Here is a 143447-nt window from a genome sequence, read left to right as displayed (position 1 = left end):
TAGTAATTTTTTTTTTCCTTCCATTATTTTGTTTTCTTTCTTCCTGCTTTTTTTTTCTTTTTGTAGCATTCTCAAACGGAATACTCTTTTTTTAAAATTAGAGATTTTATTGCACCACCCTTCTAAAAGTTGCATTGATTACAAAATGCTTTGCCAATGCAATGTTTGGTATCATATGCAGGGTTAGGTTTTTATCTATGTGTAGAAATATATTACTCTTTCATAATTTGAGCCCAGTGTATTTTGGTATTTCCATCTCATGTCTCTCATGTCTGCTTAGGGACTCTAAAGCCACTTGTCTCATAAGTAAATCTTAAATGACTTCTTGCCAAATAAAACATAACAGTTCCTTCCGTTTTCTTAAAAAACAGAGGCGCCTTCTTGCAGTAATAGTGAAAGGAAAAGTACACCTTCTTCCGCCATCTGCGGTTTTAATCTGAATTTATTTTAATTCGCCTTTTACTTGGGAACAAAATAATATATCAAATTGATCAATTATTGAAATATTTATCATCTGATTTAGTAACTGATTAATTGTTAACTGGAGTATGCTTACTGTAATAAAGAGCATTTACTGAAAAATCACAGAGCACTAATTAAACCAAAAATGTGGGAAAATATTTCTACATTTTGCATTTAAGATAAAAGGAAAACCTTTGTAAATATTGTCTGTAAATATGTTCTACCCAGAATTACAGTTTGGGTTTAATCTCGTTCAAACTTAAAAATAAATAAAATAATAATAATAGTAATAGTAATCTGTTAGTAGATCAACAGATTAGCTTTATTTCTTGTTAGGCCGACCAGAAAGGGTTCAGCTTTTCATATACTGATTTTAGCAGTAGCAGATGCATATGGATACTTTGTTACAAATGATCAAGAGTTCACTAAAGGAGTGCTACGTTATTGCATTTCAGCCATTAAAATGTTTTTTTTTTTTTACCTCTTATTAAGGAACACAATAATTAGTTTTTTGCATCCTTTGAAGTATTTCTAAAATTGTATAAAAAGGGTTTATGTGATCAAATTTAAAAATCCACTTTTATGCCACTTTTTTGTCTGATTAATCTTCAAAATAACTCATTACTAAAATAATGGTTGGTTTGCTTCCCTACTTTAGTTGTTTAAAAATGCTCACCAGAAATATTCATTTTAAAAATCTTAAGATGTTCATTAATTTTTCTGCATCATTGTTTTTAAACCTCAGTTAAATTGTAGCTGAAGGTGAATCCACATCCTCAAATGGGTTTTACTGAGTTAACTCTCCTCTCTCTATCCCAGGGTGAGGAAGGCAGCCATGACAAGTCTGCAGGAAATCACCTTGATGGTGTCCAGCAGTGCTCCAGAGATCCTCTCACCAAACCTGTGAGTAGTAACCTCAGAATGCTTAACTCCTGTTTTTGTGCACCTTGCCCTTCCTGTCTTCATTGCGGCGACTTTTTCTGCACTAAGTGAATGTGACAGTGAGACTTAATTTCTCCTTGAATCGTCTTTAATATCTTCTCCGGCTTGTCTGCAGGGTGAAGTCTATGATGTGCTGCCTGGCTCAACAGGCTGCAGAGCAGAATGACCACTACAGAGCTCATGCTGGAAACATCTTCCTGCACCTCCTTCACAACACTGAGCCTGTAGTACCTCACATACCCCACAAGGAGGAGCTGTTGAGCATCTTTCCTGCGTGAGCTGCTCAAATATATTACTGCAGCATTATAACTTGTAACAAGTTAACGAATGTGGTGTTTTTTATGCGGCTTTGGTTACTTTGGGGAAAAATACATCGGGCCTGATTTAGAGACACTTTCTGGCGATCTTTAATTTTGTTTGGTTTCTCTTCCAGGGAGACCATAACCAGCCTAAACTGGAATGCCCCATCCCAGGCTTTCAAGTACATCACACAGCTGCTTGGATTGCCTGAGTATCAGTACCACACCCTGCTGGGGCTCTCTGTGTCAGTGGGAGGGATCACCGAGTCCACAGTAAGTTGAAGAAGCAGAAAATTGTCAAATCGCAGCCGGAAGATAAAAAACCTGGCCATAAATGATGCGGACGAAAAGATTTAGTTTCATTGCGATACTCTGGAGGCTTTCGCAATCGTGGCCACAGAGCTCTACGTTACCCCTAGCAGCACTGAGGGACATTTTGCCTTTATTTTGACACAAGGTTTTGTCTGTTCAAGCATCTATCAAACCCATAATGTGAATTTAGTAGGAGCCAGAGTATTTTTTATGTCAAGGGCATAAACAAAGCAGATGACTAAAGCAAGCAAAATATGTAAACATACAAAAATAAATTGATGTTTCAGTTTTGTTTTTGCTCAAAATGTGGAAACAAAATGGTTGAGATATTTATTAGTTTATGCTGTGTGACAAATAAATAACGTTTGTGTTTGATTGCAGGAATTTAGATTGGATAGTTCCACATCACAAAATGCGACCACATGCTTTTGTCATTTAGCAGCAATCTGTTTATTATTCAGGTTGTCCGACCAACAGGGGGCGCCGTTTGTCCACCGTTGTCTTCTGTGTAACACCTGCTTTTAGTGTGCTCTTAGAATCTTGTTGTCGCTCCTCAGCCAACCTTTGCATAAATACCGGACTTGAAATATTGATTGAGTCGACGTTGGTTCTTTATGCTGACAAAGAAACTTTTCTCATGGCTTTTATTCTGCGGTTTATCCTAAAAGCATGCCTGTGAAACTCCTCTGCAGCCTTTTTTACGCAACATCTCTCTGGAGGTCCAGCCTGGGCTCATAACTGGGGTTGATCAAGTCCTCATTCCTCTCCCACTGCGATTTAACCTGTTAAAACCACACATTCAGAAGCAGCCCAGGCTGCAAAAGTTTGAGCTTATTTTTAACTTTGAATATTTATGGATGGAATAAAGAAAGTATATTTAAAGCCTGCAATAACAACCTCGAGGCCCATGAAGGTAAACCAATCTGCCATTGGTGCTTTAAAGCAAGCTCCCTCAGAGACCATCCAGCTCCACTCTTGTTTTTATCTCCTCCTCTTAAGAGTTTTTCTACTTCTGCGGAAACATCCTCAGAGACGAGAGGCACCGATGTATTTGTACAGCATTTAGAAAACGGAGCCAAGATTGCTGCAATGTATGGGCCAAGATTACGATTCTCACACTGCAGGGCCGTACGCTCACAGGCCAGAGAGAAAACGAGCCTCACTCTTGCTTTTCAGAAATCAACCTGGCATAGTTCAATCACTGCAAATTGGGATAAAAAATAGTTTTACCATTGTTAACTTTGATAATTCTATCATACACAAAATCTCTTTGAAGCCTACATAACATTATTTATAGAGTTATGTAACAAGTGCAAAAGGCTACACTCTTCACTACATACATATAGTGATCATTTATTTAGATCATAACGTCAAATTAATTACAGGTCTGATTTAACTTTTTTTCCTATCCACACCATTTTGACTTTGACATTAATCCCCACCATCCCCACTGCAGTGAATTACTCTTCTGTCCTGCTGCTCAGGCTCCTGCAATCTTTTGCATTTGTTCAGGCACATCACTCCTCCCAATCGCTGTTTGCCTTCCTGAAAGGGATTCAGAAGGACATCGATGCTCTGACGCAGTTTACGCAAACATTGCTGGGGATCTTTAGGAATAATCTTCAGAATGACAGGTACATTAAACTAAACCAGATTCATCCCTGTAGTATAACTTTGAAGCACTTATTTTCATCATTAATATCTATAACATTTCAAATTTGTTCTCCCTTTTTCTTGAAGAGTATCTGTTCCCCTGCTTATGATGCTCAGTCAGATGCTTGCCAACAACGTTTTTGAAATCTTGACCACACAAGAAAAGTAAGTGGCTTTTTATGATAGAACTGTGTCTTCATACCTCAGGGATGACCAGAGTTTTCTGTCTCTTTGCTTCATAAGTCACCAGGTCTGTGTGGATCTTTTGGGTCTTTGCAAAGAGCTCAGGAAGTCCAGGAATGTGGCCAAGATACGTGCCTGCATTTACGTGTAGGTTCTCGTATGCACATAGGCTTACAGCTGCACCACCAAAGCAGAAGAAAGGCTTATTGTTGGTTGTTTTCCAGATACTGTGGACTGATCCAGTTTGAGGGAGATGTGAGGAAGAAAGTTTTGTCCCAGCTGCTGATGCTGCTCTGCCATACGTTCCCGATAGTAAGTTCTGCACACTTACACCTAACAGTGGACCTCCTACACTGTAATGAAGGTTTATCATTCCTAATTCATATACTATAAATATCAGCCCACCTAAAATGAATGGCGAGTTTATTTTTACTAAACAAATCAAATTTGATGTAGTTGATTGTGGCCCACATATGGAAACTTGTAATTAGAAAGTTGGATACGTTTACATTTAACTTGTATATTCTTCTAATAGTGTATACTGTCCCTTTTTAGATAAATTAAAAATAGAAATATATTGAGACTGAGAACTATTTCTTTAGGAGTCAAATATTATAGAGAAATTGGTTGAAATTAAATAAAATATGTTTTAGACATTTATAGTCTCTGCTTTGATGTAATTACTCTAAACCACTATTCACATTATTATTCATGTGTATATTTTTTATTGTTTGTGATGTTGTTTTTATTATAACTCCAGATAAGAAAGACTACATCCGGCGAGATGTATGAGATGCTACTTACCTACAATGACGTCGCGGATCCAGATGTGCTCGACGATGTCTTAAACTTACTAAGTGACACTCAGTGGTTCGTGTTATTTTGTAATCAAGTCATCAAATTAGTTGTGAAACCATCTGTTTTTTGTTTTTTTTCAGAGAATTTACTTTAAATTGAATTTATTTAAAATATCAACGATTTTATTATCCGTTTAAGGGAGAGCGACCTCGCCACAGTGCGGGAATGCAGGAATCAGCTTTGTGATTGGCTAGGAGTGCCCAGGCCCCGGCCAATAACCAAGGTAACGATTTAACATCATTACCTTTATCTGCTTCTGAATATTTGGAGAGGAGTTAGGTTTTGTGTCTGTTTGAAGATAACCCTGACAACTCTCTTTTCATTTGCAGGACCCTGACCAGGTTTCATGATTACTGGTGTTGAATTCGGCAGGAGCTCTAAGAGAAAAAGGACTGAGCAGTTAGTGTTTTCTTCTGAATCTGTGTCAGGAAGTTTGTCCGTCTGCCAGAGAAATGCACAGCAAAAATTGCAGCCTGTTCTAATAATTTAACATGAATGCAAAAAAAAAATGAAAGAAAAATGATCTGTCACAGTTGTTTTGTTAATATCGCTACAGGTGTATCGCCTGCAGCAACCTTTTTCTCTGTTTCTGCAGCTGTAAAACAATAAATGACCTTAAACTTACCTGTAGCAAGTGTTTTTTTTTTTTTTTTGTTATTTTCTGTCAATAATACTATTGTTCGATGCTCTATTTAGGACTCGGTCGAGCTGTTTACATGTAAGCTGTACCTGGAACAACACAGGGATGTGAAATTTAAACTGTACTTTGCAAACACTCCGGGGAAATGGTTACCATTTAAATGTTTTGGCACACAGCGTGGAATGTCACTGAGGCCCCTGCTTCCCCTTAGGGAAGGCAGACCTACTTTTTCTGCGCTGGCAAAGGTACCAGCGGTTGAAGGAGCCTGAGGCCCGATAGCGGAGTCTTCATGCTCGCCTGCAGAACAGAGGCTGTTGTGTCACCATCGGTACGGTCTTGTCTAATTAGTGGCTGATAGTGGCCACATTGTGCCACAGTCTTCAACAAAGATGCAATTGTTGCATTATTTTAGAGTTAGGTGGTTTCGCTGGCTCGTCATACACAGCAGAAGCTTCTTAAGCTAGTAATCAGTATATTGCATTACACTTTACGGCATGGTTCACATAACTCTGTTTAATCCTTTCCCATGGATGCTGGGGTTTGTTTCAGTTATGTTTATACCATATGTTAGCATGCTGCACATGAGTGAAGGCTTTACCACATAATTATTGGAAATTACTTGTAAACTTTGGCTTTATGAAAGCATAAATGGTGATTTTTTTTTTTAATACTTAGATTGTTGATGTGATGCTTGAGGTCAGTTTACAAAACTTGACTTTATTATGTAGCTGTTTATATTTGCATGAATTTAAGTAAAGTGATATAGTACTTTATATGTCTTATAAAATTTACCCAGGTTTAATCACTTTAACCTTACTACAGTGAATTGCAATAGTAGGTCTGGACTTTGAGACCTACTATTACTGGGGGGTTTGGGGGTGGAGGGAAGCCGTCTGAATGGGGAAAAAAACCCTGAACGCTGTATGTGCTGGGTTTTTATCTTAGAATGGCCAACTCTCTATTATTCCTATGTCAATTTGATACAGTAGGGGCTTCCACACTTCCCATATCTGTGCCCTATGTCACTTTTATCAACTTTTTAATCCGTTGTTAACATGTCGTAACCTGTTTTTCCGAGCCGCCTTTAAACGCAACATGAGCGCTACGACGCTCGCGCTGGGTTTACACCTGTGCGGCAGTGAAGGAGACCTGCTGCTGTGCAGAGCTAACCAGGTGTGTTAGAATCATGGCAGCAAAACGCAAAGAACTTTTCACAGTTTTTCCCCCAAACTAACCGACTGAGTTGAGTAAAGCTGTTGGATGCAGGTAATGCTAGCTAAAAGATAACTAGCTAATATCAATGCACCACCTTAAGCTGTTCAGCTACGATTAATGTTGCCCCCCCGTTCGCCGTTCGTCTGGAGCCGGGGCTGAGTATAACAGGGAGTCTCTAAGAATCCACCCCCCACACACACGTCGTTCAACCAGACAGCTATTTGTAAACCATAGGGGGGTGAGGGGGCAGAAATAGTTTGGAAACCACTGGGGGGGCCCAGGAGAAAAAGTTTGGGAACCACTGTTCTAGTGGAGTCTGCTTTGGTCCAGTCTTGCTATTGTAGGTCTGGCTTTGTCCATCCATCCATCCATCCATGGTTATTATCTTGCTGGAAGTTTACATCTACCCAGGTCTGCAGTATTTTGCTGCCTCTAAATGGTTTTCCATCATCTATGACCTGCTTGATGTCATGACTGCTGAAAACAGGATCTTCTTAAAGAGACAGAGGTCCAATTTCAAGGTGTTAAATTTCTTTTAACAACTGGATGTAAGACAGTCAGTTGATTGTGCTATAAAATGACATTGTGTGTCTGAAAAATATACAACGCTGCCCCTTTAAATGATATGCAGGTGGTGGAAATTGGTTTGAGGGGATTTTATTTAGAGGCATCAGGGTCAAGGGGGTTGAAAACATATCCGCACCACACCTTTTCCTTTCAGTGCCTAATTGTGTGCCACTTCATGTTGGCCCATCACATAAAGCACCAACAAAACAATAATGTGGAGTATAATCTGTAACATATCTAAAGATTCAAGGTTAAGAAAGCGTTTGCATGTCACTATATTTCCATTCCATTGTTCCATCACTTTGTTGCCTTGTAGCTGCTGATAAGTGACCAAGCTTCATCACCCTGCCCATGAACAAGGCCACATTCCCCCTTCACCCGCCTCCTCGGGCGTTGTTCAACTCCGTCTGTGTCAGCCCAATATTGCCACAGCCCCATAATTCGACTTTAATTAATTCCCAGCCACATGTAAAATTCCTGCAGTTGCCGATGAAAGAAATGGTGTGTTTCTCTTAAAGGCAGATTGACGGGAAAGCGAGCGGCTTTGCTACAGTGCTCGGGGTTCAGAGGAATGCTAATAATTCCGAAAGGCTTACAGTTCGCTGGCAGTATCCATGGCGATTCCCTCTCACACAATGGTGGCCTTTTTTAGAGGAGTGGAGCGGGGAGGGCAGGGGAGGGGGGCCGCTCCCTCATTGACTGGGTTTGGGTGAGATGTTAGGAGAGACCTCCTTCAACTTTGGGGTTAAGTGTTTGATTATTGCAGGTTTTTTCCGGGTTAATAATGGAGCTGACTTAAAGCCAAGGCTGTTATCTAAAACACTGCTGTGATGTTTGCATTTATTTGCATAAGTGTTGTTTTAGGTGAGCACATCCAGTTTGCTTAAAGGCGTGGTCGTATTATAAGATGAGACCATGTTACGTCTCTGGGATCATCGCCGCTTTTCTTTACCAAACAGCAGATTACTGAACTCGTGGAGCAAATGATTTTGATTATAGTTCATCTTCATTTTGTGCGTCATGTTCCTTGTCCTGGCGGTGGGGGAGGGGTAGGGGGTTAGGGCACTGTGAGAACTTGCATGTTGTTTTACCATAAACAGTGGCGCAACTACACATTATTCAGGTGGATGCGAAAATCCACCTGAATAATGTGTAGATCCCCCCCCCCCCATCCCCCGAGGCGACGATACGTGAAGGGTATAAATCCCTACATTTACCTCGTAAGGCGCGCTGAAGTGTATGGGAAAACATCATCGGCGCGCCGCCCCCTCCAGACGGGGTTTTGGCGCCCCCTCTGGTGCTGCGCCCCTATGCGTTGCATACCCTGCATACCCACTTTTTGCGCCACCGACCATAAATAAAATCAGACTCTGTTTGAAGGTAATTTTATTGTTTTTGCCTTAAAAAGCTAAATGTTTGTGATTTCCCCTATGATCGCCTGAAAGTACTGATTACCAAAATCCCTTTTTTTTTTTCCACAATCAATGAGTCCACAAATAGAGGCACATGCTACCCTCGTTGCCCTCTGGACAACCTTGTGTTTTCTTTCAATTTGCCAATGATATATGAGAAAATTAACCCAATCCCTTTCACAAAGCATGAAAAAAACAAGCATCACACTCATTGCAAAGCAAATAAAATTGAATACGGTTCTATGTTTGGAGCTTTTTTGCTGTATTATTTCAGTGCATCCTTTGTAAAATTCACCTTTAAAAGTTTATTGTCCCCAGGTGTTAACCCCTGCTGAGACTTCCTGTTTGGCCTCGGCACCTGGTGTAAGAGCTACAGCCCTCCTCCTGCTTGCTTGCCAGCTTCATTAGTGGAGCTTGAGATCTTAATTGCCCTAAATTTATAGAGTGGATGTACTGTGGAGCAGCTGTTACATCCAGACTGGCTTTTGAATCCAAGGCTCCTTCAGGCATGCCAGCTGAACCGTGAGCATTTTCTGAGAAGTTTTTCGGTTGATTCAGCATAACTTCTAAGAAAGAAAAAAATGTTAACATTTAAGTACTTTGTTTCAGTTTATCTGTTTAGGCCCTTAAAACCAGTCAATGGACATACATCCTTTTCAGTGGATCTTGATTATTAAACAATGCAGTGGAGTTCAGTTTTTGAAAAAAAAAATTTTGTTGTTTTTTTTTATGGAAGAAAACCGAACAGATTGCATCGAGTCACTGACTGCTGGAGGAGCATGTCGTGACAATGGACAATCACACACCGTTTCTCATACCTGCATGAAACGGAAACTCCTCATTCAGAAGAAGAAACTCTCCCCCCCCCTCCCCAAAAGTTCCAGAATTTGTGTGAACGGTCATCTGTCATGACCAACCTGGGAGGTTTGAGAAGATGGCACACACACAAAAAAGGACAAAGAACAGAAGCACCAAACTTGGAGTGCATTCTATTTTGAAGAAAAGTAAAAACGTGGCAGCAGCATATGCTTTCATGGCTTCATCTAGGAGAAGAACAGAGCCACACAGATAATCTCTGAGCCAGTTCAGTCTATAGGATAAAAGACAGTATGGTGTGGCGCCATAAGGGATCAGATACTGCTAGTTGCAGTAAAAGCTCAGCCAAAGCTATGTCTAGGAGAGAAGCAGGGTTAAACACTAAAAGACAGAGCCAAATGTATAATCTATAGACGGAGAACATAAAGTGTTTGGCAGTAGTAGCTCAGCCGATGCTCCCTTTTGTATCCTATAAAATCCTGTATAACAATCATTTTCCAGTAAAGTGCCCAAATGAACTGAATTAAAAAAAACAACAAAAAAAACATTCTTATATGCCAAGGATCTCCAGCCTCATGAAAACCTAAAGAAAAGTTTAATTAGAAATGACTGAAGATGATAATTATATGACAGATAAAAATAGCGAATATACAATAATTACATGACTGATAGAAATAGTAGAGAAGCTGTAATTATAAATATGACAGCTGATGCGGTCTCTCTGCAGGAAACCACAGTCTTTATTTGTTTCCAGCGTTTTCCACCAGGCATGTGCTCACTGCTGGGGAAATTACCATGTTGTATGGGATTATAGTCATTTTGGACTGCAGGGCAGCTGGATAGGTTTGGGGAATGTGGGTTAATTGCTGAGCCCATGTGCTTTTACAGACCACAGGTTAATGAGGGGAGTGTTTTTTATATCAACCTAACTAGCACATGCTCCTAAATAATTGTCCGAATTGAATAAAGTAGGGTGATTCGTAACTCGGTACTAATTGTTTGGTAGAAGGGATTGTTCAGCCATGACGTTTCTATTTATTTTTGTAAGGATAAACTTTCTGTTATGCCGTCTCCTCAGTAGAATATTGGATCATCCTGTTAAACATTTTTCTTTCCATGTTTTCTGAAGACCGATTGCCCTGTTAGAGAGCCTTCAGTATCCAATTAGCCGCCTGTCCTTATCGCGGTTGTTCTGGGGGAGTGTGACAGCTTTTATCAGCGCCAGCACCTCCCAAATTCCACAGTGATTTACAGTATTTTTATGCACAGACTCCAGATTTGTGCTGTGTGTATTTTGATAAAATAGCGCCTTGGAAACTTATTTCTGCCTTTTGGACGTCAGTGCATTTCGTCATGATGCGACCACAGGCCGGAATGTATTTTATTGGGACTTTGTGGTAGACCAACAGAGTACAATGAATGATTGTGAATAATCAACTATCTTACAAATGAAAGTCTGTAAAGTTCATGTGTATTCAATCTCTTTTACTCCGATTTCCCACATATTATCTACAAGTGTCCAATGTAAACTCGGTGTAAATATACAGCTGTTCGTAAAGCCTTTATAAGTTTGACATTGAGCGAACATCATCAAAATTACCAATAAACTCAACACAAGCTTCACAATTAAATGGAAAAACGAGTATGGTACATTTAAACTGACAAGATGGGCAGGAATTCAAATGTAAAACATTCTCAGAATCAGAACACATTATTTATTGTCATGATACATTTTGTATAATACACCATATAGGCATAAAAATGCATCCCATTGGTCTGAGTGAAAAGTATCCACAAACGCATATGTAACTATAGCAACACTTAGATTGTCCCGAATAGATGTAGTATTTAGGAGGGATGAAAGAATGAGCATCTGAAAACCAACATTAACAAATTACTCAGAATGGATTTTGTGAATTGTATTTTTGTTAACATGTCTCTTCCAGAAACTGTTACACTGGTCCAGTCAAAGTCCTGACCTACATTAAATTTAGAGTCTGGGGCAAGACTGACATTTCTGTTCATGTTCTCCATCCAATCTGACTGAGATGGAACCGTTTTGAAAAGAATAAAAATGATATGTAAAGCTGGTAATTCAGGACACCGTAACTGGGTTTATTTCAGGATACGTGTTTCTTTCTGTGCTGTAGTAATTCTTTATTAATAAAGTAATACTTTCTGGGTCCTTTGCACTTTTAGTTTTCCTATAAGTAGCTCAAAGCTGCTCATTTAGTGTCATTTGGAATCATCAGGCCGATGGTCGATACGATTTGAAGTCGCCCTTTCACAGTAGCCCGGATACGGATGTGAAGAGATTAAATTTAGCCTAGGAAAATTTATTTCCCTTTGTTGTCACGCGTCATGGCAGCAGTATCATTCGACATCTGCTAGTGAGCACATTTAGCTTTGCTCCAGTGACAGGCTCAATGTTCCTCCTCTTCCTGTCATCATTCCGGCCTTGAGTGAACCCTGATGACTGTGTTTATGAACCTGCCTGCAGAGGCTGTCCTACTGCTGCTGTTCCTCTCTCTCTAGACGCTTAAGAGTGACCTCATGAAGACGGCCCACACGTCAGGGGTCCGGCTCGCCTCTCTTCTGGACGCCAGCCAGAATGAGCTCATCCATGACAGTGCCTCCAGCTGCTTGGTCGTAGGAGTGTCGTTCTTATTCGAACTCCTCGTCCAACCCGGGCGGGTGTAAGAGGGCAGGGTTGGAGGGACGGGGGGTTTAGTGTGACACCCTTCCCAGAAGCACCATCGCCGGCTGACCACTGGCAGCCTGCCGCCCCCTCGGCGCCTGCAAAGCAGCACGGCCTTGGGCCTCCACTGTTCCCTACGGAGAGGCTCAGTTTGTTCTGGACGCACGCCAGAGCTGAGCGATGGAGGGAGGTGGGGGGGCATGGCCAGGTCAGCTCTCGGGGGTGGTCTCGTAGTCAATGCATGTGAATGTATTTTGCGGTGCGTTTGGAGCCATAACGATTAGCTTGTGTTTTTTTATACTTTGATTCTGTTGTCTTTGCTTTGGCGCTGAGCTGTCAGGATGTAAGATCTCTTTGTCTCCTTGAAGCCCAGAGTGTACAGAGAGGTGGACGGTGCAGACATGATTGTGTTTCTTGCTCTTTTCAGTGTTTTCTATAACCACGGTTTTGATTCTGACCGGTTTCGTCAGCTATAGGAGACTAAAACAGCATAGAGAGCTATCAGATAGCCGCACCGCAGCCTGTTGTGCTGGACTCTGTCACCCACACATCTTCTTGGCTAACGAAGTCAATCTGGTCTCAATCTGTGGTAAAACTCACAAGCGTGGGGGCAGCTGAAGGTCAGAGCCTAAGAAGGAGTCGTATCTCTCGGCTCGGCCTCCTTCTCTCCGTCTGTGGCCTCCTCCTTTTAACGCTTCAGCCGCTGCTTCCTGAGCCAACCATTTGGAATCAATTATCCGTCACAGTCAGAAGTTTGTGATAATTAAAAGGAGATGTTCTCCACGTTCCGTTTCAAATTACCAGGTCTTGGATCATCTAGCAGGAGAAAGTACACAACAGGAAGAAGACGACCCCTTTTCTTTTTCCCTCCATTTGCCTCCAGAACTGTCTTAATTCTTAATTTGTTGATTCAACAAAGTGTCGGAAACATTCCTCAGAGATTTTGGCCTATATTAACCTGATGGCATCATCAGAGTTGCCAACTTTTTTGAGGGGAACTTGGAGAAAGACTTGGTCTGCGTAGTTCTGTATGTGTCAGAGGTTTGAATATCATGACAGCTATTATTTTCTTAAAAGTCCTCTTGAAGCAACAGTACAGGCCTCATTGTCCATGTTTTGTGGTTCACCCTAAAACACCGACTCCTATTGAGGTTAATATCTTTATTTGACATTCACTTTGCTGTCGTACATTTGCACATACAGAGCTAATGTGGCTTGTTCACTGACGTTACATCATGCAGAAAGGGTAAGTCTGATAATATGGTGTGAAAATAACTTTCTCAATGTGAACAAAATCTAGATTATTTTGGACATAAGATAGTGTAAAAAAAACCCAACAACGTAACACCCTCAGCACCAGATGGACCGAAGCGGAAACAGATGTTTTCATGCAGCATGTTATCAAATTAGCTTCGGGTATAAATGTTTAAATGTAAGGTATTTGATAACACTTTGTGCTATTCCTTAAATGAATAATCTAATCTAATATATGGGTAATTCCTACTTCTTTACCATTAGCTTCTGCCTTGCTGTGAAGGAGGAAACATTGTGTGACTTTGTTGTGAAATAGTTTTTACTATGCTCTGCATAAACAGCAATAAGATGCACACAAAGTCCAAAATGTTTTTTTGTTTTTTTTTACAGATTAACTTCAGGCTTTGAAGTCTGAAGTTGATCTTCAGACTTCAAAGCATAAGTGGAGCTTTAACTATTGTAAAATGATGTTTTAAACCCTATAAACCACCGCCAGCTCTTCCACCTCCTCCCTGCTCATTGCTGAATACCAGCCACTCTAAATGATCATTTTTAAGAAAACGGTTTGAGATGTCCTAAGATGCTGAGCGAGCATCAGAAAATTGGTACAATATGTATTGTAAAGGAATGGACATAGTCAGCGACAATACCTGGGCATTCAAACAATGCTCAATTTGAACGAAGGAGCAAAAGAACCACCCAAAAAACATTCCCCACACTATTATACTATCACCAGCTGAACCGATGATACAAGGCAGGATGGATCTATGTTTTCATTTTTCCTTCAAACTCTTCATTGGAATGACTTGGCTGAAATCAAGGCTTATTGAGATACTGTTGCATTTCAATCACCAGAAAATAACTTTTCAGGACTGAGGGACTGTGTACCTTGTGGGCTGGATTTGTAAAACAAAGTAACTCTAAACATGGGACTTTTCTGCAAGGTTTACCAGAAAGGTTAAAATTACTTACTGCATTGTTTTTTTTATGAGATATTTACAAAAGTGCCCTTCTTGTCAAGGGGATTTCTCTAAAACTATGTTGAAAAGGAGTGTTTGTGCTCGAGTTCTCTTTTTCTCCATGATGAAAATGTTACTTGGTGAAAATATTATCGTTGCGTGGGAGTAGAAGTTCCAGATATTCATCGGGATTTGAATAAAAACGATTAAAAACGTTACTTTGAGCAGACATTGTGCTACAGACTGAGTCAGATATTTGATGTCAACGACGTCGAAAAAGACATTGACAGTTTGTTTTTCGAATTGCAGCTGATCTTATCAGACGATAACACCAAGTCAGCAGGAACTGCACCACCAACAAGTTTCATGTGATTTGAGTCATCTCCCATTCATACATCCTCCGTATCTGAGTGCATATCTGCAGGACCCGGCCATGTGGCCTCCAGTGACTCTTTTCTGCCTGTGAAATGACACAAAGTTTGTACTGTTTTCCAACAGTTTTGAATTTCACTGATTATCAGAAATAACCACATCACACACTGTCAGTTTTTTTTCCAGTTTAAGCATGAGATAAAGGATTATTTTGTGCATGTGTGTGTGATGATTCAACCAAAAATGGTTTTTACCACGGCAGTTGACAAACTGTGACTGGTCTTGAACTTTTGACATCCAGCTTGTCACAGGACTCCCACACCGGCTGACTAGTGAAGTCTTTTTATTTAGTGCTTACAGCTTCTTTAAAGTTATAGTTGGCTGTCTTGTGATGCAAGATGCACTACCGATTTTGCTGTACAGTTTCAATGAGCTCTTTGTTTAATCTGCAGCTGCATTTGTATATTGTCACCTTCTTAAAATAATGGTCTTTTTTTTTTTTTTGCCAAAAGTGACTTTTTTGCCCACATCATCAAAACATTAGGAAGGTGACTGTGTTATGTTGTGTTGCATGTTACAGATGTGTAAGTAACACGATTCTATTAATTTGTTTTCATGGCTGTGGAAAGAACACATCTCAACAGAATAAATCTTGCAGAATTTAGTCAATATTTTCAGTTTTTTTTCCAGATTGTTACACTTCTTGTCTGTGATGTCAAAGTTTTAACATAGGTTATAGGTTTTCCAGTTATTGTTAAGAGAGTACTGTTTTGAATGCAAATTGTAGTTTGTCTTTTTGTTAACCACATCTGTCATTGAATAAATGGCATCCATTATCTGTCATTTATTTGATTATTCAGCAACTCATTCTTTTGCTACTTTAACTGTGCAGCTCCATGACTCTTATCCTTATACATAGACTGGTTTCTTTTGACTTTCCCATGGCTTAAAGACAATAAAGAAGTGTTTTGTTGTGGCCTTCAAATACATCCAGAGATACCTCAAAAGCCATCACCTCTCTATCTTGGCTTTCCCTTAGTGTTTAATAATGATTGTGCATGTCATTTTCTGATTTTGAAGACATAGATTTATATATCTCATATACACATTCTCTCATCATTGTGACATTTTGCAAAGAGAAATAATTTTGGTCATTCCAACTGACATAAAACAAGAGAAGTTTGATGTGATTTCACTTCAGACAGTGAGAGAAAAAGTTTTTTCTGTTTATTGGCTTCACAGCAATCATGCACTTCCTGTATTTACTGAACAGCTTTTTGAATGTTGCTCTGGTGTTTTGATGGTTTCTGTTTGGCTAATTAGCCCCAATTGAGGTTGGAAGGTCTCAAGGCCATCACCTTAATCTAGAGGGCCCTCCACAGTTACATCCATCACATCCAAGTCAGGAATTACTCCAAAATGCTATTATTACATCCAGCCTGAAGAATCATGTTGGTAAAATAAAAACAAATTATAGACCTAAATTTGTCGGCTCTTAAATAACTTTTAACATCATTGAACACATTTACTCAAAGTATTTACTGATTCACTAACTCACTTCATCAAGTTATTTCTGTTTTTAAGATGTTTCTCTTGAAATTCTCCTTTTTGTAGGTGTTTAAAGCGCACTCTGGACTTTCTATGTGTGTGTGTGGAAAAGGCGCGCATGCACTCACCCACACCCACACACACTCGAGCAGTCCTTTTTTTGAAAGGTTCCAGCTGTTTTTGCCTCATTTCCCTCCATCCTTCAGTGAGCACAGTGACCAGAGCTGTTACCTTGTGCCAGACGTGTGTAGTTTATTAACATGATAAACACTGCACCAGCTACAGAGCTGCCACTCGCTCACAGCTTGGAGTGGGGGAGTTAAACAGATGGTTCATATAAAACAGGCTCTTCCTGCTTGATGTAAAAAAAAAAAAAAAACCCCGAACCAATTAGATTGGTGTATTCTAAACACAAAGCCTCTTCTGTTGCAACTTGGTGTTTGGGATCAGGTTTGGAAGCACATTGCTGTGTTTTTATTTTGATTAAAATAACAGTTTGAAATCGATACAACAACCTGAAAAGCCGCAGGTTTAGCAGTGCAAAATTGTCATTTCGGGGAGGAGAGGGCCTCTGAGTCTGCGATGCCACATGGCCGGGCCTGCTGCCGTCGTCACAAGCTGAAATCTGCCTAATAACAACCTCCAATCAGAGGACTTCAAATATGCACCAGGCCCAGTCACTTTCTGCTCCGTTTCTCTATTTTAAGAGCCAGACCGAGGGGGTGGAATTACACCCCAATATGCTTAATCGTTTCCATCAGTGATGTGAGCTAAAGAGTAGCAGGAAAGCGTTCCCCCTGCTGCTTCAGGGCTTTTTCCATAAGGCACATTTGCGATCCACATCAGTGTCCTCAAAAACAGTTAGCACAAAAGCCTTTGAGACTGTCAGTGATGTGCGTCATTCCTGCTTTGACCCAGTGAAAGCAGTGCAGCGTGCACTGAATAACTGCAGCGCTGGAGAACAGAGGATCCAGGATGAAAGCGCGGGGTAGATGGAGGACAGTTGATGTGGTTGCAGTGGTCTACCAGTAGCTGTCATCCTAAAAGAGTGACTCAACTCGGGGGAAGTGGCTTTTGACTTCCAGTCTCGAGTAAAGGAAGTGTTTGTTGCTCCAGGATGGTTGGCAGATTGCTTGATTCCATCCTTCACTCTTTGTGCCTTATGGTGGCTGCTTATGTCTTCTTTATCCCATTTTCCCCCCAACCCAGCCCTTTCACTTGAGGTAAAGTTTTCCAGGGCTTCTAGCGGAGATAAAGAGATGTGAAAATGCAGGATGTGGGATTCCCCCATGAAATAATCATCTGTCTTCCTGCCCGACTTTTTATCTGTGCGGTGAGGGGAGGAAGGAAAAAACAAGACAGACAAGCTTGCATACTGTTTGGAGGATCACAGAGATTTTTTTTTTTGAGTAAGGCCAGCTGCGATGTGGTGACCCCAGTAAGACACGTAGACACAACTGTGTCCCTGAGGGCCGACCAGTGGAGTAATGTTCACCGGAAATCCTCATCTGTTTGCAGCGAGACACGGAAAGTGCTGTGAGGATGACCATATATGTCCTCCCCTCACCTTGCCGGGTCTCACCAGGAACGTGACATAAAGCAGCAGACAAGTTTGACGCGATCCATCACGTTCTCGGCCTCCTCTCCTAAACCCGTCTAGGAGAAGAGGAGCACGATCTTCCTCCCTTTCATTTCTCGTACTTCCTCCACCTGCGTTTTCTTTGAGGAAATTTCACGTCCAAACTCTCCAGCTGACGTCTTGATGAGCGCAGCGCTCTGTTAGCTAAAGAATGCGGGGGCAGCAGAAGTGTGAAATGTTTCATGCTGTTATGGGAAACAACACCAACTGGTTCTTATAAAGAATGAGTATGAATGTAGGTGAAGTGTTATTATTAGTGTTAAAGGTGAGGGGTAATTTTCATATCACTATCATCTGTATCAATGCAAAATTAATACTTCTTTTGTGGGTTTTAGTCTTGAATAGTTATACCTCGTGGGCACCTGGAGAAAAAAAAATCCAGTCTTTGAAACTTCACTGATATAATACTATATTTTTTTCATTTTGAAAAACTTAACAAGCATCATAAAAGCACTTGGACAAAAAATAAATAAATCTAAATAGTAATTACAAATGCATTTGAGTTTATTTACAAACCCTGTGTTTTGTATGGAGCGTGGAGTTAAATTTAAAAGTTAGTTGCATTTATGAGTATTTAGTTTTAAGGTGGATGAATGCACATAAAATGCCACCAGATTTCCTGAGTTTTACTCTCTTTTAGACTTCACTAACAAGGTTTCACTTTAATTTTATAAAAAAAAATTTATCTGTCTTTGTATTGAGAACAAAAACTGCAACCAAATTTTTTTTTGCCAATTTCTTTCCACCAAAAACAAGTCAGATACATTTGAATGGCAAAGTTGAAGTACTTAAAAGTGATGATTGGATTTTGTTTGAAAAAAAACATGAAAAATGCTTGAAACACCAAAGAACTTTCAATATCTACCTCTAAAATGAAGCGAATAACATTTGACCAACTGGTAATTAAGAGGAGAAATTAGCATTTTGAGGATAGAGTGAAAAAAACAACAACTTTAAAGTGCGCCACATAAGTCTTTGAACTTTACTCTTTCATCTACTCAGTCTTGAACTTCAGACTGCAGAGTTAAGCACCACTCAATACAGTGAGCCGCTCCACCAGAACAAAAGTGTTCAGACAGGCCGCAGCATCTCAGCTGTACGAGTGTTTAACAAGGACTTAGAAGTGAAACCCCGGTTTTCTCCCTTCCAAAAAGCCGCCTCCGCGTTATAACAGCTCTGTTGTTTACAATCTGCGATGGCCTTTGACCCCCATCCCTCCTTCACTGACCCACCAAATCCTGTATTTATTAAACAACCTCACCACCTGTTTGTGCAAGAGGAATGTGTGTGCTTTCAGGACTTAAACCACTGCTGCTGCCAGCCTCTCTCAGTATCGAAGGAGACATATGGTGGCATATAGAGACAGAGGAGAGAAAGAGAGAGAGAGACGACAAAAGATTAACCACTGGACTGCTGTGGTTTTAGGCCTCCATTACTGGACTGCTCAGCCTACTGGTTCGCTCATTAGACTCCCTCTTTTTCCTTCCAAAATCTTTCTGCCCCCTCGCTGTGCAGTCATGTGTCGGTGGGGTTTTGGAGGACTGAAATAGCCTGTGTCTTATTTTATTTGTCAGGCGTTCAGTGAGAATTCCCCCTCCAACCCACAGCTGGTTCAGGAATGTTCACCGACTCCCCTCTAAAATCTCTGCTCACATCCTCACCTTCTTATCCCCCCCTGCTGCCCCCATGTCACTTTTACCGCTCCTGCTCTCCTAAAATGCCCCTCTGTTCTCCTCCTCTTCGCTCATTTTATCTCCCTGCCTCATCCTTTGTATTGACCGCTTCAAGAATGGCCCTTGGGATATAAAGGAGAGGTGCCAAAGCTCACACACTGTTCACAACAACCAAAGAGTTGCTGTGGAGATTTCATCACGTACAGTGAAACTGGATTCGTTCATCTCATCTCCTCTTCTGACCCCCATCTCCTCCCTCTTGATGATTCTCTTGGCAGTGTGAATGTTATATTATATTTACCTCGTCGTTTGACTACATTTTTCTGGTTTTTACATTATAAGGCATTAACTTCCACTACTTTAAAGTAGTGATGACTCTATTTTGTCACAAGTGTTGGAACAGGGTCCCAGTCGAGACGTCTTGAAGTGGCTGTGAAGACAGAGATGTTGTCTGTTTGTTTGCATTGCAGTGACGATGGCACCTTATAGATTTTGACTGTGGTTGAGTCAAATATTCAAGTCTTCAGTGTGTCAGCATCGGTTGCTTCATGATCAGCCTTGAATACTCCTCAAACAAGCACATACCTCCTTTCAGCAGATAACAGCAGCCTTTCTGAAGCAGGTTGTTAGAGCGCAGAAAGCTCGACTCCTACGAACTACACCTAAAACCTGTGACTTCATCTGTTTCGAATGATTTACAGACCGGGGGACCTCCTTCGTGTAACACTCTTCACACGGGGAACAAAGGCGGCGTTGTTCAGGACACAGAGACCACGGCGGAAGCAGGTTTATATCGACGAGGTTAGGTCAACGCTGAGGTGGTTAAGGCGAATGTGCTTCTTTTCTGTGAGCAGAAAAGAGTCCGTTTGTGGTGAGCTTCAGACCTGCTTTTAATAGCAAGAGATTATAATCCTGCCCACTGTGGAGCGTGAAGGAAAATTGATTCCTTTCCACGGCCGTAAAAGGCTTGCCAACTTACACCCACTGTTTCCAGCTCTTTTTGCATCCCACTTTCCCCTAAAAGTTGAGTCACTGAAGGTACTCCACAGAAATATCAACACAAATTCTTTCACAGCAAATCACTTTGTACAAACATGAGTGAGCGAAAGCTGCTTTTGTACAGGCTGGTTATTCATTACGGTGCGACTCTACTGTTTTCCTCCCAAGCAAAAACAACAGAGGAGCGCACCATGAATGCTGCCTCGTGAAATACACACCGGTAGACGTGGTCCGACGCTCTTCATATGAGCTCTCTTTGTGTGCAACAGAGAAGAGGAAAAGCACACGGCAGCTCCGTGCCGGTGGAAGCACTTGTTGATGCTGCAGCTAAAATGATCCAGATGTACTGGATGGGATGGGACGAGCTGCGTTGCTCTGCACTGAGGTCATTTCTGAAATCCGGTTTGGAACGGTACATAATTTATAAGCTTGTGCTGGTGTAAACTTTGAAGACGAATAGTAGCAGCAGGAGAACTCTGTGCAGGTGTTTGGAAGGTAGGAAGCTTTTAATAATTCCAGGGAATAAAAAAAACAAAAAAAATTATACATCTGGAAAGGAAGCAAGTATGGTAAGACGATATACTGGAAGCCATACCTTGTCTGAACTCTGTTTCTGTCAAGTTATAGGATTATTTAAAGCAAATAAGAAGGAGGTTTGAATTTGTTTCCTATTATTTTCTTGCAAGAGTAAACAAAGGAACACTGAGAGGCTTCCTCCCGTCCCCTAAACATGCTACTCATGTCTGCCCACTACATCCTGGAGTACAAAATTTATAAATAATATGTCAAAATATGATTATTCTGTCAAAAACACAACATCCATGTTGGATTCCAACATACTACATTGAAGATTTTGTTGATCAGATGTAAATGTCTCATCCTCTTATGCCTCGACAGCAAATGAATGAATTTGGAGGTTATGCCAGATACAATCTGCCAGCATGACACATTCATTTAAAAACCTATGCAAATACCCAAATATATCAAGCATTTGATATCTAAACTAAATAGCAAGAGCAAGGGAAAAAAAAATATCACAAAAGCTCTCACCCACACTGTTCTTCCATCAATATTACCTCCCACTTATCTCCTTGGTAATCAGGAACACAACATGAAAGAATAACACAGGTTCCCAGTGTTTGCACTATTCACTTGAAAGAAGCAATCTTGGTGATTTATATTTGAACAATTTCAGTTATTTTCATTGTATTCAAAAATAAATAATTTCACAGTTGTGAAGCTGTTTTATTTTTGAGAGCCATTCAGAAACCCGGGGTTTCTGAACGGCCCCGGGTCTGGACATTTTCCACGTTTGCGGTCCGCACGTGTTCCCTGTACAGCAGGGATTTGTATACTGTCTCACCCATTGATCATCCAGACGGGAAGCAGGGTGGAAAACATCTGCAAGACTTCACAAACCAATCCTGTGGACATTTGTTTTCTTTCAAAGCACACCTTCAGAGCAAAGACTGCAGTGCCTGTGTGGAAACAGCTAATCTCTTTGATTTGCACACAGTTAAAACCAGATGTTTACATACACAATAGAAAGACATAACTTTTTTCTCACTGTCTGACATTAAGTGAGACAAACTTTTCTGTTTTAGAACAATCTTTGGAGGATTTTTCTATGTAAACTCACTGCTTTATTATTTGATATCATGGAAAAACATCAGTCAAAATATCAGGGCTATAATTTCCAGATACCTGAAGGTGCCAGAGTTATCTGTTCAAACAATGATGCACAAATAGCACGAGAACATCCATCGATCATACTGTTAACGAAGGAGTCAGGCCCAATGTCCCAGAGATGATCATGTTTTGGTTATAAATGTATGCATGAACTCTTCAATAAAAGCAAAAGACTTAGTGAAGATGCTGACTGAAGCTCAGAATAGATCATTATCCGCAGCGAAATAAACTCTGCACCAATTAGCTGAAAGACCACACAGCAAGCAGGAACCCATTTCCCCAAAAGTAACATAAAACACAGTTTACAAATGCACTCATGGACAAAGGCCTTACTTTTAGAGAGTTCCTGTGGTCTAATGAAAACTAAAATGGAGCTTTTGTGGCCACAGTGATCGTCAGTCCACTGGGGGAAACAACACTGGGGTTAAAACATCATTGCAACTGAAGTACAGAGGGGGCAGCATCATGTTGTGGGCGAACCTTACTGGACTTCTGAAAATAAAAGGCATCATAACCAAAGAACATAAAATGGAAATATTGAACGTTTCATGATATCAGTCACAAAGTTAAAGCTTGTTTGGAAACGGGTCGTCCAGATGGATAATCGTATACAAAGAGGCTTTAGTGAAACAAAATCAATGTTGTGGTCATCACAAAGTCCTGATCTCAATCTATAGCAAATTATGATTTTTCTTTATGTTTTTTGTAATCCCAGCTGATTTGAAACAGTACATACTTTACTATCTGGATTTTAGTTTGTTTTGCTCCAATCAAGAATGGATTTGAATCTTGTGTTTCATTTAAGACTTTAAATTACACTCTGTTGTGTCTTGTTTATATGATAAACTAAACATGCTCCAAATTTAACATAATTCCTTTCTTTAACGAATTCATGTCTCTTTCCTCTTTGTGAATCCATACGAAACCCAATCCTCAGACTACTTTTGCTAACTTTTTTCAACGCAGAAATTTTAATCAAAGCGGGATCCGATCACAGTAAATCAAACATATTTCTTTTATTAATCATGCGATTTGAACTTTCAGGCTGTTGGTCAGAAAACAAAATCATTCTTTAGATCCTCCACATGCGGAGCTCAGCTCAGACAACGTGCAGGTCCGCGCATACATCCAGACCTACAAAGCGGAGTCCTGCTGCCCTCGCTCTTTGTTGGGGAGCGGGCCACAGGCGTGCTTGGACGCATCGGCCGCAGGATCAGATTGCTTTTGTTGGGCCAGCCCCAGGTCCACGCTGCTCCTCGTGATATCAAAGGGGTCCTGTCAGTGTGTGTTAACGGAGATGAGAGGAGGTACGAGCACAGCTCAGTGGAGTGTGATCAGCAGGGGCCACAGTGGACCCTCAGGACAACACCGTGTTGTGTTAGGAGGCCGGGTAGTCAGGCAGCACTGACAAGACAGCCAGATACAGGAGCTTAGACGGAAAACAAAGGTGCACCGGGTAGAGAAACAGTGGAAGAAACAGGTGGCCATTAGCTTGGAGAGTGGAAAGTCTGAATGGACGGCAAGAGCTTTTCAGAGAGAGTGTTTCCTGAAACAGTGAACCAACGAGCGGAGATATCGATGTGGCAGACATGATGAGAAGCAGCAAAGCTGTGCGAACTCAAAAATGGAGCCGCCTCCGGTATCAACAGTGCCATGCAGGAAAAATCCGACTTGTTGAACATTTTGTGTGAAGTGGAATAAAAATCTGCCTTTTGTATAGCAATGTATCCCCACAATGGCATGTTGCCACCCCCATATCTTACAGTAGGAATGATGTGTCCAGGTACTTTTACTTTTTTCTTTCTTCTATGAAATTAAAGGAGATGGTTTTGCTCCACAGTGTCTTGTTGTTACAAATTTAAAGAATACACTCAGTTACTTTCTCATTGTTCTTCTATCTGATATTTAGGGATCAATATGAAGATGAACTTATGCAACCAAGTATAACCTATATATATATATTTTTTCCTCTCTAAACAACATTAAATGATAATAATATAATAATGGGGGCGGGGGGGCAGGTTTTTTACAGAATAAGTACTGTAAAAAACCTGCATTTTCACTACTTACATATCTTAACTTGATATTAAGTGTAATCTTCTTGCTGCTGGATTCTTTGTCCCTACGTTCCTCGGATTTTTTTCCCACACTATCTTTCCATGTCCTCATAATAGATGTACATTTGTACAATTATCGTTATTCTGCTGTACTCCCATGTGTACATAGCACTGGACTGGATGTGTGAACAACATTCTGCAGTTTGATAAGAGCTACAATAGGACAGAGGTTAAAGGCAGATAGAGTGAGGATGGTGGAGGTCAGAAGTCATCACACAGGAGGAAAAACATCCTCTCTGATACTCCCAAAAACCACATCCCCCCCTCACTGCTGTTGTCGCAGCCAAACCTGAACATCCTTTCTACAGTGCAAACAGAGCAACTGCCTTCCTTACACACCTAGTCTGTAACTAACAACATGGCTTGAAAAAAAAAAAAAGAAAAGAATTGTTAGAGTTTTTACACTTTATGTAGACATAGTCTACGGGAAGATGTTGAATATATACCACTTAATTTTGTTACGCAATCCCAGTTTTAAACGAGGCACCTGGATCCCCCCCACCCCCTTTTTATTTTTATTTATTTATTTATTTTTTTACAAAAAAACATGAGATGTGATCAATTTGAACAAATGTTGACACAACAAACACCAACATGTGTTTCCGTTATTATTCTTTCCGGCTTGGACAAGTGTAATCTTTGCATTTTTTTTCTCCACAGGAGAGCCATCACTCATCGCGTTAGGGCTGCTGTTTTGGGGGTAACGGCCCCCCTTGTGCGCGGAGGAAAAAAAAGGTGTTTCATCGGCAGGTGTGACTCCTGACCCCCGTTCAGTCTCAGTCTATCAACACGTCTGGGCCTGATCTTTCAGATCGGGCGTGGAGAGACATGCAACACAACTACAGGCTTTGTCTGCTCACCTGCCTCATGGATACAACATCTACTTGGTTATAGAGCGGCGGCACGTACCTCTGACTTCTCCTCATTTATCCATCTTCTGTCTGCATCTTGAAATGATTTCTTTGGAATAAATTCCCTTTTTAATGTAAGATGATTAAACAGGGACTATTCACTGTTTTTAAAAAGAGACTGGGTTTTTATGCGAGACAATTTAGCAGTCGTTCTACGACGAGCGAGGAGAAGACTGATTGTAAACTCCTTGTTGATGTTCAGCAGGAATTTGCTCACTGCCGGTGATGTCAAAGCTAAAACATCCGCTGGCAATTGACCAGTGAGCTTCCTTGTTTTATTTCTATTTTTTATTTTTTTTTTGGAGAGGCAAGGTTAATATTTTACACAAGGATAACATTCCTGGCGATACTCCTGGAAGACACAATCGTTGGGGGTTTGGGGGGGGGGGCGTACTTTGATTCAATGGGCAGATGTTTCTATTTGTTTCCTAAATGGATGAAAGGCGGGGGGGGGGGGGGGGGGGGGGAGTGGGAGCTCCTCACAGACTCGCATTAGACACAACTGAGAGAGACTTGGAAGCTGACCAGGCAGAACCACCCAGGCCTCCGTGCCGTTTCCCTCCGCAGCGAGCCCTCCACACGCTAAAAGTCACACAGTTGGGATTTATCTCCAGAGGAAGGATCTGGCTCGTGGGGAGCGTGAGGGGACTGATAAGCTCATCGTTGCTGTGATAAGAAACAGGAGTTGGACAGTAAAATAAATAACACGCAAAAGAGAAGCGTATTTTCAACATGTTTACTTGTTCTTAGCTGGGTTGGACTACCTTTTAAAACAAATATATTTCTGGAAACATGATCTTCCTTGTGGACTGTGACTGGCAGAAAGGCTTTATTAAATTGTTCCACTAGAGTGGTCCTTCATCAAATATCACATCAGAATGTTCTTGCTCATCTCAGCTCATAGTTCTTTAGTTTTATACGACTTAAAAAGCTTCCTCGCTGCAGCTGCTGGGTCTGTGTTAGACTGGTTCAGACCTGGCTTGGGAGACAAAGCCACTTAGTTTTTGTTTGACAGTTATAAATTGGATTGAACTAAGATCATGTGGATTCCTCATGGCTCAGTTCTCAGGCCTATAACTCAACCCTAGAAACACACTAAGATGTGCAGAAACATTTGTTTCCTTTTTGGTTCATAGGTATTTATTTTAAATTTGTGTTTCTTTCTTTTTCTGTAAATGCTTCAATCATAATATTTTTCTTCTAACGTACTTCTTGTCTTTGTATCAGTTCTTTATTGCCTGAGGAACACTTTGAATTACGCCATAAGAAAGGAGCATGTAATTAAAGTGCCCTACCTTTTGATGGATGTCAGCCATGGTCCTCCTGATCGTATCTGATAAATGCAGCATCACTGATGGTCAGAAGGCTCTCAAAATGTCACCGGGAGTCAAAAGTGGGTGTGGCGTTCACCTGAATGGGCAGATTGTAACAATTATGGTGTTACCTCGACTTGTACAAGGGCCTCATTGTTGCTTAGTAAAACTCCCTGGGCTGCAGTTGGATCTGAGGCTTGGCAAGATGAGAGTGGGAGTGGGTCGAGGTGTGGAGAGAGCCCACAGCTGAATCGCTGGCTTTGTTTGCAGGCACATCCCGGGACTCCGATCGTATGCTTGGAACGGACAAAGCTCGAAACCTCTCAGCTTCACTTCTTTTTCAACAAGACACGCACAGTGAGACGTTCGAAAGCAAGTTTGATCATGCCGTGGAAAATCTGGCAGCATTTGTCGCATTCAGGCACAAAAATAAATCACAGCTGTAATTACTTGTTTATGCGCGATCCGTTTGATTTTTACACAGATGTGGAAGTTGACGAATGTTGCACCTCTGCATAATTTTTCAGTCAACAGCGTCTTTGTGTGTCTGCAGCTCATGTCTGGCGGCTGTAGCACCTGCTGCAGCTGGTTTGTGATTCACCTGCACAGACGTGTGTCTCGTCATGATGACATCTCGCGGATATTAGCAGGTGTCTGTTGCTGTATAAACTCCGATTAATGCAAAAGGGAAGCAGATGTAAATGACATGCACAATACTGTGAAGAAGTATTTAGCCCTTACAGATTTCTTCTGTTTTTGTTAAAAGTCATGAAAAACATTTTCATCTTAGACAAACATCTACTGTTTGGAAGTTTGAACTTTAAATAGGTCACTTAAAAACCATACTCACAGCCTCAGCACTATTTCATGTGTTCTCTAGTTGTTGATTGTGGCTCTCACTGTGGTTAGACAGTGTTTTATAAACCCCTTTAGACTAATAGAGGGCAATAACTTTTTCTCTCTTGCATTTATTTGAATTGGGGGAATTAAGTCTTGATTTTAAAATCCTTTAACCTGCTTCAAGTTATATTCTTATGTGAATTTTTCAATCAAAATTCGATTTTTGTGTTTAACTTGAGTCATCTGCGAGATATTTAATGATGACGACAAAGAAAAATTGAGAAAATATGTTGGGCGTAATTTTATTTTTTTTTTACATAACTTACAGCATTTTAATATTTTCTAATGTGTTCAAGATCTGCAACAAAACTAATAACAGTAAAATAAACGAGTCTTGAGTGGAGAATCTTTAAACATGTCCAAATCTTCCAGTGTGACACATGACCTGCTGAAGCGTGTCTAGAAACTGGATCATGTGACTCAGGGAGCGTGTGCGGAGTGTGCCAGCTGTGTGTGCAGAGGAGGTGGGAGTGTTGTAGGTTTGTGCGTCAGATACACAAACTGGCCCAACCAGTCACTGATTCATCCCTGCCGTTCTACAGGTGTTTGTTTGTGTGTGTAGGTGTGTGTGTGTGTGTGTGTGTGCTGCAGATGCTGAGCCACTTCAGCTGAGCAAAACCACCACAGTTCACAGTAATACCACCATGCCCACTTGCAGTGATCTCTCAGCAATGTGTCTATCGGTCCATCAAAGACTTTCATCTTCATGCAGGTCAAGTCAGGGAGATTAATTCTCTTGATTCTCTTGATTTGGCTAAACTTAAAACACTGCATTCTGTTAAAACTGCAGCGTTTACGTACCAACAAACTTGTTCTGTGTTCTTATAGACGAATGTCCCACTGAAACCTCCTTCTGGACATGCCATCAAATGGAAAACAATCTTTTTCATGCAACTTATTTCCCCTTTTGTGCCTCCTGAGCTTTTTTTGAAAAAAAAAAAAAAAGACTAATTTCACCACAGGCTCTGTTGGCAGATAGCCTGACAAACCTTCAAGATGAATAAGTAAGAACATACAGCCCTAACAGGTTATTTTTGAGTTGGTGTAGATTTGTGGTTTTTTCTTTTCAGAGCGTCATTCCTCTTGTCGCAGCATGTCTGCATTGTTTTTCCATTAAAGACACCAACAGATCTTTTTTCAGTATTTAGCAACAGCCTGAAAAATTTCACAACCAAGCTCCAGTATTTTAGTATTATTTTATGGTCAACTACATCAGCAGAAAGACAACCCTTTAAAATCACACCGAGAAATAACATTTATTGAAAGCCAATATGTTTTATAACCTGAGACAACCAACTTGCTCTCTTCTTGAAAAGTTAAAATAATATGTGCTAAAGTCTGGGAAAATATCGCCCAGCATGTCTGCTGAGTGTGCGTTACCTTTTCACTCTGTCGGTTTTAGTAGATGGCATTTCCTTTTTAAAAGAATTGCTAGGGTTTTAATTCTGAAGGAGTGGCGTGGAACATCTGCAACAGCCATAGTAGAACAAGTGAAATAAATATGATTGGATATAAGTGGATATATTAGTCTGTTCATAGCACTGTTGTATTAAAGCAATAAAGGTCCTGGGTTTGAATCCTAGTCTGCGACTTCCTGCATGGAGTTTCTGCATGTTCTCACCAATCATGTTCAATGTTTTCAAACTTTTGTCATACAAACTTTCATATTTTGTTAGGATTTTATCTTAGAGATCACAACAAAAACAACTGATTGTGAAGTTGGACATAATTATTACATATTTTTTATTCTCATTTTCTAGTACGGACTCCAGTTTAGTCTGATTATAGGTTCAATTTTGTGACATATGACCAGAATACTAAGTCTTCAAACCATACATAATTGTCACATCATATATTTGTGCTACTCTGTGTTTTTCTTTTGCACAAAATTCATTGAAATGTGTCATTTTAAGGTGTCAAAATGAGGAATGGTTCAATTTGTTGCTACTACTTTTGACCTACTTTTACTTCTTTGTTGTGTTTTCAACCACTTCAACCACACCTGCAGCCAGCTTGTGATTCACCAAATGATGGTATTGTCATTGTCTGTGCAGAACATCACTGCAGCTGAACTTTCTGGAATCCAGCTCTTATTTGAAGCAAAAAGAAAGCCATCAAGAGCTGGAGGATGTTAAAGAGCTCATTGTGTCCCCGCTTCATAAGGACTCCGCTGTATCCAAATTTTCCTCAGATGGCTGCCGTGCTTACAGTTCATGCTGAAATCTGAGTAATTGTTGACCTCTGAACAGATCCATGACTGTTACTTAAGGCAAACCATGTGCCGATGTAAAACTCAGCATGTTTTTTTTTATCACAATGCCCCAACTGTTCTCTTCTGCATCCCCTCCGCTCATTCTTTGTCCTCTTGTGAGCTTCTCAATGCGAACAGAGTTGAGCTGTTGGATAGAAAACATTACGATTATTCATTTGAGTAAACCTCTCAGTAATGACAGTGAATCATCATTGATGCCATCTTAAAATACAGACGCACTGTTAGCTGTAGGTAGCCTAGCAAAAGTTCTCGTGACTATCAGGGATTATCCACAGGCTTGCTTATGCTTATTAAGTAATCTCCAGTAATTAACACAACAATGTTATTCATTTAAAACAAACAAATTCAGTATTTGCTTTTGCATTGATTAATGAACTTCAGCAACATTGTCGCCACACAGTTTGTGTTTTATGCGTCTCTGCCTGAAGGTGAAGAGGTTATGATGTGTAAATATTTTGCTTTTGTTTCTTACGTTTGCGAGTGTGCCCCTGGTTTCAATCACATTTAATCTTTGTGAGAGAATCTTCTTTTTTGAGGGGGTGAAGCTGCATTAACTGTGGAGTTCATCATCTAAGCCACCATGATCTTTGACATCTGAAAGTGTTCAGAAACTTGGATGAGAAGCTACCATGCATAAGTTTTTGGTTTCCATTAGGGCTGGCAGATTCAGGGTTCTCACAAGCAGGAAAAGGTTAGATTCCCGAAAAAGGAGTAAAATGTTTATATTCTGTCTAAATTCTTGAGCCGATCTGGTGTCGGTTTAGTTCAGATTTGTTCACCAGCTGTGTGGTTTAGCGCTAGCGGCTGTCACTGCTGTTTCTGGCCTTGCAGTGTTAGGCCTTGCTTTAAATTTATGGTAAATGCATAAAAAAGTACCAGCAAAATCCACTATCATTTGTCTTTACAACATGTTACTGTAGATTTAATGCATTGTGGTTATGTGTTTATCTGGCTTGATCTATACATTCGTATGCAAATTGACTCAATTATCATCTCTGTTCAATACTCTCAGTGGGATTTCTCCCATTCAGCTTGATGTCTCCGGCTGAATTTCAAATCGGAGGAGGAGTTGTGAGCAATGATGTAGGTTTTTTGTGTCGTTTTAAAATTGTAATCGTTTAAGAATATTTGATAAATATCTGTGTTTTATTTATGACCCCTGTTTGCAAAAGTCTGTGTTTTTTTTTATCAAATGAGAGTGTAGTCATGATCAGAAATTAAATCAGTCAGGCATTGAAAATAAATTATATTTTCAATGCCTGACTCATTTCTTTTAGATACTATTCAAAGTCAGGAGAACATGCCTTTCAACTAGTCAGATTGATTTGTGCAGATTTCCTTGAGTTAGAAAATTGCAATAAGAAAATAGCTACTCAATGTCCATCCTTCCATATCCATGCAAATGTTGCATAAAGCCCAAGAAATGAAGAGAAGAGGATATAAAAGAGAACCAAAAACTTTGCATCTATCTTAATGGCAAAAGGAACGTTGTGGTTATAACACGTGTAATTGTATGTAAACAATATATATTTTTTATGTTGTTTTTTGGCACAAATTAAAAGTACTCAAATTAAACCTTGGACTTTTCTTAGTATTGTTATGTGTTCATGCCACTGTGTTAAAAGATTGGCAAGTAATTACACAACTTTAACAGTAAGTGTAAATAAATAATGAAGGGGCTACATAATTGTAGCTACATAATTCTATTTTTTTATGATAAAAAAAAATAGAAATTCATCTCAGTAAGTCAATTGTTTTTTTTCCCATTTTGCCCATTACACAAGAAGATGCACAGGAATCTGGAAGGCTGAAGAGCTGATCTCCTCCTCACACAAGCCAAGGAATTTTGGACATAACAAAGGAAGCAGCCTTCGCTTCTTCCCTCCCACCCCCACGCTCTCTTGAGTCTATCATGGCTGTCACCTAACATCAGCAGGAGCAATGGCTGATACTTTTGTGTGCCTAGCATCCTGGACTCAGTGAGCGAATCACAGAAGGAGCACACCCATCACGGAAACCTTTGGGTCACCAGGGCATGAAGGAGAAGGAGGGCCGTGGGCCAGAGGAAGCCTTGAGAATCCGATCACCGAGTCTAATCTGGAGAGCGGAAATCACATTCTGTGTTTCAACTGCTCTCCTTGAAAGTAATCAGATTTTAATCCTAGTTCTTCTGTTTTTCTTGCTTTTGTGAGGTCTATGAATGTATGCTGGAGGATGAACCTGAAAGCGACCGGAACGTACAGGCCTTTTCCCATTCTGAAACCCTGGAAAAATCTGCATACAGAGCAGGGTAAAAGTCACTGTTATTGTGCTTCAGTCTTCAAAACATCCTAGCCGAATGATCGCCAATCCAAAATGACCCGTGACCCTAATATCTTATAAGATGCCTGACTGCTGAAGTTTCTTCAGAGATTGCCAAATAAATGTGCTGATAATAAGAACACAGAGAACCTCTAAGAGGGATTAGGAATTTACTTGGCCCAGGCCTTGACCCTATCTAATCACATGGTATCCATGGTCTTTTGCAGATATTGTAAAGAGCAACATTTTCCATCTCTGCTCTCTCTCTCTCTCTCTCTCTCTCTCTCTCTCTCTCTCTCTCTCTCTCTCTATACTTCAGCATGTTCTGTTCTTTCTCTCGCAGCTTGAGATCACCATCAAGGCTGAAACAAAAGACAAGCGTTGTCTCTGCTGGCTTGCAAAAACTTCGAAGAATTCACAGTAAGATGTGCCAGTTGCTGCATTCTCCAAATATGTCACTTTCCGCCCACACGTTTCCCTGCTGACAAGTGCTGACCACCGTGGATGGTAAAGGCACGGCAACCTACATTTTCATTCAAACCAGGGGAAAGATATTGGCGTGCAAAGTTTCTGACGAGACGCAGACCCCATGCCTTCCCCTCAGGTACGAACAGTGCCTCAAAACGAAACAGTTGCTGTTTACTGAGAAGAATGTGACACAGGTTTTAGCTCAGCTGCGATTCTGACACCCTGGAAAGAAGCCAGGGAGGGCTGATGACATGCAGACGGCTGCTTGATGGTATCAGCACCTTCCAATATCTTTTTGCATACCACAACACATCTGACATACTTGTGTGGATGAAGTTCGGAGCGTGGTGTCGGACCAACCTGTCGACTATAATGAAACGGGCCGTATAGCTGGCTTCTAGGAAGAGCAACAAACTGGCTCCCTGAGCACTGACAGAAAGGTTGTCAAAAAATCTGTTCCGTCTAAGAAAGAAAACACTGAAATGCCGCTGTTGTAAAATAAGAAGTGCTGTTTGTGTTTTCAATGAAAAGCAAGCCCCTTTGCTTGTTTTCTTGTTCTTCCAATGTGCCAGTTACAAGGAAAAAAAAAAAAAGTAAAAGTTGGGGGCAGAAAGGATAGAGAAGACAAGCACATGAAAATCGCGTTTTGTCAGCATCTATCTACTTTACGACTGCTTTTCCACCTGGGGGCAAACTCCGGGCATAAGTCACACTCAGCAAGAGCTTGGGACAACAGGGCTGACTGAAAAAACACAATCCCCTTCCCCCCTAGAAATTGTAGTCACCTCCCCCATCCCCAACTTCTTCCACTTCACTCTGCCACTCTCTGCCCAGCTGCATACCTAGAAAACTCTTAATCCTTTGCCTTAGACTGCACCTCTGTGCCTCTCTGTTAAATGTCCTCCATAAAGTTTCAGTCCAACAGGGTGGCTATCGTTTCATTGACATTCTAAATTAAGCTTGATGCCCCCCCCCCTTCCCCCCTCCCTCCTCGACACCACCCCACCCCCCAGTGAGACTCCTAACAGGTGGAGAGTGAGAGCTGAACCTGCTTCCTTTAAGCTGTGATGAGAAAATAACGAACACTGGCAGCAACTGCAATAACAAGACGAGTTCAATCTTCTCCTCTGGGAAAAAGAGGAGCAGTTACCCTGGTTGTGTAAGTTTTGCTCCCACAGAGCAGGTCGTCGGGAAGGTGCACATCGCGTTGCTCCCATGGTGCGCTGACTTATTTCTCACAGTTTCTGATCATTCGCTTTGGCTTCGAAATGTTGAAAAATGAGACAATGCTCGGCACAATTCTCCAGGGCCAGTGGTGGCATTTTGAAACAGCATGTTTTGTCTGGCTGACAGCTTAAAACCCAAATATTTATTTTGCAATGTTTTGGAAAGCAGTGAAGCGGTAGCCATCTAAATACAGCATGCATATATAGTGCATTGCAAAAGTATTCGTGCCCCGTTTACTTTCTTTTTCTGACAGACAGGAACTTCTACATGTTAATGATGTATACCTTGTGAAATTGTTTCAAGAAGTTTTTTGTTTTTTGCTTGTTTTACAAATAAAGTGTAGCATGAATTTGTATTCAGGCTTAGTAAATCAGTGCTTTGTAGAATCACCTTCACTGCTGCTGTTCGCATCTGAATGTGTCTTCAGACCGAAGGTTTTGAACGTCCTTTTCAAAATAGTTTAAGCTCAGTCAGATCAAGACCAGGACTTGGACTATACTCTAAAAAGTATTTTTGGGCTGAAGTTAATATTATGGACTTATTTACATTAATTTAACTTAATTCTTTTGCTTTTGCTATGCCAACTTACTTTTTTGTGTTCATTTAACTCAAAACTTACACTCTAAAAAGAAAATAGTTGAACCAACTTAATTGAATTGCTTCCATAGGTAACAAGCAATTCAATTAAGTTTATCCAACTTAATTTATTAAGTTTATCCAACTTAATTTATTAAGCTTAACCAATTCAATATATTCTAATCATCCAACTCAATTTGTTAATTTTATTTGGCAAATTTATTAAGTATGTTTAAGATAACAGATTTAAGTCACTCTTACTCAAATCATTTATTTTCTTCTAATAAACATTAAAAAAATTAACAAATTGAGTTGACTGATTAGAATATGTTGAATTGGTTAAACTTAATACATTAAGTTGGATAAACTTAATTGTAATTGGTTGTTACCCATAGAAGCAATTCAATTAAGTTGGTTAAACTTTTTTTTTAGAGTGTAGTCCACCCTTTTTTCTAAAATCATTTGTCATTTTCAACAACCCCTGATACCTCACAAGACAGTTTTCAGGACAGTTTTCATCACTGGGAGCCACAGAGAAGAGCACAAAAGTCTTTTTTTACTTCCCCACAAGCGGTGCTATGGAGGATGGGACATGTGCCTCCACTTGATTCTAGCAATAAGTACAAGAAAGAATGGCGAACCACAAAGCACAAGTGACGTCTATTGCAGAACGTGTAATATGCCACTATTGTTGTACATAATGAGACGTATGGTGTGTTTGGGGTTAGAAGTTGGGCTGACACATCAGCGTTTTCACAAAAGACAAGTTGTCACTGTCCTCATGATTAAATCAAGGAGAAATTATCACTCAAACTTGTAAACAACAGCAACAACAACAAAAAGTCATTTTGGGCCCCTTAAAACACCATCTCCACGCGGGTGAGAGGAAAAAAACGGGAACAACCGTGGATCGGGCCACAGTTTATTTTCAATAAAGGCCAAATTAGTGGAGCACAAGACAGATAGTAATACTGCCGACAGATTCCCCAACCTGAGCTGGGACTTTTTGCAGCTCCTCCAGAGTTACCATGGGCCTTTTTGTTGCTTCTCTGGCTAATTATCTCCTTTCCCTGTCTGCCAGTTCAGGTGGATGGCCATTTCTTTAACGGTTTGCAGTTGTGCCAGGCTTCTTCCATTTTGAGGCGATGAACAAAACAATTGAAAATAGACACAAATGTACTTTTTTTAAAATATATTTTTCTTCTTTTTAAATGCATTTTAAACAATTGTATTTTCCTTAATTAATAATGGTGTGCTACTTTGTGCTGATTTATTACTAAATATCCCTAGTAAATATTAAAGTGTTTTTTTGTGTTCAAAATGCTGAATAGCTTCAGAATATTTGACAAATATTTATGTTTTATTTATGACCTCTGTATGCGAAACCTGACATATATAGGTTATGTAAGAAGGAGAAGTTATGCTTGACTTGAGTTAATTCAGTAAACAACTAGAACACTGATGCTTGTGAAGCTTCTGTGAAACTCTGCAGGTGTCATTGTGATGGATCCTTGTTTTACCTGCCTAGACACGTATTGCGGTTCTTTTTTTTTTCCTTCATCAAGAAACTTCCCAGACAACTTGCAATATGGCAAAGACAACAAAGAACCCACAGCAAACACTCCTAAAGCCAAAATCCTAATCCAAATTACACAAATAAGGCTTTGCTCAGTGTCTAGAAAACAGTGGAGGGTTTGTGTGATTTTTATCGCATACGAAACCTCACAGTCAAATTAAAAGCCTATCTGAAGATCCATCTGAGTTTTTTTTTTCTTCCTGTTACTCTCTGGTGGGCATGTGGACCAAGCCTGGGCTCGTATCCTGCATGTCGGGTCAGCAGTGTTGACACCAACGAGCCACGACTAATTTCATGTTCTAAGAAACCGGAGCAGATAAGTAGCAGTTACAAAATGCTCTGGTTTTCCTTGTCAGACAGGTTTCTTTCCCAGGCCACATGTCATCCGCGCAAAAAAAACAAGTTGTTCATTAGAAATCATTGCGCAGGATTCACGACATGATTTATGAGTCATCCGTGTTTACTGATGCGGCCAGTAGTAACGGACCCCGCTGCTCTGCAAGTCCCTGCAGCTCTTGTTTCACTCCAAAACTTAGCTTTAAGGTGTTTTTGTTTCAGATGCATCGGGCCTACTGCAACTAATTTTATTGAGCTGTAGACCAGTTGTTTAGAGTTACTCGTGATGATTGGATGATTTCACGGAATATCCCAGGAAAATTACTGCTTGACCATAGAGCTGTCAGGGATTTTTCAGTGTTTGAGCTCTGTGGTTTTCTGAATCCCACTAAACTGCAAATGAGTGTTTGCAGAAAAAAAAAAAAAAAGGTTGTTCCCTCATGTTTTTGCGACTGTCATTCTGTGTTTTCTTGACCAACACATACATCTTTGGTTCATTTATTTTGACATGACGGCGGCTGTCACTTGAGTTGTGGTTAAATGAGAAACAAACCCACGCTAATACTCTGCCATTTTCAGCTCAAATCCATATCAAACAGTCGGAGAAGAATATCGAATCCCCCAAAGGTAACGTGTTCAACCGTCCATCCATCCATCCATCCATCCATCCATCCATCCATCCATCCATCCATCCATCCATCCATCCATCCATCCATCCATCCATCCATCCATCCATCCATCCATCCATCCATCCATCCATCCATCCATCCATCCATCCATCCATCCATCCATCCATCCATCCATTTTCCCAAGGCATTCCCAGGCTAGCCGAGAGACATAGTCCCTCCAGCGTGTCCTGGGTCTTCCCCGAGACCTCCTCCCGGTGGGACGTGCCCGGAACACCTCACCAGGGAGGCGTCCAGGAGGCATCCTTACGTCCAGCCCCTCTCAAGGAGACTGGTTCCAGAACCATGTGTCGAGGTGAGGCCGACTATTTCTAGCCGGAACCTCTCAGCCTCGCACACTAGCTCTGGTTCCTTCCCCACCAGAGAGGTGACGTTCCACGTCCCAAGAGCCAGCTTCTGCAGCCGAGGATCAGACCGCCAGGGTCCCCTCCCTCGGCTGCCGCCCATAGCACAATGCACCCGACCCCTTTGGCCCCTCGGACAGGTGGTGAGCCCATCGGAAGGGGGACCCACGTCTCCTCTCCGGGCTGAGCCCGGCCGGGCTCCGTGGGTAAAAGCCCAGCCACCAGGCACTCGCCATCGTGCCCCACCTCCAGGCCTGGCTCCAGAGTGGGGCCCCGGTGACCGCGTCCGGGCGAGGGAAAACCAGGTCCAAAGTTATTCTCCATCATAAGGGGTCTTCAGGCTGCGCTTTGTCTGGTTCCTCACCTAGGACCTGCCTGCCTTGGGTGACCCTACCAGGGCCATAAAGCCCCAGACAGCATAGCTCCTAGGATCATTGGGACACTCAAACCCCTCCACCACGATAAGGTGGCAGCCCAAGGAGTGTTCAACCATTTATATCTAATGCCCTGAGTAGTTTGAACAACCCGTTAATCTCTAACACATAAAATCCATACAGAGGAATGTCCAGCCATCAGTTTGTGCAGCATAGCGAGTCCGCCACAGTCTGCCTGTCCACAAAAGATAAAACAAAAATAGGACGATTTTAGAGTGACCTAGTCAAAGCGCAGACTTAAATCTGATTGAGATCTTGTCACGTGGATGGCCTTATACCGGCCAAGCAATGTGGCTGAAATAAAGCAATTCTGCAAGGTCGAAGAGGGCCAAAACTCCTCCACCGTGATGCAAATGACACGTGTTAAGGCAGTCGTCACTGCCAAGGAGGGTGCAACCAGTTGAGGTTAATTTGGATAACTTTTCACCCTTGATTAATGCAATTGATCAAATTGTTCATTTATTATACATTTGTAATCCATCTGACCTCATTCAGAAAGTGACATTTTGAAATACAGGGGAGCTCTATGTAGACTCTGAGCTTGAAGCAAGCATGTAATCAATATCATCTACAGTGCTGGAGATGCAATTAGACCTTTTCCTTAAAAGGAAACCTTAAACCAGGAAGGACATAGGAATTCTTTTGAGAACTTGATAGTTTTACGAATAACTTGAGGAACAAGTTCCAGCTCAACCTAAAAATGAGCATTTCCTTGTAGGGATAGATTACAGATAGCTTCTTTCCTTTATTTAATTTCCCTTTGGGACCACAGAAGTACTTTTACATTAAATATTGAATTAGCTTTAAACAGCAATGTATCTCCAAGCTGTGTTTCCTAAGTAAATCCAAAACTTGATTAAAAAAGAAAAAAATTCTTTAAGACATGTGTTTTGCTGATGAGTAGAAAGAAAGTCTTACAGTAAAGCCAAGCTGAAGTAAACAAGAATCAAAGTAAGTGAATTTATAAGGTTGTGTATGAACCAAGAAAACTTACCACTGGATTAGATTTCAAAGGTCAAATTTAACCAAATTATCACTATATGTATCATTATAGTAACCATTTAGTTTCATTACTCAGCGAACTAATGATGTTTTGACGAATCCACCCTTTACACAGATGACATCATCCACAAGTCTTAAAGCACACAACCAGTTTATGTCTGGTTGAGTAAGATATGCGTCAGGAACCTATACCAAAACAAAACATGACTGTTATTACTGGCAAAGTCACGACAAGCAAGTGCTACCAGTAATACGGTTCAAATAATTTCAAAATCTACAAATTGTCTGTAACCTACAATGGAGTAAATAAGGCAGGCTACCCAGAAGAATAAACATGGCTGCTACTGTCTGGATTTATTTGAATGTTTATGTGCAATTTGTGTCAGGCTTTCTTTCCAAGCTCTTTAGGTTTTGTAGATATATGGATTCATAAGGCTCTCAAAAATGGAGAGGAGGAAGTTAAGTGAAATCACAAAATCCTGCAAACATCTATAAAAAACATTGTGAAAATCCTTTAAAAACAAATGGCCAACTACAACTTTTTACTTTGGTTACTTGCTCAATTGACATAGCAGTAGAAATGTTTTTTTTCTATCTCTTGATTTGTGTAAATAAAATAAGTTTATCACTTTAAAATGAATATTTAAGGACAGTTAAGTTTCTTCAGAAAAAGCAACCCTTTTCCTTGGTAAGTACTTGGTAAGGCCTTTTATTTATTGGCATTCATAACCTTTGAATTATGTCACACCTTTTTACAATATAAAGAAAAAGTGTCTTGGTGCATACAACCTTCTGTACTCATAAAGTAATTAAGCAATTATAAAAAAATTAATGGCATCCGCTGCAGCCAGTTGTCTTCATAATTACCTAATTAGTAAATTGAGTGTACTTGAGTTTGGCTCAATCTTGTTGTGGATACAGCTGTTCTTTGAAAGTTTCAGAAGTTTGTTAGGGAAAATTAGCAAACAAACAACATCATGAAAATAAAGGAACACATCTGATAGGTTATGAATACAAATGTGGAGAAGTCTGAAGCAGTGTTAGATTATAAAAATATGTTCCAAGCTTTAGACATCTCACTGACATCTATGTACATTTCTATTTCTACTATTATCTTCTGTCTGGTGGGCCCTGTGCTTTTTAGATGGTAAGTGAATCTACAGTATTTGTAAGTGAAAGAAATGTACGCTGTGTTAACATAGATGATTCATACTGAATTAAAAGCTTTATTTACTGTGAATTAGTGGGATTTGGGATTTCTGTGGCTTCGTTGTCATTTTGTGAAGATATTTTGAGTTTTATATATCACTGTTTTAAAAATAAATGTAAAAAATAATTTAATATTTTCGTCTGATTCCTCTAAAAACCCGACTTAACTCCTCTTTCACCAAATACAATCTGCTTGAGTAAGAAATATTCTTAAGCAAAGACACCCTTGAATAAAATGTTACTCTTCCCACCTGTGGTAATAAATCAGTTTTCAAAAAGAGTCGTTTTGTTCTATGAAGTTATTATGTCCGAGCCCGAGCTGAGCGCCTGAACGCAGCTGATTGAGCGAACGGGGTGTGACGTGGAGAGCAATCAGGGCTGCTGAGCCGGAGACCGAGCCGAAACCAGTCCACAGTAAGCGGAGACCCGAACACAAGGAGCGGCCCGTACACGTAAGAAAAGAGACTTCATGTCTCTGAAACTTCGGGAAACAAAAACGAGAGACCTCTGAGAGCGTACGAAGCGGAGCGGGGCACATGGAAACACTATGCGGCCGGACAGACGGCGGTGGACTTTCCCATAGTTTCAGTCGAGAAAAGAGGCAAAGTGAGGCGAGATAAACATGCTCTCCCTGATGCTGGCCTCATTTCTGCCTCTCCTCCTTCTCTGCCGGATTTCTCTCTGCCAGTACTCAAGCGACCAGTGCAGCTGGAAGGGCAGGTGAGGCTCTCTGACCTTATTTTGAACGAACTCACACCTGAAAATGCTAAATTTCAAGCGGCTGCAGTGAAAGAAAAGCGAGTTGCTGGCGGCAGTTTGAAAATGACTGACCGAAACTCAAAAGACGTCGCAGTGAAAAGATTCACTTTGGCCAAATCAACCACGAATACTAGTTCGCGGTTAATATGTAACTGGACTCAACAGATTTGTGAGGAAACTCTATTTTGTTTACACTAATTATTTATTTAAGCTGGTATTTACAAATGCAATATGATTTGTGCTCTTATTGTGAAATGTCACGAGCTTTCTCTTGTAACAAGTTTGCAGAATGATACTTGGATTTTTAAATATTACATCTTATCCTGATTGTGTGTATATATATATATATATATATATATATATATATATATATATTTGGATCCAAGACAACATTTTTGTTATTTGTTTTGCAGTTTTGTAAATTTTCAGTCTTGATATATCATGGCACTGAAAAAGGTTGACTTTACTGGAAATTTCACCTCCCTTGCAACATCTGCAGATTTTTTTATTTTTTTTGCACTTCGAGTGTTTTTTTTGTTTTTTTTTTTTAATCCACCAATCAGGAGGGGTAGGCCATGCTTTCAGCCTCCAACCAATAATCTGTTGTTCATTAGTGAGATGCTTGCCTAATCTCCTCTAATTGCAAGCAGAAGTGATGAACTAAGATAGGACTTAATTAGAGGCGTGCTGAGGTGAGCCTGGTTATCGGGCTTCAGCTGCATCTGCTCAGCATGTGCCTTGGGTTTCTTCAGATCTATGGCAAATTTGAATTTCAGCGTCTCCTTTTCAGCATACTGGGCGTTTCTCCCCCCAGAGTTAAACCACAAGCTTGGCATGTGTCTGCCGATGGCTTCCTGCCTCTGGCTTTGCCACGGGAATGACTGACAAACTGGAGTTTTCAAACCCCTGACCAGGCATTAAGTTGTGGAGGGAGCGATTTGGTCGTGCTGGCGCCAGAGTCCGAAGTGCTGCCCGGACAAGTCTCTTCCACTCTCTTTGTTGGTGGTTTGAAACCAAGGGGAGGTTTGGTGCGTGACCGGCATTTGCACTTGCATGCAGCAGGCCCAGCTACTGTTGCTGCTGCCGTTGTCTCCCCAGAAGGCCCCGTGTCCCCTCCATTCATCCGCTTCTGCTTCCAAGCTCTTCCCAAAGGCATCCTGCCAGTGGTGCGTTTTGCCAGAGCTCAGGGCAGAACAATGTGGTATGGGGAGTGTGTTTGAGCTGAGGTCATGTCGGCTGCTTTGGCTCGTGACTGGTCATGCAGCCAGTCTTGCGCACAGCCTTAATGCTTCAGAAGGAATGTGGTGCAGTGTCCTTACAGTCTGGATGAAGGGAGAGCTTGTTTTCTGAGCTGAACCCAGTCAGAAAATCAGTTTAGATGAAACCATGGTTTTTTCCGAATGCTCACTTGTTACCCTTTCTGTCACCTGTAGCGGGCTGACCCATGAAGGCCACACCAGGGACGTGGAGCAGGTGTACTTGCGCTGCTCACAGGGCTCTCTGGAGTGGCTCTACCCGACCGGAGCCATCATCGTCAACCTGCGGCCCAACACCTTGTCGCCCGCTGCCGCCCGCCTCTCCGTCTGCATCAAACCCTCCAAGGACTCCACGGGGACAAACATCTACCTGGACCGCAACGGCAAGCTGCGGCTGCTGCTGCGCGAACAGGACCAGGCGGAGGGCAAGGTGCACTGCTTCAGCATCCGAGAGGGGGCGCTCTTCATTGAGGCCGTCCCGCATACGGACATCAGCCGGAGGATTACGGCCTTCCAGTACGAGCTGGTCAGCGACAGGCTGAGGGCGGAGGCGCAGTCACCTGGTGGTAAGGCGGAGCTTGATGTTGCTTCTGTACTGCAGCAGTTGTGGTGAACTTATACTGTAATAAAAGTTTGGAAACTTGGAAATGTCCACTATTAAGTTATAGATTTAAAAAGTTCAAGTTTCCCCTTAAAATTTTCCATCATATAGTGGTAAGAGTCCCAAAAGGAGATGCTGAAGTGACCTGAATTGTTTCTGTGTATAGTGTACTGCAACGCTGCCCCTCCCACATCTATTGCTACACTTTTCTCTTTCTTGCAAAAAAAAAAAACTTACTTTCTAGAAATATTTCCAGTCTCGAAAGAACTATGTTGAAACTTCTGTTACTTAATAAGGCAACAGTGTTTTAAAACTACAGTCTGCATGCTAGCAGGACCGCAGGTTAGCTACTTCAACATGCTACTTAGCATTTAATATTAGCTTGTGTTACTCTATAAAGAGCAAAGCAACAAAAACGTCTTCATTGCAATGATCAGTTGAAAACTGATGCATCAAAATGTGGTGTTTTTTATTTCAGCAGTGGTTAGAATAATTATTCTGTTTTTAAATGAAAGTTGTTAGGTTTGTGGAAATACCAACAAACTGATGGTATTTTTACTGAAAGTCATCACACTGTGAGTCTCACACTGGCCCATGTCTGCTTGTTTCCTTAGTCTCTGTGGTGCGCACTCTGCACTAAATGCAGCCATCTGCTGGTGAAAAACTTTATTGGGTTTGACACTAATCATTCACTCAACAATGAACTCGAGCCAAACTCAGTTTCTCTTTTAGTTTTGGGGGGGGAAAAAAAAGAAAGAACAAGATAAAAAGCTGGCTGAGTTTTGATCAAATGTCAGCCCTGTGGTTGTTTCACAACAGCACCGTTGATCTGACTGAAATACTCTGCTGCAAGCTGTAATTCTTGTTTTTTTTTTTTTTTTTTGTATGACCTGTGTGTGTGTGTGTGTGTGTGTGGAAAGGGGCACAGCCAAACACAGGCCTTCCAATGAAAAACAGTCATATATTTTCATGCTGCGTACCTGCCAGATCTGCACAGTTTCAAGCTGCGCACAACTGTTGTTTTTTCCACCTAAAGCAAAACACGAGCAGCGTAGGAGCCACATGTGTTTTTACGGCTCTCCGGCTTCACGTTTCCAAATCCTGCGTCACCGCTTGGCACGGCGTGGGGTGAAGAGGCGGAGGGGACGCTCTGCAGTGGGTTTGACCACATTAGTGCGCTTGGCTCTCTGCTGCAGCGGGATCTGGGCTATAATGTGGCATGAGATAGCATTGGGGTGATTCACAAAGACAGTGGTCTCGTGTCATGCGAAGCCTGAGTGGGCAGATTGATTGCTCCTTTGCTTCTTCTCATCGTCTTCGCCGTATTTCTTCCTCCTCTCTCCTCTCGTCTTCCTCCCTCCGACCCGCTGTGCTGGGATTGGGTTGCTCACCAACATGCTGGAATGCATCTCCAGCCAGATGTTGGGAGGAAGCTTCGAGGACCATATAGACTCGTTTGGCCTCTACTCTCTTTTCTTTCAGTCCCTCCCTCGCTGTTGACCATTTCCTACCTCTGCTTCCTTCATGTCTATTTATCATTGTAATATTTTTCTTTTCATTCCATTCGCCTCCATGCATCTCCCCTGTGTCCCCCTTGTCTATTTGAAGTGGTTTTTGTCGCTTCTGAGTGGTATTAGCAAGTTTTGCTCCATTACCGTGGAATGCATCTGGTCCCAGATGTTGCAGGGACTCTAATGTGCTTTTGCACCCCTCCCATCCTCCTCCGCTCTCTGCTCCTATGAAGTGGTTCTGATCAGAGCAAACGGGCCAGAAGGAGACGCTGACTCGGCTCTTGGCCCATTCCTGTGGTTGTGTTTCATGTTTCACATGTGAGCTCCGCTCCTCTCGGCTCGGCTCTGCAGGAAAGCAAACACACCCCGGTCCTGGGCCCCGGCTCGCGGCCGCGCCTGATGCCGCGGCAGTCCTCGGGACTCACTTCAAAGCGAGCGAGCGCTCCACTCCGAGGCGCTGGGCGAGGTCTGCTCTCTTGAAGTCCACCGTCTGTCCAGCTGTTAGCGAGCCATCAAGACTTGTGGCTGTTTGACCTTTGATCTCCGGTGACGTGGTGGCGCCTCGAGTTTCTGCTCCAGCTGACATTATTGCCGTTCACTCCTCCAGTCGTTACTTCAAAAAAAAAAAAAAAAGAAGCAGACTGAGAATAGTCGAACAATGAAATCACACCTACTTTTTTCTGTTTTTAAAGCAATACTTTCTAACTTGATGAACATTTACCAGTGAAGCCGGGTGATTTCCAGCAGAGAAGATCCACCTGAGTTAACACAGTTAGTCATCCTCCTTAATTTCTAGATTGACAGGCACTGCTGCTGCACCACAGTCCACCATTCTGACTGCCAACACCAGCTTCCTCCTCCCTCAGTTTACCACCCTGCCACTAAAAACCACCTGAGACAACTGATCTTTAGATCCATTTAGTGCTTTTTCTCCTGATATAAAACCTTCTGGCGTTAGCAGAAGACTTTTTCCCTCTGCAGACAGTTTTGTTTCAATCAGATCTTTCCTGTGTGTGGAACTTTTGTAATGTGAGGCATTTACAAAGCAGCTGTTTCTAAGCTGTTTTTCACTTTTAAAGTTAAGTAGTTATGATGCAGAACACGCCCCATCTTTCGGCACTGCTCACTCGTTTGGTCTGGTCTGTGTTTGTCACGCAGCGTTGGGGACGGGGGTCACTAACAGGCCCTGTGAGCATTAAACATACAGACAGGCGTGCATAATTCAGTTTGTTTGATTTTTGATGTACGTGTCAGGCAGTAAGGCTGCACAATATCTGGAAAATATGTGATTGTTATACTGTTGCCATGATGATATCAAATGATTTATCTACCCTTCTTTAAAAAAACAAAACAACATTTCAAGCCCCTTCTACTCTGTGAGCTTCAGCATCTCTGCTATATATATATATATATATATCAAGAATCCCTGTATTACTTCCCTGGAGAATTTGCTTGCAAAACATGGTCAAATATATCGATTGTGATATTGCACATATTGATATTGTGATGATGAATGTGATTCCTTTAGTTGTGCAGTTAGAATTGGCTGATTTATTTACTTTTTTAAATAATTCATTAGTTTGTGTTTGTCTTGGCCTGCACCCTGAAAGGAAATGCTAAAGGAATCATTTTTCTGTTTCTTTTGGAGCGCTCTGCTGAGCATGAACTTACCTAGCCTGTTTCTTTATCCACTTAGCGCCCTGTCAGCCCTGCTCTGATGCCGAGATGCTCCTAGCAGTCTGCACTAATGACTTTGGTAAGTTCTACGTCCGATTTGCACCAATCTAAGCTTTGCGGCCAATTTTTAATCAGTTTCTCTAAAGATTTGACCTGCTTTTAATGATTTCGGCAGATTCAGAATTTTCTTGCATGTAGAATTTGTTCCCAACTTTTCTGCCCTTTATCAGTGAATACATGTGTAAAAGAAGAAAAAAATTATTTCTGCCTTTTTAAAACATGCAATTGTTGTTCTTCTGAAGTCTTCTGTTTATTATAATTGTTAGTTTGTAATCTAACTATTAAATACTTTTTTTAAAAAATATAACTTTTTTAAGTTATATTTTAACTTAAAAATATATAAGGGGCTTGAAACAACATTTCAAGCCCCTTCTACTCTGTGGGGCTATCAGAAATCTTATTTCTGATTTTCCAATATTTTTAAATCCAATGTTTTTTTTAAGACGTTGAGTGGTATTTGAGTCTTTTTCCCCTCAGTAACTTCACCCACACTAAAGAGTGGTGACCTGGTAGCTTTGTTAGTGGTACAATCACTGGTCAGATATTTGGGTTTTTTAGTCAGGCCAGTCACAGATCAGCAAGTAAAGCCAGTTTCTTGACGCATTTCCTCTGCCTTCCTGCAGTGGCACGAGGCACCATTAAGACGGTGGGTCCGGAGGAGGACCACGCATCGGTCTCCGTGGAGATCAGCCGCCTTTACAGACAGAAGACCCACGTCTTTGTGTCCGGGGGCGTGAGGGTACGGAGCTGGACAGGCAACATAAAGATGCCCCTGCAGTGTGGGGTGAAGTCTGGAGAGGGCGAGTTCCTTTTCACTGGGACAGTGAGGTTTGGGGAGGCCTGGATGGGTTGCGCTCCTCGCTACAAAGACTTCCTGCGGTTGTATCACGAGGCGCAGCTGCAGGGGACCAACCCGTGCCATGTGGAAACTGACTGATTTAGCTGCCCACATTTGGAAGCATTGCAAGTTTTTTTTTTTTTTTTGATTTTGGAGAAGAGCTATAATGAAAGTTCAAGCCAAGGAAAGAGAAGAGAGACTGATGGGACTGTCCCAGACTTCTCTTGGTTGGTTCTGTGACTCTTGGAGTACGGAGATGGAAAGTGTTGCAACGCGGCACGTCGCCGAAGCCGGACACGACGGAGAAGTGTTCAGAGCGTCTTCTCGAGTACGAGGAGCCGCAGAGTTTTAAATGTAGCAAAGTCCTATTTGTTTTTATGTATAAAATGTGAAATAAGATTGTACATTTTGAAACGGTGTGCTTTGTGTAAAAAAAACAAAACAAAAAAGTTTGATGTACAGATCTGTATTTGTTTTCTTAAGAAGAACGTGTAAATTCAAAGACTCTTATTTTGTTTAAAAAATATTTGCAATTTAATGCCTGAACTCATTTTTTCAGGCTCTGCAGTTGTAAAAAAAGATGAACCAAAAAAAAAAAAAAAGGAAAACATGTTTTGTTGACAAGAATAAATTGTTTTTTATTGCCCAATGTGTTTTTTTTGTTTTATTTTTGTCTCAAAAAACAATATATGCACAAAAGTGGTTTCATGGGCACACATGTTCTGGACAAAACCAGAACCATATGATGTGCATTAGCCTCACTCCAGCCTAGATGGAACCATTTATCCAAAAGGTAAAGAGAGATTGATATCAGAGTCGGGGTGGATTCCTCTGCGTCGGTTCCTGTGGTGACGGGGTGGCCGTGTGTCAAGGTCAATGTGAAAGGCCTCTTTGTTCGAGCAGAGCAGCCCGCTAGGAGTGTGAGGTCTGAAGACCGACCTGAATGCAGCCCTGTGACCGGGCACGCAGCACAAAGTAGGACTCTCAAACCGCACTCCTAATTTTGATTGACATGTAAACCGCAACCTGAAGCTTTTCCTACAGCTCCAAATAAAACGCATTTGAGGAAGCGATGCGGCTACAGCAGCTCTTTGTAGAGTTAACAAGGCGAGGCCCCGGCTCTTTCTATCTGCCCTTTCACTTGAACGGAAATGCACCTAGAATTTCGTTCAGTGAGCTGCTGCTCCGATGCAGACAATTGCTTCTCCAGACAGAACGGTGCATGGCGCTGAATTGACTGTCTGAATTCCAGCTGACGGCCAGACGTCCTCAAATTGCTCACTGGGAAATGCAAACAGAGTTTCTATGGTTACATTCCTCTTCTTCGAGAAACCTTTTCGTGGCTTTGGGACTTTGCTTTGTGAAACAAGGTGTAGGAGGAAGAAAAGAGTCAGTGGGCATCTTGACATCCTCTGAATTTTACCTTAGATTTTGGCAACAGATGCAAGAAGCAATTCACCGTCACGTCTTTCTCACTTTTTAAAGTCTTTTTCTGCAGCTGCTGTTCACACATTCAGTTCACTGAAGGTTGTACAAAATAGGTTTATTTTCAGTAATTAATGTTTTTCTGATTTTTCAGTTAAAGAGTAATAACTGAGGTAATGAAATGCCGCTTACATACTCATTAGCTGCATTAGACATGGTGCTGGTGCCATTATATCATGTAGATTAGGAGTTATATTACAGTACTATCCTGAAATTCAGCAAAATCATTGCTATTTACCTTAACCAGATATGCTTTAGTCATTCAGACTCTTAGCACTTAAACTTGTTTACCACATGGAATAGATGTTGTGCCTTTATGCTCAATGCACTGGTCATGAGCAGACAGTTTGCGGCTAAAGGACTCTTCATGTCTGGGATAGGGTAGCAGTCAGGTTTTCTGAACTATAGTTTTAAATAGACAAACTCCAACTCTCAAAATCAAACAAAAAAAAAAACAAAACTTATTTGTGGTTTTTAATATGTCAAGAATGAACCGGCTTTGGTCTGAAGAGTACGTGTGAGACTAATTTTGAAAGTCAACAATAAATTTGACCTCACTGGTCAACTCCCTTGGTACTCAGGAGACATTTTGCAATTATCTACTTTATGAAATATTGAAGAATATCTGCAGACCTTTTATTGAAAGTCACACATCCCATTGCTCTCTGCTGACCAGAACATTCATCTGATTAAAAATTTGTGATATAATATAGACAAAGCTCAAAGTTTATTTATATAGCACTTTTCATAAAGTTGATTTAAAAACAGAAGGACAGACATAAAACGACTCAGAAACAGAAAGAGAGAGAGAGAGAGAGAAAGAGGGCCAGCTGACTTAAGGGTCAGGAAAACCCCAGCAGAGAGAAAGCCTGGACTGGCTTCTTTGGGAAATGCAGGAATGTTGGGAATGTGTTGACTTCACACACACGGGATGTGCAGCCACCACCCAAATGCTGCTGTCTTGATCAGCCAGAATCAATAGAGTCTCTGTGGTTCCTCTGTGTCAGTGTGTATGCCTGCAGCGTGCACGTGGCCCTAACCCCAGCACACATAAACACAGCACCCCGGCAGCCAGATCGCCACCACCCACACCGAGAAGCAAATCAGAGTGCAGCTGCATCGCCGACATCTGATGCGCTGCACAGCGCGACATTTTTAAAACGCACTTCCAACGTGCTTCTGATTGTTTAAAATGTCACATTTTGGTCTCATTGGGGTAAAAAGGATGTGTTTTATTTGTTTTGTGCTCGTATCGAAAAAAAACTTACATTGTTAAAAGTAATGTGATGGTAATATCTAAATCTTTAATACGCTTGTTGTGGATTAAAATATAAACACTGGATAACTTTGTTTTGGAAGGGGTTTTTTCTTGTAATAGAGCTCACATAATTTCTTTATATCTTTTAATATCTTCAAAAGATCAGATATTCAATAAAACTTTCGCAAGGCTAAGAATAAGCTCAAGCTGTTTTCTGAATCTTCTGATCAAGCTTTTCCTTTTAAAAAAAATCCAAATCATGCACAGGAACCACGGAATTATAAACATTTCTCAATTCACCATATAGTTTATCAGATGCATTAGCATAATTAACAGAACAGTAACTCGTGATTCTTAACACAGTATAATCCTTCAAATTCAAACTGAAGTGTGAGAAAGACTAGATGTATTTTTTTTTAATGTTTTCCTCTTACTCCTTTTCAGAAATGTCCAATTTAGGCAACACTATCAAAAAGATTTTAGCTAACAGACAGAAGAGCTTAGAAATCTAAGAATGTGTATTAAAGTCGTGCGTTTATGTGCTTCAAGAAGAAGTTTTCCCAATCCAGGGATATTTTTCTGACGTCTATATTACATCTAATTACTTCTGTTTGTGAATGGTGAATTGGTGCTGCAGTCTGAACCTAAAACACTGCCCCCCCTCCTCACTTCTGAATGAATGAATGAGTGTGTGTCCGTTCACATGGCTCAGCAGAGGCGCCTCTGGGGTGTCTCTCGTTCGTTCAGCAAACACACCAGCGTCGTCCGGAGTGGGGGGTCCTGCTGCAAGAAGCTTCATATTCAGCAGCCCAATAACAGAGAGAGACCTTGGCTCAGAGGACGCCCAGCAAACATGTAGCAAATGGCACTTTTATTTACTTGCCTGCGCACCCCCTCCCCCACCCCTGCAACAGCCTTCATTTACTGGGAGCTTTTTTTTTTTCAGCAGCCCCATGGCAACAGCGAGTCCTGTCAACAGACGTAAAACTTTCTCATGATGTCACCAGAACGACAAAGCTCTGCTAGCTGTTATAGACTTAAAACAACACAAAAAAAAAAGCGCTATATTAATTGGCTGATTTGAAGTTTTTAGTTTATGAACAGCATAATCGATGGGATTTTTACATCTAGGACTAGACTGCATACGTGTTCCGAAACCTTAGCAAAGAGCATACCACCCGAACCTCGGGCTTATCAAGACATAATCTTGGCGCTGAATGAGCGTGTTGTTTTGTGCTCCATGCAATCTGTCATTTATCAACACTTTGCTGCTTGTCTCATTGAGACAATGCAATCTGCACAGGCCCCATTGCTCTCAGGCCTGTCAGTTGCACGGTTCAGAAAGGCAAATCTGCTGTTTGCACAGTCCAATGAGCAGCAGTGGCTTTGCCTTGCTGCTTGACTCTTCCTTGGCAACTGGGCCAACCCTCTCTGACCTCTGACCTGGGTTGCAGCCTTTGGATGAGAGGAGAAAAAAAATGGTTCCTGTCTAAATTTAGCCCTTAGAAGCTGGAGTAGACAGGGCCATGCCCTCAAGGCCCCTAAAGGAAACACGCATCTTTGGGCAATGTGAGCCGAGGCAGACCCATCAGCCAATGGCAAAGGCGAGCGCGGAGCGTGATGGATCGTTTCATTGGACGTGTGATGTTTGATGGATGTCCAGATGAGGGGAATAATAGGTTTTCTAACAGATAGATAGGAAGTGAATCCTTCGATTTCAATGCAGAAGCGGATGTGAGCTGTTTGCATTTAAACAGAGAATGATGGATGGACTTGTGGAGAAAGGAGTGCGACGCAAAAGAACAAAAACCATGGCTTCTGTTTTCATTGTATTAAAAATAAATACGCTTGCAAACTATCTGGATGAAACATAAGATCATTTGTCAGTTAAGGAAATATCCTAATAGAGAGAGTTGCGTAAGTATTTCTAATCTAAGTGTTTCGTAATCATTTTGACACAATGGCCATGTTACAACGGCAATCTCTGATGTATTAAGCTGGAATTTTGTTATTTGATACTTTATAAAACCACCTTTCACTGGAATTACAGCTGCAAGTGCAGGGTGTGTCTCCATCTTTGCACATCTAGAGAGTGGAATTTCTGCCCTAATTATCACAATGAAATTGCACAAGATCAGTTAGAGAATCTTTTGCAAGTATTGTATTTTCTAGCAAGACAGATTTGGACTTTAACTGGCCCATTCTAAGACATAAACGTGCATTATTTAATATTAATGTAGTTATCCTCCTTTTTTGTGTGTTTTCTGCCAGGACTGGATCTGTACTTGGCGCCATCTGTTCTGTTTTGCCAGCTTCCCTTTGCTTGCAAAGAAACAATGAATCCCCCAAGAGCATGATGGTCCCACTGCCATGTTTCACAGTGTATTCTGAGGTTAATTTTGTGCGAGACATAAAACTTTGTAAGCTCGGTTATGGTTTCATCTTCTAACTTCTAAACTGCAACCAAGGGTTGATCTAGTTTTCTATTTTCTACTTTAACCTTTTCAGATCTTGGCATGTTTCATAACGAAACCTTGCTTAAAATGTCTTCACCCTGTACTGTCTGGTATATTTACCTATAGCTGCCTCTTATGATGCTTTTTGTTCACATCGTAAAAACCGTTCAAAGAGTAGTTGTACTTATACTGAGACAAAATTACACACAAATGTCCTTTTCAAACTGAGTGACCTGTGATGAGAATTAGTACCAATGCAGTTTATTTAGAGCTATCAGAATAAAGGGCTATCAATTCATGGACAAATGTACAGCACTCTTCAGACTTGGGAGCACACTTTCAGCCCAGACAATGAATGAAACCGAGTCAACGTCTAACTAAGAGACAACGGTCAAACTTAAAAAAAAAAAGATGTTCACACAGACACTGTCAAGCCAGTGTAACTGAACCCGAGTCATTTTGATCAAAACATAAAAGACGAAGCTGACAGAAACACAGCAACCATCATTGGCTGCAGTTAAAGTTGCAAGTCTTTTTGGTGCTAAATGGAAATGCATGCCACACTTTTCAGACTATTTCTAAAGACCATGGATGATGTTTTTGTTTTTTCTGCAAGCCACCATTATGCACTGCTTTACTTTGTGATAGCTCATCGCCTAAAGTCCAAATAAGACACGACATTTATGGTTGTAACTTAGGATGTAACGAAAAAGTTTAAGGAGTAGGAATACTTGTTTTTGAAGTGCAAGTGCAACTGTGCAATTTTAGCTCAAAACTAAATCCAGAACCGTGGAGCGCGTTAAAGTCTTACCTCCGCATTATCTATCACTCAGAACTTTCAGGCACATGAGGTTTTCATTAAAACCATTACTGCTTGTTAAACAGTGTGCCGAGTTCCTGAGCTATGGCAACAGTTATCAAGTGGACAAGTGTTGGCAACAGCTGAATGCTCATCGGGGGAAAGAATGGCTGAGGCAGGGGAAAGTAGAGTTGCAGGGGGTCACACGCTTGCATGTGCACACGCATGCATGCATAGCAGCTTAAAAAGCACAGGTGACAGCAAGTGACCCTCGATTAGGGGGTGAGGAACCTGTCGGGTTGCTCGCGAGCCACTCGCGTCGCAGAGGGTCAAAGGTTGACCTGATTACTGAGAACAGCGAACGACCAAAACCTCGAGCGAGTTTTGCTTTGATCCTAATAAAGCCGGAAGACAACAAACTTAATGAAAAATAGTTCTTGGAGAGATCTCATCGGAATGGTATCCACAGGCTGAACCACAGTCATGGAAGTTTACTCCGTTACAGACTGAAGAGGGACAAGTGTTCCCTGGTGACATATTGGGGAGCTTTAGGTGGATTATCGCTGCTATGCTGTGGAATGCCCAACTTGCCTGAAATAGGGAATCAGCGAGGGAGGGGCACGAAATGCCACCCAAAGTGTGACGACAGTAAAAATGTAACGATATCAGAACGTGAGGTCATTTGAAAGGCGGGGGTTCTTCTCAAACTTCATCACCGTCTCTTTATAGGACCAAAATGTTTGTGTTCATCACGGAGACTGAGACATTGACATTGTGTCTGGCACCAGCAGAGAAGCACTGATTAAAATGTGAAATGTTCTCATGTAATTATAAGAGGGGGACTTTTTTTTTTTTTTTTTCGCTTATCGCTTATGGTTTCTTTATGTGTGTTTGTTAACTGAGTGTGTGTGGAAATATATCCATAATATATTTTATATTTCTGTGCAATCATACCAAAGTGGTTGTATTCCTTTAACTAAATGCTTCAGAGGTGTGGCTTATAAGATTATGCATATTTTCTTTCTTCTCATTATTACGTCTGGATGTGTTTAAATTCTTTGTGCTCATTTTGTTGTGGAATTTGTACTTAGATATTGTATGGGAATAAATAGAAAACCTTCTAAAATCAACCTTTTATTCATGTTTAGACCTTTAAAGTGCGACAGACTGGCGACCTGTCTGGGGTGTATCCCGCCTCTCGCCCGAAACGTTAGCTGGAGATGGGCACCAGCAACCCTCCCAACCCCATCAAGGGACAAGGGTGCAAGAAAATGGATGGATGGATGGATGGATAGACCTTTAAAGTCCTCCTGAGACTGCATCGGGGGGAACATCCATCCATCCATCCATCCATCCATCCATCCATCCATCCATCCATCCATCCATCCATCCATCCATCCATCCATCCATCCATTTTCTTCCGCTTATCCGGGGTCGGGTCGCGGGGGCAGCAGCTTCAGAAGGGAGGCCCAGACTTCCCTCTCCCCAGCCACTTCTTCCAGATTCCTCCGGGGGAATCCCAAGGCGTTCCCAGGCCAGCCGAGAGACGTAATCCCTCCAGCGTGTCCTGGGTCTTCCCCGAGGCCTCCAACCGGTGGGACGTGCCCGGAACACCTCACCAGGGAGGCGTCCAGGAGGCATCCAGACCAGATGCCCGAGCCACCTCAACTGGCTCCTCTCGACGTGGAGGAGCAGCGGCTCTACTCTGAGTCCCTCCCGGATGACCGAGCTTCTCACCCCATCTCTAAGGGAGAGCCCAGCCACCCTGCGGAGGAAACTCATTTCGGCCGCTTGTATCTGTGATCTCGTTCTTTCGGTCATGACCCAAAGCTCATGACCATAGATGAGGGTGGGAACGTAGATCGACCGGTAAATCAAGAGCTTCGCTTTTTGACTCAGCTCTCTCTTCACCACGACGGACCGGTACAGCGCCCGCTTCACAGTAGACGCTGCCCCAATCCGCCTGTCGATCTCCCGCTCCCTTCTTCCCTCATTCGTGAACAAGATCCCCAGATACTTAAACTCCTCCACTTGAGGCAGGACGACCCCCCTGACCCGGAGAAGGCACTCTACCCTTTTCCGGCTCAAGACCATGGCCTCGGATTTGGAGGCACTGAGCCTCATCCCGGCCGCTTCACACTCGGCTGCGAACCGCTCCAGTGAGAGCTGCAGATCACGTTCCGATGAAGCCAACAGGACCACATCATCCGCAAAAAGCAGAGATGCGATCCTAAGGCACCAGTTTAATTGGCAGTTTAATTGGACTCTGAAAATGAAAATAAATTCTAAGGACTTAGAAGCTACTTTTGCAACCTGTTGATAATTTCTACCCTTGTATTTCTCCCATTTATAAAAACTGTTGTAGTTATCAGGGATAGCTCTGATCATTTTTACCTGCCGTTAACTTCTAAACTAAAACAAGTCAGCTGGCCCTTGATCAGTCATCTGTCTAAAGAGGCCAATAGAAATGCATCCGTTTACTGACTGTGCAGCATTCCCTCAGTAAGCATGCGGTGATAGCGGAGAGTAAGAGTAGCCATCTAAATGCGTAACCAAAACACAAGAGATGATATAGATTATAGTTTTTTAATGGCAGAAAAAAAAACATTCAGTCTGAGGGTAAATACAAATCAGTGGCGCAAACCTTTGTATTTTCAAACAAACAAATGAGCATTTATTTGGTTTATATGCAAATGTAGCTAAAAGCCTGTTGAAGCTTTTTTCCCCATAAACTTCGATTTTATTGGAACATAAAAATCTGAGGAAACTCAGAGGAACTGCTTTTTGTTGAGACATAAATCCTTTATATGTGTAGTAAAACTTTGTATGTCCTCATTTTTAAGTAAATAATGTTCTACTTACTTCATCCTACAAATAAATAACACATGAGGCATGCAGGGTTTTGGGCTGTAGCTGCAGATAAGTGAACACGTTTCATTTATTAAGTCCATGCCAAAGTTCTTTTTATGATGACAGTTTTTGTAAGTGTTAAATTCAGGGGGGAAAAAAGTGTAAAATCTGAGAGAAATTACAGCAATTTATTGTTTTGCAAAGGTTTGGGTGTGAAACTTTTTTTTCTTTTTTCATTTAAATCGACCAGAGCAAGATAAAAACAAGAGCAGCTAAACCGCAATGAGCTTGTCTCTTTCCCGCAGCTCTGCCGCCCTCTGCAGGACGCATTAAGCACTGACTCAGGTATTTTCTGAGTTTTGCCATGACCTTACAGAGAATGAATAACAATGCTGAGTGAGTTCCAGATACGTTTCCTTACAGCTTGAGGTCAACTCTCCACTGATGAATGGAGTTATGTACAGTATTAACCCACAGCCTAAGCCATAATGACAGTGCAGTGCGTGTGCAGGAAACGACCGTTATATATATAAAGCCTTTGCGCCAGTCCCAGAGAGACTGCTCACATTTCCATTCGTGGTGAAATGTAGATTTATGCTGTAGTCATAACAAAGTCTGAATAAGACTGACACAGCATAATGACGGGTTGGTAGATAATTTGTTCTGCAGACAAGCGGTCCCAAAGACTTATGAATGACTTGGTGTTGCCTAATGTTTCTGTGTAAACTTTGTGTTAGAGTAAAACATTAATTTAAGTGCAAGGGAGGGTAACCATAGTCACACAGGAAACTAAATAAAGAGGAGACGTTTGCTGCCGTGCTCCTGGTACAGAAAACTGAAAGTCTCCTCTAAAATGCCTCATTATATTTCAGCACATGTCAGATTCAGGAAGGGTTTGATTTGAAGGATTAAAAGAAAGAGGGAAGAGGGTTCGCTGACTAGAAATGTGTGCCAAGTATCAAAGTACCGACTGGCTTACATTTACAGTTGTAAATGTAAACCATTTACATTTACAACTGTAAATATAAGCCAGTCTCACATTGCAAGTCTTTGTTGCTGCACTTGTTGAATCAATTCAGTTATTGTTTAACATGCTATCGCAAATATCATGCTCATGCTTTTAGACCAAGTCTTTAAGGGACTGAACTAAAATAATAATAATAATTTAAAAAAACCATTAAGTGATGTATAGCACATACTTTATTTCAGAACCAGCACTATGCCGCTAAAAAGAATTATTGAAACGGTTTTTGACATTTTCAGTGCCACATAAAGCGCCGCAAAAGTAAAGTTGTCATATTCGTCGGCCGTAAATTTCACATCAGGTCTTTCAGAAAAGCTCCAGCCGGTGGAGATTCTTGCTTAAATGTGTGAGCTCTCTCTGCTGCCTCTGAAAGTTAAAGCTAAACCAAAAGATTGCAACGTCACATCATGTCAGTGTACTTTTATCAGGCTTTGGCTTCACCATTAGAAATGTTTTAAGGTAGAAACTGTAAAGTCCGGTGTTTAAAGGTAATACATTTTTGTTCTTTAAAAAAACCTAGCTGTTTTTTTAGCATCTACATTGTTGCATTATTACACTGCTATTTTTTTTTATTAATATACAGTAAAACATTAACAATTTGGCCCTTTATGTGCTGCACGAAATAGCAGCTTTCAGCACTATTGTTTTGCAACAACAAAGTCAAATTCCAGTGGGGGGCCTCGTGTGCACAGTGTGCATGATGTCCCCATATGTGTGGCTTCCTTCCTCTGTAGAATAACTTACACGTTGGGCTCATTGGTCATGCACTGGACATAGCAGATAGATGCGCGTTGTATGTAGGAGCATGCACTTAAAATGTCAACTTGCTCATTTCTAGGAATAAACATTGCAGAAATAGCATCACTTCTTATCTCGAAGTTGTTAAACATGATCCTCTGAGCAAAGGTCAGAGAGTTGACAGCTCGCTGTGAAGCATGGTCTGTTTCAGATTCATGTTTCAGAACCTAATTTTTTTTTTAAATGAACAATTTTCTAAACTACAAATAACCATCAAGAAATGTCTTGTAAACAGAACACCCAGTGTTTGAAAAGTCACCGTCTACTGATCGAGGTCTAAGTAGGTCAACATGCAAACAAACAAACAAACGCATTCCTAAACCAGACAAAATTAGAAATACTCTAGAGATGGTTACTCGGGTTGTATTAGCTCCTTATTAGCTCACAGTAAATATTTGCTGTTTATTCAAATAAAATATTCTGACCAACATATCAGTTCGCCACATTTTCTAGGCCGATTCCTTTCTCAAACTCCAAAAGTTTTAAGGAACATCATATTTCAGAAATGATGTGGATATTTCAATCTTTTCTTTAAAAAACAGGATTGTTTTCTTTCAGAGTTTGGTAACTTTTTAATCTTCTCCAAAAGGGTTAAACTGACAATACTGTGTACAATAATATCTATTTGTTGTTGGAAAATGATTTTGATGAACGAATATCTGGTTGAAAGATGATGCTATGTGAAATCAATGTTTTTTGTTTTTTTTTAAAAAAACAGGAGTTTGTTATCTTTTCAACTGTGTACTTATATAGCGACTGAGGAATATAAGTTAATTATTACACATGCTGTAATTAAATCAAACCAGAGTGAACCAGCAGCGTTGCAGAGAACACTCTGCTGCTCAGACGGACCATGACTGCATTTGCATCCAGCTGGCTGCGCTGCCTGAAGGCCATGTCTGCGCAGGTTTCTTCCCCGCTGCTCAGGGTCTGCTGCGCTTACAGTTTCCGACGTTTGGATGGACTCAGAGACGCCAGGGCGTGGAAACCAGGAGGGACGGTTTTGCTACGGTGAGTTACTCTTAAAGAAAAAAAAAAGTAAATAGTGTTCTGGGTTTAACAGCATATCAGGTCGTTGAGTGGTGTTTAAGTTCTGTCATGCCGGAATGTGTCAGAAATGTTGCATTTTCAAACAGAAAACTTATGATTTCTGCCCAGCAGCTTAGATAATTAAAAGCAGATCTTTTTTTTTTGTGGTCATGCAAATTAAGAAATCAGTTTCCTGCAAATTTCCCCAAGTTTGATTTGCTTAAAAAATCTTTAAAGCTGCAGTCAGTCAAAACCCTGAAATGACAAGGCACACATTTGTGAATTTGCTCTTTGCCAGGTCTCTCCATGTAGACAGTCCACCTCACAAACCATCCCTGACCACCAGCTATGTCCACGGCACCTCTTCCTATTCCTTGCTTCCCCTGACTGTAAGTCAGAGCCTGGAAGCTACAGTCCGACGCTATCCTGACCGTGAAGCTGTGGTGTTTCTACAGGACGGCATCAGGAAAACCTTTGCTGAGTTTCAGACAGATGTGGGTTTCAGATTTAACCCGTTTCGATTAGGTTTTCTGAATCTTGCATGCAGTCAACCAACTTTCTACCATTTCTTCCTGACAAGGTGGACACGGCTGCTGCTGGCCTGCTTGCTCTGGGCATGACGAAAGGCGATCGACTGGGGATTTGGGCTCCAAACATATACGAATGGATCCTTTTCCAGTTTGCTTCAGCTAAGGCCGGAATTATCCTGGTCAGTGTAGAATCTGTCTGTATTTACAAGTCGGATGGACGTTGAACTTTTCAGTGACTTAGGGGGAGAGCTGTGCTGCTGGAAGTTTACCAGGTTATCATTTTCCACATATGACATTTTCCCATAAAATGCAGTTTTATTCAGATATTTAGAAGTCCCGACAGCGGTTTAGTAATTTTACTGATTCATTGTAAGTCATAGTTCATCTGGATGAAGTGATAACTCTGAACACATATTCAATATATTTTAAAAATGTTAGGCACAGCTTTGAATTTATTGTGGGTTTTTCTCCAAACAAGACAGGGTCAAAATTCTGCATGCAAACTCAAACATGGACATACATGTACACTGATATTTGGTCAAATAAATAATAAATAAATAAAAATCACATAGCAAGCTGTACCTTATCACAAGGTTTGGTAACCACAAACATAATTCTAGTTGCATTGTTTATTAATTTTTTTTAATTATTTGGACCAAGTTGCATTAATAATGAATAATTATATTCAACACATACCAAAAGTGACGCCTGTGAAGAAGCTATAAAACTTTTTCTTAAAAACATTTAGTAAAATTCACAACAGGTAACGTTTCCTTCTGCAAACATTAAGAACAGAATGTTATCTTGTACTTTCCCCCCGGTTTAAAAAAAACGTCCTTGATATCCGCTTCCAGCCAGTTCTTATCATCTATCTTTAGCACGATCTCTCCCTGAAAAAGTAACCACGGCGTTTTGAAAAAAAACAAAAACAAACAAACAAAACCCCAGCAGAATCTATTTCTACTACATATTTTTACTACAAGGTATCGAATGTAGTTGCGGCAATCTTTTGTACGGCGGCCGACAGGTGCAAATGCGCAGCAACAGAGAAAACATGCAAACATAAAAATAGACGCAAACAAAAAAGAGACGCAAACAAAAAGTGCTGAAAACCGGAAGTACTTCAGACCACTAGAGGGAGTCGAACAAAAAACAGCTGTGTCCAAATTTAGGGTCTGCATCCTTTAAAACGGGTGTTCAGAAAAGCAGCAATGGCGGCAAAATAATTTTTGCTGTATTACACTTAAAATTACACAAAATGATTTTTTACAATGTTTTTAGGCAAGAATGTAGATATATAGATCTTAAATATCTGCTCAGTTCATCAATAAATCACTTAATTACAATATTGCTCCAACGTTTTCGGAGTTTGCTCCCGCTGCATTAACAGCCAGCTCCCCTCGCCAGCTGTCAGCTGGCCGGGCGCTCCAGGTTCGGCACACCGAGAGAGAACGCATGTCTCCCGGCAAATTGTTTTAAAAACTCCCTATAGTTTCCCCCTATGAGTGGAGGTGAAACACAGATATTAAGTCAGGTAATAGCTGTAAATTTTTTTGGTTCATTAAAGTATTTAATTTATTCATGAGCAAATGGGTTTGACTGATTAAAGCTAAGCCTTGCTGCATTTCATTTGTTTGCGTCTCTCTTTTTTGTTTGCTGCATTTCATTTGCCAGTGATTCTTGAGAATAGGGACAAAACAGGTCCTATGGATAAAGCACAAAATTAGAATAAAATATACACAAAATATAACTTTTTCAAATATCTGACTAAACTAACCTGTCACCTGAGCACAACAATGTATATTTTCCAGGTATTTGCTGAATATTTTTTTATTTTAAACATTGTAGTCGGTGGATGATGCCTGTAAAAGCTCTTGTCCAGGAGCAGAACTCAATACATTATACTAGTTTAAAACAATTAAAGAAATACAAAAATTATATATTATGACAATTAAGTGCAAGTATTTATATAAATAATTATAAAAGTATCAATAAATTGAATTAAAAATACTTTTTATATATTTTCCAACTCCATTGAAATTTGTCCCTAGTTTTTGTCAACATCGTCAGAAATGAAAAGAATGTAAAAAAAAAAAAAATCAGGCATTATTGGGGGGCACCAGAACTTCTAAGGACCCCATGACCACTTCCCTTCTCTTCCTTTGCTAAGAGGGCTAGTTAGCTCCGGTTAGCTTATGTTATTATTTAGTTTTTTCTTCTTTTTATTCCTAAGTTTTTTGTCACAACCATGATGTGTCAACACCATAACTGACAATTTACAAAACTTTTTATGAAATTTTGTGAAATAAAAGCTTAATTTTGGTATAATGTAAAGATTGCATGGACCTGATGAACTACAACATGGCCTCCTTCAGAATAACATCATATAAATTGAGATAGTTTGGCTTTTTGTCAACTCTGTCAGATGTCAACTCCATCAGAGTTTTTGTGACTCTTTCAGTGAAATTGTTGTCAAATCTCACTTAAATGTGCAATTAATTCATTTTAATGTATTTTGCATAAATTGCATTACTTCACATGTATGAAGTTTTTCATTTTACTCACTAGTTTGTCATCACCTTCAGTTCTGTGTCAACTCTGTCATGCAGCATCAACTCTGTCAGATGGACTTTTTGTTGTTTTTTGTTTTAAATAATATTTATTTTGTTTTTTGAGAAGCATTTGTTTGCAAAATGAGTAAAAATATCACTGATAGGGTCATTAAAAATTATTTTATATTTATTTTTGTCAGATGGTGATGACAGTGTTCTAGGTCAGGTCGATTAAAAATGTAATTTTTAAAAAAAATGTTGCAATTTCCACCCTGACAAACCTTGTTGCTGTGCCTACAGGTTTCACTGAACCCAGCCTATCAAGTAGACGAATTGGCGTTTACACTGCAAAAGGTAAAGAAAGAAAAAAGACGTGCAGAATGAATTTTTTTTAAACAAATAATTCCTAAGCAATATTAGAACCGAGATTTTCTGTACGTAGGTCCAGTGTAAAGCAGTGTTGTGTCCAACCAGCTTTAAAAGCCATAACTTTTGTGAGATGCTGCGGGAGATTTGCCCAGGAATCGAGTCGATGCCACCCAGTACGATCAAAAGCTCCAGGTTTGACACAAACATTATCTTACGTTATGGTCCTTCCACTGTTGATATTTAGGGATGAACAGGATCTGCAATGTCCAAACTTTTTACAAACTTGTCAAGTTGAAAGTATTTTGGGTCACAAATTGGTTTGCATGTATTTTTTTTTCAAATTAAAATGTTTTTTTAGCCTAACAGCTAGCTCAAAAAGCAATATTTTAATTAAATTAAGCATCAAAATATCTGAATAGAACTTGGAAAATCCTTGTGGATTTGAAACATGAACAAAAGAGTCTTGTAAAGTTGCCTTAATATTAAAAAGGCATTTATCTCTTTTTTTCAGGTTGTTTTCAAAAGTTTCTAGCAACAGCATAAAGAAATGGTTCATTCATCAATTCAATTTCATTCAATTCAGATCAAGTCAGTTTATGTATCTAGCGCTAATTTACAACAAAAGTTGTCTCAAGGCACATTACCAAAAGAATAAGTTCAGTTCAATCATATATGCATTCCAACTGATTCTAGGTGTGAAGCATAACAGCATGTTCAATTAGTTATTGAAAGGAAGCCCAGCATATTGCATCGAGTCCGATTCACTTTTCCAGTGAGCCAAATTCTTATCATTTCTGAACTGCTGTCGTAGGCCACACTAAATTATTTAAACGGCCCCCCGAGTCGTATGTTGGACATCTTGACCTAGTTATTTAAAATGTATAATCATATTAATCCTGTCAGCAGCTCAAAGAATCTGGTTCTGGATCTTCCAGGGTGCCAGAGCTGCGTATGATCATTGTGACCGACAACAGGTGGCCAGGGATGCTGCATGTGGATGACGTGATGCAGGTAGCGGAGAGTCGGCACCACAAGCAGCTGTCGGACCTGCAGAGCCAGCTGTCCTTTGACGATGCCATCAACATCCAGTTCACTTCAGTAAAACTGCATTACGAAACCTTTCACATGCAGCGACGTGATAGCAAATCGAGACATATTGACCTAGACGCACGTTTCTCTTGCTTCACTGGCACTAGGGTACCACTGGGAAACCAAAGGGAGCCACTCTTTCCCACAACAATATTGTAAATAATGCATATTTCGTGGGCCTCCGTATGGGCTACGATCGCAGAGTGAGTCCACACTGGTCTGGTGTATGTAAAACACACATTTTGATTTGAATAACTGTGTTTATTATTCACAATCAGCCTCAGGTGCGAGTGTGTGTGCCTGTGCCTATGTACCACTGCTTCGGCTCTGTGATGGGAGGGATGAGCATGGCAGTCCACGGCATCACGCTCGTGTTCCCTTCTTCTACATACAGCAGCTCTGCCAATTTAGAGGCCATCCAGAATGAAAAGTGTGCTCCTCAGAGTCCATAGTGCGTCCAGTAGCAGGAACTCTCAATGATTGCTGATCATACCTTCCTCCACTTTAGGTGCAATTTTGTCTATGGCACTCCCACAATGTACACTGACTTGCTCAGTTGTGATTTACACAAGTATGACCTGTCATCAGTCGAAGCTGGTAAGAGACTTAAAAAGTCAAGATTAGTTGGTTTTGTTGAATTTGGAGTGACGTATTGTCTTTGCTTTAGGGCTCATGGGAGGCTCTCCGTGCCCCCCTGAGATTCTGAGGCGGCTCATATCAAACATGAACATGAAAGAAATAACGGTGAGGATTTATTTTTTTTCTTATGTGTGACAGTCAAGGAGCGCCTGAGAGTAGATTAACTTAATCTTTTTACAGGTTATATACGGAGCTACTGAAAACAGCCCTCTTACGTTCCTGGGGTTCCCGCAAGACAACGATGATCTGAAGATGAACACTGTCGGGTGTATCATGCCTCACACTGAGGTATGCTTTCCTTTGTATCCATCCAGTTAAGTTCCTACTCAATCCTCGCACCCCGTACAGGTCACCAGTCCATCAATAAAGAGAAAACCTTGCATGCAAATAATCATCTAAGGGCAAATTTTGGAGAATATTTACCACAGCAAGAACGTTTTGGAATGTGGGTAGAAGGAAATCCTGGAGGACCTTTTTGGTGCAAAGTAACAGTGCAGCAGCTCAAACCCTGAGCTTTTTCACACTCTAACAAGGTGCCAAAATGTGTATCTCAAGGCCAAGATAGTGGACCCCAACTCGGGCCAGATTGTCCCTTTGGGGGCTTCAGGAGAGCTGATGACCAGAGGTTACTGTGTGATGCTCGGGTACTGGGATGATCCTCAGAAAACCAGAGAGGTCATCGCTGAGGATCGCTGGTATAGGACTGGGTAAGATGAGTTTTTAAATTCAGAGATTTTTTTTTTTTTTATATAATTTTAAAGTTATGAGTGAGTTACTTCTTCCATGCAGCGACACAGCCAGCCTGAACAGTCTGGGGTACTGCTGCATCGAGGGCCGCATGAAGGACATGATCATTCGCGGAGGGGAGAACATTTACCCCGCTGAGGTGGAACAATTTCTCCACAAGCATCCAAAAGTTCTGGAGGTGCAGGTGAGATTTAAACCCCCCGCCCCCCAGAGGGGGTGGGGGGGGGGGGGTTGCGCTAAATATTTTATTTTTACAAGACAACTACAGTGATGCTCGGCTTCCCAGGTGGTTGGAGTGAAAGACGAGAGGCTGGGTGAGCAGGTGTGCGCCTGCGTCAGGCTGAGGGAGGGCCAGACCTCCACTGTGGAGGAGATAAGAGATTTCTGCACAGGAAAGGTAAGAAAAGATGGACATACTTTACATCCAAACAGACCAAAATGATTTTTAATTATTCAAAAATTAGCTCACAGTGATGTGTTTTTTTTTTTTTTTTTTTTTTAAGATTTCTCACTTTAAGATTCCACACTATGTGGTGTTTGTAGAAAGTTACCCACTAACTGTCTCTGGGAAGGTAGGAGAGCTGTTTTAATGCCAGTATTTACAAATACAACACATAATTCATGCTTGAGTCATAAAGCTAAACTTATTTTTTGTTTCTCTAGATCAAGAAGAACATATTAAAGAAGGAAATGGAGAAGAAATTAGGTCTTTGATTTTTTTAATTTTAGCTTTTACAGGAAGTCATTGTAAAATGAGTAAAGACTGAAACTAATTTATGTATCTGAATAATTTATGCCTTATTTTAAATTGTGCTGGAATATTAAAGCAGTCTGTTGATTTATTCTTGACCTGGGGAACAATATTAAGCTTTTAAAAAAAGCAAATGAATGATTCAGCTTTTAATTGTCCTGCCATACATCTTAAAATGAACATCAACTGTATAACTTTAAATAAATTATTTTAAACAAGCAACTTTTTAGACATGTTTTTAGATGATCAAAAGGTGTAATAAGTTAGTTTTAGACAATAGTAGGTTTCTTTAAAAAAAAAAAAGCCAATATGCTTTCATTTCACCAAGACCATAGACATATTTATTATCTCAATCTTTATTTACTTTAACAATTGACAATTTAATAGCATATTACAATGGCTGTAACCACTGTACAAAAGTAAAACTTGTTATCTCAACACATGCCTTACAGAATCTGAAATAAATAGGACTTTAATGCCAAATGTCTCTATGTACAGGTAAGCAAATTTTCGCCATCTATAAACACTACTGTACAAACTCGCTGAAGTGGCTTCAGTAACAGGCTCTTCTGTAAACTGAGATCTCATAAATACAAACAACAACTAACCTTTAAATTATACTTCAGGCTACTAAGGGTTTAAAATGTGAGCTGCAAGAAGAAAAATGGATACAAAGTCAATAACAAAGCTGCCAAGACCAAAAAAACAAACAAAAAAAGTTGATACCAAATTAATATTAGTGAAAACCAGAATCTGTGCTGTACTGCACAAAACCCTGAATAGATCCACTGAATTTAGATTTGCTTCAGTAAAACTGAAATTGTCAGGAAGATTTTTCAATATTTTGATTGGCTTTGAGGATCCTTTACAGGTGGTGAGAGTTCTGGGGCCAAATTCATGTCATAACATAGTAAAGTCAAAACGGTTTTCTTAAAATTATAAGTAGAAAAAAAGAAAACTCAGGGCGGCAGAAGAATGCTTCACCCAACAGAAAACATGGCAACGACTGCGCTACATAACTTTGGACAATCAACATTCACTTCGGTCCGTCTTCAGCGCGGCGCCGACCCGCACTTCTGCAACCACAAGTAGACATGCAAAAAAAAAACAACAAAAAAAGCAGCAAACAAGAAAAATGCATTTCAAAGCATACAAGATAAACCAGCTGGAATAAGCATTTCCCTTTTTTTTTTTTAAATATTAAACATTCAAAATATAAATTAGTTCAACTGTGCAATTCAGGAGAAAATACATGAAGGAAAAAAAATATCAAAAAGAAGCTGAAGGGCCTCTTTGTCAAGAAGAAGTTCGTTAGAGCCGTTGAGTTAGTGCTGCAGCGCGAACTGTGACATCAATGGAGTAAACAAGCACTGAAGAGCTCTGCTGTAGGCACATGCAGGGATCAGGTAGGAGCATGGCTACCCAGCTGCACTCCAAGCTGCAACCTGGAGGCAAGTTTATTTAACTTCTCTCGTGCATCTGTCAAATTCAGTCATGCATTCCCCCACCCAGTCAATAATCTTTCACTCAGTCACACACATACATACACACACACACACACACACACACACACACACACAGCAGCTCATGAGTCCTATTTGTAGCCATGTTGTGTTGGATGGGCTTTGAGTGGAGGTTTGAGTGGCATCTTGGGTCCTCACACACTTAAAGGCAGCATGCCTGGAGGAGGGATGGCTCTGTTGGTTGCCATGGAGCTCGGATCCAGTCCATTAACAGTGCTGAGGATGAGAACAGGACATGAACTTTGTTAGCAGGTGTGAATTAAGACGTAGCAGAACCAAACCTACAAGAGAGGCTTTACCTTGTCTCAAAGTAGGCCGTGTGCAGAGGGTGTGGGAACTTTTTAGGGCTGCTGTTGAGGATTGTACCGACGTCTGTGGAGTATTTTTTTCGTGCTGCCTGATCTTTGGCAATGTTCCTACAAGCTGCAAGTTTGGTCTCCAAAGCCTAATGAACAAACAGGGGGAAAAAAACTTTAGCCTTAAAAGTAAAGCTTGTGACTTAACCACAAATTAAAACAAGGAGACGTGGAATTTTATATCTTGATTTTTTGCAGCAACAGTTTTGCTCCTCTTTTGCCACATTATTTCTGCACCAAATGTATTCAGACAGCAACACAGCCACCAGGCCCATCATGCTGGAGCCCCTATTACACCTATTTTTTGCATCGGTACAGCTGCAGAAATAATCAAAGAGATACAGTAGGCTGTTTTAATTTATTACTATTTTAAATAGCAGAACTCCAGTTCATCCGACGAGACAAATTTCATCAGAAATATTTCTAAATCAATAAGTGATGCTGCAGGTTGGGAAAGGAAGGATAATTATACATTTGTAGAGAAAATCCACTGGTTTAAGATAAAACTTGTAAAATCACCCATGCTGCATAATACAAGCAAATCTTTGTCATAGAGTAAATTTATCAGTTACGTTTATTGAACTCAATTTATAGAACTATTTTGAACAGATCTCACTGTAAGAGTGAAAGTTACTATTTTTGCCTTCTTTCAAAATTAGAAAGCCAAGGAATTTCAAAGGACCAGTTTTCACTTTTGAATCCGTCTCTATCTCACAGAGAGATGCAAAAGGAGTAAATCAGCTATACATTTATAATGAAATAAATAAAACCCACCCCAACTTTTCTCAGAAGGTCTCCAACTATATTAAGAGCCGAGATCCTGGCAGAAGGTGTTAGAGCCGAGCCGCTGCAGCCATTGGTCAGTCCTACAGTAAAAAGATTAAATTAATTAAAATATATATATTTTTAAATATATGCAGAAATAAGAGTGGGAACAACTTTTACCCTTTTGGCTGATGAACGCATGCTCTATACTCTTTCCTACAGGTGTTGCAGGGAGGGATAAAGAGGCCTGGACTGCAGAATCAGTCTTGTCTATATCTGACGTTGGCGAGCTCGGTGCCGACATCCTGTCAGTGCTCCGCTCTCGTACTGCCAGCTCCTGTCGCAGATCTGCAGGAGATTGAAGTGTGACTAATAAAATTCTTATCCAAAATGCCACAAACAGTACAAGCCCAATCTTAAAAAAAAAAAAGGTTTCTTCCTTACCTCTGGCTTCGTCTTTCAGCCGCTGCACTGACACAAGGAGCGACTCCTTCTCGTCCAGCTCGCTCTCAAGGAAAGCATTTCTCTCGATGGCCTGGTTCAAACGGCTCTCAAAGTCCTCCAGAGACACTATGGTTGCCCTAAAGTCAGAAACGCGGCTTGTTTCATGAACATAGCAGAGAATCTTAACAGTCTAAATGCGTCTTAATGCATTATTCTCATCCTGACCTTTTGGCTCTCTCCAAGTCGTCATTGGCTTGCTCCAGTTCTCGTACGTATTTGTGTAGCTGCTCCTTGATGCTGCGGGTCTGGCTCAGGTCGTCCTCCAGCATGGAAATCTGTTTGTAACTCTGAGCATACTGCTGCTCTAGCTTTTCCTGACAACATATAGGGACAAAGAAAAGAAAACACCCCGGGAGTGAGCCGATGTAGAGAACCAGGAGCACAAAGGCGCACTGTAGCATGACGTTCGAAAATACTATTTTATGCATTTGGTTGATGGTCACAAACAACAGCAGAGGAAATGAGGCGAGTCACAAGACAGTAGAGATGTTCTTTGGTGTTATTTCACTGTCAAAAGGCCCCTTTGTTCCCACGGGAGGCCCCTGGCCCCGCTTCCTGCACTAGGTTATGTGTAATTAGAGGCACTGCTGCGAGCCTTTACTGTGGCCCCTGACGCACAAAGACAGGAAGGAATCATTCATACCTTCTCCGGTTCATTTGCAGAGTTCCTTTTTAGAGTTAGGTGTGGCACATGGGCTCACATGTTTAACCGCAATGTGCTGATGGTGAATTTCTCATTGTGTGCACATAAATACAGCCGGCAACGATCAGAACTCGGCGCTCAGGCCCGCTCTGATTTAGAACGAGACTCGTCCTTCCTATTTCCTTCTACTTTATCCTGACATCCAATTAAGCCTTGCCACAGGATTACATAACATGCTTTATAAACTCTGTCCTAGGAAGCAGATCAGATGACTCAAGTAACTCTGCTTGGTGTCCGAACTGGCGATGCACCTATGACAGATTTTGTGAAGGTTTGACCTTCCAGGTTCCCATTTTAGCAAATTGAGATAATTTTTCTTTAAACCTTGATGCAATTAATTTATTTTTTTTCCCTGGATAAATCTTTAAAAATCGTGTCCTGACTATAAAATGTTTGTTTTGAAATACAAGAGTTTCTCAAAAGCAGATTGATGTTTCTCTCTGCATCTTGTATATGTATTTGACTAAATTATAAGACAGCGTGTTGCAAACGTTTGCCGTTTTTTTTTCTCTCCACAAGATCCATTCAAAATGAATAACAGCTGTTTTCAACTTGGTTTTTTTGAGGGTGAAAAACCCCGATTTGCATTCCAGTGTTGAATTGTTTGACTGCCAAGTCATTCATTAATTTATTGTCACAACGCATGACCGTTACGTAGACGTTAGTGTGAACAAACATTCTTTATTTTAGGGTCAGAGGCATCTGACCAGAGAAATATTTTGAGCAAACACGGCAACTTGTATGATGTGAAAGGACAACATTTTCCATAATGAAGGACTGGTGGTTGTCTGTGTTGCAGAACTTTGATTTGAAAGGGCTTTCTTTGTGTTTTTCCTGCAAAAATGGTCAGATTTTTACTCCTGTGAGTTTTCTAAAAGAATGCCATCATTTTCTAATCTAGCGGTTCACCTTTAGGTTGGACGACTCGTTCTTCAGTCTCTCGTTTTCAGCTTGTAGGTCTCGAAGGCGGTGTTCAGCCTGACTCAGCTGAGCCTCCAGTTCGGCCTCCAGTTCCCGGCTCCCCTCCTGGAACTCCTGCAGCTCCTCTTGAGCATCTTGGCAACTGAATGATACAAACACAAAGAGGGAGGGAAAAAAAACAACTGTCATTGTTTCACATCTGCATTACGGATCAACACTGGAACCATTCAGCTTTGCAGAGCTGAATGGTTCTAGAAAACGGCCAGGCTATTGTTCTGCAGGAAGAGTTTAGCTCAGGGATGTTCCTGGAGCTTTGACAGAAATAGACCTGGAAAAGGCTCAACTTTCACTCGTGATTTAACTATACCACACCACACCAATCCCATCTCAGCATTGCTGAATAAGCGAGCTTCTTGTATAATAATAATAATAAAAAAAAAAAAGGTACATTTGTATTAACAACCAAAGCTGGAACGGAAAAGTTCATTCTTACATAACCTTTGTCCTGATCAGATGACACTGCACCCAATGCCATAGTGAGTTCAGCTGACTTGCACTGAGATAATACTCTCAGAGAGAGCTGGAATCCGTGAATCAGTTTCTGTGCGTGGTCGTTCCACGCATGCCAATGTCAGAGAGCCTTGTGACATCAGCACATGGGATCTCCAACGGGCCCAGCGCCAGGCAGTCGATTTAAAACTACATTCTCAATGTCCAAATCTACAAGAAGTTACCATTTCATACAAGAGTCAAATGTAGCAAAGCAAAACATGGGAAGTTAAACATTTCAAAAAGGTAATTTATTAACAATGCAAGCTGCAGCTGCTGATAGCTTCGTGTTAAAGTCCGCCTGAGAAAACACATGCTTGAAACACGTGCTACAAGCCACCTACTTGAAGTTAGTTTTTCCGTGGCTTGATGTTTTCCCCGCATATACCCACTGCAGGAATTTCTCAGAAAACCACCATGTCTTTAACCCTTTATATGCAGCCTTTCACTTCGCCTGAGTGGCTCTCAGCTTCACGTAAGGAACAAGCAGGGTTTAAAAAGATTTACGCAGCACAGCTGCAGACTCCAGAAAGGCTTGTGGCTTTTTCTAAAGCAGTCAAAGCTTTTGTCATTTCCTCTTGAATTGGTCAGCAGGTTTGCGGTTTGTTATGTCATAAGGGCCCCGGCAAGTCATTTGCCTTTTTTGGGCTCGTCCCAGTCGCTCTGCGCTGAAACCCACAAACATTTCTCAACTGAGGTAGGTTTTTATTTTTGTGCTAATACAGGGGAACTGCTGCCAGCTACAAAATAAGCACAGTTATGTTGCTGCAAGATGAGCTTATTGAGCAAAAACATTATTCTATAATTACACACACAAAACGCTGAGAACAAAACAAAACAAAACGTGCAGATCAAGGTCACGCATAAAAACAGAATGCTAAAAATATCAACTTACAGTTTACAACCGACACATACAAAGTATATGACACAAAGTATGAAGTCACAGGAGCACTACCTACCTTTTCTTATATTTCAGGGCTTGAGTTTTCCAATAATCAACCTCCTCATCCTTTGATGAAAATTTAGGAATCATCTCTGTGTCCATGTCAGGGCAACCTAAAAAAAAAGAAGACATTCTTTATACACTTACTGGCAAAATAATAATAATAATTTAAAAAAAAACACTTTAACACAAGCATGTTACCCTCGTCTGGCACTAAATATTTAATCTTTTGTGTTCTTTGGCATGTCGAAACAAGTAGGACGCATTCCCTTCTTATCTCAAATCAGAGCAACCAATGAAATCCAGTTTTTAAATTTGCCCCCCGGAATGGAAACAACCCATTTTTGAGGTCTAAAATGAGAAATAATTCCAGGTAAGTCTAACCATGTCACAATATGACCAGTATGTTCAGTATTTTTGAATTTGAATTATGCCAGCTAGTTCTTAATGAAGGAATGCTTCATTGGTTTAAAAAACAACAACGTGTGTTTAAGTGTATAAATGTACTAAATAATGTGCCATTTGCAAAATAAAAGAGGACTTTGTATTTACACCAATATAAAGTTTGCTGTTCAACTTTAGACAACCAGTTCCCAGAAAATATCCAAATAAAGAGTAGTTAATGTTAAACAGAGGTTTTATGCGTTTAATCCACTGTTGTGATTGCAAGAGCAACACTATAACACACAGCTGCTATCATAATCCATGCCAAATTGAAAATAAATAAATAAATAAAAATAGAATGCTTTCAGGAAAATTGAAGAATATTTGCAACTGCTGTTGGGTTTGTGGGACTAAAGATTTAGTCTCTGGCTTAGATTAGACTAAAGAGGATGTGTGATTTTCTCCACTCAGCGGGTGGGCGACTGCTCTTCCGTTGAAACATTCCAGTGAGGTGGCCTCATCAGCAACTGACTGACTGACAACATGTGTTGGTATGCAGCTTCATAAATCAAAACATTGGAAAGCTGGATGGTTTTCCCAAAATACCACTGACAAAACAAGTTGGGTGCATCATGTGATAGGGGGAGACTTATCGGCTATCCAGGAAAGTACCAAAACATGTCGAGGGGATTCTGTGTCTCCCAAATACATGTGACAATCAGGAGCTGCCATGGCAACAGGCTAAAGCCTTGTAGAAAACTGGATACATTCAGAAGTATAGAAGGAGCCTTTTCAGATCTGCAGTGCCTTGTTGTCAACACAGAGTGTACAGGTAACATAATACACCAGCAGAAGAGGTCAAGCCCGATCATGTAATAGGTTAAGAATAAGGACAGGAGGGAACCTGCATTAGGAGGGATGATAATTTCACCCTCCTTTTTTGTCATGACAAAACAAGGACTAAAGGGGAAAGTCCTCCACCACCATCCAAACTTATGCTTTAAGAATGATGACTCCACATTTAATAAAACCTCAGAAGCTGATGAGGTCAGCATTACATCAACTCTTTTCCATTAACGTTTATTCAGTCTTATTGGTTTAATCTGCACGGAATAGCATCACTCATTGAAGGTTTAAAGGGTGTGGTGATGATATTACACCTCAAATCTTTGAGTAATACTTAATATCTTCTGCTAGATTGCTGCCGTAAATTAGCATCTTTTGTAAACTGGGTGTTAGGGGACAAAAAAACTCCAAACATTAACAGATTCTGAACGTAAAACCAACGACGAGGAATTCATCTAAAACGAATCACACAGACTGTATATTATCTAAGAAAAGTTATTTAGCCAAGCAGAGAAGAGGTCGCTAATTAAAACATGTCGATATCTGACACCCTACGGTTTAGACTGAAGCAGTCCTGTGTTTGAAGACACCAGAAGGTTCCACATACAGCGGACTGAGACTAAATCAAATGTAAAAGCTAAGTAGTACAGTCGAAATGTGAGCTTTTATCTTCGTAACGTTCACAAAAGGACAGCACCGGGGAACGTTGAGCGAACAGGCCAAGAATTGACAGTAATAAATCACACTTAAATCCTTACCTGCTCATATCAACCCGTTGTCTGGTCCTCTGTCTCAACAATAGTCCGTTCAGCCGGTAAAATATACAACGAGACGCTCTCCTTCTCCCGGTACGGGCCTCTGCTACTGACTGAGGGAACTGGAATGTGTTTAGGAAATTGCCAACGCGTCTCCCGGAACTAACGTATGTCCTCGTGCAAGACGTACGCCGTGACGTAGTTTCACGTTACGTAACGTCTGAAACTAAAAGAGGCACTCTTTTTTTTCTTTTTTCTTTTCCAAGGAAGTGTTGGAGTTATGCCAATAAACCACAAGGTGGCGTCCACAAGAGGACTAACATGACCCTAGTGATAGATGAGAAACAAAATACATGTTTTTGATTAAATATACGTTTCAATCACATCCATCCATCCATCCATCCATCCATCCATCCATCCATCCATCCATCCATCCATCCATCCATCCATCCATCCATCCATCCATCCATCCATCCATCCATCCATCCATCCATCCATCCATCCATCCATCCATCCATCCGAGTCATTAGGTCACCAAATTAAAACATGGCCAGCAAAGTACACAGAACAACAGTGCATTCACATTTAAACCAGTTTAGAGTAGTTTACATGTGGCGTTACATTCCTACCGTGAGGGGCTAACCCATACATGCATGCTTTGTGGACTGTGGAAGACAGCTGGGAGATCCATTGGCTGAGGTGTGGACACATTTGGAGAATTTCCTTTTTTTGTAAGAGTAAAAAAAAAAATGTTTGCACATGAGAACTTTCAAGATGCAGAAATTAAACAAATGTGTATTCAAAGAGTCACGCTGTATGTTCCAAAGTTACTTGTATGTTTCTTGAATCAATTGAAGTTAGCACAATTGTTTTCCACTCATAAAAGGTGTTTTTGTCATTCTTTAGCCATCTGGTCATATTCACAGAAAAGAAATTAGTAATGCAGACTGACCTAAATCACAAAAAGCTTCTTGATAGGTGAAATTAATAGGTCTTTTTATGCAGCGTATGTAAACATCTGGTCACAATACACTCACAATATATTTTATTACATAAGACTTACACATTGCAAATTGCACTGTCCTCCTATTTACTTATTTTATCTCGTATCGCTAAGTATGCTCCACGTACCTCCTGTAATTGTCCCCTTGAGATCAATAAAACCGTTTTTCTTTTCTTTTTTAATTGAGCTGAATAAAATTAAGACTCTTTGCTAATAATGGATTGCACCCCATTTTTCTCTTGACTCAATTCTTAATGGAATAGATTAAACAAGGTATCTGACCATCTCTCAGAGATTTTAAAAGATCCATATTGTTCATGGTAGCATAGGCGGTTGCTGAACATTTGTCAGCTGCACTGCACATCCATGATTCGAATCTCCAATCACATCCCAAATGTTCTCTGCTGGAATGAGATCTGGTCATGGTGGAGACCATTTTATTTTGCAGGTTTACATTTATGTAAAGTTTTTTTTTTTCTGTAACACAGTTAGGTGTAGTTATTTTTAGCGACCACAAGGTGGTGCATAACAGCCAGAAAACAAAATGCTCCGTACGAAAATGAATAAAACGAAAGAACTGTGTCTCACCTGTCAGAAGTTCTTCTGAAAGTTTCAGTGTTTTTTTGTTAAACACTTGAAAAATCTAATGAAACAAATTATTGGACAAACATAGTTTACATAGCCAAACCAGCACCACTGACAGTGAGAGACGTGCGTTGAGGATCATAAAATATGTACCACTTAAGAACTTGAACTGGATCCAATTGGCCAGGTTTCTGCTGTCACAGGTGACAGGCTCTGTTTTACAGGACTCTCTGGCCTCCACCCAAAGCCGCGGCGCAGTCAATGAGGAACAATGAACTAGGTGCACCTCAGTGCTCCTTCACTAAGGGTTCTTATTGTTAGACAACCCGTTTTCAGCATTTACTACCTCTACATGGCACTTTACAAAGAGGACAGCCAAGACGACACACCGGAGTGTCCAGTATGCTATGAGATCCTATCGGGCACTGAGCGGACTTTAAGCTGCGGACATGTATTTTGTCACGACTGCTTGGTCAAAACGCTGGTCAGCATTAACAGCGACGGAGTCATCAGGGACACAATTGCCTGCCCCATCTGCCGACATCTGACGTTCATCAAGAGGCAAAAGGAATCGCTGGTGGCACTCTCATCGACCAAGTACCCAGATGAAGAACAGACGCTGGAGGTGCCTCTTCCTCCGACGGCGTCGCAGCTCCGGAGCGCACGGCGCGCCTCCGGGGGCAGCTTACTGAGCGGAGTTAACCGGATAGCCCACTGCTGCGGGAGTATCTTTCGACGAGCCCGTCAGGAGAGGTTAATCGGACACAACCACAACGCGTGTCAGATCTTCATCATAAGTGCCCAGGGGCGACCGATGGCAGAGGAGGATGCGCTCGATGTCGTGATGACAGTGGTTCACCCTCAGCGCAGGGAGAGACGCAGGGTCTGCACCACGGCGCGATGCTTGCTCTGTCTGCTGTCAACCTTTACTGTTCTGGCACTGGTGGCCGCGACGTTACCTTGGATTTTGTTGGCATAGTGCTGCTGAAGATGCACAGCATACAGGTCCAAGTGGAAACGATTGAAGAACCTATAGGGACAATGTTTCCTTGGAAATCAACGTTGTTGTGCATGTGAGTTTCACTGATCAGCAATGTATCACGATATGAACTGTATGTTCAAGTATTTAGTTGTAGTCATATTGGACTATAGCTCTGTATTGTCAAATTAATTAATTTATCTCGATTAAAGTGGTCAATAAAACAAAGACTTATATTGGCACATAATGTCTATTGCTAAGCAACAGTCTAAATTAAAATTTTGCTTTGACAAGATGAATTAGTCATCAAATTCATGCTCATCATCAATAACAGCCTCTGTTTTCCAGCCTTGTAACCCCAACTCAGCAAACAATCCTTAGAAATTCAGAATGTTGCTAAAGAGGCCCGGGCAATGCTGTGGTTTGTTGCTGACTGCTGTGTTTCCAAGCAGCAATACACGAGTTTGTGGCCTAACCTGTAAAGCCACAGCCTCCCACTTTTCCAGGTAGAAACATTTCATTGCTCAAGTATTCACACACCTAGTACTCTTTCACATTGTCGCTTTACAAACACAGATTTCAGAGTGTTTTCCTGGGACAACACGTGACAGGCATAAAGCAGCTGATGCTTGGAACTCATAGGAACATTAAGTTCACATGTGATCATTTAAAAAAACATAAAATTAGGCACTAGTTTATGTTGACCTATGGATTAAAGTCACAATAATATCAACTGAAGCGTGTGGTTGTAGCAAACTATGGTCATAAAGCAGGAAATGATGAATCCAACGATAACCTCCGAGTCTTACTGAAGTTTTTATCTTTATGAATTATAGAAATGAGAACCGGCAAGAATCCTTTAACCAGTTACTTGTGAAGACAGTGTAAAGAGAGACACCTTTGAAGGATCTGTTAGAAATAATTCATGCTCCCACGGTAGCCTGAAGGAGATGAGCTGTACCTGTCTACTGTAAGGAGAGACACTGCTTGACTGATTAGATTACCAGAGTCCTTCATGATACACAGCATCAGATCAAGACCAAAATATTGATTGTTAGATCACAATCAGTTGTTAAAAGGACCATTTTTAACAAACCTGCAATTCAAACATTGGCAGTTCATTGTGCATTTTGTGGCTGAGCTTTAGGCGAGGTTAGACTCATCCTCTGTATGAATCACCATTATTCTCCCCACCATCTTCCTGTTGCAGTTCTTCACCCGACCTGCTTGGCCAGTCCCGCTGGTTACACACCTCAACAGACTTCTGCTACTTGATCACAGATTTGTTTCTCACATGTTAGTAATGTTAGTAGTAATCTGGGAAAATATATATATTTTTCCTATGTACCTTCCCTTTCCGCAGACTGACCCCCCAAAAAATGCATCACATGTTACATGAGAGAAGAGAGAAACAGAGTAAAGATGGCATCAAAATAAGGCCAAAGACAGAATGACAAGGCTCAGTAAACAAAATGTTCTAGCTCCTAAGTTAGTAGCAGGATATAAAAGACATGCCTTCACAACAAACCTACAGACTGCAGCGGATGATGTTTGTTGATGGAAGGAAATAAAGCAGCAATGACCAAGTGGGGTTATTAAAAATGTAGAGTTTAATATATATTTATTTCTGACATTCTGATAAGGATTGCAGGTAGGCTTCACAGTACACACTGTGTTCCACTCATTATGCTAAGCAGAGAATGAAGGGTTAGGCATGGTGGGCTCGACAAGCGGCAGATTTAGTTTATACATTAGTTGGGAAAGCAGAAGGAGGCTGTACATCCACAGGCAACCTACACTCCTCCTCTGTATTGCTCAAAATCCCACAAGAGAGCGTCCATTGCGTTTCGCATTCTCTCACAATCCCTTGACACGACAGTGATTAACGAAAGGACGTGGTCTGTTAAAAATATTTTCCAAGTGCATGCATGACTCTTTTTGTCCCTTCCTGATTTAAATCCACACAATATGCAAATAAACTTGGCTTTGCTTTGGCGCGACATACCTGGTGATAAAGTGAAAATAGACCTACAGCCATTAAAAGCAACAAAACTGTGTATCATTAGTGGAAGAAGTTGCTCTAACTAATATGTACTTAAAAACATAGCTGTAGATAACTTACAGCAGCAACCAAAAATAAGGACTCACATTTTTTGGGAAAGTACAGATGTTTTGTTTTTTGTTGTTGTTGTTTTGTTTTGTTTGTAGCTTAATTATCACACCTATAATTAACTAAGTGCATGCTTCCAGCTTGGCTGCAAGTTCCAGTTGTGATGCCTAAAAGCATTAGAGTAATACTGCCATGTTGTGTTAACAACACATGTCAACAGTCCTGAACTAACTTCATCCAATCCTAACACTCACTTAACCTGTAGAGCGGTCTACCACTAAACAAAATATGCACCAGTCACATTCAGAGATAGTTTTGCCTCTGTGCATGAACATATGGATCCGGCACACGAAATAAAAACTTCTAACGCACATTGATTATTCCTGTTGTTCAAAAGTAACAAAGAGTGAGGGCACTTGCAATTATTGTCATAAAGTTACCACAACTATCAAGATCATCAACATCACCAAAATCTTCATAGAGATAGTCAGTCTATTGAGAACACACACACTGAGGCATACCATAGATCCCATATTGGGAGTAAATAAATTAAACTTAGTTTTTGGGTTCACCTTAAAAAAATGCTTTACTATGAACGCAATGGCTTCTTTAAAGTAGATTTGGAAAAAGGCAATTTTGAGCACTTTTTTTGGACTAAGGTGGACCAGTAAACTCTGTAAATGTGCTTTAATGAACACCATCACTGCTCTATGATGATTAGTATTACATAGAAAAGTGATTCCGCTGCAGCTCCCATCTGCTAAATTTCAAAATTCTCCAGTGCCTTGCAGTAGCATTAATACCCTTGGAACCTTTTTCATATTCCTCTAGTTCTAACCTAAGTGAAAGCCAGTGCACCAAACAGCCTTCCAAAGTCCCTTTATCAGCAAAAAAATAAAAATAAAAATAAAATAAATTAGAGTTCTCCTGTGAGTGATGTAATCTCAGTATAAATCTATCTGTTCTGTGAAGCCCTCAAAGGTTTGTTATAGAACATTAACGACAAAACAGCAGCCTGACTATCAAGGAACAGAAAGAAATGTCAGGGATGGAGTTGTTCAGCTATTCTAAGTGAACGACCTTAGAATATAATATGGCACAAATGCAAATCTACCAATATATAGCCCTCCGCTAAAACTGACAAGGCAGGCAAGGAGAGCATTGAGAAGCAGGTTAGAGGCCCATGGGAGCTCTGGAGGAGCAACAGAGATCCACAGCTCAGGCGGATGCATTCCTCACATCTGACATAGGAGAGCAGCACGATTGTCAAACAGTCTTTTTTTTCTGAAGTGGGCCACAAGACACGAGGAAACGCAGGATATATGAAAGAAGATGCTCAGGTCAGAGTTAATTAAATCCCTTCATGTAAAATTCTATGTGTGACAGAAAATTAAGACCCCACTATAAAACATGGTTTAAACAGCATCATGCAGTGGGGGTTGCTTTTCTATCAACGGGGCAGAGAATCTGGTCAGAGTTGATGAGAACATGGGAGAAAAAACTGGGAGAGAACCTGTGAGAGGCCACAAAAGATTGGTGACTGGAGTGAACGTTCACCTTTCAGTGGCAAACCAACCCTAAACAAAACGCGGAATGATTTACATCAAAGCATATTCATGTGTTAGTAAGATCTGGAATTAAGAAATACTGGTAAGACTTGAAAACTGAGGTTAACAGACTCTCTATCCAATCTGCCTAAGATTGAGCTATTCTAAAAAAAAAAAAAAAAAAAAGAAACAGAGGTATATAAAACCCCAAAATGATGTCTCTGCATCTTCCCCCTCATTGTTATGCATTGCTATGTTTTGGTCAATAGAACATAGTGAAGTTTGCTGCAGAGAAAAAGTTCAAGATGTAGTAATACTTCTGGAAGGCACTTTATAATCGTCTTGGGTTAAAATTAAAAAATAATTTGGGTATTTCGAGAGTAATGTTTTTTTTTATGCAGATAGACCTGAATATTTTAGACGGAGGAATCGTAAGCCGATCGCTAAGAGCTAAAACAGGACTGAATATCTCAGACGAGTTGCTGCAGAGGGAACATTCTGCATGTCTCCTGCAGCACTATAGTAAAACGGTGTAAAAGTGAAAAAAAAAACAACATGAATCTACAGTACACCTGTTCATTGTGTGCAGGGACAAAATATAACATCAAAATTTTAATCATGTCATTTTCTACACGATAAATATCAGCACATATATTAATATCATTATATGTTCCAGATATGCATTTTACATATAATTTTCCTCTCAATTTTATATACATAAACCTATGTACAGTCTTTGTATTTACACGCAGGGGTCAAAGGTCACTGAACCTGAAGCACTTGAAACAAAGTTAAGAGAGAGAATCACACAAACATAAAGGCAGTGTAGTCCTTCATCCGTCATCGTCAAGCTGCAGCATCCTAGCAGGCGTGAGGGTCAGGATTTACTCTCCGAGGGAAACAAAATTTGAAGATCAACACTTGGAAAGTAAAACAAAATCACTCAGAGGCCCTGAATCCAAAGCAGATCACTCACATCGGTTCATCATGCAAAAACAACGTGGTGCTTCTTCCAAACGGAACAACGGGTGCAAGTAGAAAAAGCTTAAATTACAATAACATTCTTCTGATTATGTGCTGGTACAATGCAGAGTGAGTTTAGGGTGAGTTTTACCTGTACATGTGTAAACACCTATTTTTTCCCAGGTGGAGTAAAAATGAGGGGCCTTTATTAAAACCGAGTTAAATGTTCCGTCCTGCATGCAAAGCCTGCCTTAAAGGGCCCAGTGTGTTTCCGACGTGTGCAAAGTTGAATACCCTGTGAGCCCCGCTCCCACTCTGTCTGTGTTTCAACCTGAGGATGAGATTTGCTCCAAACCATGCCAGTCTCCCGAAAGCAACTCGTTTGCACAACCTGCGGACGTCATATTGCAATTTGATTGCATGTTCTTATAAGGCAAAACAAAAATAACTACAAAAAGATCGAGAAACGTAGAGCATTGCACCGTGAAACAAAATGACAAAGTAAAGCAAATAAGCAAAAAAATAAATCAGTGATAAAAATATCTTTATGCAATACTTATCTATTTCCCAGTCTTTTCTCTTTAAAGGCAACAGTTCATCCACTATGGCATTTTGGTGGTTTTTTTTTGTTTGTTTGTTTTGTTTGTAGTCACATAAATGTAAAAGAAGCAGCTGAGAAAGATGAGTTTTCTTTGCAGCCTGTAGCAGGATGTGAGGAAAGGGTCATGTTCTGGTTTTAGGTGGACATTTGGTGGGGCCAGTCATTGTGTTTCCATCAGGCCTTGGTGTTGACAGTTCAAAGCATGTACAGCCACTGGGACGCTGGTAAATGATGCCTCAGGGTTATAGGTCATAGAATGGTGCTCTGGGGCTCCTCCTCAGGCACAGCGTCCCCCTCTGGAGAGTCTGTCACTGCCAGGGACCTCCTGCAGGGGGCACCGCTGAACTCATCGATGAGGCTGTCCAGATTGACATTGATGGAGGGGATTTCATAATTGAAGATATCTAATGGTGAGCATGATGGGGGGAGGGGGGAAAGGTAAGTGTGAAGAGTGAAATAGTGAAAATGGTAATCGTGAGTGACAAAAAGAGGAAAGGGGAAGGCATATGATGATGATAATGAAGTAAAAAAAATGGAAGAAAGCAGAAGTAATATTAATGCTTCTTATCTGAACTCATGGTGAATGGTTTAAAGAACTCGGTAGATTATATGTGCTTCACATTCTACACAGGGATGTTTCCAGTTTGACGTTAACCGTAGCAAACAGTTAGTGTTGCACAGTGCCAAAAGTATTCATACTCCACAAACCTTCTCACATTTTGTCACATTGTAACCAAAAACTTTATTGTATTGCAACGTCCACAAAGTAGCACATCGTTTTGAAGTGGAAAGGGTATATGACTATCAAAGTCGTTTAGGCATAAAATCAGAAAAGTGCGGCCTGTGTGTACATTCTGCCACATTTATCTGATAACCATTAAAAAAACTGTTTTAAGAGGACATCTAATTAATAAATTGTATGTAACTCGGTATAAACCCAATTGTTATAGCAAGGCCTCAGAGTTCTTTTAAGGGAATATTAATAAGCAAACTCTATCATAAAGACATAGGAATACATTCAACAAGTAAGGCATGATTTTCAATTAAGCGGGGAGACGTTTTAGTCAGTCTATGCCCAGACTTAAATGACAGTAGAATAGAAGTATCCTTTATTGTCCCACAGTGGGGAAATTCAGTTATCACATCAGCTAATTAAGGCAAGCGGGACCACCATGTTCACACAGAAGTCAAAAAATGTAAAAGTAAGAATAACACTGTGTAGTATGCACAAATTTACAACATAAGAACAATGGTGTGCTGTAGTTACTTAAACATATCTTTTTCAATTGAGAATCTGTTGAAAAACTACTGTTGTCTAAGATTGAGACTGAGTGACTTTGTAACTTTTTGGAATTCTACTTGCAAAAGAATTATTAAACAAGACCTATGCAGTGCTTTGTGTAGTTAATTCACATAATCTCAATAAAATAAATCTGAAAGGTTTTTGGCTAGAATACGACAAAATGTGACAAAGGTTCACGGGATGATAACTATTGTAAGGTAAAGTATGTCACAGCTGTTTGAAACTTCAAAGAACAGCAACACATTTTTTTTGTCAGCAAAAAAAAAAAAAATATCCAACAACACGGTGACACACCACACGTCTACAACAACAGCCAAAACATAGAGGCAACAAGATGTGTGTGTGTGGAACTCTGTGGAGAAAGATGGCACCGAGACACCAAGTGGCTTAAAGTAACAATGAAAATCTCATTAATTCTGCTCACAGTATTTGCAGAAACTGTCGCTAATCTAATGTGTTGCACCGTTTACTGGAAGCCACACGTCCAAACAGACTGATGACTATTCCTGTGTAGGAATGAGGTGGAGCGTGGGAAAAGGAAGCAGAGGTTACAAAAAGCAATGAACCTGCCGAGTAGAAGAGCAGGAGGGGGTAGGGTGGGGTTACCTGAAGACCCCCGGAAAAAAAGTGGCAGGGGGGATGCCTGCCAGCACGGTACTCGGAAATAAAAAGGCACAGGGAGGGAGCGGAGGAGAGGGGTCTGCTTTAGGATGGACCTTTGTAAGCAATGGTTACTGCAATGTGAGCTCAGTGTGGTGCACTCTGGGAAATCCTTGAGCCATGCACCACTGGTTGACCAACAAAGTGCAAAGATACAATATTGCTGTTAAGAGGGTAATAGACGATCTGATTGAGAGCTGGGGGTAAGTGTTTGAGGCAGGCTGCAGGAAACCCCAGAGGCATCCACACCACGAGGCCAGGCAGTGAGATGGAGTGCATGGGGCGAGGGGCGGTCTGGCTTACCCTAAAAGTCCCCCTCACACTTAGCCCACACTGAATCCCTGGCCTCACACAGCTGCAAAGTACACAATAGTAGCAAGGGGGGACAAGAGAATGATAAATATAACAAAAATAAATAAATAAAAAGATTGGTATATATTAACAAAACACCTCATCATCAGAACATAATACTGTAAATATAATGTGGGATTCTCTGGCTATGTTTCCATGTCTGCTCACAAGGAGAGACACTTGTCTTGAGCGAACTGTGTAAGCCTCTGACCTACCTCTGCCGCATGGGGGGGGGGGGTCTGGGCAACACAGATAAACAGAGAGCACATGATGAATCTAATGGCAAACTTCCATACAAGCAGGACGAGCTATGCTGTTTTGATGTTTCCACTGGTTACCCAGAAACATCATCACATAACACAAGCAATGAATACATAGGTTAGGAGATCTGCTCGCTAAGGCGCAAAAATGCTAATGTTCACATTGCATAATTCTCAGGTGTCTGTGTCTAAGAGGTCACTTTGTTTTCTCATTCCGATCTTTGATTGGGAGGAGTCATTTAAAGGGACAAGGGGTCTTCTGTGTCTACAGTCCTAAAGGGTCCTACACTCGTCCACCGTCTCCATTGGACAGAGCCACAGCGAGTCTGAGAGCGGGCCGCTGCAGCCCCACCTGTGGTGGCGGTGGGGGGGTGGTTTCCAGAGGCTGGTGTTTACCTGTAGACATGCTCTCTCCAGGAGACAGTCCATCCAGGAGGCCCTGCTCCAGAGGCTGAGGGACTGGAGCCAGGGGCGGGGGCGCTGGGGGCGGCTGAGGAGGGGGCAGGCTCGGTCTCTGTCTAGGTTTAGGGGCAGGCCGCGACTTGGTGAGTGTCCCAGAGAGGGAGGGCGGAGATGATAGCGAGTGGGTTGGCCCGAGTGGAGTCTGCCCAGGGGAGGACGGCGGTACTTGCCCTGGAGGACAGGTCAGTCCGTATGGGGAAGGGGTGCTGGGAGGTGTAGGGGACAGGCTTACAGGTGATGGCTGACCTGTGGACTGGTCAGACATCCCTCCAGACTGGGCGTAAGGGACCTTTGGAGGCACAGGGGCCAACTTCTTGGAACCTAAAATCACAGAGAGCATTTTCATTACTTTGAATATATCAATACAAAACATTTTTAGGTTTTGAGAGCCAGCGAGAGCTCACAGCAAGAGAGGTAGTAACCTTTGCGCAGGGCGTGAGGGCTGTGCTCAGTTGAGTGGGGGGACTGGCTGCTGCTCTGAGGGCTGCAGCTAGGGGGCACTGTTGGACTTGCCACCTGGATGCCTTTGTGCCCAATCACAGGGGAAAGCTCTTTACTCTTGAGCGAACTGCAAAGTAGGCAGATATTATTATGTGAACCAGAATGCAAACAGCAAATCAGTAAAAAAAAAAAAAAAAATAGAAAGAAACTGGACTGTCTGCTTTATGTCACTTCAACACCAAAACACTCATAACCACCATCATCACCATCACTTGTAACAGATAAATTAGACTCATACCAGAATTAAAAATGGGTTCTGAAAATCACAATATATGAAGAACAAAAACACAACTAACAGTTAAAACTTGACAGTCATAAGACTACGGAGATGTTTAAAGTAAATAATGTTAGAAGTTCAAGAAAGCCTCAAAAATAGTTGTTATAATCGTGCAAAGCTGCAACATTTTCCAAATATTTACACTATGTATAACATGAAAAAGCAAGGGAAACTGATTTTTCTTTTCACTTTTACCTACTAAATACACTGACATGCAGTACCTTATTGAAATAAACAGAGTAGTCAAATTTGTGTAGACCTGTAAATCACTGTAGATATATGTGTCTTATTAAAAACGACATAAATACAAATTTCTTGACTTTTTGAGATTTAATGATTTTATTTATTTTCTTGGTTAGATGTATTATTATTACTCTTTCTTAAAAAATAGCTATATTTAGATTAAATTTGTTTTATTTTTCAAAAGTGTGCTGACTGTAAGTAAGTGGAGGTTTGCGGTCCTATTGACTAATAAAAGCAAAAAACAAAAGCGGACAATAGGAGACATATACTTTGTGTTGAACCTACAACACAGAGACATTCAGAGGGCCAAGAATGGCCTAATTAAAGCACAAATTATAAGAAAAATTTGTGGTTAAAAAAAGTCTCATTAACTCCCTCAGTGATTGGAGGTTAAATGCAAATTTGCAGCCTTCATTCGAGACTTTCTTAAAACTGTAGTTGGAAGGGTTGATACAGCATCAAATTCAAATAATTTTATTATTATTACATTTGGCTTGATTGTAGTTTTATTTCAGGCTAGAAATCAATGGCATCTCATTAATGTTTCAGTTTTTTCTGCAGTGTGTTGCAGATTTAACACACAGATTAGGATACATACTAACAAACGGAATAAAGTTGATCAGGGAAGTTGTGAAATATTTTAAGTCTGTATCTAGTGTCAAAACAAATGAAATAATGATCCAATCTGTACCCGTAGTAGTTTTTTTTTGCCACCCTCATGCTTTCACCTGTTCTGTGTGCTGTACTCTTCAGTCAGACAGATGTCCATATAAAAACAACGAGCTGTGCAGAGAAAAGCTAAAATGATAGTCATCAGATTTTATGTTTAAAGCAAACCACTACATTTAAAAAGCTGAAAAATGACCTTTCTCAAAGTTTTTTAAGCAGGCAATTAACTTGAAGCATTATGAGGCAAAATATCAATAAGTCATATCAACATAAAGGATAAATATGTTATGTTATCACTACAGCAAACTTCAACCTGTGAATAATTTTAGCAGGAATAAGACATGCGCTTACAGAAGAGGAAAATATGTGGAGTCACATATTCATGAAAAAGTCCTAGTAAAACCATTGAAATATCAGTTGTTCTTATTGTAGCATTTAAAACATCAGGTTTCAGATTACCATATTAGAATAAATAACATATTAGAATAAATAACAAAGCTAGTTTAAGTAATTTAAAAAAAGGACTGAGGGCTAATTATTCATGTGCACATTTATTTCAAATAAGTTTAAAGCTCTTGAGTTTTTAAGTAGTTGGCCTGCAGAGGCATTGATTTTAATGTCACCTCTGTAGAGGCAAACTGCAGTTCTTACACAACTTAGATTAGTATCACCAGTAAAAACAAACAAATAAATAAATAAATAATAATAATAATAATAATAATAATAATAATAATAATAATAATAATAATAATAATAATAATAATAATAATAATAATAATCTGTGAAATATTCAATTACCCAGGAGAAATTGTGCTGAAGAACTGGCTTTGGAACCCCCTGATATAAATTAAATTAGGCTTTTTTTCTGTGTTGAGTTTGTGTTTCAGCTAAATTTCTAACCGCAGCAGATCTCCACCTCGCTCGGACATTGGTGAGATTTTTGTTATTTGAGTTTTACCGAGGAGTTGTGTGTCACAAGCAGGAATGTGATTGGGATGACAAAGTTTAGTCTGGTTGACTCACATTCTCCTTTCTTTGTGTAAGAAAAACCAGCAAAACAACAAGTTAGGAAAAAGGCCAAAGTCAACATTAGACTACAAATTAGGAGCTTTGCTGAAACATGCTTTTGCTCAGGCATCTAAAGCTCAGTTAAAAGGTTTAACAATACTTAAAAAAATGCTTTGAATGAGCTGGTTAAAAAAACAACAACAAAAAAAACCACTGTAGACTTCAAAATTAAAACAACCAAATATCATTTGAACAGTTCTGGTTGGAGAGACATCCCACTTCAAAACACTTTTCCAGACAACCTGAACGAACCAGAAGTCAACTGAAAGGGGAGGGGTGAAAAAGCAAAAAGCAAAATCTGAGCCAGCGAGCTAGAAGAGAAAACCAGCTGGCGCTCTGTGATGCACCCACAGTGGCCACAGGAGTGTTGTATTTACCTAGTCAGCCTGGGGGGTCCTCTCTCTCGGGCACATGGACAGGCAGCCCACGGCGGGGGTGGGGGAGCGGACGAAGGGAGGCTAGGGAGGTTGCTGTGACTTTGGTCATGGCGGGTTAGTAGCAGGGGGGTTTTGACATAGAGTGGAGAAGCGTTAGTGTCGAGCGGAGGGGCTTGTGACAAGTCACCTGGCGGGCTGTACTTGGGGAAGTGCAGACAGCTAGGTTTGGGGTTTGAATTGATGTCGAGTGACGAGGAGGAGGAAGAAGAAGAGGAGGAAGGGGGCGGGGCGGGAGGAGTGAAGCCAGACCAGCGCACTGGGGGTGGTGGCGAGCCAGGGGGCTGGGACTCGGGACCTGGTGCCACAGGACGAGCGCAAGGTGGGGGTTTGGGATAAAAGTGGTGGGGGACGGAGTGGCACGAGGAGGAAGGGTAAGGAGGGGGCGGCCGGTCCTCCCCAGGGGTTGGGTGGGCAAAAGAGGTGTCTGGCCGATTGAGCGACACGTTCTCTGAGCTGTAGACATTAAGAGAATAGACAGCACAAATAAAACAGCTCCAGAGGTTGAACAGGGAATCGCAGTGGAGAAATAAAGAATAATAAAGCTGCTGCCATGATTCGGTGTTAGTTGGTCTGTTGCTCAAACACGGTGTAAAAAAAAATAGAAGAAAAAAAAAAAAGCATTTTAGGCAAAGGTTATGGCACCAGCCTTCGGACACAGCCAGCCCAGTTCAAAGTGCAAATACAAAGACAAGCACAAAGAAAAAGCAGAAAAAAGAATGTTTTATTGGCAAAGGAAAAGAATACAGCGTGTAACACTTCCTCTGTGATCACCTTGTGTCTGCACACTGCAGAGAGCTCTGAGGATCTTTCTCTGTGAGGAAAAAGCGTTCATCCGCAGCTTACAATATTATCAAGCGGATCTCCTCACTGCTAGAAATGGAAACCGGAATTCGCAATATATGACTTGTTTGCATCCCGGGTCCTGCAGTCAGCCCAGGGCAGTGTGAAACAGACACAAAACCCTTTCAATGGCTGAAAGAGCCGCGGGAAATGAGGATAAAAGCAAGCCAAACCAGAAGCCAAATTATCTCGTCTGCCACATGGGCTGGAAAAATGACTGAGGGTTGATTATTCATGTGCTTGAAGGTGATAATGAAAACCCAGAAATGTTGAAATCAGTGTGTCAAAACAGAAAAAAAATAAATAAATGAACTGCAAGCTAAAAAGCCAAAGCATTACTGACAGACAGGATATTTTAGCATGCTTGCAAGGACCAAAAGAAATTGAAGCTTAACGCCAGATCCAAATTCACCACAGAATTTGGACAAAATAAAAAGAGTGAAAAAGTTACACAGTCACGAATACATGACAAAGAAGTGAAGTGAACACTCAATGCAGAGAGAGAGAAACAGAACGGAATTAGACCGAGACATCGTGGATACGTTGCAAATTAATGAAAAAATGGGTGACACATCTTCTCATCTGAGAATGCTCATGGTGATGATGGTGGTGAAAGTAAGAATGACCTGCTGTGAATACGTGAGCAACATAGGGGACAGCGTCGCTGCGGCGACTTACCAAACCCTTTCTCCAAGCGGCGGCGTGGCGGAGGGCGAGGTGGCGAGCTCGCCGGGTTGCTCGGGGATGAGCGTGTCAGCGGGGGAGCTGGGTCCTTGCATGCCAGGAGGGGTGGAAGAAGTCTTGCGCGTCAGCGTGGAGGAACCCTTGCGAGACACCCAGGAGGTATCCATCACTCTGACGCCCATGCTGGTGAGAAACGCGAGAGTCACGTACGTCGGTGGAAACATTAAGATGAATTTAGCTGGGACAGGGAGGGAGGGAAAGAAGTGGGAACAACGGAATGATACAGTACCTTTGTATCTTCCTAATGCTGCGTTAGTAGGGGAGATAAGAGGCAAAAGGGATATGAGGTCATAAGTGATGCAGATACGGTTCACAGTACAAGAGTAGAAGATGAGACACTCTGGCCGTGGTCAGGGAGAAGGGAAGTTCGGAGGTGAGAGGAGGATCACGGCAACAACTGACTCCTGTGGAGAATCCAGCTCATTTTCATACATATTCATGACTTGAAATGAACTAAAACGAATCCTAGCTGCCTTTCAGTAACCTGTATCTGTTACTGCTTTACTAACTTGGTTTCTTATTTCTCATCATTTTTCTCTTTGTACTGGCGGAGTGAATGAGTCAGGCCAGGTGACGCACTAGCCAGACTGTGAGGGAGGAGCTTGGTGTGGGAGGACATGAAGATAAGTCAAGGAAAATATTTCCCTGAAAAAAAAAAAAAAAGAAATAACTAGCAGCCCTCCATCAGCAGCTTGTTGCTATAGAGACGATGATACTAAGGCAATTCAGACCCCCGTTGTTGATGAATCCTGAGAACATGGGGGTGTATTTCTATGTAGGAGAATGATAAGTGGGCAGATACCAGGATGCTCACCTCTCTTGTCACATGTGGAGGTTTCAGACACATGAGGCACAAAATGTATATTTTCTTAATGTTTTCTGAACATTTCCCCACTTAGGCACATCTATTCAAGCTCAGATGCATGAGACGAGACGAGGATAAGAAGAAAGGGAGAAAGAGAGAGAGAGCAAGCAAAGCGGGCGGGAGAAAAGCAGCATTTGCCATCATACCCATCTTTCTTGTAAAACTCCAGCATCATGTTGTCAGTGGCGACACTCAGTGGGCGTCGGTTCTGGTCGTGCTGCTGCTGCTTGCGTTCCGACTGGTCCATGTCCGGCGAGGGCATGGAGCTGTAGTTGGAGTTGTGGTTGGTGTGAATCGGGCTCCCGTAGCAGCCTGTCAGATTGAACTCGATCTCTGCGGCGGAGGCACACACACACACACACACACACACACACACACACACACACACCCACACACACACACACACACACACGCACGCACACACGCACACACGCACACACACACACACATCAGCAAACTGTAACGCAGTGCCATCTGAAAGGGTTTCAATCCAAACACATTCTCTTGAGATTTTATGTCGTAGACTAACACATAGTAGTATGTGATCGTAAAGCAGAAAGAAAAGGGATCTGTGACGTTCAAATTGTTTTGACCAAAAGAGATCTAAAAAGCTGGATATATTCAGACGCGGCTGAGTTGATACTCAAAATCCACTTTTTGCAGTTACAGCTGCAAGTCTTTTGAGTTATGTCTCTGTCAGGTTTGAACACACCTTATTCCTGCAAAACAGGATTTAGAATTTTGATGTGGCCTTTGACTGGGCCACTGTAACACACCTGTACCAGTATGTTTAGGCTTGTTGTCCTTTTGGAGGTTGTTTCAGTCAGTTTTTCAGTCAACAATTGATTTTTTTCAAGCCTCTCTTTCAAAAAAGACCTGATTTATATAGACTGCATGACTAATAGATGTCCGGTTAACACATTCTGCCACATCAGTCTTTTGGCTGTTTCTCAACAATTTTCTCCTTGCCAGGCTTGTTAGTTTAGGTAAGTAGCCATGTTATGGTTTCCATTTGTTTCTTGGTCTTCAAGATGTTCAGTATTGGCCAGAAGATTCTGCAAGAAACTTTTTAGGCCTTCACATAACAAAAGTATTTATACTCAGATTAAACTGCACAGAGGCGCTATTTACTAATTTGTTCACTTCTGAAAGTAACTGGCTGTACCTGATTGTACTTGGAGTTATCAGTAAAGGCAGAATACATTTACACAACTTTTTGATTCATGTCATGCATCATTTCTCTTTCATATCTAGATGAGTCCAATACATCCATACATAGACTTTTATTTATCAAAGCTACAGAAGATATAGATGACTTTTTGTATTATAAATACAGTATTGAAATTAATGTAATGCGTTGTAAACATAAAGAAAAAATGGGGTTGCACTGTGAATTGTCTAAATAAGAGTTTCTTCAGATGTGGTGTCTGATCTAGAAATACTGATCTAATACACAGAAGCAAAGAGGGCAATAAAATAAGGAAGTATCTTCACCAAAGTGATTTGATAACCCAGTATAGTTGCATAGCTACAAACTATGTTTCCTAGCCTCATTCTAATGGTCCCTCCTCTATGTATTAATGTAATTCTGACCTCCAGGGAAGAACCAGTCGGCATGCTGAATAATCGGCTCAATGATGCCAACAATCTGCAGAGAAACAGTGGTCATCATCTCTGTCATGTTCCTAGAAAGAAGAAACATAGCGTTTTGTTTACGCGCAAATCAGACCCAACATTTGGTAAATCAATAATGCAGCAGGAATACATACGGTTCTGTTTGAGTCCACAGCAAGTTAGGTCCGAGGACAATGGCCATGTTACCTGGAGTCATTTTGTTCGAGTCCTGATATTCACTCAGCTTGGCTAAAAATTTTATAAGATATCTGCAGGATTTGACAGAAAAGTCCAAAGTCAAAGTGACATACTTTTTCAATTCTTAAGAAATCAGTTTTTTTTTTTCTCATTTGTAAAAAACAAAGAACAAAGTCATCCTAGTCATGTTATTGGTAAGGCACCTTACAATCATTATAATTACATGTAGGAAAAAATACAACAGTTCTTCTCTTCAGGTTGTCAATACTGAAACAGACTGATTATACTATCTCCTTCTAAACCTGCTTTTAAGAAAGGAATACATTTAGAAAGTCAGAAAGAATTTTAGGGGAGATTTATACACACTCACTTGTATTATGGACAGCATAACAAAACCATTCAATCTGCTAAAAAAGGACAAAACAGCTCACCTGAAATTGTTCAGGTTGTCTGTGGGGAGTTTTTCACATACTGCCATTAAGGCTTGTAGTCTCTTGTCCATATCTTGAATGCTGTGGAAATATTAATTACAAAAATACAATTCAAATTTTTTTTTTTGGTTCCACATTTATTAAATGTCATCACTCTTCATGAAGACTTTGGGACTACTTTTTAGTCATCATAGCCAATGGCATAATCCAAGAAATGTTTTTTTAACGAGAGAAAATCAACTTACTTGGAGGCCTGAATCCATTCATCATAAAGTTCAGTGGTCATTAGTGGCTCTGGGAGTTCACGGAGGTATGATTTCAGGGCCCCTGCGGAAGTAAAAAATGGAAAAAAGGGAAAAAATTGGTCAGCTCTCTCAGAGGGTGGAGGGATGTTTTCTTTTTTTTTTTCTTTCTTTCAAGAGCTTGTGAGGCTATGCCCCATATTCCCTCCCCTCCAGCGGGCCCTTGTAGTTAGTACAGCTGCCAGATTCAGCTCGTTCAACACAGCTTTCATGTGTTCATATGTTTAAAAGTCAGCGTTATCTGGTCAGGATTATGGCGAGTCTTTAAACAGCTTCTTTTAGCACTTTGAAAAAGTTCTAATAATTCTTTAATATTTCCTTTTTTCTCACTTCACAACCATTCCAGTATATTTTATTGAGGTTTAATAATTATTTCAGCACAGAGCAGTGCATAGCAGGGAAGAAGTGACTGAACTCTGTGAATGACCATGAGTAGGCAGGTCTGCAGTTGAGTCATGCTGTTGTTATGTTTAGTAGTTGATGTTCAAAGTTTTTTCTGATGTGTTTAAAGTTCTCTACAACTTTTCCCTGATCTGCCTCATGTGTTTGTTGGTATTTATTATGGTGTGCTTGCTAATGTTCCCCAAATACATTTCTGAGGCCTTCACAGAACATGGAAAGATTCCTGAAGGCAATTGACTTTATTTAATTTGCGGGAATCAGATTAAAGGGGGTTGAACGTGCACTTTGTTTTTTTTTTCAAATTTAGGAAGCTTAAAAAAGTACCTTTAGATTTGTGGTAGTTAAAGTTTGGCTACAAACAATTTTCTTTCTCAGCACCTTATGTCCAAAACCCACGAGGATCTAAACTGAAAAAAAAATCTTTTTCCACATGAAAATCTTTGTATTTTATTCCAAAGTACTTTGAATATGTGTGTGGGTGATGTTCACCTGCGATGGCGTGCGGGTCAGAGGAATACTCCTGGACGTCAAGAACTCCGCAGTCCAGCGAAGCTTTCAGCTTTTTCAGCTTGGAGGCAGATGGAGCCACTCTGAAGAGGCCCTGCAGACGACACACCGGGGGAATTGCATTAACATGACATGAATAAATACCACCCGTAAGCTCACAAGACTGCAAGGTGTGAGTTAACTGAACAAATGTTGCTCAAGGTGCATAATTTAAACCCTTTAAATGTAATCCTAGAGCTGTATGCATTTGGGCTCATTTTGCATGCAGCAAACAAAATACAACTAAATTCACACCCACAAGGTGCAAGTTTTGCATGAGTGTGTGGGCGTGTTTGTGCTGCACCTCCTCTTCCATGCCACATTCTAACAGCATGGTGACGCAGGCCTCAATGGGAAATGCAATCTCTCTCCCACTAATATTCAGGTGCTCCTCCAGAGACTTGCCAAATGATGGCTTCTCCACCCACGCCTCTGCAACACACAAAGCAAAAACACAGATGCGAGACGACGTAAGTTGCAAAATATGCCGTGTTCACAAAGAACATTTTCCAAAAGATAAAATCTAAAAATGTGAACTGTATATGCAAATTAATCCAGTCTTGCGTTGTGTTTAAGCCAGTGTGCTTTAATTACTACAGTGTATAATTACTGCTAAATTATGGAATCGTTTGACATCTCAGAGAAATTAAGCTCTCTTTTTATATGCTGCCGTTATATAGCTTCAGGTGCAGAAACAGAACGGAGCTCTTACTCAGACACCTCTGCGCTCTGTGGATGACTCACCTTGGTGAGCTTTAATCTGGGGCAGGACACTGTGAAGAATTTCTAATGACTTCCTGTGATACTCTGCCTGTGTTTCTATTAGCTAGAGAGGGGTGAAAGGGAAAAGGCAATCACAACACGCAGAAATGCATATGTAGTACGCTTGATCTTTATTTATTTATTTATTTATTTTTTTACATTTTCTCATGCAAAACAACAACTTTTTATATATTTTACTGGGATTTTATGTGATAGACCACATAATCAGATCAGATTTAAATGAAACTTGTTTGGCCTGCATGCAAAACATATGCAATACACATCATTGAGGAACTTCTTTTTTCTTCAACTGCATAATTATGCACGATTTTGTTTTCGTCCCTCTGAAATCCCAGCAGAATACATTATAGCTTTAATGAGATAAATTGTGCAATAGATCATGATGGATAAACATTCTCTAATAATCTCATTAAAAGACCTACTTGCTTATATGTGTGACTTTGAGTAAAAGGGGGGAAAAAAAATCAGTAGCTTAAAAATGTGATGTGATTTACTTACTGTCTGGAAGTAGTTTGCATAGTCTATTTCTTTGGCCACAAAATTGTACATATCTGCCGACAGCTGATCCTAAAAATTAAAGTGGAGAATTAAAGATCCCGTCAGCGTGGTCCATTTATGTCTAATGTGCTCACAACATTTATAAATCAGAGAGGAAAAGACACCAAGGAGGACATGATTAATGATTTGCTCTGTCTGGTGACTCACTCTACAAATCTCCATCCTATTGGCTGTTTCCTCCATCTCCTCTCTGAGGGACTCGGACTTGGCGCCGGGCTGCATTGTGCTTGGATGGCTGGATGACTTAGATGACTGCTGATATCTGCGGTGGGAAAAAAAACAAAACAAAAACAGAACCACTGCTCTGGATATGTCGTTTCTCCGGCACATTTTTTACCATGAGTGTTAAATTAACAGGAGCGGATTGCAGCCTGGGATTTAAACATAAACGCCTTTCACCTTGTTCGCGCTGAGTCCATGTCCAAAACAAGTTTAGCTAAGTGCTTTCTCTGCTTCTGGATGTTGGGAATATCCACCTACAGATGAAAACACCAGTATTTGCGATGTAAGGGACGAGAAATAAAGCGCATAAGGCTGAACGTTTGTTTTAGTTTCACCTCTGCAAGAACATAAAGAGGCTCCACCACATCTCTTTCTATTTGGAGCTCAAACTGCAGAAGCTCCTGGGCCAGCTTGTCTTCTGTGTCCCCACACAACTTCAGCATCTTTCTGTTACATGGCAACCAAGAGAATGCACGATCAATGACATAGAAAACGTTAATCAAGAAAGAAGGAAAGAAAATAAATTGGTAATTAAAGAGGACTGTGTGCGTTACCCCAGGAGAGAGTCATCCCCCAGCACCGCCGCTCCCTCCTCCATGCACTGTGCCAAGATTGTGAGCGGAAGCTTTTTCTGACGGCAGAGAGAGAGAGATAACGTTACGAAGAGATCATCCTCAGTCACCGTGCAGTTTTCCATCACCGTCACAGAGGCGGGCACTCACAGAAGGTGACTTGACAGATTTCTTCTCGGTGTCAGTGCCCTGCTGACCCTGCAGGCAGGCGGTCAATTTCTTGTGAGTGCTATGTGTCACCTGTTTGACCAGATCCAGACGCTTCTCCACCTGCACACAGGTGGCCACACGCAGGAAGCAGCTGAGTGCTAATGTCTGCGCGAGGACGCAACGCTGTTCTCACAGCTACACACGTCTGTCACCTCTCTGCAAGCTTAACAATTCATCAGGAATTTACATTTCAGATCGGCATCATAATAACTGCCTCGGGGTATTAAAACTTTCTAAGACATAATCACTAAATGTTATGTCATGCCACTACTACAGTTTAAAATTTAAATGAGGTGTGCCAGAAATGTCTCTTGCTACATGTAGTACTGCAGCACTTCCATTATAAATAATGCTGTCTAGCTGACTGAAAAATAAATCCTATATATATATATATATTTTTTATTCAGTAACAAGTAATTATGAATATTTCTAATTACAAAAATCATTGACTCTAGAGGGCAGTGAAGGAGAATTGTTGACAAAGTACTGGGAGATATATAAAATATCCAGAATTAAACAAGACGTCAAACAATAATGAATAAAACAGAAATAAAACACACACACACACACACGCACACACCCACACACACACACACACACACACACACCCATTAATAAAATGAATTATGAAGTATCTGTAAACAAAATTGCCCTTCAAAAAATATAAATCGACACAATGTAAATGCAATTAATTGATTAATCACTTATAAGGACAGGCTTAAGCAACAGTGGAAATGGAAAACTGTCCCCACTCTCAGCAGATATACTAATAAACTAGCTAACATTGCTTTGCTTTACTCCCACTGTTACTTTATAAAGAGCAAAACTGTAGCGTTGTCAACTCTCACTCTTCTGGAGTGAGACTTGAGCTTTTCTTATATTTCTCACTTCCTCACTCTGTTGAGATAAATCACACAACAAATAATAAAGGTGCAAACACTCAAAAGCAAACCACTCTTCTCCACACCACAAGAAAATATGAAGCATAAAATAAAGTTAGTAGTTTTCAAGTGATTATTACCTAACTAGATGATTTTACTTTGATATTTAGTCAGGTTATCTGCTTGAATATAGGAGCTGCAGTCAGCGACTTTCCAACTAAAACAGTGCTAAGGGTGGGGCTCCTTTATTTTCAAGCTATATATCCTTACAGCTGCAGTAAGCTTTCGGTTAAAGTGTACTACCTCCCTTTTTTCAGCCAGCTAATTGGCAGTGCACAGCAAAATGTGGGAAAGTGCTGTATTATCTGGCGCTCTGTGAAAATATCGCAAACTCCAGTTAATCCAGCGCTTTCCCTGCAGTTTGTTAAAAAGGCCTTAAAACATTCAAAATGTATGAGGGAATTTTTTTTTTTTACCAATTTGGAAACCATAATTTTAACAGGCTTGTTCCATCTTGACACTGGCATCTGTCCTATGCCTCATACACACTAAATGAAAACAGCTTGAACACTGAGTCCTTAATATGAGGTTACTGATTTCAGTCCAGTTCATGCTTTTAGCCACGTTTTCTAACACAAACACATCTTTACTGCAGCTCACCTGTAGAAGATCTTCACTCAGCACCTCGGTTTTTTCTGCCCTGTATGGATTAAAGTTTGAAACAAAGTTTGAATATCCAGGCTCATTTTAGCACATTTTAACTTAAAGCTGAACTGTTAAATGCATACAGACATGACAAAGACTTTAACATTCCATGATATTTATTTTTAGAGCAGCATCTTTGGCTCTATTTCGTCGTTATGTCTTCACATGTCCCAACATGGATTAACCAATTAACCTTCTGAACATCACCCATGTGGGAGTTGCTGCAAAATGGGTCACCCGCTTACCCCGCACCTGTACGAAAGCGTGCGTTTATGTGGCTGCCTCTCAGAGTCATGATGTCAAATGCCGTTTAACAACAGCTTATTAAAGCCACTGATTCAATATGCCACTTCCTACTGAGGTGCTCTGCATCCCACTGTGACTCCCGCAGGCGGGGGGCTCGACTCAAGCCCGTAAGTGAGGGCAGAGCTGTGATGTTGATGAGGATGATAAAGCCACTCAGTCAGAGAAGTGAGCGAGGTCATTAGCTTAAGAACAAGCAAACCAGTGGAAGTCAGAAATAAATGCTCTGTTCAGGCAGCTTGTGTTTGATAACTGCAGCCATTTAGCGGTTAAGGTGTTTTCAATAGAAACCTTTAATTTGATTTAGTGGAATGAGGAAAATAAGTTGAATTCTGTTCCAGAATATATTTTTATAGCAAATTAGTTGTCTAACCCTACCCAATCAGAGAGAACTCTGTTGAGAAATTACTGTTAAGAGAGAAAAAAAAAAGAAAAGACGGCTTCAGGCTTACAGGAGCCTGCAGAACATCTGAACGAACCACACCTGTGTACCCCCAGAATCCAGTAAGAATACTCTTTCTGCCCTTCAACTTCCTGTCTGCACAGCCCCTTCCTGCAATTGTGCCTGAACCATGCAAATCTCAGCAGCAAATAACGAATGAGAATTTGTGTTTAGCAAAAGAATGGGCAAGACCTCAGTTTGTTCGTCTAATATCCATCAACATAAAATCAGTAACTTGGATCTGAAATACTCTTTTCGTGTTCAATGTAAGTTTGCTAAATGCACACCTTGGCACTTGAGAAGCTGCTGTTTGTTGTTGACTTATATTTTTATTCTAGTATATTTAAACAATCTTGCTGACAAGTCAGAACTGCGCCTCAATGATCTCATTTATTAATATACTCTCTGGACCAAGATGTGAATATGGAGCCATGAGAACTGGGTCACACCAAGTGCCAGTCCTTCTCTAGCTGACCACTCCACTCTCTGAACTGCGAGTGAAAAATACAGGAAATGCTTTCATGAATGCCTAGGAAATATGTAGATTGATTGGATATCACTGCAGTCATGACAAAAGAAGACAGTTTGTTGGACTAAGAAAGCATGTGAAAGCTACTAGGAACTGCTTAGGCACCTTTCACATGGACTAAGACAGCAACATGATGTTAAAGATCAGCTGGAAAATTGGAGGACTAAGCAGAGTTTTGGCGCTATCCTCTAATGGACACATCGTGATGTATACCATCATGCCCACACTGGGTTAGTGGGATTCTATGCCGCTTAATTTCTGTGCAACTTTTAGCACCGCTGTGTGCGTTTGGCTCTTCTGCCACTGCAACGGAATAAGTCTCACCAAGAAACTGAAATTAAAATCCCAGTCTCCAAAGACAAAAACAGAAACAGAAAAGTCAAGCTTAGGTCCCTTTTTTATATCAATCAGCATGCTGTGCTGTTTACCAAGTAAAGTTTTCAGCAGAGTAGAAGCGCACACACCTCCAAATTGCATAGAGGCTGGATGTTGGAATATTGAGAGAAGTTATTTGGATTTTCTAAACACTAAGAGAAGTTGCTAGTAGAAATACAAATTGTGTTTGTCATGCTGTCCTAGAGAAGCAATAGTATCCCATTTAGCAAAGGGGTGAGAAAGAAGGAAACTCATTACACATGAATCAGCAGTGATTCATGTGGTTTATGATAGAAATAATAGAAAAACTATTCATTACAAAAAAAGAAATATAATAACCAAAATGAGTGTGGGCAACAGAGGTTCAGTGAGATCAGCTCAGAGATAAAGAAGCATTTTATATTTTCTTCAAAAATCAGTCCTTCAGACTCCATTTGCCAAGATAAAAGCACATAACAGCATTTTGCGTCTGTAAACAAACCCTCCACCTGCATCCTCATGGGCTGCTGATAAGATGAAATAAATACAGTTCTCACAATGTTTCCCCCTCCACCGTAAGACTGAAATTGATGATGAAGAAGTAAAAAAAAAAAAAAAACGTATCATTATCCATAGCAAAATTATTATGACTGTGAAGAACATTAAGTATCATCCTCATACGATTGCCAAAAGGGAAAACTTTGGTGGTTGGTAGGGAATTGCTTGCCTACACACTGACAAGTCTTTTTTTGTTGTGACCACATCATGTTGTGTTAGAATCCATGTTTTATCTGGTGTAAATGGGGCTTAACTTGTTAAGGTTTGTGACAATCTTTTCTTAGAAAACACATATACATGTGCAAACTGAAGGAGTAAGGAAACTATCAGGAAGATTTTTACACTAAAAACCAAGTGAGTGACATTTAAAGAGTAAATATCTCCGACATCACGGTGGAAATAAAAAAGATAGGAACCTATCTTCAAAGAGAAAATTGTCTCATTTCGCGTTTGTTGTCAGACGATGGCATTTCCTCTTCAGAAGACAAAACTGTTTTTTTGTTTTTTTTTTTTTTTTATCGGCCCTTGAGGACACAGATGAAAAGCAGGACCAGCCCCTCACTGGACAACTGGACATGCCTGCTTGGTACTAAAGATCCTGATATCAAGCTAAAGCCTGGGGGAGAAGGCTGAGGTGAGGAGTGATTTTTCTCTCAGCAAACAGTGTGCAGATTGAGCCCTGGGAGGAAAAGTAAACACGTGGGAGAGTTGGCAGCCATGTGGGTGGTGTACTCATGGAGAGGGAGGAAGACGCTGCCAGGTTTATGCCAACCATCTGCCACAGTGCAGGCATTCCTTTACCTAAAGCTTCTGATGATTCAGAACGAGCAGGAACACAAAGATGTGCGCGGGCAACTTTGAATATAAAGATATGCACTTTAGAGGATAGAAATTCACCTTCAGTTCACAGACATAAGTCATTCTACTAAGCTCTAACATACTGCCATATACTTCTCATGTTAAATTAAAGGAAGAATCATTAAATTAGCACCAAAAAATTACTGTCTGCATCACTTTAAATATCATAGATGCCATCTCGGGAGACAAAATTAACAAAATTACTATAAGAAATATCTGAATGGTTTAAGGAAATCTGGGCTACAGTGGTATTGTTTGGGGAGAAATGCAGTTCACTCCGCATCTGGGACATTCCAGTAGGTTGAAGCCAAAGAGTCCGTCAAGTACACAGCTGACCATTTCAGTTGCACATTCCCCATAAAACATAACTTATATAATAAATATTTCTATCTTGAGACATGTTAATGTTGGACAGCTGCATCTCCTGCCCCTCAGCACAGTGCATGGTTACAAAAGCCTGCATAATCCATGTGAACGTGGACAAAATGTGAACAAAATAACTTCTGTGCTAGCAAACATATTGCATCAAAAGAAAGCCAACTGTCTGCTGTTGGAGATCCGAGGGTCCTCCGAACTAAAAGCAAAGCGGGTGTGCGCTAGCTTGCTGCTACAGCTAAAAAAGCCGCTCAGTGCGAGGGGCGGGGGGTTATAGATGCGCGGCCCCCGTGCCGCTTGGGGAGGGTAGAGCGGCAGAATGGTGGCCCTGGGCCTCAGCAGGGCACCACACAGCCTGGAGCGCTGGCATGAGATCCACATGAGGTCGTGCATTCACACAGGCAAACTCACAGCATGTTCTGTGCTTCAAAATGCTCTCGAAATATTTCTCCATTCAATGTTATTTGTTTTCAGAAGTGCACTGTCGTGCCTCTAGAGGCTCGCCTGGGTTTCTCCCATATGAGGAAAGCAGAGGGGGGGCCCAATGTGATATGAGGTTACTAAAACAGAGGAACCCACTTACTGTAGTTGTCCAGCAAAGTAGGTCACAGTTCTGTCAAGTATGCAAGAATAAATGTGGGAGAAGGTAACACACACACACACACACACACACACACACACACACACACACACACACACACACACACACACACACACACACACACACACACACACACACACACACACACACACACACACACACACACACGCGCATATAGGCAAAATGCACATATGTCCGGAGAGAAAGTGAAAGAGCAAGAGAGCCTGCAGCCTTTTGTCATGTTTCACTGGAAACACAATCAGTGACTTATCCCTAATATCTTTACTCATGGTAAATAATTTCAAAATGTTCTCTGCATTGAGACCTCATTGTATTTGTATGCATTCCAAAATCCCACACCTCCCATGCAAATGATGTCAAATATTCGTTAGAGAGGCCGAAGGAAACGAGCAAAACAAAACAAAAATGTGAATAAAATCAAAATGCACACCATAAAGAAAAATTTCTTTTGATTTTCTTGTTGTATTTCTGCAAATCTCTTCACAGCTTTGAAATTTTAACATGTAAGCTGGCAGGCAAATGTGATGAAACACATAACTCCAAATGAGGGTTTCTAGGCAACCAGACCAAAAAAAAAGTTGCAATCACTGTATTGGCACAAGGAGAGCGAATCTTTTAGATCCTATTTTTTTTCTATAATAAATAAAATAAAAAATGGCAAACAAGAACACCCGGCATGGAAGTAAAGAGGTAAACAAAACAGGAACTTTATTGGCGGATTAATGCTTCCTGTTTTCAGGAGACTGGCACTGCTGAATGGAAGGAAGTGGGCATGCTTGACAGGGAGTCTCTCGTCTGGTTAGGAGTTTCTTTCTAACAAGAATGACGCTTTAGTCCACATTTATTATTTTTAGTTTCTTTCTTTTTTTATTGAACGTTATAAGACAGTTTTTGAATACTTTTAGTGTTTAAAAAAATAACATAAATATCAAAAAAACATTTAAAAAAATTAAACATCAAAAATTGAGCTTGATGCCCCAAATTGGCAATCTGTGCATCTCTGTATCAACATCATAACAAAGTTTGGCCATCTCAGTAGTTCAGTTCCAACCGTGAAACTTCAATATTACACAGCTTCAATATTTCCAGATGTTTATATCTCTTAATTTTGACAAACATAGCTTACAGAAAATTAAAACATTGCATAAGACCATGTAAAAGAGACTTTTGTGACTGAAATGGTATGTTATGACCCATGCAGGTATAGGGAATACTGTAGTCTTTATAGTCGTCGACAACTTCAGCAAGGACAATGAGTCAAAAAAGGTCACTGCTAAAGAGCTGGCTGTTCACCGACTCTTGTATTCAACAATAATAAATAGAAAATTGAGTGGAAGGAAAAAGTGTGGTACAAACACTTTAATGACCATGGTATCCTTCAGCTACTCTTGCCCGATAAAAACCCACCATAGAGAATCTGTGGAGTATTTTTAAGCGGAAAATGAGCATTACTTGTGCTAACAATGCAGACACACTCAAGGCTGCAATTAAACAACCTGGGTTTTCTTAACACGTCTTCAGTGGCAGATGACCCTGTGACTTGTTGACAGTAATTTCTGCAAAAATAGACCTGGTCAAGTATTTGGTGCCTATTCTTCACAGTACATGGACTTTCGTTTAATGTTATGCTGTTTTGCTTCCACTGGTTTTTAAAACCCACCAAAAAGGATTGAGGTTGACCACCGTTACAGCAGGGGCTCCATCAGAGACCAGGTTTTTTTTAGTTTTTTTTTTAGAGAGAAATAGCAGCGTTCAAATGGAGAAACTGGGCTTCTGTCTGATATTACATCATCTTGCTTTTGTTGGCCAAAATGCCTGGCCCCTTCACAAAGGCTCTTTATCATCGCCATTATGCTGTCCCTGAAAGGCACAGAGAGTTAGCAACATGGATCCTACTGTATATGTCATCACCTAATTACTCAATGCATTAGCAGCAACAACTTTGCCAATAAGACAGAATGTCGTGTAATTATTTTTTGTTAATGTTGCAGGCTTATAAAACAACAAGACACCCAACAGTTAGTCATGGTTTCAGCTGGAAAGTCTAGAGAAGTCGACTCTGGACACACAGTGAAAACAATTGCTTCATGGGAACTCAACAAGAAGCCTTTTGCATCTCACCTGTAAATTGACATATTTGTTTTCCAGTATGAATCTCTTTCAAATTGGAGAGAAAGATGCCAACAAGCTGTTGTTTACAGATAGAAAAAAAAATCTGAGACATATTTTAGGTAACATTTGTTCAAGCTATTCCTTCTCTTCCTGTGACCCTATATTTCAGATTTTCTGCATGCCACTCTTCCATCTTTCAGAGCCAGCGTACAAGCTGTTCTGTAATGCATTCCCATAATGTGTCAGACCAGAAAAGGAAACCTAGAGCGAGACAACGCAGCAGAGAAAGAACATCTACTGCCCACAAAGAGCTGCCATTTTCTGATAATTGGATTGTGGAGTGCTGAGCTATTCAGGCCTACCCCTAAAGGCACAAGTAGAAAGAATGCATTACCACAGTGTTATGGTGAACGTCGTACAGGTGCAGGGTAAAGATAAGCAGGGTGAGAATGCTGGAGTGTTTTTGACTCATACTTAAGTCTGTCTCATATTAGGTCTCAACCACAAAAATGGTGTTAACAAAAAAAAACATGTAATGTTGTAAATGTGTGAATACTTATGATTGACAGACTTCAGGATTCCACTACGTCCTGCAGCGAATGGAGAAATGTAACTTTTAAGGCTTTTCAACCTGCCTGATACTGTAGCATATGTAATATGATCCCCAGCTCTCAGACACCATATGAACCACACATTTGTACCACTTGACCACACAGCTGACATTGCTTCTCTGCTTCACTTAAACATCCCACAACCCTGTGCTGCTTCAATATCACTACCACATTCCCAAACATAACACCAAATGGCCAACTCCCTCCACTCTCTCCCCCGAAACACGTATACAAACAGCAACCAGATGCAAATATTGGTTGTTAACTTTGTCCATGGGACCAATACCAATATCACTTTGAGTCTAGAAAGTAGATTTGTTGCCTAGATGTCATTATTTGTGATCAATAATGCAATAAAGGACACTTGTCTAAACTACAGCGTCTCAGACGGACAACAAAGTCAACCAAGTTACCAAAAACTGCCCATTTGATGCCTGATGAGGTGTCTGATCTTATATAACAACTACATTTTCCAATAGTTTGCAATAATCCATGTGTTTTTAAATAGAGGATACAAATATCTCTATTGTTTCCATGACCAATGACTATCTTCCTTCAAATGTTTAAAACTGAGAATTGGACTGAACAGTTTATGGACATTTTTCATGTTTTCAGTCATCCTACTTGACTGAAAACATGAAAATATAATTCTATTTTAATGTCAGAAAAAAAAACAGTCTCTTTATATATTTTGCATCAATATGTGTTTTTAACTAAGTTGAAAAAACAAAACAAAACAAAAAACATATCCTACCATGCTGTTGTGGACCTAAATAGGACTGTGAGAGGGCAGCAGCAAAATAGGTCAAGACAAATGGAGGGTAAGAGCTGAGCTGTCTGAACCAGTGTAATGCAATGCTTGTTCAGTCTGCATGCATGAGGACATAATAAATTCAATGTCTTCCATAGACAGTTTTATGAGAAACCGCAAAAAAGCAAAATGAAAACAGTTATTTCCTTTCACTTCGACACTATCTAGTCCTGTCTGGTCTCTTTCACAGTACAATATAATGTTCATTTAAATTGTGAGGTGTGCCTGACAGATCACTCTTCACTGGAAAGTTGTGTTTTGCAGAGGTAATTGGTCCAACTGATGATAACAGGAATCTCACCCACTGCAGCAGAAGCAGCAGCAGCAGGTTTAGAGAGTCAGAGTACTGCTGACACAGCACACCTGAACACCAACCCACTCCACTAGATGGAGACCTTTTCTGTCTGCGATATATGAGACAGAAGGAAGTAAAGGCAGAAAGATGTGCCCCGACAGGGGTGGCTCTTCATGTTATGATCTCATAGGTAGAAGCAAATAGGTCGATATCGACACATACTTAACAAATCCATGAATATTAATGTTTGAAAGCTATTTTGGAGATTAATATTCTTGTCTAGAAAGCATACAATTGCCCCCTGAGTTGGATGAAAAGACAGCGAGAACTGTGCATCTATGCTAGCTGCTCCACAGAGACTGCTGGAGTTCAGGAGGGTCAGAAGCTCAAACCAGCGGAGCAATCGTGACACAGTTTGGAGAAGGCTGAAGTCTGAGTCAGCAGAGGAGGGCAAGATAAAAAATCATTAAATTGCTCTTGTGATTTGCTAATTCATGTTCATCTTGCTTTGCTCGTGGATTTCAAATGATGACGGAAAAGCTAAAACATAAAACATCCAGTCATTTCTGGAGAGCATAAAAATATAAAGAAACCTTCTAGAAAATGAGCAGAAGGACAGCAGAGCTCTAGCATCATGTGGCTATTTGAGGTGTGAAAGCTTACATTAAAAATGCCTGATTAATCTGCAAATGCTCATTTTTGCCCACCCACTGAATCCACACTTACAGTGTACCGCACGTGGGTGCAGGGGCACGTTACCCGTGCATGCATGTGCAGAATTAAACTCCATTAAAGCTGCTTCAACCTGAAACTCCATCCATGCACACAAACCTTTTGGATAACATACTGATGAATAAAAAAAATACGCATAATGATTAAACTTACGTACTGCAAACATACACAGGAATAATAAATTTACTTTAATACACTGTCCCCTAGGTGCACTTAATTTTCAATGCATTAGATGTCAAAGCTTTCATCATAAATTACTGTTCTTGTCAATATTAAAGAGAACAGTAGGTTCTTTTGTTCTACTGTCGCATTAAAATGTCAATTTCATGTTCATTTACAGATTTATTACTACATGCTGGGGGGCCTTTCTCAGGTACGCTCATGCTTTCATTTTCAAACAGACATGTCTCAGACTTTAAGTTGATGTAGTGTTTCTTGTCAAATCTTGGATTAACCTTGATACTTTTATCTTTGAGCCAAAGGGGGAAAAAAGTTATATCAAACGCTTACTTCACACCGACATGTTAACATTCTGGGAAAATTGATACATCGCGTTATGCTGGTTTAAATTGCCTTGCAACGATGGAGAAAGTAACGCAATACCACTGCTCAGTAAATGGTGCCTTGTAAAAAGCTTTTATTCCCCTGAACTTTTCCCCATTCTGTCACAAATATAGCATTATTTTGTGGCTTTTAAATTATAGACCAAAGCTAAAGTAAACAAATGTGAAGTGGGAGAAAAAGGATACATATTTTCTAGATTTCCTTTGACATATTAAAATATGAAGAATAGATACATATCCATTGCCTCCATGTCTTATGTAATTAGGATAATTAATTTATTTTCATCTTGGTACAAATACAGCTGCTGTTTCAGAGCCCCAAAGCTTTACAGAGAACATTAGAGAGAAAACAGTCTCCTAGAAACTAAGAAACACACTGGACAGTGTAGGTGTAAAGTTGTGGAGAAGTTTTAAACAGGGCTAGATGGGAAGACAGTATCTGAAGGTTTGAACATTTGAGCTTTCGGAACAGCTGCAGACCTGCCAGGACAAGGTTGTGTACCTAACATGACAGGCTGGGTGAGGGGGATCAATCAGAGAAGGGGCCAACAGGCCGATGGTAGCTCTGGAGGAGCTGCAGCGATCCAAAGTTAAAGCGTGAGAATCTTTTTAAAGGACAAATATCAACATTGCATTCCACCATACTGGCATAAAGATGAAGTAAAAAGTCACGATAAAATGTAACATGACAAAATGCAAAAAAAATGTTCAAGGAGAGTCAATACTTTTGCAGTTGAATATAACTTTGCTATTTGCAAACAAATATAGAGAATGAATTTAAGAAAAGTGTCCTTTTTGGTCATGTCAAGATCCTAAAACCAGCCTGACCACCTATACTTACCAAGCACACACTGAGTGGTGCATAAACCCTTAGACTGCAGCGAGCAAAATCAAACCAAAGGCTGATTAATAAAGATAGCACAAACTGCCTTGCAAGGTGTGCCCCCTCCTCCGGAGAGCCTTTCACTCAAACAACCTTGTAGTAATAATGACCCAACCTTCTGGTCCTAATCCCCTTGTGCTGAGCAGAAAACACCTTCTGGCCTAGTGCTGCTTGACAAGCTGCTCTCCCTGCGCGCAGGGGAAAGGGGAGGGAGGCGATAAGCTCAGTGGACCTGTGCAAAAGGTCACAACACATCCATTCCTGAAGACAGTAGGGAGTTTCAGAGACACCTACATGTCCTCATGGGCAGTCTTTAGAACTTAATGTGCTAAATGAACAAAATGGAACATGGATCTTCTAACGGAGCATTAAGCATTAGAAAAGGTGTTGCCCACGTCTACCAGAGCAGATGATCCACGCTTAGGTGTTTCCCTCCTCACAGCTGATTTTGCTGCGTAAAGGCAACATTGCGCCTTTTCTCCATCCTCCCCCCCACCCCCACTTCCTTCACGTCGCAGCCCTCACCCCATCCATCGGAATCACGTCCACCTATTGACAGGTTCGGTGACAGGCAGAATCTTTAAGCACAGCATAATCCCCTCAATATGATTTTCGCAACGATTCAGAGTTGACGCCTTGCTTTTAGGATCGGGGATGTGTCGGTGAGGCTGACTGCGCTCCTGCGATTGTCTATTTTTAATGTCTTTCCGTGGGCAGGTTGGAGCTACTGGGGCAATGCGCCTACACGCTGCCTATGCAGTAGCATACACCGTTGGACATTACGCATAGCAACACTGGTGTTGTTTTGAACACGGGGTTTACTTTTGCACCTCACAATCAGTAATCAATTATCCACAAGCGGGCTGCATAAGTGCACGCATACAATAATTACATCCTATTTGCCTGGATTTTATTAAAATCCTAACGGGGCCAAAAAGAGGAGGGGGGGTGGTCTCTTTTCAATTTCACTTGGCCCGGCGACAATAGCGCACTGAGAGGCTTTGCTTACCTTCCCACCGTTTGGTTGGCGAGCTGTCGCATTCGATTGAACTGTTTCTTCATCTTGTATTTTCTGCGTTAACACCTATGTGAGGGAATATTCCGCATTATTTCTCTCAGCGCGTCGGTCCGTCCTCCAAAGAGGCGCAGCACAAAATCCTCTCTTCCATATCTTCCGTCCGTCATTGCAAACAGCCGAGCGCGAAATCGGACGCCACGGTTACATCTTTTTAGATGATATATTTATATATCTATATTTCCACCCCACATCAATATTTGCCCTGCTGCCTGCGCAGGGATGCTGGAGCAATTCACGGTGGGCACACACACACATAGGCTGAGGGCGATAGCAGTGACAAGAAGCGGCTGCGCAGCAATGCCTTATGGGAAATGTAGTAAGAAGTCTCTCCAAATGAGCTGCCCCTCCAATCGATCGGTATATAGCATAGTTCAGTTTTTAAAACATTTGCATGATTATATATCTATTAGGTACTTTTGAAATCTAAAATAAAACAACAAGTTCACAAATGTTAAACCACTGTAAATACATAATGAAGTTGATATATTTGCTGTGGTTTTATCATTTAATCCAATGTTGGAAGTAGTTTTATTAGCTTATATCTTTAAAAAATAAGGGTTGTATTACCAAAAAGCGTTTTTATTTTCACAGAACCTGGATAGCAGCCCCATCTAGTGGCATTTACTTGCTAATGCAGACGCTCAGAATAAAACTTTTTTCAGCTGATCGGTTGTGAATTGTACTGAAGATAGTATGTTTTAAAATATTGTTAGAGCGACTGATACATCGTTCTAACAATGAGACGCTGTGTGTCAACGAAATTTATTAAGAAAAATAAATGTTAAGGGAAAAAAAGTTGACCCAATGTTAATTTTAGAGCTTTTAAAAATTCCTTAATTTAATTTAATTTAATTTAATTTAATTTAATTTAATTTAATTTAATTTAATTTAATTTAATTTAATTTAATTTAATTTAATATTTGGAGCATTTTTGTACGCGGCTTTTCTGCAAACTGTCCAGAAGAGGGCAGTCGTCTTTTTTTTAAAAACCCCCCACACAAAACTCAGCACTACAACGAAAATCTTCAATGTCAGTGACAAAGAATCGCGGGAACTTTCTTACTATTTAATACATCTTTAACATCTAGAATATTATTCATATGACAAGTCACACTGACCTTCTGGGGTAATTTTACCTTATGACAAGAAAAGCAAACAAGGAAAAAAATATTTGTATCTGTGTCTGTGTTGTTAATGCAAATATCTGTGAAAATGTCAATCAAAACATCAATCACTTCAAAATGTCATAACAAAACTGCAACTGATTTCATCACATATCAGTTTTTGTATATAATTTACTTGCATTGCCATAAAATGCTTCTTTCTATAATGTTAATCACCGTTTCAAGTTATTTATATACCCACTTTCAAGGTGAACGCTAATGACTATTACCCTATCTGTATTATTAGAAGAGCTGGAATCAGGATGTTACAAGAAATGTTTTGGTCATGCCTATTTAACACAATGTGCTGCTGTCTGAACTGTGATCAGGACAGAGGACTTGCAAACCCAAATCAGACTCAATACCCTCTAGGTCAGTGTCATGAGGTCATAATGGACCAACAGGTGGGCTGCACACTGAAGCCATAAGGTTTCAGGGGCCTCCGGGGGGGTAAATGATACAGAGCAATGACTGTTTCTGCCCTCATTAATCTCCCAAAGCTGGAAATTGAGAGGGGCAAGGGAAACCTTCAGCCTTGATCTCAACCTCTGGACCCTGTCAGATCATTTGTTTTCATTAGTCCCCACTCAGATGAACTGGCCAGTCCCAGTTAAGGCACCCACCCTGCCCCCTTAAGTAGGGAGGATTTCTGCAAATATCTCTTGGAGGCTTCTTCACCCAAACCCGACCTCTGAAACTTATAGCTCCAGTCCAGACTGTCGCAATGGACACTTCTAAATCATTAAAGGGGTGAGCCTTGTCCATGCTCTGCAGCATCAATTGTTTGCCTTTTGGTAGGAAGACAGCAAATACTTAAGTTAGTTAAGTTACGTTAAGTCATGCTAAAAGACAATGTTGACTTGCATTTTAGCACAGCAGTTGGAGCAAAGCTCTGATGTTCATAAGCTGTTTGCCCCACGCTACTACAAAATAGGATTGCATCACGGGTCTGTTTGTTTTTGACACTAGCTTGAATGACTGTGTTCCTTGTTCTCTAATGCTTCTTCGCTGAGGAGCTGGGGGCTAATTGGATTCCAATTTGCCTAATGAAGCCCAGGTCATAGCCTCTTCCAGTGACCCTTGGCTACTACCGATATGACATATGGGTTACGGCTGTCGGTCACTGTCCCCAGCCTGTGACCCATATGTTTTTCCTGGCTTTTCTTTACAACAACATGTAGCTCTCTAGTTTGTTTGGTCATGATGGTGCATGATAGACCTGCTCAAAAAACCAACAAAGGTGCAGAGCTGGGAAAGACCTAATGGGACATTCTGAGCTCAGGTTAAAAGTTGCAAATTCCAACAAAAGGAAGATTGGTGGGGTGGTCACCTCATGCTTGTGTTTTATCTTCAAACACGTAGCATCATATTACCCAGATCAATCAGTTCACGGGCAAGGTGGGCGTTACGACAAGCCTTTGGTCTGTCATCTAAGAGAAGTGTGATGTATTAATCAAGGAGGCCTGAGCTGGAGAACTTGAAAACCATTCATTCAATAAATCATTCATGCAACCTTTTTTACATTTTGTTATGAAACCAGCACACACTTCGAACCGGAAGTTGTGCACAACCATGAAGTGTAAGGAAAATAATATGTTTGGCACATGTCTGTCTATATTCATCCAAATAGCTGCCCTCCCTCAAGATGTAGAAGCACCGAGTAAAATACACTGAAGTTTGACGTTGTAATGTGACAAAATGTGCAAAAGTTCAAGAGGTATGAATACTACTGAAAGACCCATTTTAAGTCAGTTCTTAAAATATTCTTGTTTCTCACAGACTCACTTTGTAAAACAAAGTTCACCAGAGGCATTAAAAGCAAGAACCTTTCAGTGCAGTCTGAGAGCTGAAACCAGACTTGCAGAGTCTTTTTATCTGGAGCCAAAATATGTCCCAGCAAGCCCAGCGCCAGTCCTAATTTAAACAATTGTGACATCTGAGGGACAGAGGTATTACACGTCTAAACTAAGGGCTGTTTTAACGTGCATCGAGTGGCACAAAATGATGGTTATCACAAACACCTTTCAGACACACTAAATGCAGGTCTGCTTGCAAACGGCGCTAAAGTTTAAAGACTGAAACTGGGTATTAAACACTGGGATGGTGTAGAAGTAAACAAACAGACAATTAACCAAAGGACAGAGAAAAGCCCTGCTTTGGACCAAAGAGGAGACTTTGTTGGTTTTCGTGTTGATTCATGGATTCTATTTTTACAGTAAAGTGATGATGCGATTTGACAGAACGGTGCTGACATCAGCTATTGAGGCGTTATCTTTCACAGGACAGAACTCGGATGTTCTAAGATATAACTATGCTGTGATAGATAATGACTGTGTCTGGGCAGGAGTTACCTTTAAAGCGATATGAGGATAAAACCACAAAGATTGTCAACGATGTTACCCAAATGTTTCACAAAGTTTCTTATCAACGTTTTCTAATTAAATCAGGCTGCAGGGCATTTATGATAATGTATGAGACTACAAACCCCCACAAAACTAATCACAATTTAAAGTATTAAAACTGTAAAGATTATTGCAGTGTACGCATGATTAAAAATTGAAAACACTGTAATGATTTGGTTTTGGTTGTATGCTCAAACTGACAACTAAAGCTCTCCTTCTGATGACTGAAGTGACAGTTATAACTTTTCAATATCATGCAAAGAAACTTGATTATGTTTTACCACCTAACTGTGATTAAAAGGCCTCATATTTCACTGCAGTGACATGTTTCTGCCTCTGGCTGTCTCTTTGATGCAACAAGACGATTATAATACAAAGTTCCTGGCGTGCTACTGCTCCCTCTTTTGAAAGCCAATTTGGTGACTGTTTGTTGGGGTGCGGCAGGCTGAATCTTTTAAGATGGAAGCTGATGCATGTATAAACTTGCAAACGCACTGAATAAATGCAAGGGTTTGGCTCGGAGACGACTGAATTCAGAGCAAATGCCATCTACGTCTGGGTATCTATACATGGAGATTTGTAGAAGTTTTAAACTTTAACATTTATAACTTTGTCTGATTTCTCTCTTACCCAGATCTGTCATCTTTGATGTTGAGTTCCCTCAGACATTTCCAGGAGGTTTCCTTTATTTGTGCTGAGTTAAAACCTTGAGACTCACAGTTCAATAAACAATATTTTTTTCCAATTTAGACTGAGATGCAGGGCATTTGTTGATTTGGTATTTGTTTTACTGTTTTATGTTGAACAGGAAGCAGATAGGCTTTATGATAGTAAATAGGTGAAGAGGTTTGGATTTCCCATCATTGGACCAAATGCAGTCTCTGTTTGAACCATTATTATGAAACAATTATTTCTGCCCAAAAGTAAAAAAAAAAAAAGCAACAAATCTTGGCTTTAACAAACGGAGGACTTAAAAAATAATTTACCACTCAGTTCATACCACAGTGATGACAAATAGCTCTAGTAAAGTTATCAGTCAGACTATCGTTTCAAGTAAGGACATGCATTTTTTTTTTTATGTTTTAGTCTTTGTGCGTCCTCTGCCAGGAGTAAATCTCTGCCAACATACACAAACTGTTTTATTAATTTAATGACTTTAGAAACTTTTGATAGCTCAAATGGGTCTCTGAGTTATTTGGAGGTACACGCACACAAACACACACTCCTGTTTTGTAGCTTTTTAGTGATCTATAAACATTAAGAAAGACGGCATCCATTAGCTCTACGTTCTTATATTGTTGCAGGTGTAAGTCCAAAAAAAAAAAAAAAATCCTTGTATCGAAATGTCTTCCTGCAGATTGCTCACACATGCACACCCACACACACCGGACATTTGACATGAGACCAACATTTGGAAACTACGGCCTTGAGGCAGCTTTGGCATTTCATAGATGTGAAAGGCAGATTGACCTCAGATGCTTACGGATTTATGATGCAAGCTGAGCAACCTGAGGGACCAGCCAGCTCTGTGATGGGGTGGCAGCAGTCACTTGCAATGGAAAGATTTACACTCAAGATGTTGCCTGCATGCTTTCGATAGCTCGTAAACTATCAAGAAAAGGAAAAAGGAAAGACAGTGTTTTCTTGCACAGAGTTTTAAGGTTGTATCTTGTTTCGTTTGTTACAGTCTGATCCTTGAGCAACAAGAAACGGTTCTGCCAAAAGGACAGTTAAAAAGTCCACAAACTTATTATCAGAACTTTACTAATGACATCTGTGGGTCTTTTTTACTTTTTTTGCCATATACCAGCAATGGTTGTGTTATACAGCTTAGATGCTGGATTTTAAATGATAAAACTTGATGTAAAATTCATAAAGTAGTGATTTATTCAAAAATCCAGTGAATCCACCGTTGCTTTCACTGGCGTCAAAGAGTTTCCCCTGGCTTTGCTGAGTCTGCTGCAGTGTATCCCTATGAAAACTAATGTTTTTCTGGACATAAATTCCAGCAAAGATGAACTGGTCTTTTATGGATTTGTTTTACAAACACTGAGCCCAATAATCAGCCTCTTTTCCTGTGCAGGAATGCGGGAGGCATCACCCTCCGTGGAAGAGCTTAAGTGATGGACTGACCTTATTTTTCTCAACCCTGAGCTGAACTCCATTAAGAGCTGCCTGAAGTCTGTAATTTTACAGACAGCCTCTTATCGTGTTTGTCTTGCTTCCTCCTCAGGGGGTTGACGACTTGCCCACAAACCAGCTTTACTTCATTTCAGCAGCGCGGGCCCTCTGCAGAAAGCACAATCAACAGATAGCACAAGTACGTGACTGAAACGGAATTAAATGTAGATTCTTCTTTGTATTTTTGCTATCTGTGCTATTCAAGGATCTGTTTCATGTCCCGGGAGTAATTTCTGATTTATTTAAGTGGATAACTTAGAAATGTCTTGAAGTTCGTGATTGCAAGCACACTGAGTTTTGAGATAATTGCTTTTGCAACTCCTAGCTTGCAAAGACTGTTGAATAAGGCTACACTGGTGCAATTATTCAGATTCGTTTGACATTTATATGCCTAACTATTGCACTACATTCACTCTGACATACTGAATAGCTTGACTAGATATTTACAGACTGTGTAAAAAAAAATGTTTTCTCTAACTTTTGGAAATTAAATCAAATTGAGCTTTTCATGTTTCTGTCTTTCATTAACATTCTGGCTTCGGCTAACTCACCTAAAATTGGAAATATTTAAACTGATTCAATGTCAGATAGTGAAAAAATATGTCTTTTTATAGAGTGTGTGTAAATATAGTGTTTTAACTGTATTCTCCTGTGGTTGTGCATATTTAGTATTTTTGGCTTCATGCCTTTTTTTTGTTTTGACACATCCCCGTTATAAAGTCACAACTGGATAATGATCACATTCCCTCGGACTTCCCCTGATTGACCTTGTCAGAGTCTTCCTTTGGTGACGCAGGACCCCTGAGGCTCTGGGAACATGCAGTCCCCTCACTATAGCCCAGATGAGAGGGACCCTGTTCCAGTCTGACAGCTGCCAAGGCCCCCCATTAACGACTATGAGCAGCATGGAGTTGGACAGTGACTGCCGCTCAGCACCTTGGGATTGTGTACTGGGCGCCACGCATGAAGAAACTTTAGATACAGCAGCGTTTGACCAAATTTCCTCAAGGTCTTCTAATCTGGACAGATGGGAAAAGAGGAATGAGAGACGAAGCATGAGAAGAATGTTGAAACAAAAGCACCAGGAAGGAGAAACGGTGGGAATGTGCCGAAAGATGCATCTTTTTAAGGTCCTCCACCCAGGCATGCTGCAGTGGGAAATTTTTCTTGGCCACAGTCCTGTTTTCAGTCCTGAGCTCAGAAGACTGCTGATCTGCTGCGTTTTTCTGCTGTGAAATAAATACCGGCTTAGGATAAAGATCAAATGATTATTTCTGAATCACACTACCACACATTAGGCTTTGTTGTATTTCTGCAACCCAGTAATGAAAGATAACAAAAAAATTATTGCATGTTTTTTTTGTGGCTGTCAGCAGGTTAAACTCTCTTCCTGGCTCTGATTGGTTGGTCCTGACTGAGTGGTTTATTTCTGCAGACGATAGTAGGACCACAGGGAGACGACAGAGGAGCTCGATCTGCTTCACGACACAGTGACAGTTTTAGCAAACATGTAAAAGCCTTTTCTTTTTCTTTCTTTATAAAAGTTACCTGCTGCAGCTTGAACACATCCTTTACATTAATCACAGTCTTGACATCGTGCTGTGGTGATGCTGTTCCGAAATTCACAAATGCTGTACAGACATAAATATCAAGACTTGTTACTGTAATCAGAGTAAATCAATCAAATCAATCAATCAAATTTTATTTGTATAGCACATTTCAGCAGCAAGGCATTTCAAAGTGCTTTACATAATTTAAAACAGAAACACAGAGTCATGTAACATTGAATAAACAGTAAGAAAGAGAAAGAAATTAAAAGAAAAATAATAATAATAAAAAAATAGGGCATCAAACAAGAATTTACACCACATTTCATGTGTAGAACAAAAACAATGTTAATCTGTTAAAGCCATATATCCTCGTCTTTCTACTTCACAAATGTTGTTGGTTCTACTGCAAAGCAGTAAAACTCTGCTGGGCGACATCAGAAAAAATGGAAAATTTAATGAGGTATGGATACTTTTGCAAAGCACTGTTGAGACAGAACAGAAATAAAAATAAAAAATAGACAGCGAGTAAATAATTCCCTTCAAGGTATTTCAGTTAAACTCATAAAACTGTTGAGAGAGGCCATTGTTGTTTTTTTCACTTTTTATAGGCAGAAGTGTCCAATTTAACCTAAAATAGACATGAAAATGGGGCGATAAAGTTGCAGCATAACAGACACTCCAACCTTGAGAGTGAACCTGTGAACCATCTGGATGCTGCAAAAATAAGATTCAAACAAACACATCAAGAGCGCACAAGCTACTCATGAAGCTACTTTGGAGAGCAACCAGGGGGAAGAAAAAAAACCCCACAGAAAAATATGTTGTTTTGCAAATGTTTGCCAGCAGGCAAAATATGAGTTTTATGCAACACATGTTTTCATTTGTATAGAAAAACACAATGAAGCCAAACAACACTGTGCCAGATCAGGATGCGAATCATCATTCCCAAACGGATGCTTCTTCCAGTAACCTGTGAAACAGCTGAGAGAATAAACATTGTACAAGACTTAGCAAAGCCAGAAAATAAGCCACTTTGAGCTTTCTAACCTGCCAAATGGCTTTGTCGATATCCAGAGGGATAAGACTTTTTCCAAAGGATCAAGTAAGGAAATCCACTCAGGCTACATTCATTCCTTGAGAGACGATAAGATGGTCTGCAGCAGGGCTCTGGAGCATTTATAGGCATCTTAAATGGCTTTAGCTGGAGCTCAAGACCTTGATGGAGGGCTAATGTAGACAGAACAGCGTTGATCTGCCTCTCTGCTCACCTAATAACCCTGTCATTAGGTTCAAGGCTTTGCGTGTGTAAGGCTCAGTCCCTGCTGTTGTTTGCATTTGTTTAGTCTTTCTGTGACAGAGCACAGGATGAGATCACCCATCCTCTTTTACCCCTTTAACTGGTTCTGATCTACATCTGGATTCCTCTGCTGCAGTGCAGCGTGAGGACTGTTTATGCTTGTTTGCATATTTGACTATATGTTCCAGTCAGAAGTTACAGCATATCTTAACTGCTCACGCAGCAGCTCACAGGAACACAGATGGCTTTCATTTCCACCTGCCTTCCTCTCTATTCACGCAACTGCTGGGATGCTGAGAATTTAATGTAGAATGCATAATGACGAGAAAAGGTGAGAAGAAAGATCAGGTATGAGTAAACATCCTTGTGCAAGCAGTTCACACCAACATTCCTGGATATTTTGAGGCAACACGCATCAAAATGCTATTCAAGTTGTGCATTGGCCAACACGAAAGGGTGAGGTTATCTGTTTGTGTCACATAGTACAGCAGACAACACACGCTAGCGTCTATGACGACAGGATCAGTGCGTCCAGCTCCAGGGCCTTTATTTGACTGTCTGGCTTTTATGTATGAGCTAAGTGCTGTTTATGTCATCTGTTTAGGCTCCTGAGGTGCTGCATGTTGAAAGAGTTCAGTGTGTGTAATTTCAGTGTGTGTAATCTCAGTCAAAGTCAAGCACTTCCTCCAGTGTTGGCTTCTCCTCAGCCCTTGTGTGATGATGCGGAGACCTGACGCTCACGATTGGTGAAACAAATAAGTGAAGGCACACCTTTCAGAAACTCTTAACAGGGTGTGCCTTCTCACATGATGCTTGTGCTTATGACCATCTCGGAGTTTTTCTGCCTCGGGGTCAATTGTGCTTTCACTTGAAAACAAAAGCCTGGTGTTTGAAGCAATGCACCCAAAATAGTTTAATTGGTTTATAGACACTGTGAAATGTTTAGGTAGTAGTCTGAGTAAGTAACCTAATTATTTCCTAATTATCATTTATATTTTTGTACATTGTAAAAATAACAAAAAACATAATTTATTAAACTTAAATGCTTTTATAAGGGAAAATTACCCTGGAACGCTGCCACAGTTTGAACAGTAACCAAAAAAGTAAATGTATTCTCATGAACATTTCTGTGCTGGGTCAAAAAAACAGAAGAAGAAGTGTGTTATATTCAATAATTTTCAATCGTATTTTTACAAATAAAATTCCGTGACAATACCATTTTTGGGTATTGTTTGGGTACATTGTTATTAATGACATTTCCATTCACTGAAACAAATTTAGATTAGAGTCTTTTTTGCTGCATTTTCTAGTCGTTTTCTTTTATTTTGAGGTTCATTTGAAATAAAGGGTTAAGAACCAAGATTGTGCTGACTGCAAAAATCTCAGTGGGTAAAGTAATTCTTTGGACTTGATCATATAATTATACAACTTCAGCAATTAAACTGTTTCTGTTTATGTGCAGGGTAGAAAGGTTCCTTTAAAAAGTTCTCTGGGTCTTTTAAATCCGTAGATGCAGGCTTTTCTCTTAGGTTATCTGTGTTCATGCACTGCCTAAAAGCAACTATTAGGCTAACAAAAGACACACACACACACACACACACACACACGCACACACGCACACACACACACACACACACACACACACACACACACGCGCACACACACACACACACACACACACACACGCACACACACACACATACACACACACACACAGTAGTATGTCATATGCAACGTCTGACATAGATGTGATAAGAGACTTAGAAGGAGGGGGCAGGGTGGTTTCTGGTGGAACTGTGAGTGACATGGCAGCTCTGGGGTAATCCTGCTAATCCTCTGCCAGCTCAGGGGTGCAGAGGGACCGAAGGCCTTTGACCCTGCTCCAAAAGGAGGTGTTAACATAGATGCACCCGCCAAACATTTCTGGTGTCATCTGAAGGAAATTCAAAAAGAACATCTTCAACTTTACCGTAAACTGCATAGGTTGCACGTCCACAGCCTCTACGGGTAAATGATACACCCTTGTAGATACCTGGCAATCATCTGATAACGTTTGTTTTTGTTGAACTGCGTGTCCACATTTAGCAAAATTACGAGAGCATTCTCCGATAACGTCGCGCCCAGTTCCCTCTGACCCACTCAGTCAGTCATCGTACTGTGCTGTGTGACGTTACCAAACAGCTGATGCGTGGCACCTTTTTACTGTGTCACGTTGCTCACAGCAGGTATCAGATCATTAACTTCCAATTAACCTCAGGTCTTTGTGGAAACATAATCTAATTAGCAATAACCAGTGATAAGCATTGAGATAATATTCACTGTTGGAAGTGTTTCAAGTAGTCTATAATTTACTTGTTTACTACATATTTTTCATAAGTAACAACTGTATACAAGGTGAAAATTAACTTTAACTCTCTCCATGAAGAGATATAAATCCTGACATTTTATGATGGTTTAAAACTATTAGCTTTAAAGAATACTTTATCATCAATATTGTGCTATAAGCAATACTTTATACAAGGTACAAGGTACAATACTGTACCTTGTATACCCCATCTAACACTAAAAAGTTGAAGAGGATTTAGCAGAAGCAACAGTCTAACATATAACCTACCCTGTTTAAGTTTACAATTTCTATTTAAAAAGTGAAGAAGATAATAATAATAATAAATAGAAATCCTAATATTACTTAGATTAACTTTGTAATGCTGCATGCGTCGTGACATTGTATGTTGAAGTCCTGTACTCACTATTCAGCTGCTGCCAGTTGTCTTTGCATCAAGCAGATATAATTAGGCAAAGACAGAAAGGCAGAAGTAAAAATTAACATTCATCTTTCAAAAATAAAATAAGTTTTATCATTGAACCTTTTGCACACAAATTCGAACTCTAAAAGCTGAGTAAATTTATTTAGCATGATACGCTAGCATTATTATTATGGTATTATCATGGTGTCATTTTTTTATATTTGTATTAAAGTTTTTTTTAATTATTTAATTAATTACTTTAATTATAACATGAAAGTCACAGTTTAACAATTCACTGAAACAGATAACTGTTGGAAGGCAATGTTTTTCTAAGAATGAGTTTGAATTAATTGTTAAATCGCATGTCGGGGTGCTTTTACTTTGATAGGTCGCACAGGAAACGATTTCACGTCTCATTCTCTTACATTTGACGCAGCTGATAATTAGTGCCTCTCTGGTTGAGCGCTCATACGTTGAGAACAAGTGATGAGAGATAAACTCCTTTGCGCTCAGGGTGCCGCTCAACTGGTGATATCCTGAATGTTTGTTTTCGCATATTTAGAAGGGAAAAAAGTAAGAAAAAAACCCCGTGTATCTTCTCGGGGCAAGTTTAAAGAAAAAGGCGCATCTACCACACGTTTTCCCCCATTTTCCTTTCCATTTTGAGCATAAATTGTGATTTGGAAAAAATATCGCGCAGGATTTCAACCGCGTCAAAAGGAGTCGGGCTTGCGACATCAAGATGCCTTAAAGCTGGAGTTTAACTTTTCCACGGAGTTCCTATGGAATATAGCCCATTTTTACACAGCTTACATGTTGTGCCATCATCCCACGTGAGGAATAAACTATTTGTTTTCTGCATCATGTTGTCCCTCTGGGTCTACATGATATATTGCTGCGTTGGCTACTGCTCTACGGTCCCAAACCTGACGTACAGCTCGGCGAGGAGACACGAGAACGACGCTGCGACTGACAATCGAGACTCATCTCTGGGAGCGTCCAGGGACCTACTGAATAACGAGAATGAGTTGGACAGCAGGGGAGACGAGTGGGACGAAGTGAGAAGCGAGGCTAAGGCGGTGGACGATAGCGCCATGTCAGGTTTTCTTAATGAGACGGAGAGCAAAAAGTTGCCCCAAGCTATTATCATCGGGGTGAAGAAAGGAGGGACCCGCGCGCTGCTGGAGTTTCTGCGGCTGCATCCAGACATCAGGGCGGTGGGAGCAGAGCCGCACTTCTTCGACCGCAACTACGACAAGGGACTAGAGTGGTACAGGTACATATTAGTAGTCATTTTTATTATTAGCGTTAGACTTATTACGGCACTAGGTTTAAACAAAGTCCAGGCCCAAATTTTCAGTGACTGTATTGAACACCCGGGAAAGAGATGTTTGCTTGTAGAACATTATTCAAGAAGACAGAAGCAGAAGTGAAGAGAATTAGAATTAACAGGCCACAAAAGAAAGCGACGTGCAACCATCACGTGATCAGAAAGACAGGTTAATTAAACCAAGACGTAAATTAAACTGAAAAGACAATCTTCCAATTTCACGAATAAGCTCTAGAAAACAGGTGTTTTTTGGACTTCCATGTTTAGAGACAGTTGATTCCAGTGGTGAGGAACATAGAAATTAAAGTCTGTCTCTCCTCGCTTCTAGTTCTCTGTTATTCTGACTCAAACAGGGGAGTCAGTGCAGTGATTTAAGGACTAGTGTGAAATGCTACCTTGCATTGGTCAGGAACCTGACAGCTGCATTTTGGATGTCCTGCAGCTGCTTGCTTGAATACCAAGGTATTTGCATTTTCTCAAATCTTTAGGCTCTTTGAGTCTAATTTAAGACTTCTAACCATCCAGTTATGCAAGCAAAAAAAAAAAAAAGAAAAGAAAAGAAAAAATAGCTTCTGTTTTTCTACATTTAGGAAGGAACTCATCAAAAGCAAGAAGAAATTGACTTAGTGACTGTAATGGTCTGTGATCATGTGATGATATAGAAATATAAAGCTGAGTCATCAACATTCATATGGTAAAAAATGATGCAATACAAAATTTTAGTAACCTTAGTTTTAGATAGCGAATTAAAGTGGACCAATGGAGTCTTGAGGAATCCCACGTGTGGTATTTGTTCCGTCAGATTTATAATTACCAAATAACACAGTGGTAGGTTTCTTTTTTTCCCCCCTTTTCTCTTACCGTCCGTCTTGAATTTTAGCCTCTAACTCTCACTGAGAGAATAATCAGAGAAGTTGTACATGTCATTCTTGAGTGTATCTAATTCAAGAAGTCACAGGGTATTTCATGAAGCTTCAGTCATTTCTTTCGAACAACTTTCTGGAATCTGGAGTTGCTTGCATGTTCCGCACTGTGTAATGCAACATTTTTATTCCCTGTCATGGCAACGGGTGTCCTTGTGCTGCATTTCAGTGTGCAGACCCTTTGCTAGCTACAAAGAGCTCAGTGAAAATAATTATATTTTCTGAAAATTGTTGATGAAACATTTATACAAAACGTACCCAGAAATTGCCTGATCTCACACCAGAGCAGCCACATTGTTATTAAGAAATAATCAAAGACACAGTTGTCTCAGGTGACTGAGCCGAGGGATCAAAAGGCAGTGTCAAAGGATCTAGACACCGTTTCAAAGCTGGCTCCATGCAGCCACAATGGGGGAAGTGAAGCATTGTTCAAGGGACTTCGCGCTTAAGCTCCTTTAAGAATTTCCGGTTTTGGACATTTGCGGCGTGTGAAAAGTGACTCCTTTGCTTCACCTGTGCTGCTGGCTGGGCATCTAAAAGAGATTGGTAACATCCATAGTATAAACACCTATATTCTAACAGTTGTTTTCATATTCATGGCATTTCTAGCTAAATGACAAATTCAAACAGTTGTCACCGTTTTGGAATCAATGACTTTTAGCATCTACTTTTCATCTGGAAATAATAACTACAGCTACACTATTGTTGTCCGTCATACCACTCAAACAGCATGAAGTACTCGTAGATGCCAAATAGGACAAGCGATTTTAGATTTTTGTCTATGCTGCAAAGGATCCTCTTCCTCATCTGTTGTAGCTCTTATCGCCAGCAAGCTGGCTTAATAGAAAGGCAAATTTGGGGGTTTGGTCTGTCTTATTGTGTAGAGTTTTTTTTTTATTTCATAATGAAATTAACTTTATTTTTTAGGCTGTAGTTAATCTAAAACAACATTTAATGAAATCATGCTGTACTGACTAACAAACAATCACACGTTAAAGTTGTGGTATTTTTACATAAGGTTATGAAATCACTAAAATCATACCAACGCATTCTAAATGAAGTCCCCCTTTTCTCACAAATTAATGATCTAATAAGAACTATAGAAAAGACACCTTGCTGTCTTTAAGGTGGAGTCCCTCATCCTGAAGTCCTATGTCCCCTTTTATCAGTAATATGGGAACCCCACAAAGATGTCTAGTGATTTGTCCCCCGACGTGTTTCACTTTGTTGCCTCCCAGACTAATGATAAGGAATCTCTTGGGGAGAGGAGCTGTCTGTTGGGTGGGCTTGTCGGCTCCTACGGTGGGATTGAGTTGCGTCTGCTGTTGGCAGCCCTCTATGTCCATCCTCCTTGGAGAGCCCCAAACGGAGGATGGGCCCTCACACAGCAGGACGGCGTGCACATTCTAAAATGTTTTCACCCTTTGGAAGAAAAACAGAAGCAGATAGGTGATTGTGCACGCTTACTAACACAGGAGCGGAGGACTCAACTCCCAAAAGCCGTGGGAACGGCTCCCTCTGGCGCCCCCTCCTTTTCTCATCAATGGGATAACTTCCTCCTATGTATCTTTTTTTGGACAGATTAACTACTCATTTAGTGAACCAAGTCTTAGATCAGGCTCCTCTGGGCTTTATACAGTAGATGTGGCTTAATTGCTGTAATCATGTTTTTCCTCTCGAGACTCCAAAAAAAGAACAAAGAGAAGCTTTCTCGCAAATTCACTAAGGGTGTCAAAAGAAGATGGCCTAATCCTCCTCCAAGCCCCAGGGGAGCTTAGTGCAGGCCAGTGGCAGATAGAGGGCAGTAAATTTAAACAGAGCCTTTTCTTACTGCTGCGCTATGGTGCTCAAGGAAGAGGGGATGCTGGAGGACCCCTGAGGACTGCATTAACCCTGACAATAAAGGAGCAGACAATTAGTGTGAAACATGTTTTCTCTGCCTTCACTTTGTATGCAAATGTGTTCAGAAGGGTGAAAGTGTCCTTTGACGAAGCCCAGTAGGAGTTCATCAGAAAGAAGCAGTCATTGGAACTTGCCCCTCCGAAAAAGAAAAAAAAAAAATTTCAAAAGCCTTTTAAGTCTCAAAGTTGACTTTCAGAAAACAGTGTTTGAAGAGCTGGACTTCCCCAAAGCAGGTTAGTTGTAGTCCAGGAGGATTTTTATTTATTTTTGCTTACTTGACCATTTTAGCTGAAAGGACTAAGATGAACTGTTTCAAAGTAATGCATCAGCATCACACTGACATGAAAAGAATGGGGAACAGCATGATAATGAGATGTTTTAAAGTAGGAATTCAGACAATCGGGTTTCAGATCCACTAGTTTTTACTGTACAAACAAATTTTAGATGTATTTTAGGAGCATTCTTTAAATGTGTGATCTACGTCATCAGTAGAGATGCAGCAGTTAGATGTTACTCATTGAAACTGTCAGGTTTTCCCTTGATTGACTAAAATAAATATTTTTCCCCTATTCACGAAATGCATAGCAACTAAAAACAAAATCATTCAGAAAAAAAATTATCTTTTTCGTCTGATAATCCTCATAAGGACGGAAATTGGTTAAAAGCAGACCTTTAAGAAAACAGGAAATCTGTAAGAGCCTTATTGGTGCGTCTTCGATTGTCATTTCTGCTAAAGTAACACTTCTCCCTCTGATTTCAAAGACTTTAGTGGAAATGTGTGGCTTCAACCCCTTTGGGCTCTGTCTTGAAGCAATTTGTCAAACTGCTGCACTTATTGCTGCACTCTGGGAAAAAGAAAACTGAAACAAAGCAAGCTTTCTCCATTATGTCCAGTTGAGTTCTTCACTTCTCCATGTCAGGCCTTTGTGGAGTCTTCAGAGAAAATGGGTCTCTAGTTTCTGTCTGTCTCCCTCGCTGCACAGAAAGTCGGAGCATCTTGAGAAAGCGGCAGCTCGCTTAAGCCATCCCTGTTGTGCTTGTTTGAAGCCTTGCTTTGCCCTGAGCTGATCCTTTCACAGACCTGTACGTATCCTTGGGGAATTACTTAATGGTTCCAAACCACTCCGTAAGTCGAAAATGCACATGCAAAAACTGCAATTCGTCTCTGTAACAGTTCCAACAGGATACATTTTGGAAAAACTATGACGTACAATACAGATCTTAAAATTTTAGCTGAAGGTTTTTTTGTTCTCGTCTTTCAGTCAATCGTAATGCATTTTCAGACTCCTGCAGAGCCAAGCAGCGCTATCTGAAATGATTCAATGTGATACTTCAAGCAGCATTTTAGTGCTTTTGTGTTTTCAGTCATTGCAAGCTCAGTAACAAAGACTTGCAGACTGTTGTTTTTCTCAACAATACGTCAGCTTGACATTTTTGCCAGACCAGAAGAAATGTGTAGTCCAGTGGTGGTTTTTGATATGGATTTAGGACAGTTGCCTTCTGCATCAGAAAAAAGGCCACACAAGCACTAGACAAAAAAAAAAAAAAACATCTACATGTAGTATATATTTTTGTGGATATATGAAAGAAATGTTTTGTGAAAGTCTGTGTGCATAAAATAATTTACTCACTGATAGTCAACAGTCAATCAGTCAGTCAGTTATACATATGCACACAGATGTATAATTGGTAATTATTTCACAGTGATTTTTATGGCTGGATTCCTTACTCCTACTTACTGCAACATTTACTTTAAATTTATTTCATTAATTGTAGGCTTTAGAAAATAGAGGCTACATAATGAACCATTTGTGATAAATTCTATTTTTTTTTATAAAATAGCAATATTTGATAAAAGATCAAAGTCTTTTTTTAATTCATATATAATTGATGGTGGAATCAGTAAATAGACGTATATTCTGCAATACAGCAATTTCTTCGTTATCTTGGGTCTCAATATTAATATTCACATCAAGAAAGAAATGCTTCATATTTCAAGATTTTTGTGTTTATTGTTATGTCTTCTAACTGGCCATAGAAAACAAGCACATTCTTCATTGGAACGAGAAAATACAAAACGCAAATTTAGAGATGTGGCACTTTGAATTTAAGCCATTAAACTCAGCACAGTCATTACATTTCAGTGAGAATGTGACTTCATATAATCCACTTCAAAAGTAGTGCATTAACATGCCACATTCCTCAGTCTGAATGCTGCACAATTGACCTAAAGGCAGAAATAAAGTAAAAGCAGGATGGGAAAACGTTCTAGGCTTCTCTTTATACTCTACCTCTGTACCAAGTTAGCAGAGGTGGAGGTGTTGGTTTACATTACAAAACGTGCGTTAGTTTTGCACACATTTGAAGCTTTACGCTTTATGATGACTTAACATGTAATTGTCTCAATTTTCTTTGAGAATAACAACAACAACAACAACAACATTTAAAAGTAAATAAGTTCCAGGATTCTAATTTGTTTTTCCAGGATGACCTATGTGCTTGTTGTTCTCCTTCTTGTGCTTTTTATGTCTTTGTTTCCATGTGGCCTTTAGCGACTGACAGCAATAGCAGAGGCTGGGGAAAAAAACCAAAAAAAACCTTCTCTATCTTTGCTGTTCTGGAACACTTCAATGCCAGTAAGAAGGTCATTTCAGTAAGGTGTGATGAAGATGCCTTTCAGTACCTGATAAGACTGGCTGCAGTGTCCAGAGGATGGTACTCCTCAAGACGTAATCCCTTTCTGTCTGAGCATTTTCTCACAGTAAAATAGTATGATTATTCCAAGTGGCTGCATACCACCACTTCTCATCTTGCCTTTGAGAAGAGAGATGATTCCAACAGTAGCCTGATCCTTCACAGAGCAGCAGGGTAGGATAAGAACGTGCAATAGCAGGAGGCAATAGGGGAGCGTTTTATGGTGTGGCCCTTTGTCTCTAAAAAGATGTAACGCAGATGTCAATTAGAGTAAGTTCAGATGAATCCAGCACAAAAAGGAGAACGCTGCTAGTTTTGATCTTATTTCAGTTTTGATCCTATTCAGGTAATTAGTGCTTCATTGAGCTGACAAAAGCATAAAGCTGCATGCACTGACGTCGTAAATTCCTACCTTTGAACCTGCTTCCTGATAAACGCGAATGTAAACAACACTCGTTTTATCTCTCCAGCAGCTTTTTATAAATGAACACACCTGAATGTCTGGGAGCCAAAATAAAGACAACACACTACACTTGAGGGTTATGTCTAAAGGAAGGAAGGAAAAAGTAAAGGCATTGTCTGGGATGACAGCTCAGCTTCAGTGTTAGTGGGAAACCTGTTTCTAAAAATCTTTTCTTTACTCATGCTGTTTCTCATTTCTCTCCTGTTTTTGTCAGTCCTTTTGTCTACCTTTTCCAAGAGCCCTCACTACCCTCCTGTTGCCTTCATCTTAATTTGCAACAAGTCTAGAAGAATTTTCATTGGTAGAAAACATCCAAAGCTTACAGTAATTCCTCTTCCCCTGTCTTGAAAGTGCAAAAAATGGGGTGGATTTATTTGGGAAAGCTGATTTATTTTTTTGTATAATGATCAACTCTTGTCCGTTTTCTACATTGCCAATCTCAAAACATCGTTATCCCAGCTTGCCCAGTCAGAGATGTTGCCGTGTTTTGCAGCAAAATTAGTACTGCTTGTACTTTTCACACGCTTTGTTCGTGCCATTGACTGTAAGGTTTTAGCGTCCCGTTGGCTTCAGAAAAGGCCTGTAGCGACATGTGTTTCCAAGAGAGGCAGCAGATAATTGCAGATGGTTCTGATAGAGTTGTGTGTGTCACTTGTACCTGTTACGTTGATTAGGCTTGTGGTTTTCAACACAAGCAGTGGTTACCAAGGCTGCGCAGCAGGGAACATTGCTAGCTATTGTCTGCATATAATGGAAATCTGTCCACACACAATTTCAGCCTTATGTACAGCATCAGAATGAAATGCCTGACCATATTTATGAAGTAATTGGTGAAGCTTTTAGTCCAAGGAACACTGTGCCATCTGTTCAGCATCGTGTTGGTAGTCTCATGCTCCATTACTACAAGACATTGATCCAAATCACACATGAAAACAGTTTTGTAACAGTTTAAAGTGGACTAACATACTTAACCATGCTTGATGACAAAAAGCATATTGTTTCTTCTGAACCTACTTATGGACATGCAGAAGGTGTGTGTATGCATTTGAGCCACAGCCTGTATATGTAACTTTGACTTTGTGCACAAAAGAGAAAATTCACAATGAATATAAAATTGCACACTCAAAATTTGAGTTAAAATAATTGAAATTGATTAATTGTTTACTAAACAAACTCTCAAAATAAGACAGTTTTAAAGCATCTTTAAAACGTTTTGGTTGATATGTCATTCATGACGGCACGTCCACATCATCACAAAATCACTTCTCACCATGCTATGTCAGTTTTAATGCTTGCATTCAACTTATAATGAAAGTTTATATTCTCTCAAGTTTACCATGTGCATATGAAGCAATGGGTGGATTTCATGTCATCATCTCTTTGAGTTTAGGGGGAAATAATAAAAAATGCAATACCAAGATAATCAATCAGTTTTTCTCTCTTACCCACAAAATCACATAGACGGTTTTCTGTCTTTTTCCTCCACATACACATAAATTGTTTAGATAAAAGCTGCTGCGGTTGGTTTGGAGAGGAGTTTTGCAACTCAGGGCGTGCATACCAACAGATGTTTGGAAATTATGGTAATCAAGTTAATGACATGGCTCCTCAGTTTTCCTGTCGCTTGATTTAGATCAAGCACCAACAATCACAATCTTGGAATACTGGTAAGCACTGTAATATATGAGAATTTATATTTTTTGCCTGCTGTGAAGCCTATATGAGATATGTTGGGAGCCAATACTTGTGAACTCAAAACATTCCATTAAATATTCTGCACACAGCATTTAGCATAAGACATCCATCAAATCAGCGTGAGCCACCATTCTCTAATGAAGGCCTGCGGGAAGTAAGTTTTGTGGTTGGGGGAATGAAAAAGCTAAATGATCATCTCTTATCATTTCAGCACAATGCACCTGTACCTGTAGCGTGTTTTATTCTTTGTACAACCTGTGCAGCTAATTTCTTTCTGCTTGCCCTTGTGAATTACTCACAAACCATTGACTCTCATCATAGTGGCCACCCATTCTTCTCTCTTTCTCTCTAGAGACCAACCAGCCACCCAGTTTGCCAGGAAGGCAGTCCAACAGTCTTTAATACTCTTCCTTGTGAGATTTAGTTCTAATCCCCTTTGGGTCACTTTAGCCATTATCCAGTCAGGGCTGCAGTTAACAGGCTTTAGCTATGACTAACATGAGCTGTCTTTGAGCATAGATTAAGCAGTTTTAGGTATAGACTCAATTATTTTCTGCATTCTCTTCAAAGGAAGGCAAAAGTTTATCATTAGAGACGTACAAATCATGCTGCTTCTTCTTAGTTGGGCTAATATTAGTTTTAATAAATGTAGGGAGTCTTTCATAGTCAACTTTTAAGACAGAATTTAGCTCTTAAGATAGAATAAATAAAAAGAGATAAGTGGAGGTCGAACTCATCTTCAACTTCAAATTGTGTTTGTAGGGAATCACTTATGACTGACAGGACTTCTTCTCTTCTTGGCACTTTCTGTCTCTTTATGTACATTCAAAGACTCGGTTAATGCAGCTAATGACGTCAGCAATTGTCATCTTGATGATGATTGACTTGATGATGATAGCTCCGGTATGGCAGCATTTTTAAAGCCTGACAAAGCGACTGTGTCAATGCTAATCTCGTCTTCCTCTAGTTTTGTACTGTGTTTGAATTAGTTGACGGTGTTGAGGAAGACCCACGTAGTGCTTTGTTGAAAGGAATAGGTCTTTGACATTCTTTGTTTCATTTTTCAGGGAACTGATGCCCAAGTCGTCAGAGGACCAGTTGACCATGGAGAAGACCCCCAGCTACTTTGTTACAAGGGAAGTCCCGTCTCGGATCTACTCCATGTCTAAAGACACCAAACTGATCGTTGTTGTACGAAATCCTGTCACCCGAGCCATTTCGGACTACACCCAAACTCGCTCCAAAAAGCCGGACATCCCCTCCTTTGAGACCCTCACTTTTAAGAACATATCAGCAGGTCTGATTGACACCACATGGAGCGCTGTTCAGATCGGCATGTATGCCAGACACCTTGAACGATGGCTCCAATTCTTCCCCATGGAGCAGCTGCTGTTTGTAAGTGGAGAGCGTCTCATTACCGACCCTGCGGGTGAGATGGCTCGTGTTCAGGACTTCCTTGGACTTCGGAGGGTGGTCACGGAGAAGTATTTCCACTTTAACCCAACAAAAGGATTCCCTTGCCTTAAAAGACCGGAGGTGAATGCCAAGCCACACTGCCTGGGAAAAACCAAAGGCAGGACCCATCCGAATATTGACCCGCAGGTTGTGCGGACTTTAAGGGATTTCTATAAACCGTTCAATAGGAAGTTTTACAAGATGACCGGTCACGACTTTGGTTGGGATTAAGCAAGATATGGCAGACTAATGCTGGTTCTTTGTCTGTGTTTTTTTTTAATAATCATTCAGGACATATTGTGATACAGTGTATGTACAGTATTTAGTTGTGTGTAAAAAGTTCAGAAGTCTATTTTATAATAATTTATTGTTAAGATATTAAGTCACAGAGCTGCCTGATCAGGTTATTCGTGTTTTCAAGTCCCATGAGGTGTTTTTATTTATTTATTTTTTCCCAGAAGCACAGGTATTTTAAGGTATTTTTAACCTAAAAGTCTTTTGCCTTTTGTTTCACCCTAATCAGGTTAGGATTCAGCTCCCCAATAAACTGGTAATATACCCTTAACATTAGCCTGACCCTCAGAGGACTGTGCACCCACTTAGGTGGGTCGATTTAGACCTCAGCTGATTCTGTCAACTCGCCAGGTGGATCAATACAGTAATAGGTCCTCATCACGTCAATTAGGCCTGAGTGATGGCATTACCTTGATCTTGAGTGTGTCAATATAACATGTCTATCAGTAGCACAATGCTTTTGGTTGAGCCGTAAGCCAAAGTCAAGTTGATATAAAATTATGTGACAGCAGTTTTTTTTTTTTTATTTATTATTTTTATTATATTTATCCAAAAGGGAGTCCAGGCACAACACCAAGGGGGATATTATTATCAGTTTTTCATGAAATTGCTCCTCAGTTTTCATAATGCCTAAACACAAGATTATTTTATGAGAAAAGCCATACCGCTCAGTTACATGTATTGATCCGTACTGAAACTGCCGGGATTGATTGCTCTGTGCAGCTTTTTTTTACTGCAGTGTGTTAATTATGCACTGTTCCCATAAAAAAACAACAACAAAAAAAACACAAAACGAGCATCTCTTTCTCAACCTTCGGTGACACCTGACAGGATTTAATATATGCCCTGCTACTTCTGAGGTTTTTCTGTTAACTTTGGTTTTATGGCTGAGTTTTATTCAGCCTCAGTTGACATGCCTTTGCGAGCTTTTTTTGGCATCAGCCAGTATTCACGATTCACGATCTGCAGCCATGTGGGAAAGGTACTATTTTTGCTGTATGAACTGATTTGCAACACAAACACTGAAATCAAATGGTTTCAAATGAGATCTTGATGCAAATCTGCAGTCATGTGGGTTTTATGAAGTAGAAAATAAATCTGTTTTTCCAGCATACTTTGTCATGTTTTTATGTGTGATGTTGTTTCAAAACGGGGCCTTTGTTAAATTTGCTGTGTTGCTAATGGGCTATCCTCTTAATACCTGTTTACATTGCTGGACCCCTGCAGGGAAAAGCAGACTGCTGTGTCTAATTTACCATCTTGCACATTATTTTGCTAATTAGCAAAGGGTTTTTAACTACTTTTTAGCTGTTTCAGCCTCCCACTGCTGCCACTGAAAGGATGTTGTTGCCATGACCCCAGCAAACAATAAAAGTGTCAGGTTTCCCATCTGGAGAGCAAGGAGATATCACAAAACACTTTATGCCTCTTGATGACACTTAACTTTGCACAATAACATTGTGTTAGCCATGTCCTTTAACACTAATGACCTCTAAGGAGCTGCTGACAAACATAGTATTTGCTTTGATCTCACAAATATTTTTTCTTGTAATGTACTCCAACATTTTTCATGGAGTCTTGTGTTTTCTGAGGCTTGCTTTAAGCAAGTGCTTCCCATCATGAAGAGCTGATGCGATGAGAAGATATGAATCAGCTTTCTCTGTTAACAATCTTTATTTAACTCCCATTCAAAACACCTTCATTTACCTGAGACTGCCAAAGGTGATGAAACCAGCCTCCCTGGTGTCAGGCAGGCTGTCTGATCACCCAGGAAGCATCTCCCTTTGCAATTAAAGGGATGGAGGAGGTGTGCTGTAATTGCTAGGCTCCCAGCTGGGAAATCAATGTTAGCATACATCCCTTCAGGCTGTTGTAAGGGAGGTGCCTCATGTTTTAAGGCTGGGAAGACAAGGGAAATACGCATCTAGCAGCCTGGAGAATTAAGTCGCTTTAAACATCTACTTGGCAGCTACGGTCGGAGATGAAATCTGAGCTTCTGAGTAAAAGTAAAGGGATATAAAGTGTCTCACACTCAACAGAGTGCTTGGTTCAAAGAACAGCGGTGCAGAATTTTGGGGCAACGGAATAAACTATTCTTGTTAGGATTTTAGTAGAAGTTTTCTTTTTGTGTTATGTGCAGTGCCTTATATATGCTTATATAATTATGGCGTGGAAGCAAAGTGATACGTGGTTTTCAACATTTTGTACAAATGAAGGGTGGCATATGTATCCAGCCTATCCAAAACATTTGGTCCCTTCTGACCAGAGCATCTTGTACATGTTTGTTATGAACTCTAAATAGATCATGGCAAACGGAGGACTTCTGATAGTTCTTTGTGGAGTGTGCACAGATGTTAACAGGTCTTCCCAACTGAATCTCACAAGCTTCTTCAGTCTGATTACTGTCAGTTTAAGTGAGGCTTTATGTCTTTGCAGGCTTGTTACTGATCAATCATTGGTTGATGATGGACCAATGCATAGTTGAGATATTCAAAGTTTGGGATCTTGTTTATATCTTAGCCTTGAACTTTTCCAAAGCTTTATCCCTAATGGATCCCTTTATCCATCATTAGGTCCTGTTTCTATGACTTAATGATGCTGAAGTCAGTCATCCATTTATAGTTCTGTTTATTCAGTTGAACAGTTAACTCCACTGCAATTAGCAAAAAATAAATAAAAATCTCTCACTATCTAGAATAAATTGTTTCTGGTTAAAATTAAAGTTAGTGTTGCAGAAGGTACAACACTGTTTTCTAAATGTCGGTTTTTTTTTGTTGAGTTAAGATTCAATGTTCAAAGTTTAATTAAGCTCTAAAAGATTAATGCTGTACAATTTTACAAAGTGCAAGAACAACACACAGCCATCACTCTAAAATCATTGGACTAATCTAATCAAAAAGACAAAAACAATTCGTTTGTCACTTTGGTTTGTTTCAGAAATGTTAAATGCATTTGCCTCCTACCCGGTCCATTAATCTTTTATTAACCATCGTGAAAACCTTAATCCTAATCCAGTGAGAAGGACAAGCATTAATCCGAGACAGCAGACGTGGAGCTGGCAGTATGTGCTGACAAAGCTTTCAAATCTAATCCTTCTTCTGAAAGAACCTGTGGTTTTGTGTGGGATCGACTTATGTAACTTCAAATACAAAAGAGATCAAATACCTGCCGTCAAGACAGATGTTTCTCTAAACGACAGATTCATTCAAAGCACACAAGCTCTGAGCGCCCAGGGCCAGCAAGGTCAAATCTAATTACCGTATTAACCGCTGTCAGATTCTGATATGTTGTTATTGTACCTTGGCTAGGGCAGGGCAGGATCTACCTCATGGATGCTCTGCTGAATCTGAATACACTTTTTGAAAACACATGGCGTGACTAAATGTTTGTGAGCACAATCACCTTAAAATAACACGGCATATTTTTCATTTTACTTTGCTGGAGGAGGGCTAAACATTTAGCCCTCCTAAATGTTTAGCTGCTAAAATATTTTGCTGCATGCTAAACATTTTAGCATGCAGCTAACATCATACGCAACTTGAAACTGAGCAATTGTTTAAACTATGATGAAACACACATTCTTAAAAAGCTCTTCTGATCTTTGCAGTCTTGTTTCACTTTCTAACTGCTTTGATTCTAATAAGCTCTTTAAATGCGGGCATATTTTCCTGTTTTGTTTGTCAAAGCGTCCATATGTTGGTTTTAAAATCAGCTAACGATGTTCTTTTGTGGTTTGTGGGGGAGTATTTGGTTGTTCTGGTGCAAGGAGTAAAAGGGTCATTTGACCCTTATGCTAATTATACTGCTAGTACTCTTTAAAACGTTTGGCTTTTAATCGTTTTACATTTTTATAAATTACTTCAAACAGATGAGACAAATATATATATTTATGTATTTTTTTATTGTATTTTTTTATTTTTTTTTTCTCACCGATAACTTTGATTTCATGCTTTCATGGTGATGTAAGAAGCAATGTTTTGGAGAGGACAAACACACTGATGTGGCGGAGACTGGAAATTGCATCACTGCCATTGAAATCCGCTTGTTGTAACCAGAGAATTCCTGGAGGAGAGCTATGGAAGAAGGAGTGCCATTGAACCAATGCGAGCAGTTTTGTCATTAATGCTCTTGTTGTGGTCTCCCAGTACTACTTATTGCTGTCGCCAGCCTGACTGGTACCACTTTGGACTCATCATTTGACCAGTCTTCTTCAAATCCCAATGGCATGACATTGGAATGACTTTGTTTATGAACGGAGTTTCCAACTTCTCCTTTAATGGCTTCAAACCATTGTAAACATTCCCTTTTCTTCTCCTGAATAACAATCAATCGATTGAGACATGGAAAAAAAAAAATCAACATCAGGGTTTCACACACGACATGTCACGTCATGACATGTGATCTCAACCAGCTCTAACATGTCAGTGATTTTCCTGTCTTATCCTGCTTTCTCTGTAATGAGGTGAACGTAACCCTCCACCCTTTATGCACCAATGTCACAGCCAAAATCCCAGATCCAGACCATGACAGGTTGGGAGGGGGCAGATATGCAGGACCCTTAGCAGGATTTACTGTCTGTTGCATGTCCTGCTGTCTGTCTGAAACCAGCTCATGATATGGGGGATCCTTCTGCTGATGGTGTAAAACTATTTGTAAAGCCTGAGCTGTTCCTAAGACATTACTGTGTATAGATTGGCAAACTATTTAAACAAACTTTGCTCACAGCACCACCTTTTGCATGGAGGTGCTGCAACTAATAAAAAATTGGTTTAAATTTTTCTTTAAAATCAATTTTGATTAATACGTTTTTGCTTTTTTTGGTTGAACATAAAGGTTTTAGATCATAAAACAAGTTCAACGGGTGAAAAATACAATCAAAATCAGTTGAGAAGTTCCTTTGAGGCTAAATGTTTGATGGGGACCTCACCTGAAAGAAAGAGGACTGAACCACAGTGTGAACATGGCAGTCGAATTTTAGGCTGGGATTCATTTTTACGCCTACATTTTTCACACTGCTAGGAGTGCAAGATTTAAAGATCATCATTTTAATCTGTTTTCATTAACTGAGAGGAAATTAAGTGACATTCATTTCCTGTTGTCATCAAGAAAGTCCAGGACAGGATGAGTGGTGCCATTATGTTTTAAAGGGAAGTAGATTTGACAGTCATCTACATATAAATTAAATGGGATGCCATGCTACAGAGGAAAACCAAGAAGAGACCTGTGGCACAGTCAAGTACCATCATACTTCCACTGCCCTGCTTGACTGTAAGTAGGATGTTTTATTTAAGAATCTTTGTGTTTGTTTTACACTACATGTAGTTGATGCTTGCCTCCTCAGACCATAGAAAATATTCCCAAAAGTCTGGAAGATCACCAGATGTTTTGGAAAATATGAGTTCATCCTTATGAATTGTTTTTGGCTCCCAAGGGCTTTTGCTGGGCTTTTGCTTGCTCTTTCTCTTTAGTATTATTGAATAATTATCACTGTGATTCACTGGAGCCAGTACTGCTTCAGGTTATGTTCTGTTTTATTACTTGATTTAGTTGAGATTCTTTTTTATTTTCATTTTAGTTCACCTGAATCATCAGTCCAAGTCAGCAATGGGTCTTTAAAGTAACCTTGGTTGGCACTCCCCTCTAGAGGAGGTTTATCACTGTTTCATGTTTTCTCCATTTGTGGATAATGGCTCTGATTGTGACTTTCTGGAGTCCCAAAGTCGTAGAAAGAACTCTGCAACCCTTTCCACACTGATATATGTCAATAAATTTGTGTGTTATCTGTTCTTGAATGAACAAAATGTGTTATGTTTTGAAGTTCCAGACGTTGATTTACCATTGGACTCTGTGAAGCATCGACTCTGTGTTGCCATGGTATCAAGGCAGTACTGTCACTCATTGTTACAAAATTTATTCTGAAATGAGCATCTTTCTCACCTTGAAATACTCCATAAACAGCATAACACAATAAACAATTATGTTGAGAACATAAAACAGCAAACAAGCACAAATGTTACATTTTCCAATTTCTTTCTGAATGATACAAAAACAACCAATCTTATGTATTTTGGTGCCAAGCCATTGAGTAATTTATAAATTAAAAAAACATAACTTAAAGTCTATTCTCTGAAATATGGGGAGCCAGTGTAAGAACTTTAAACTAGGGGAATGTGATCATTTTTTTCTTGTTTTAATGAGAATGCAAGTATCTACATTTTGGATTAGCTGCAGTGTTTTGATTGACAGACGCACAAAGACGCTGCTGCAGTAATCAATATTGATGTGACTATGGAAACAAGCCCTTTATACGTGGAAGCAGTTCTTTATTAAGCCTTTTAGGGAATTTGTCTACAACAATTTTACAGAAAATCTATGGATTCAACACTTTCAAATGACAAACTTGACTTTTGATTAACTGTGCAATGATGTGAAACCTCTGCTGGAGCAAGCTGTGCATTGTCCAAGGACACCGTAGACTGTTTTACAAAACAAAAACACACATTTTTGATATGGCTGAAAAACCACTTCATCTACAGTATCGACTTTTAGCACAATTCTTTCGAGAACTGGCATGCTTCCACTCAGCCTACTGTTGTAGTTCCCATTTGCGCAATTTTATGGTTAATTGAAATGCAGCTAGAACGGCTCGTCTTTTCCATAAGCGATTTGACCGCTGGGGTGAGGAGTTTCACCAAATTACCAACAATTTGCTCTCCTGATACTCCTACTCGTCTTCCCATTTCCCATATGCAAGTCAGTGCATTGCACCATACCACATCTAAAAGCCTCAGCAATTATCTTGTAATTCATTCAATACCTTACTGTTTACGCGCTTCCCCTTTGATGAAATTGATTAAGTCACAATGTGAGACAACAAACTTTACCCCAAAGCTCAGTTCTCTTTTCCGTTTGGTGGGCGTGCAGCAGCTGGTTGGAGTTACAGAACCTCTTCTGATCCCCTTTGCTTTCCTGCCTTACAGCACCATGAGCTGCTCACAACGCGTAAATACTCAGAAACTCTGCATAATTGTCAACCCCTAACTATTCCTTCCAGTAGCATTAAAGTGCTGGTTTACTGTTAATTGGCTCACTGCTCTTTGGAGCTCTGTCAAGATGCCCTCATTCTTTCTTCTCCTGTTCGAGCTTGTCGACTGGGACAGAGAGGCCGAAGCGGTATGGAATTAATTTCAGCATTTGCCACAGGAGATAGATTTATCTAGGCCATCCATCCCATCACATCACATCTATAAGGCAAAAAAGAAAGTCTTTGTTTCCTTGTTTTGCTCAAGTGTCTCCTTTTGTTTATCTCTTCAGTTGCTGAGTGTTGCATTTGATGGTCAAGCTTGAGAAAGTGAACCTTTGGACCCATCAGTATGTGTTTTAGTCAAACACTTCCACAACAGCAACAGAGACAATTAAATCAATAAAGCCTCAACTGATTAAGGCATTAGGAGATTCGATGTTTTACTGGCAATGGCACTGACAGTGAAGTGTGAAAAGGAGATAGAGGTATAGCATTAGAGACTTTCAGGATGTGACACCATGGCACCTCCGGTGCACTGGAGTACCAGGAGAATAACGATCACTCAGAATAGACGCAAAACGATGACAAAGCAGATATCCTGTCTTCGTTGACAAAATTGTGGAATCTTACTTTTGTGAACTTGAAGGTTGAATTAGTCAAACTCTTCTCATGCCCTATTTAATGATTTGATTTGACCTAAATTATTTAAATCCTAATGTTATAGTGTATTGCTATGACAAAGTTTAAAAGAGCAATTATTTTGATTGGTCAAAGACTGCAGCGAATTTTTTTTCCAATGTGACTCTGTTTGAAAGTGTGATGAGTTTAGATGAGGTGAACTTACAACTCTAACTTATGTCTAAGACACATATCCGGTATTAGTTGACCACTAATTTGTTCGACAATATTGTGGCCGAAAAGCAAGGGACACCTGAAGTTGGGAGATTTTGCCAAACAATACTCCGTCTGGCCTATAATTGCAGCTAACCAAGCTCCACCTGGAAACGTGAGCATGTCCCTTCAGAGTTAAACTGTGGCCGGCCCTCTGTGATGTGATCCCAAAAAGGCCAACTTAAAAGGACTTTATACCAATATTTTCCTACCTCAAGAGGTCTTGGAGATCACTGCCATAAAGGCTTTCAGGAAAACTCTCAGAAAGTCTTAGGAGTCCTTGGAGCTTTGATCAGTTGAGTGATCAGTGATGTGAAGTGAGATTCATGTCTTGTGAGCCACCGACTCCCACAGAGTCAGATGTACAAATGCACCTCACTTTTTAAAAAGCTCTAATATATAACACCAAGTTATCATAAGACTTTAAAACAGCCTTTAGCAATAATTCATGAAACACACATGGTTTTATTGTGAATTTTGTCCTCCGGCAGCATCATTTAATTCTTTACTGAGCAAGGTCAAACTCACCGTCCGGTACCTCAGACAGCAGCATCCCAAAGGGCAGGTTAAAATTCAAATGGAAGACTGCTGATGTTTACCATATGCAGCAAGTCTCTAGATCCAGACATGAGTAGTCTTTATGACCATTTCAACTCTGATGCCCCATTTACTAAGGAAACCTACTGTGAAGGAATCGGCACATCCCATAAATGTCTTGTTTAGTTACTCTTACTAAACAAGACCTATAGTCAGTAAGAATCCAGAAGAGCCGGACACTAAAACCTTCAGAAGGATTACCTGCAGAGGAACACAAAATAATTAAAAATAAACTATGATGCAAAGAGCCCCTCCCTTGTTTTGTATTTTGCTTTCACAGAGGTTTAGACTGAGACTGTGTGGACATTTTCTGCACTGCATCATTTTAAAAGTGTCCATTGTAGAAGAGACTGGAGCTTAGTTTGGATTTGATCTTTTGACAAAATTGCTGAACAGCAGTAAGGTTATTTAAAATAGTTGGGGATGCGATTTATCAATTGCTGGATGAGACTTTTCATAATAATAAAAAATATTCATTGCACTTGAATGCATCATAAAGGGCCTGCAACTCTGTACAGAAATACAGCTGATGAAAAAATAAGTTTTTATGGGAAAGGTACTGGAAATAAAAAGAGAATGTCTACGTAGAAAAAATACTGCCAAAATAGTTTTTCTTCCTTGCATTTGCCTTTAGGGTGATATTCACTTTCCGTGATCTACAGGAAAGTTGAAGAAAAACAAACTTTTCTTCCTATAGGAAGGGGATGCTGCTTTCAGGAGATTTGTGTGGGTGTCTATCTCTTATTTAGTCCCCCAGTGTGGAATCCGAGCTGGAGTGCAAAATGAGTGCCGGAGCTGTGTGTGTGTGTGTGTGTGTGGTGTGTGTGATGTATCCGCATGAAGAACCAAAATCCACATTAATCATAGACAAATCAAGTCGAACCACTGGATCAAAGAACTGTCGGCTTTAAAAATGGCTCTGTGCCCTGCAATCTTTGAAAAATCATTTTCTGTCCACGGGGAATCTAGTTTCCACCCATGCAGAAGATAACTGCAGCTCTGAAGTTTCAGAGGCACTCTTCCCTTTAAGAAGCTCCCTCTCTTCCTCCCGTCTGAGTTTCCCTCCTCTACATCCCATGTTACTTCTATCCAAATTTGAATAAAACTATCAGTTTATATATTTTCCAAATTACATCAGTGTGGTAGGAGCCAATTAATTTTTCAAGAAACCTCTTTAAAACAGGAAGGTAGTGTGCACTACTAAAGGGAGACCTATGCTTCTTTGAACAAGTTAGGATAGGGCTGTGGGCTATGCAAAAATAATTATGTTCATTACAATTTTTGCAAAAGAAAAAAAAATCATTGCTGGTTAGGTGAGATTTCACCAAGTCAGTTCTGCCTCTAGAACGAGGTGTTTGACATAATCTCATTCTGATGTCAAAACACCTCACTATGCAAATAAGCTGCTGCCAGCTGTGACCCTCCGACTCGGTGTTTACACTTTATACACATGAACATGGGTGGAAACAGATGCGCTGTTGCACAACCGAGTCACTGACTCTGAGCCAGAAGCAGAAGAAGTGGAGCCTCCTGAACAACCATCGAGGATGCAGTAAAGCGATTCCTTAATGGTACGTCAGTCCTCCTGCGGTCCCAGGAGGACCTGAGTGGCTCCATGTGTCCAGTTCGAGTGGACAATCACAGTACAGAAATGCATTTAAAAGGGATTTTGTGTTAAGAAACTGAACATGTCAACTCCATGTACAGGAAAAAGGAGCTTAACTCCCTTTAGACACTAGAAAGGTTATTTATTACTAACTGCAGTTAATATTAAGTCAGTGATTATAATAAAGTCATGGATCAGCCAGGCGTGATTAATAGGCCACCACAGATCCTGTGTGGATGTAGAACAAAATAACAGGATCATTGTGTCTTTTACCCGTTATCCACTTTAGGAAGAGTTTCACATACTGTTAATTTTAGACACGTATCAATCAGAGATGATTCATTCCATGAAACTTCAAACCTAGTCTATTTTTCTACTAGTTTGTCTGGTTTGGATCAATGTATCAAATGCAATAATTAGAGCATAACATTTACGGAACTGGCATTCAAAGTGAGGCGAAAAAGTTTGAAAATATCCACCGGACGAAATGGATGAAGATGAATGAATACAAATGTTATAAATCAGAATTATTTATCTGCAGAGTAGAAGTTTCTGCTTTTCACATCACACAAGTCGCAAAGTGGATATGCATTAGATTTCAAACCAGTGACTCTTATGAAGTTGGTGCAAATGACTAATAAATCAAGATCTTAAATTAAGACGAATAAACTTAATTCCTCCTGTAGATGTGTTCAAATTATACTCTTCTATGTTAAACACTTATAACTAAAACTTCCACATGGCCCTGTAAGCATCACATCCACAGATAAACCTTTGTAAAATCCCCAGTGTAATCTCGTTAGATTTTAACGAGTAACAATGTAACTTCTCAGGAAATTACCAAGCTACAAACAGCTCTAATTTGCTCTGTCACCATGTCATTTGGCATCAACACGTAGACCACTTTGTTTGATCCTGTAACATGCGTTTAAGTGTTTGAAGCAGGCTTAAACCACACTGAGCAGGGTATTGTGAGCAACAGCCGTCAGGGGATGTTAGACTTGTGGTTAGACTTGTGAACTGAGCCACTACTTGCCACTTTCATAAACTGATTGAAAAATGAAGTAATGAGTATTTTATATGCATCTTTTTGACCGATATTCAACATAGTGCAATGTCATGATAAATAGTTATTGTTGCTTAATTAAAACATAAGATTTGAAGGACTTATCTGAATAGAACTGGACCACATCTAAAGCTCCCTCCTGATTAAAAACTGAGCTTCTCTCCATTTTTTGTTGTTGTTGTTTTTGGTCGTGGGTTTCAGTGTTGACATTTGCGCTGCCGACATTAGGGTGGAGGGTAGGTGGAGATGTGATTGTGCTTGACAAAAATGAGCTTGATGCGAACTTTGAAGCTGTCAGGCCTCTCAACACCTCGACAGCAACAGATAAAAAACCCTCCCGTAACCTCAGGGGTCTCACGCTCACCAAGAGTGTCAATGAAGCTGTTAAAGCCTCAGTTACTTTGTCAGCCTCGTCTGCTAAAGCTACTCCTGGAAGCCATTAAAACATATTTACTTGTTTTACATTTTTTTTAAAACGCAGAAAAGTCCTGGCTGTTTTTGGTTCGTCAATGGAAGATGCTGAAAAACGTGAGTCACATACTGCACCTGAACTTCACAAAGAGTCTTTAATTATAGACATAAAGTGCTGCTGTAGGATGAGTCAGAGGGATGTGTGCAGATAATATGAAGGGGTCAAGGCTCTGACTTCTTTTAGTCTCTGCAACTAGCTGAAGAGAACACAATTGCAACCTTTTTCAATAGACAAGCTTGTAGAAAAAGTTCAAAATGGGCTTGGTGATAATTGACAAAAGAGTGATTTCAAAAGCTTGATGTTTGTTTGAGCTTAACTACAAGACGCTTTTAGTCCACTTTTTTTGTAATTACACTTATGCCAAGTGGAAAAGAGAAAAGGGAAAGCACATGTTGAAAATATGAAGTCATCATGTCCTCATATTGAGGACCCTCTAAGAAGGAAACAACTGCATTGCTCTAAAACACATATTATAGATTACTTTTACATTTTTGCTGTCATATATCACACTTAATTGCTTCAGATCATCAAAAAGTTTATATTAAAGAAAATGTAATGCAATTAAAGAAAAAAAAAACAGTTTTCAAACCATGATTAAGGGAAACCAAGCTAGATTTCTGTCCTGTAGAATAAAGAAATCACTTAAATAGAATTTGGATGGGAGTTTTCCCATCATAAAATTATCATTTGAAAACCTTTTTTTATAAGTTTGTCTGATTCTGGAACGTGTTTGATATTGAAACATTTCAACATGGCAAGCACTACAATACATTTGAGGGCACCGTATAAGTTGCTATATGCATTAGGAAGCTCAGTAAAAGCAAGTTGAAATGAGTGAATAAACTCATGTTCTCCAAATTTAGACAAAAACAGTCGAAAAGAGGGGTGGACGAGGGGTGGACGCATAAATCTACAAGTTGAAGTGACCTTTAAATTTCATGCTCAACTTCCTCTGTCCAGGTTGAAAAGTTGAGAGGTTAGCAGGTTAACACCCTCATTAGTCAATGGTCTTTATGATTCAGCTAATGATTGCCAATGTTTGTGTTTAACCACTTCAGGCTATGCAAGATATCTAAAGACATATTGATTTAAATTGTTAGCTGATAAATCATATGAGGCATTAATGTTCATTCATCAATATAGCTATTATGTTCATGTTATCCTTGTTATATGCTCCACTTCCATATCTGTGTTTAAATAAAGAGACTGTTGCAATACAGTATTGTTAGATGTTGAGAAGTAGTAGTTGTCAATGGTTCCGTTTTGGTCATCAGTGTTTTATATGACAGCTTTAAAGCTCATTCCAGCTGCAGAGGCCATGTGCTTGTTTATTGTAAGAGGCATCTTTAAGTGTTTTTCTGGCGCAGCCCACAATGCATTCACCAGTTCAGACTTTTTCCAAAACACATTTCAAGGGTTCACAGCCCTGTATGAGCCTGAGGCACTTCTGTCTGCCAGACACCGTCAGTGAGGAATTAAACAGGAGGC

The 143447-nt window shown here is 40.4% G+C and overlaps 7 protein-coding genes across 11 annotated transcripts in view; 5 read left to right on the top strand and 2 right to left on the bottom strand.

Annotated features, from left to right (window-relative positions):
- Positions 1-5333, top strand: part of tbcd (tubulin folding cofactor D) — a 25602-nt gene extending 20269 nt beyond the window's left edge. For both annotated transcript variants that reach the window (XM_008416127.3, XM_008416128.3), the window contains 10 exons: positions 1282-1365; positions 1520-1678; positions 1838-1976; positions 3528-3649; positions 3756-3833; positions 3912-3998; positions 4076-4163; positions 4612-4721; positions 4848-4932; positions 5039-5333. In XM_008416127.3, coding sequence (XP_008414349.1) covers positions 1282-1365; positions 1520-1678; positions 1838-1976; positions 3528-3649; positions 3756-3833; positions 3912-3998; positions 4076-4163; positions 4612-4721; positions 4848-4932; positions 5039-5059 — 973 coding nt within the window. In that variant the 3' untranslated portion in view covers positions 5060-5333. The remainder of the gene's footprint in view (positions 1-1281; positions 1366-1519; positions 1679-1837; positions 1977-3527; positions 3650-3755; positions 3834-3911; positions 3999-4075; positions 4164-4611; positions 4722-4847; positions 4933-5038) is intronic.
- A 34889-nt stretch (positions 5334-40222) lies between these two features.
- metrnla (meteorin like, glial cell differentiation regulator a) lies at positions 40223-47213 on the top strand. Its single transcript, XM_008416130.3, has 4 exons — positions 40223-40582; positions 42055-42443; positions 45686-45745; positions 46350-47213. The coding sequence occupies exons 1-4, from the start codon at positions 40485-40487 to the stop codon at positions 46661-46663; spliced, it is 861 nt and encodes a 286-aa protein (XP_008414352.1). The 5' UTR covers positions 40223-40484; the 3' UTR covers positions 46664-47213.
- Positions 47214-58003: 10790 nt separating this feature from the next.
- On the top strand, positions 58004-65032 carry LOC103468809 (medium-chain acyl-CoA ligase ACSF2, mitochondrial). Its single transcript, XM_008416131.3, has 16 exons — positions 58004-58245; positions 58562-58757; positions 58844-58972; positions 61646-61699; positions 61788-61906; positions 62650-62812; positions 62911-63006; positions 63082-63233; positions 63312-63400; positions 63471-63547; positions 63623-63730; positions 63998-64149; positions 64232-64373; positions 64476-64586; positions 64693-64761; positions 64853-65032. Exons 1-16 carry the CDS (start codon positions 58088-58090, stop codon positions 64901-64903), a joined length of 1866 nt encoding a protein of 621 aa, XP_008414353.1. The 5' UTR covers positions 58004-58087; the 3' UTR covers positions 64904-65032.
- A 246-nt stretch (positions 65033-65278) lies between these two features.
- On the bottom strand, positions 65279-73552 carry ndel1b (nudE neurodevelopment protein 1-like 1b). 2 transcript variants are annotated; one of them, XM_008416132.3, is made up of 9 exons: positions 73193-73552; positions 71221-71317; positions 69701-69854; positions 68254-68402; positions 68029-68165; positions 67765-67932; positions 67594-67685; positions 66763-66908; positions 65279-66679 (listed from the first exon to the last, which is right to left on the bottom strand). In XM_008416132.3, the coding sequence occupies exons 2-9, from the start codon at positions 71304-71306 to the stop codon at positions 66598-66600; spliced, it is 1014 nt and encodes a 337-aa protein (XP_008414354.1). In that variant the 5' UTR covers positions 71307-71317; positions 73193-73552; the 3' UTR covers positions 65279-66597. The 2 variants fall into 2 exon arrangements, with proteins under 2 accessions (XP_008414354.1, XP_008414355.1); XM_008416133.3 differs by lacking the exon at positions 73193-73552 and adding an exon at positions 71406-71605.
- Positions 73553-74796: 1244 nt separating this feature from the next.
- LOC103468811 (RING finger protein 222) lies at positions 74797-78881 on the top strand. The gene has a single exon (XM_081610069.1). It carries the CDS (start codon positions 75130-75132, stop codon positions 75754-75756), a length of 627 nt encoding a protein of 208 aa, XP_081466195.1. The 5' UTR covers positions 74797-75129; the 3' UTR covers positions 75757-78881.
- Positions 77349-108488, bottom strand: arhgap44a (Rho GTPase activating protein 44a). 3 transcript variants are annotated; one of them, XM_008416138.3, is made up of 23 exons: positions 108139-108488; positions 97037-97076; positions 95436-95555; positions 95268-95344; positions 95049-95160; positions 94891-94967; positions 94639-94753; positions 94432-94500; positions 93895-93976; positions 93455-93582; positions 93094-93205; positions 92146-92227; positions 91901-91981; positions 91427-91540; positions 91251-91342; positions 89804-89990; positions 89022-89039; positions 88727-88915; positions 87149-87661; positions 84436-84581; positions 83948-84334; positions 83244-83295; positions 81281-81381 (listed from the first exon to the last, which is right to left on the bottom strand). In XM_008416138.3, the coding sequence occupies exons 1-22, from the start codon at positions 108189-108191 to the stop codon at positions 83288-83290; spliced, it is 2802 nt and encodes a 933-aa protein (XP_008414360.1). In that variant the 5' UTR covers positions 108192-108488; the 3' UTR covers positions 81281-81381; positions 83244-83287. The 3 variants fall into 3 exon arrangements, with proteins under 3 accessions (XP_008414357.1, XP_008414362.1, XP_008414360.1); XM_008416135.3 differs by lacking the exon at positions 83244-83295 and having other exon boundaries at positions 77349-81381; XM_008416140.3 differs by lacking the exons at positions 83244-83295; positions 87149-87661 and having other exon boundaries at positions 77349-81381; positions 108139-108487.
- An 11461-nt stretch (positions 108489-119949) lies between these two features.
- hs3st3b1a (heparan sulfate (glucosamine) 3-O-sulfotransferase 3B1a) lies at positions 119950-131413 on the top strand. Its single transcript, XM_008416141.3, has 2 exons — positions 119950-120823; positions 129622-131413. The coding sequence occupies exons 1-2, from the start codon at positions 120330-120332 to the stop codon at positions 130238-130240; spliced, it is 1113 nt and encodes a 370-aa protein (XP_008414363.1). The 5' UTR covers positions 119950-120329; the 3' UTR covers positions 130241-131413.
- The last annotated feature ends 12034 nt before the right edge of the window (positions 131414-143447 follow it).

Source organism: Poecilia reticulata, chromosome 8 (assembly GCF_904066995.2).
Source record: "Poecilia reticulata chromosome 8, P_reticulata-male-v2, whole genome shotgun sequence".
Taxonomy (NCBI): domain Eukaryota; kingdom Metazoa; phylum Chordata; class Actinopteri; order Cyprinodontiformes; family Poeciliidae; genus Poecilia; species Poecilia reticulata.
This window is presented reverse-complemented; position numbering and strand designations above follow the sequence as displayed.

Excerpts from the sequence above, each read along its gene's own strand:
- LOC103468809 (XM_008416131.3), top strand. The coding sequence starts at position 58,088 with ATGACTGCATTTGCATCCAGCTGGCTGCGCTGCCTGAAGGCCATGTCT. Across the intron at positions 64,150-64,231 it reads GATCGCTGGTATAGGACTGG|CGACACAGCCAGCCTGAACA; the intron begins GTAAGATGAGTT and ends TCTTCCATGCAG. Across the intron at positions 64,762-64,852 it reads CACTAACTGTCTCTGGGAAG|ATCAAGAAGAACATATTAAA; the intron begins GTAGGAGAGCTG and ends TTGTTTCTCTAG.
- metrnla (XM_008416130.3), top strand. The coding sequence starts at position 40,485 with ATGCTCTCCCTGATGCTGGCCTCATTTCTGCCTCTCCTCCTTCTCTGC. Across the intron at positions 40,583-42,054 it reads CAGTGCAGCTGGAAGGGCAG|CGGGCTGACCCATGAAGGCC; the intron begins GTGAGGCTCTCT and ends TGTCACCTGTAG. Across the intron at positions 42,444-45,685 it reads GGAGGCGCAGTCACCTGGTG|CGCCCTGTCAGCCCTGCTCT; the intron begins GTAAGGCGGAGC and ends TTATCCACTTAG.
- ndel1b (XM_008416132.3), bottom strand. The coding sequence starts at position 71,306 with ATGGACACAGAGATGATTCCTAAATTTTCATCAAAGGATGAGGAGGTT. Across the intron at positions 68,166-68,253 it reads GACTTGGAGAGAGCCAAAAG|GGCAACCATAGTGTCTCTGG; the intron begins GTCAGGATGAGA and ends TTCTGACTTTAG. Across the intron at positions 67,933-68,028 it reads GCTGAAAGACGAAGCCAGAG|ATCTGCGACAGGAGCTGGCA; the intron begins GTAAGGAAGAAA and ends AATCTCCTGCAG.
- LOC103468811 (XM_081610069.1), top strand. The coding sequence starts at position 75,130 with ATGGCACTTTACAAAGAGGACAGCCAAGACGACACACCGGAGTGTCCA.
- hs3st3b1a (XM_008416141.3), top strand. The coding sequence starts at position 120,330 with ATGGAATATAGCCCATTTTTACACAGCTTACATGTTGTGCCATCATCC. Across the intron at positions 120,824-129,621 it reads AAGGGACTAGAGTGGTACAG|GGAACTGATGCCCAAGTCGT; the intron begins GTACATATTAGT and ends TTCATTTTTCAG.
- arhgap44a (XM_008416135.3), bottom strand. The coding sequence starts at position 108,191 with ATGAAGAAACAGTTCAATCGAATGCGACAGCTCGCCAACCAAACGGTG. Across the intron at positions 95,556-97,036 it reads TGAGTGAAGATCTTCTACAG|GTGGAGAAGCGTCTGGATCT; the intron begins GTGAGCTGCAGT and ends ACCTGTGTGCAG. Across the intron at positions 95,345-95,435 it reads AATCTGTCAAGTCACCTTCT|AAAAAGCTTCCGCTCACAAT; the intron begins GTGAGTGCCCGC and ends CTCTGCCGTCAG.